General features: G+C 58.5%; 2 protein-coding genes across 9 annotated transcripts; both read right to left on the bottom strand.

Moving 5' to 3' along the window:
- Positions 1-18,804: 18,804 nt before the first annotated feature.
- On the bottom strand, positions 18,805-61,074 carry ADAM33 (ADAM metallopeptidase domain 33). 3 transcript variants are annotated; one of them, XM_059845591.1, is made up of 24 exons: positions 60,943-61,074; positions 58,122-58,204; positions 45,323-45,399; positions 40,978-41,053; positions 40,411-40,487; positions 38,984-39,170; positions 37,196-37,261; positions 37,034-37,105; positions 36,273-36,439; positions 36,085-36,169; positions 35,264-35,406; positions 32,412-32,589; positions 31,481-31,570; positions 29,924-30,119; positions 29,331-29,439; positions 28,605-28,809; positions 26,499-26,576; positions 25,159-25,267; positions 24,706-24,853; positions 23,668-23,761; positions 21,200-21,454; positions 20,564-20,727; positions 20,296-20,313; positions 18,805-19,911 (listed from the first exon to the last, which is right to left on the bottom strand). In XM_059845591.1, the coding sequence occupies exons 1-24, from the start codon at positions 61,058-61,060 to the stop codon at positions 19,860-19,862; spliced, it is 2,847 nt and encodes a 948-aa protein (XP_059701574.1). In that variant the 5' UTR covers positions 61,061-61,074; the 3' UTR covers positions 18,805-19,859. The 3 variants fall into 3 exon arrangements, with proteins under 3 accessions (XP_059701574.1, XP_059701575.1, XP_059701576.1); XM_059845592.1 differs by having other exon boundaries at positions 23,668-23,758; XM_059845593.1 differs by lacking the exon at positions 20,564-20,727.
- Positions 61,075-69,169: 8,095 nt separating this feature from the next.
- ALMS1 (ALMS1 centrosome and basal body associated protein) lies at positions 69,170-129,502 on the bottom strand. Of its 6 annotated transcripts, XM_059845590.1 has the most exons (19): positions 129,337-129,500; positions 120,038-120,203; positions 111,732-111,834; positions 108,778-110,746; positions 105,427-105,592; positions 102,335-103,654; positions 100,770-100,900; positions 95,430-95,789; positions 93,107-95,075; positions 92,111-92,227; positions 90,938-91,102; positions 87,120-88,255; positions 83,622-83,733; positions 82,538-82,738; positions 78,335-78,573; positions 77,603-77,867; positions 77,324-77,387; positions 74,688-74,826; positions 69,170-69,601 (listed from the first exon to the last, which is right to left on the bottom strand). In XM_059845590.1, the coding sequence occupies exons 1-19, from the start codon at positions 129,391-129,393 to the stop codon at positions 69,557-69,559; spliced, it is 8,724 nt and encodes a 2,907-aa protein (XP_059701573.1). In that variant the 5' UTR covers positions 129,394-129,500; the 3' UTR covers positions 69,170-69,556. The 6 variants fall into 6 exon arrangements, with proteins under 6 accessions (XP_059701573.1, XP_059701567.1, XP_059701568.1 ...); XM_059845584.1 differs by having other exon boundaries at positions 93,107-95,789; positions 129,337-129,501; XM_059845585.1 differs by having other exon boundaries at positions 74,727-74,826; positions 93,107-95,789; positions 129,337-129,501.
- Positions 129,503-132,162: the final 2,660 nt, after the last annotated feature.

The following is a 132,162-nucleotide window of genomic DNA, read 5'->3' as shown; positions in this document are numbered from 1 at the left end:
CACCCAGGAACTGGCAATGCAAGGAGTTTTGGAGAAACAGTTGGGGAGAAAGCAATCAAAGGGACAACAACAACAAACAAACAAACAAAAAAAAAAAAAACAAAAAAAATCCAAAAAAAAGAGAAAAAAAGAGATGTAGATGTGGAAAAAAACCTGGTGTGCTGGAAATGGCAACGCTGGAAAAGGCAGCGTTTAGCTGGAAAGGAGCCCCCAGGAGGGCAAACAGATAATGCTGACGGAGGAGGAGATGGGGAAAGCAGCAGAGACGCTGAGAGCCATGGAAGCAGCAGAGAGAGCACAAACATCGTTAATTAGGGGAGCAAACAGAAATAATGAGCAGCAAATTGCAGGGAGCTTTGGCAATTAACAGCACGGAATGCTCCTGCAGGGCAGGCTCCAGGAGAGCCCGGCCCAGGTGCTCTGCAGGGCACAGCTGGCACAGCTGGCACAGCTGGCACAGGTGTGGCACAGGGGAACAGCTGGGGAACACACAGAGGGTGACAAGGGAGGGTGGCAGAGGATTTCAGGGAAGCATTGCAGTTTGATAATGCTCTGAGTAAGGGAAGTGTGCACTTGATATGTTGGCAAGGAATTGCTGGCTGGGAGGGTGGGCAGGGGCTGGGCTGGAATTCCCAGAGCAGCTGGGGCTGCCCCTGGGTCCCTGGAGTGCCCAAGGCCAGGCTGGATCCACCTGGGGCTGGACACTGGGACAGTGGGAGGTGTCCCTGCCATGGCAGGGCTGGCGCTGGGTGGGGTTTCAGGACCTTTCCAGCCCAACCATTGCAGGGTTCTGGAATTCCGAGCACACCTGGGCCAGCTCAGGCAGCTGTGGGTGCTGCCTGCTCACATCAGCCCAGCTGTGGTGGAGGATGCTGCAGGACCTGGGGCTGAGCCTGGCCTGCCTGCAGGGTGAGATGGGGCACAGGGGCTGCTCCTTCCCTTCCTGCCCCAAAAGGGAATTCCCAGCAAAGGCAATTCCCAGGGTGTCCCTGGGGGATGGGAGTGGCTGAGCACAGCTCCCCTGGGGGGTTTAACCCAGTGCCCACCCTTGGACAGCCCCAGGGGTCACCCAAGGGTCTGATTCCCACTGCAGGTTTGGAATCAGGATTGGTCAGGTTGGAAAAGCCCTCGCAGGTCACTGAGTCCAACCAGCCCCAGCACTGACCCTGTCCCCAGGTGCCACATCCACAGGGCTGTGAAACCCCCAGGGATGGGGACACGGAGATGGACACAGAGATGGACACAGCTGGACACGGAGATGGACACGGAGATGGACACAGAGATGGACACAGCTGGACACAGCTGGACACGGAGATGGACACAGAGATGGACACAGCTGGACACAGCTGGACACAGAGATGGACACAGAGATGGACACAGCTGGACACAGCTGGACACGGAGATGGACACAGAGATGGACACAGCTGGACACAGCTGGACACAGCTGGACACAGAGATGGACACAGAGATGGACACAAAGATGGACATGGAGATGGACACAGAGCTGGACACAGCTGGACACAGAGATGGACACAGAGATGGACACGGAGATGGACACAGGGCTGGACACAGCTGGACACAGGGCTGGACACAGAGGTGGACACAGAGCTGGACACAGGGCTGGACACAGGGATGGACACAGAGATGGACACAGAGATGGACACGGAGATGGACACAGAGCTGGACACAGGGCTGGACACAGAGCTGGACACAGGGCTGGACACAGGGCTGGACACAGAGCTGGACACAGCTGGACACAGAGATGGACACAGGGCTGGACACAGAGCTGGACACAGCTGGACACAGAGATGGACACAGGGCTGGACACAGGGCTGGACACAGGGCTGGACACAGAGATGGACACAGAGATGGACACAGAGATGGACATGGAGATGGACAGAGAGCTGGACACAGGGCTGGACACAGCTGGACACAGGGCTGGACACAGCTGGACACAGGGCTGGACAGAGAGATGGACACAGGGCTGGACACAGGGCTGGACACGGAGATGGACACGGAGATGGACACAGCTGGACACAGGGCTGGACACAGCTGGACACAGGGCTGGACACAGCTGGACACAGCACAGGACCAGGTGCTCTGGAGGGGCAGCTGGGATTTACAGGGAAGGCAGCAAACAACAGAGGGTTTTTAGCAGGCCTGGGCACAGAAATGAACTGAGGAGCCCAAATCTGTTCTGGGAGTACATCTGGGCACCTGCACTGGTCTTTCCTTCTTATTTCCAAGCCCTTTTCCCTGCTGTCAGCAGGGCAGGCACAGGCCATGGAACAACCTTTAGCTCCTGCAGAGCCGAAGGAAAATACACCAAACAAATCAAAGAGTCCTCTTGAAACCCACTGGGCTGGGACAGCTGAGTGAAATATTTGGGACAGAGTTCCTCCATCGAAAGGGCAAGAGGGAAACACGAGCTGAAGCAGTGGGTAAGGAGCAGAGGAAGGATCTGTCAGTCTGGTGGAGCTAAATAGAATTTCAGATGCAAACACACTGGTGTTTGAAAAGAAACTTCTTGGTGTGATTTTGTTTGCTTGGGAGAGCTCTCCTATTTCATCATTTCTTGTTTTTGTCCTTGGAATTATTGAAGTACCCAGGACAACTCTTGCAAGTCAAATATGAGTCCTGTGCCTTTCCCTTTCTCCCTCAAAGAAAGCTTTTCACCAATTAGAAACGAGGGGAATTCAACTCAGGCCCAGCTGAAGGCACAGCTTATTGTCTGTGAATCCTGGCACAACACAAAGCTTTCCATTTGAAGCTTAATTCTATTTTTTATTGGTATTGTCCTGGGGGAACAGCGGAAACCCCACTTCTGCCTGTGAGCCCATGGATCTGGGAAATAATTCCTCCTGCAGAACCAGAGCATCCTCCCACGACAGCGAGAACCCTCCCACGCTGGAGATCAGAACCTGAACCTCTTGCCTGTGCCAGGTATTTATTGGTTGCCATCCTTTGTTTTACCTCCTTAGCTGACTTTTCTCCTGCTCCTCTCTCAGAGCTGCCATTCATTTCTCAGCTAAACATCTCATTCAGGAGCAATGGATTCTTTTTTGGGATAAATGGCTGTCACTGTCTCCTCTCAGCAGCAATTAAAGCTCTCAGCATCCCAGGTGATGAGCAGTTCGTGCTCTTGTCACGGGTAACAAGTTCTTCTGGGGAAGGAGCCGACTGTGATTCCACTGCCAGGAGCCAGAGCCAGCTCCTGCACCCTCCCCTCTGCCTGTGGGGGAGCATCTCCCAGAGCTCGGGGTGCAGGGACCCCGCTCCTCACTCCCATTCCCGTTCAGTTCCTCACTCTCATTCCCACTCAGATCCTTGTTCCCAGTCCCGTTCAGCTCCTTTCTCTCATTCCTGTTCAACTCCTCGTTCCCATTCCCATTCCCATTTCTCGTTCCCGTTCCTGTTCCCATTCCCGTTCCTGTTCCCATTCCCATTCCCATTCCCCCATTCCCATTCCCATTCCCATTCCCCCATTCCCATTCCCCCATTCCCATTCCCCCATTCCCATTCCTATTCCCATTCCCATCCCCGTTCCCATTCCCCCATTCCCATTCCCATTCCCATTCCCCCATTCCCATTCCCATTCCCATCCCCATTCCCATCCCCATTCCCATTCCCATTCCCACTCCCATTCCCACTCACATCCCCATCCCCATCCCCATTCCCCATCCCCATTCCCATCCCCATTCCCATCCCCATTCCCATTCCCATCCCCATTCCCACTCACATCCCCATCCCCATTCCCATTCCCCCATTCCCATTCCCATTCCCATCCCCATTCCCATTCCCATCCCCATTCCCATTCCCATTCCCATTCCCCCATTCCCATTCCCATCCCCATCCCCATTCCCATGCCCCCATTCCCATTCCCGTTCCCATCCCCATTCCCATTCCCGTTCCCCTTCCCTCATTCCCGTTCCCATTCCCATTCCCGTTCCTGTTCCCGTTCCCATCCCCACCCTGCAGAAGCAGCACGGCTGTGGCCCCCGTGGCTCCTTTCCACAGCAATCAGAGCACAACAAATCCCCGCCCAGCCCCAGCCGGCCAGAGCCGGAGCTCTTGGCTTCGTTTGCATCTCCATCGTCCCGAGCAGCAGAGCAGGGCTGGGCTGTGTGTGCAGGGCTGTGTTTGCAGGGCTGTGTGTACAGGGCTGTGTTTGCAGTGCAGGGCTGTGTTTGCAGTGCAGGGCTGTGTTTGCAGTGCAGGGCTGTGTGTGCAGTGCTGTGTGTGTTTGCAGTGCTGTGTGTGCAGTGCTGTGTTTGCAGTGCTGTGTGTGTCTGCAGTGCTGTGTCTGCAGTGCTGTGTTTGCCGTGCTGTGTCTGCAGTGCTGTGTTTGCAGTGCTGTGTCTGCAGTGCAGGGCTGTGTGTGCAGGGCTGTGTTGCAGTGCTGTGTTTGCAGGGCTGGGCTGTGTTTGCAGTGCTGTGTTTGCAGTGCTGTGTGTGTTTGCAGGGCTGTGTTTGCAGGGCTGTGTTTGCAGTGCTGTGTTTGCAGGGCTGGGCTGTGTTTGCAGTGCTGTGTTTGCAGTGCTGTGTTTGCAGCGCTGGGCTGTGTTTGCAGGGCTGTGTTTGCAGTGCTGTGTGTGTTTGCAGTGCTGTGTGTGTTTGCAGGGCTGTGTTTGCAGTGCTGGGCTGTGTTTGCAGTGCTGTGTCTGCAGTGCAGGGCTGTGTTTGCAGTGCTGTGGCTGTGTGTGTTGCAGTGCTGTGTTTGCACTGCTGTGTTTGCAGGGCTGTGTTTGCAGTGCTGTGTCTGTGTGTGTTGCAGTGCTGTGTTGCAATGCTGTGTTTGCAGGGCTGGGCTGTGTTTGCAGTGCTGTGTTGCAGTGCTGTGGCTGTGTTCTCACTACACAGGCCCAGGAGATGTTTTGTTGCCTCCCCAGGAGATGTTTCGTTGCCTCCCCGGGAGCAGGGAGATCGACCCCACCTGCCCTTTGCTGCTCTCCTGTTCCCAGCTCCCAGGCAGCCCTGCTGGAGCTGCAGAGCCAGCCGGGGGCTGCGGGAGGTGGGCAGGGATGGGGAGCCAGCTGGAGCGGGGCGTGGCAGCACAGAGGGTCAGAAGGGGTCTGTGCTGGGTGTGTGGCACTGAGTAACGCCGTGGCTGCCCCTCACAACTAAAGGGTGGGTGTTGCATGCTCAGAGAAGCTCTGTAGGTGTATAATTGTGGTTCTCCTCTCCCCCTTGCCCTGTTATCAGGGGATGCCCTCAGTCGCTGGGACATTTGGGAGGGTGGGGTTGCTACCATGGCAGCCCCTGACCTCCAGTCAAGCTGTAAGAGGTGATCTCCACCTCTGCACAGTGAAGAAGGAGTTCACTGACAAGACTTTGGGAGGGATCAGAGGTATAAAAGGCAGAACATCCCTTTTGATGAGCACATGGTGACTGAGTCCTTTGCCCCTGGTGCTGTATTATTTTCTTTACTCCGTCTTCTGTTGTATTTTTGATAAGGTTTTAATAAACCTCCTAAATGTTTTGAAGGCGAGTGTCATTTCTCACAGGTGGAGCTGATGGAAGCTCACCCACCCACCAGGGCTCGTCCCCGTCCCCTGGGCCACCTCCCCAGGGAGGCCACACAGCCCAGGCTGGTGTTACTCTTCTCCTTCCCAGTCTGCCCCACAAGTTTCTCTCTCTGTCCCTCTCTGTCCTGCAGAGGTTCCTCACCAGACACAGCTGCACTGTGTATTCCTGGCACTGGTGGCTTTCTGTGATCTGATTTTTAAAGGCCAGGCTTTCCTAAATCAGCCCATGGTCCAGCTGCCCCCACTTGTCACAGACAGGTTCACCTTCCCCTCCTCCCTCTGCCCTCTGTCCCCTCTTCTGCCACCCTGGCACCCCAGGGAGGTGGGAAAGAAAAGGAAATCCAGACATATTCCCCATTTTTCCTCCTCAGTTTGATCCTGTCCGAGTTGCCATTTTCAAACCTCCTGCATCACCAGAAGGAAATCAATTTTCCGGGGGTGAGACCTGGATTTCTCTGCTGTGTCCACTCTTTGTTCCACCCTGCCAGGAGAAGCCAAGGAGATTTCAGGGCTCTCTGTGGCTCCTTTCCAGCCACATCCTGCCGGGTGACTTCCCTCCTCACTCTGCAGCCCGGAGGAGCCGAGCTGGCACCAATTAACACCCTTCTCTCACACTTCCCTGGCTGCAGGGAAAGCAGGAACAGACACCCTGGGTTTGTTTCTCCTGCTCAAACAGAGAAACTCTCCCAGCTCAGCCCCACCAGGCTGAGCAAATGCATCTGTTCTCCACAAAGCCACCAGAAAAACTGGAATGTGACCAGAAGCTGCCTCGGTGAGGAGGCCCAGAGCAAGGACCAGCTTCAGTTCCACACCACATCGCCTTCTGTCTCATAAAGAACAGTAGCAGGGTGGCATTTATGGGATGCTGCGAGGGTTCCGAGGGTCTCCATCCATCCAGGAAAATATTCCCAGCAGGAGAGGAGCCAGCAGCAGCCAGGGAGGGGCCTGGGGTGCAGGGGGAGCTGCTGGGTGGGATGGGAGCACAGGACCCCTCCCGTGGAGAGGGAAAAGAGCAGCCTGGAGGAGGAGGGGATGGGGGTGAGGAATCCACGGCTTCGAGGAGGAGCAAAGAGCTGGGACAGGTGTGTCCTGGGCTGGGGTGAACCTCGGGGGCTGGTGGGACCTGGAGAGCTCCCACAGCTTTAACCCCCAGCCTGGGCCGTGCCCACCAGACACAGCTGCAGCTCTCTGGGTCAGGGAATCCTGGAATGTCCTCAGCTGGAGGGACCCACGGGCTCATCAGCCCAGCTGCTGCCCAGGCACCCCAGGAACCCCACCCTGAGCCCCAGGCACGGCCCAGGGGGACCCCGGGGGCTCGGGATGCAGCAGGAAAATCTCCTTTTCCTTCTGGCCAAAGCTCAAGGAATCTCTTCTGGTAGATCTCTGGGGTGCCCTCCAGAACCCTCCAGCACCCTGGGAAAGGGACCCTGGGCACTGAGCTCTGCCTGAGCTCCACCCCAGCACCTTCTCCAGGGCCCTGGGCCTGCCCAGGTGGGCACACCTGGCTCAGGGATCACACCCAGCACCTGAGCCTGCCCAGGTGGGCACACCTGGCTCAGGGATCACACCCAGCACCTGAGCCTGCCCAGGTGGGCACAGCTGGCTCAGGGATCACACTCAGCACCTGAGCCTGCCCAGGTGGGCACACCTGGCTCAGGGATCACACCCAGCACCTGAGCCTGCCCAGGTGGGCACACCTGGCTCAGGGATCACACCCAGCAGGGCCCTGAGCCTGCCCAGGTGGGCACACCTGGCTCGGGGATCACACCCAGCACCTGAGCCTGCCCAGGTGGGCACACCTGGCTCAGGGATCACACCCAGCACCTGAGCCTGCCCAGGTGGGCACACCTGGCTCAGGGATCACACCCAGCAGGGCCCTGGGCCTGCCCAGGTGGGCACACCTGGCTCAATGATCACACCCAGCATCGCCCTGAGCCTGCCCAGGTGGGCACACCTGGCTCAGGGATCACACCCAGCAGGGCCCTGGGCCTGCCCTGGTGGGCACACCTGGCTCAGGGATCACACCCAGCACCTGAGCCTGCCCAGGTGGGCACACCTGGCTCAGGGATCACACCCAGCATCGCCCTGAGCCTGCCCAGGTGGGCACACCTGGCTCAGGGATCACACCCAGCAGGGCCCTGAGCCTGCCCAGGTGGGCTCACCTGGCTCAGGGATCACAGCCAGGCAATCCCAGCAGGGCTCACGGGTTCATTCCTGCACCTGCCATGGCAGCAGGGATGGGCATCCTGGGCCAGGGGAGGTGAGCAAAGCTCTGTGATTAAGTGATTGAACTGAAGGAAAACCTTCCCCTGGACCCTTCCCAAAGCTGTACTTTTCCATTTGTCACTGGCAGATCATTGGAACAAAATAAACACATTTTGTTTATGTGGGCACTTCTTCCCATTTAAAATAAATACTTTTGTGTTTTAAGCTGAAGCGAAACAAGGGAAATATTGTTTCAAACAGAGACATCAAATGGTTTTTCTCGGGGGGAAAAGGTAAATTGAAGCTTTTCTTTTTCAAAATTGTCTGGCTTGGTTATTTCAACCCAAACAAGGGACTGAGGTTGATATAAAACCACAGCATGTTGCAGGTGACCTGAAAGTGGATCTGCCAGTGTAAAAAGTTCCAAGTGAAAATGTTTTCCTGGCTCCACAGCAATTGATTCCTGAGCAGAATTAGGATTTACAGCCTGGGCCACACAGTTTAATCCACTCCCCCCAACCCAGTGAAATCCTTCAGGAACACGACGGGGGAGGAGGAGAAGGGGGCAGGGAATTCTGCAGGGGAAATAAAGGAGCAGACACAGAAGGCTCTGGTAGCCACTTAACTTGAAAATGAGAAAGAAAGCAGGTTGAGAACAGGACAATTAGAGCCTGAACATCACAGACCTTTCCCAAACGGAGAGACAGCGGGGGAATTAATGGACAGAAATGCAACCCAGTAATTAATTGATAAATGGCATTAGAGAGTTTTCTAAAGAAGGAGAGGCCAACGTGACTTATCTTCCCCGAGGCAGGAGACAATTTCTCCCTCCTTTCACCTTGCAGATAAGGACAGGGAAGGGGGAATCTTCCCCTTGGAGGCTCGGGAGGCATCTGGAAGGTGGAGACAAAGCAGAAGCAAAGGCCCCAGCAGCAGCCCAGGGCAGTGAGGAGGAGCAGCTGGGGAGGAGCAGCCTGGAAGCAGCCAGGGGGCAATTCCTCCTGCAGGACGGGGCAGAGGGGGAGCAGGAGGGAAGCACTGCTGCAGCAGGGACGGGGCACAGCCTGCAGAGAGAGGCACCAGGGCCGGGCTCAGCTCCCGGGCACTGGGCAGCTCTGAGGGAGAGAGAGCTCGGCCTGTCCTCTGAGGAGCTGCCCTGGGCCGTGGATCCCCTGCACAGGACAATGGATCCCCTGAGCAATGGATCCCCTGCACAGGACAATGGATCCCCTGCACAGGACAATGGATCCCCAGGGCAATGGATCCCCTGAGCAATGGATCCCCTGCACAGGACAATGGATCCCCTGGGACATGGATCCCCCTGGGCAATGGATCCCCTGGGCAATGGATCCCCTGCACAGGACAATGGATCCCCTGGGACATGGATCCCCCAGGGCAATGGATCCCCTGAGCAATGGATCCCCTGCACAGGACAATGGATCCCCTGGGCAATGGATCCCCTAGGCAATGGATCCCCTGCACAGGACAATGGATCCCCAGGGCAATGGATCCCCTGCACAGGACAATGGATCCCCTGCACAGGACAATGGATCCCCTGAGCAATGGATCCCCTGCACAGGACAATGGATCCCCTGGGCAATGGATCCCCTGCACAGGACAATGGATCCCCAGGGCAATGGATCCCCTGCGCAGGACAATGGATCCCCTGAGCAATGGATCCCCAGGGCAATGGATCCCCTGCACAGGACAATGGATCCCCTGAGCAATGGATCCCCTGAGCAATGGATCCCCTGCACAGGACAATGGATTCCCCAGGCAATGGATCCCCTGAGCAATGGATCCCCTGCACAGGACAATGGATCCCCTGAGTAATGGATCCCCCGGGCAGGACAATGGATCCCCTGCAAAGGACAATGGATCCCCAGGGCAATGGATCCCCCGGGCAGGACAGTGCATCCCCTGCACAGGACAATGGATCCCCAGGGCAATGGATCCCCTGCACAGAGCAAAGGCCAGCTCTGGGCTCTTCAGCTGCCCCTGGTGCTCCATCCATCCATCCATCCATCATCCCTCCATGCCTCATCCATCCATCCATCCATCCATCCATCCATCCATCCATCCATCCATCCCTCCATCCATCCATCCATCCATCCATCCATCCATCCATCCATCCATCCATCCATCCATCATCCCTCCATCCATCCATCCATCCATCCATCCATCCATCCATCCATCCATCCATCCATCCATCCCCACTCCAGGTTGTTCCTGACCCAGGCAGGGACATTTCCATCCCAGACAGCTCCGTGGAGCTCGAGGCCCAGGGGAGGAGATCCTGCAGCCACCGTGGGGCTGTCACTGAGCCCTGTGCCTGTCCCTCCTGCCAGGGCTGCCCCAGTCCGTGGCTCTGTGTGTCTCTGTGTGTGTGTGTGTGTGTGTGTGTGTGTGTGTGTGTGTGTGTGTTTGTTTGTTTGTTTGTTTTTACCCTCCCTGCCAGGCTGGGCTGGCTCTGAGCAGAGCCCCAGGACAATCAGCGTTGGCTTTGGAGCCTTTCTGCTCCCTGTTCAAATTGATTTTCTTTTGCCTCTGCTCAGAAAGGGAAGGGGAGAAAAGCGCACAACAAAACAAAACCCAAAAGGCTCCAGCCAAGGGACATCAAAGGAGCTGAGCTCTGTTTGGCACTGCTGTACAAAGGAAACCATGCTCAGACAAACTGCACCAGTGGTGATAATGAAGGGCTGGGAGCAGAGCCCTGCAGAGGGCCTGGCTCAGGCCGGGGATGTTTGCAGCACAAAGGCTCCACGTGTGCTCAGCCCTCCCGGGAAGGCTCTGCTGAGGAGCCTGTGCCCGAGAGGCCCTGCCAGGAAAGGTCTGGAGCCCAAAGAATGACCAAGCTCTGTCTTGCAGCCACGGCTTTCCTGCCTGCAAAGGGCAGCCAGGGGCACAGACCCAGCAGGACGGAGCAGGAGGGAGCAGAGCGGAAAAAACCCACCTGGACTGGTGTGACAGGGAGAAAACGAGGCTGCTCCCCCATGGCTGGCTCTGGGCTCACTCAGCCAAGCCAGCAGGGTGGCCTCTGGTCACCTCAGGTCAGTGGAGAGCAGGTCCCTGCTGTCACACGTCCCTGGGGGACACCTGGACCCTGTCCTGTGAGTGTGAGCTGCTGGATTCACTCAGCCCTGACCCACCCAGGGCACCTCCCCCAGCACAGGCCCTGAGGGACCCCCAGCCCTAGAGACCCTCACTGGCACTGCCACCTGCCCTGTCCTGATTGTCCCCTCTGCCCTGGAGACCCTCACTGGCACTGCCACCTGCCCTGTCCTGATTGTCCCCTCTGCCCTGGAGACCCTCACTGGCACTGCCACCTGTCCTGTCCTGCACTGTCCCCTCTGCCCTGGAGACCCTCACTGGCACTGCCACCTGCCCTGTCCTGATTGTCCCCTCTGCCCTGGAGACCCTCACTGGCACTGCCACCTGTCCTGTCCTGCACTGTCCCCTCTGCCCTGGAGACCCTCACTGGCACTGCCACCTGTCCTGCTCTGTCCCCTCTGCCCTGTCCCCTGTGCCCTGCTGTGAGTGCAGCCAGGTGAGCCCACAGCTGCTGCAGGGCCAGCCCCAGCCTGGATGGAGTCACAGATGGGGACAAACCTTGCAGGAGGCAGTGGGGCAGGACAAAGGGGTGGCTTTCAGCCAGCCCCGGTCCCTGGCTGCTCCCAGCTGTCCCCTGCAAGCCCCTGGCAGTTTGGCAGCAGCAGGCACTGGGGAGAGGGGCCAGGGCAGAGCTCGGAGATGTTTCTGGGGACAGTAATGGGGTTTGTCTTTGTTAATGTAGGCCAGAACAGCTCCCCCTTCAGTGACAAACCTCATCTGCTGGCAGGATCTGGACACCTGGTCTGGAGCCCCGTTGTGGGATTTCCACCCCACTAAATTCCCAGACTTCCTCATTTTCTTCTTGGGAATGGTTTGGTTTGAGTCTCTCTGGATGGGATTCTGGTCCAGTGGAAGGTGTTGAGATGAGCCCCAAGGTGCCCTCCAAGGCAAACCACTCCATGATTCCATGGTTCTGTGATCTCAGCTGAGCATCTGGAGCCACACCAGGCATGTTGCACGTGCTCCTGGCTCCCAGGGACACCGCTGTGCTCCTCAGGGACACCCCTGTGCTCCTTATGGACACCTCTGTGCTCTCCAGGGACAACCCGTGCTCCTCAGGGACACCCCTGTGCTCCCCAGGGACACCTCTTTGCTCCCAGGGACACCCCTGTGCTCCCCAGGGACACCCCTGTGCTCCCCAGGGACACCCCTGTGCTCCTCAGGGACACCCCTGTGCTCCTTATGGACACCTCTGTGCTCTCCAGGGACACCCCTGTGCTCCTCAGGGACACCCCTGTGCTCCCCAGGGACACCCCTGTGCTCCTTAGGGACACCTCTGTGCTCTCCAGGGACACCCCTGTGCCCCTCAGGGACACCCCTGTGCTCCCCTGGGACACCCCTGTGCTCCTCAGGGACACCTCTGTGCTCCCCAGGGACACCTCTGTGCTCTCCAGGGACACCCCTGTGCTCCTTATGGACACCCCTGTGCTCCCCAGGGACACCCCTGTGCTCTCCAGGGACACCCCTGTGCTCTCCAGGGACACCCCTGTGCTCCTTAGGGACACCTCTGTGCTCTCCAGGGACACCCCTGTGCTCTCCAGGGACACCCCTGTGCTCCTCAGGGACACCCCTGTGCTCCTTATGGACACCTCTGTGCTCTCCAGGGACACCCCTGTGCTCCTCAGGGACACCCCTGTGCTCCCCAGGGACACCCCTGTGCTCCCCATGGACACCCCTGTGCTCCCCAGGGACACCCCTGTGCTCCCCATGGACACCCCTGTGCTCCCCAGGGACACCTCTGTGCTCCCCATGGACACCCCTGCCTTCTCTCACCTGTGCTCTCCAAGCCACACTGGGCAGCAAAAGATGCTCCTTTCCATCAAGCAGCCTCACCCTCACCTCATCCTCATCGTCATCCTCACCCTCATCCTCATCCTCACTCTCACGCCCATCCCCACCCCCATCCCCACCCTCACCCTCCCAGCCCCAGCTCCTGCAGCTCCCACCTCGTGCTGATTTCTTCATTTCCCTGCCAGGCCTTTGAGCCCGAAGGGGACCTGGGCAGGGGGAGCTGTCCCTGCTGGGGAAGGGGACCTGGGCAGGGGGAGCTGTCCCTGCTGGGGAAGGGGAGCTGGCCAGGGGGAGCAGTCTCTGCTGGGGAAGGGGAGCTGGCCAGGGGGAGCTGTCCCTGCTGTGCCACTGCTGCCCAGGAATGTCCCTGAGCTCACCTGGTGCTGCCCAGGGATGTCCCCAAGCTCTCCTCATGGGACTGTCCCCGAGCTCACCTGGTGCTTCTGGCACAGAAATGTCCCTGAGCTTACCTGGTGCTGCCCAGGAATGTCCCCGAGCTCACCTGGTGCTTCTGGCACAGGAATGTCCCCAAGCTCACCTCACAGCTCTGGGACACGGGAGGTGCTCCTTGGCAGCCCTGGCAGTCAGGAGCTCAGGAAGGCTCTCCCTGCCCCAGGAGCTCAGGAAGGCTCTCCCATCCCAGAGCTCAGGAAGGCTCTCCCATCCCAGAGCTCAGGAAGGCTCTCCCATCCCAGAGCTCAGGAAGGCTCTCCCTGCCCCAGAGCTCAGGAAGGCTCTCCCTGCCCCAGGGCTCAGGAAGGCTCTCCCTTCCCAGAGCTCAGGAAGGCTCTCCCATCCCAGAGCTCAGGAAGGCTCTCCCATCCCAGAGCTCAGGAAGGCTCTCCCATCCCAGAGCTCAGGAAGGCTCTCCCTGCCCAGGGCTCAGGAAGGCTCTCCCATCCCAGAGCTCAGGAAGGCTCTCCCATCCCAGAGCTCAGGAAGGCTCTCCCATCCCAGAGCTCAGGAAGGCTCTCCCTGCCCAGGGCTCAGGAAGGCTCTCCATGCCCAGAGCTCAGGAAGGCTCTCCCATCCCAGGAGCTCAGGAAGGCTCTCCCTGCCCAGAGCTCAGGAAGGCTCTCCCTGCCCAGGGCTCAGGAAGGCTCTCCCTGCCCCAGGGCTCAGGAAGGCTCTCCCTGCCCCAGGAGCTCAGGAAGGCTCTCCCTGCCCAGAGCTCAGGAAGGCTCTCCCTGCCCCAGGGCTCAGGAAGGCTCTCCCTGCCCCAGGAGCTCAGGAAGGCTCTCCCTGCCCAGGGCTCAGGAAGGCTCTCCCTGCCCAGAGCTCAGGAAGGCTCTCCCTGCCCAGGGCTCAGGAAGGCTCTCCCTGCCCAGGAGCTCAGGAAGGCTCTCCCTGCCCCAGGAGCTCAGGAAGGCTCTCCCTGCCCCAGGGCTCAGGAAGGCTCTCCCTGCCCAGGGCTCAGGAAGGCTCTCCCTGCCCAGGGCTCAGGAAGGCTCTCCCTGCCCAGGGCTCAGGAAGGCTCTCCCATCCCAGGGCTCAGGAAGGCTCTCCCATCCCAGGGCTCAGGAAGGCTCTCCCATCCCAGAGCTCAGGAAGGCTCTCCCATCCCAGAGCTCAGGAAGGCTCTCCCTGCCCAGGGCTCAGGAAGGCTCTCCCTGCCCAGAGCTCAGGAAGGCTCTCCCTGCCCAGGGCTCAGGAAGGCTCTCCCTGCCCAGGAGCTCAGGAAGGCTCTCCCTGCCCCAGGAGCTCAGGAAGGCTCTCCCTGCCCCAGGGCTCAGGAAGGCTCTCCCTGCCCAGGGCTCAGGAAGGCTCTCCCTGCCCAGGGCTCAGGAAGGCTCTCCCTGCCCAGGGCTCAGGAAGGCTCTCCCATCCCAGGGCTCAGGAAGGCTCTCCCATCCCAGGGCTCAGGAAGGCTCTCCCATCCCAGAGCTCAGGAAGGCTCTCCCATCCCAGAGCTCAGGAAGGCTCTCCCTGCCCAGGGCTCAGGAAGGCTCTCCCTGCCCAGAGCTCAGGAAGGCTCTCCCTGCCCCAGGGCTCAGGAAGGCTCTCCCTGCCCCAGGAGCTCAGGAAGGCTCTCCCTGCCCAGGGCTCAGGAAGGCTCTCCCTGCCCAGGGCTCAGGAAGGCTCTCCCTGCCCAGGAGCTCAGGAAGGCTCTCCCTGCCCAGGAGCTCAGGAAGGCTCTCCATGCCCCAGGAGCTCAGGAAGGCTCTCCCTGCCCAGGGCTCAGGAAGGCTCTCCCATCCCAGGAGCTCAGGAAGGCTCTCCCTGCCCAGAGCTCAGGAAGGCTCTCCCTGCCCCAGGGCTCAGGAAGGCTCTCCCATCCCAGGAGCTCAGGAAGGCTCTCCCATCCCAGGGCTCAGGAAGGCTCTCCCTGCCCCAGGAGCTCAGGAAGGCTCTCCCATCCCCAGGAGCTCAGGAAGGCTCTCCCTTCCCAGAGCTCAGGAAGGCTCTCCCATCCCAGGGCTCAGGAAGGCTCTCCCATCCCAGGGCTCAGGAAGGCTCTCCCTGCCCCAGGAGCTCAGGAAGGCTCTCCCTGCCCAGGGCTCAGGAAGGCTCTCCCATCCCCAGGGCTCAGGAAGGCTCTCCCTGCCCAGGAGCTCAGGAAGGCTCTCCCTGCCCAGAGCTCAGGAAGGCTCTCCCTGCCCCAGAGCTCAGGAAGGCTCTCCCTTCTCAGCAGCCCTGGCAGTCAGGGGCTCAGCAGGGCCCGGGGCAGGTCAGGCTCAGCTCTTCCCAGCCCCCGGGGGTGTCACATGGGCTCTGTGACAGCACACAGGGATTGTTCTCCTGCTCTCCGTGCACACGGAGCAGCTGATGCAGAGAACTCAGTCCCAGCTGTGCTCTATAACCCCATTTTTGTGCTCTAAAACCCCATTTTTGTGCTCTGCAGCCCCATTTTTGTGCTCTGCAGCCCCATTTTTGTGCTCTAAAACCCCATTTTTGTGCTCTATAACCTCATTTTTGAGCTCTGTGATCCCATTTTTGTGCTCTGTGTTCCCATTTTTGACGGGCCCATGGGTGGCTCCGAGGAGGGAGGTGCCAGCCCTGGACGGCAGGGATGGCTGGACAGAGCAATCCCCTCCTGCCACAGACAAGCTCAGCAGAGAGAGCAGGGCTGCAGGATGATGAATGGCCCGAGTTCCTCGCTGCAGGAGCCTCTTCATTAACTGCTCCACTGCTTTCTCCCTCTCCTCTTTGATTTTTCCTTTGGCTCTGAGCGTGTCTGGCTGCCTGCAGCTCCGTGTGCCCAGGATGTGCTGCCTGCCTGAGGCTGGCTGCTCCTCTTCCAGGTGTCTGCCCCCCTCATCTCCTCCAGCCCAGGATGCTGCAGGAAGGGAGAAAAATTAAAGGGAGAGAAAGTTAAAAAGAAAAAAAAAAAAAAAATGGAAAAAGGGATGAGACAATAAAAGGAATTGTTCAAATACCATTTGGCAGCACGTTCAGGCACAGGGTGGGGCTGTAGGAGTGTCCTGTGCAGGGCAGCAGTTGGGCTGGATGGTCCTGGTGGGACATTTACAGTTTATATCACCTTGGGACATTTACAGTTTATGGTGGGACATTTACTGTTTATATCAGCAGTGTCACCTTGGGGGACAGGGCCTGCCTGGGCCAGGACACCCCAGCAGACTGGGCAAACTGGGGCACCTCCCAGCTGGGGCTCCAGGCAGCCGAGGAGGGAACTTCTTCTCCCCAGGTGGCTTCCCCAGAGTGCCCCAGGAGAGCCTCACCTGCTTCAGCCCCGGGAGCCACCAGGAGCCCCTGTCTGTCCCCTCCATCACCTGGCCCTGCTCCTGTCCCTCCTCACCCTGGGCACACCCCGAGGGGCCCGAGGCTGTCACAGCTCCCTGCTGGGGCCAGCACAGCTGGGACAGGACTGGAGACCCTGTTTGACATCTGAGAGGAGCCACGGCCTGGAAAAGGGGAGTCCAGGTGTGGAGAGGGGAACCAAGGCAGGGAGACAGAGACAACACCTGCCTGAGGTCGGGAGGTCCTGAACAGCTCCAGTGGTGGGTGACAGAGAGCCCTGAACGGCCAGGGAGGGGCAGGCACAGAATCCTGGAATGGGTTGGGTGGAAGGGACCCTAAATCCCACCCAGTGCCACCCATCCATGGCAGGGACACCTCCCACTGCCCCAGGTGGATCCAGCCTGGCCTTGGGCACTGCCAGGGATCCAGGGGCAGCCCCAGCTGCTCTGGGAATTCCAGCCCAGCCCCTGCCCACCCTCCCAGCCAGCAATCCCTTGCCAAGATCCCAGCCCAATCTCCCCTTTCCCAGTGGGAGCCATTCCCTGGCTCCTGTCCCTCTGTCCCTTGTCCCCAGTCCCTCTCCAGCTCTCCTGGAGCCCCTCCAGGCCCTGCCAGGGGCTCTAAGCTCTGCCTGGAGCCTTCCCTTCTCCAGGGGAGCATTCCCAGCCCTGCCAGCCCATCACATGTTCCACCTGATGAAAGGAGAGGTCCGCAGGGAGGAGCCGGGAGCTCCTCAGAGCGCTCCGCAGGTTCGTGCCCAGCTGATGATCGTCATGGATTTGGAATGACGGGGCAGGGAGGAAGATGAAGGAGAAAAGCCGCGCTGGAGGACGAGGGCCCTGGCAACCGGAGGAGGCCGAGCAGACGGTCCGTGGCCATCCCCTGCCATCCGCTGCCATCTGCTGCCATCTGCTGCCGTCTAGTGCCACCGGGCACCCAAACCTCCCGGACCACAAACCCGAGCCACGTCCCACAGGGGGTGCGGCAGGATGGACACACCCAGCTGCACACCTGGGCACACCTGGGCACACCTGGGCACACCTGGGAGCATCGAGCTTCAGCCCTGAATGGATCCCACAGCCCTGCCTGAGATTGGGATGGGATGGGGTGGGATGGGATGGGATGGGATGGGATGGGATGGGATGGGATGGGATGGGATGGGATGGGATGGGATGGGGTGGGGTGGGTCCTAGGCCAGCCCCACTGGACAGCAGCCCTGAGGCACAAAGGGCTCTGCCAAGCCCTCCCCAGCCTGAAGAGCTCAGCCTGAGCCCCCAGACCCTGTGTGACAGTGTGACCCTGTGTGACAGTGTGACCCCGTGTGACAGTGTGACCCCCTGTGACAGTGTGACCCAGTGTGACCCCGTGTGACCCCGTGTGACAGTGAGACCCCGTGTGACACACCAGTGTGACAGTGTGACCCCATGTGACAATGTGACCCCGTGTGACCCCGTGTGACCCTGTGTGACAGTGTGACCCAGTGTGACAGTGTGACCCCCTGTGACAATGTGACCCCATGTGACAATGTGACCCCGTGTGACCCCCTCTGACAGTGTGACCCCGTGTGACCCCGTGTGACAGTGTGACCCCCTGTGACAATGTGACCCCCTGTGACAATGTGACCCCGTGTGACCCAGTGTGACCCCGTGTGACCCAGTCCTGCACCGCTGGGGGAGCGTGAGCAGCGTGGAGGGGGCACTGCCCAGGGCCAGAGGAAGGGCCTGTGATGTTCAGGAAGGTGCCACTGGTGGGCCAGAGTCCAAGCCCAGGGACACTGACCTCGAGATCACCCCCGACCAACCCCCTGCCCTCCAACATCAGTGACAGAGAGGTAAGTAAGAGATGTTGGGTCCTTGATCCCAGCTGCATATCCACGAACCACAAAAGATAAGGAGGTGCCAGGGATCACAGAGCCCTGTGAACACAGAACCATTTATCTTGGAAAATGCCCCCAAGGTCACCGAGCCCAGGCTGTGCCCGATCCCCCTTGGCCCAGCTCAGAGCTCTGAATGCCCCCTCCAGCCCTTCCTTGGGCACCTCCAGGGATGGGGGCTCCAAACCCCCCCGGGCAGCCCCTGCCAATGCCTGAGCAGCCCTTCCATGGAGAAATTCCTCCTGAGGATGCTCCAGGGAAGACCCAGGTGCAGACCAACCTCAAAGCACAGCCTGAGGGTAAGGAGAGCTTGGGCTAAGGCAGCCTCACCCACAGGCTGGGGACAATGGGGACAGTGGGGACACTGGGGACAATGGAAGCCCAGGGCAGCTGTCTGAGGGCTCTCCCTGAACCTACATCATGGCTGGACACATCCCAAAAGGACTTTTCCCAGGTCAGATGGGATCTGACAGGTCACAGCCAGCTGGATCCCGGGTTTACAGGACCCCTGGGATCTGCTAGCTCTGGCTGGACAGAGCCCTGGAGATGCCCTGGTGTCTGAAAGGGACAGGGAGCAAGAAAAGAGCCAGAGGAGGCAGGGACTTTTCAAAGTCTTTGTTGTCATCTCAGACCCTGATCGAGCCGCAGGTCAAGTCACAGGAAAGTGGCACCAACTGTGCAGGTCAACAGCACCTTGGGCAGAGGGGTGGGGAGCTTCCAAGAGCCCCTTTGTCAAACCTCACAACAGCCCTGGGAGGTAGCAAACAGCCCCAGGGGGACTGAGGCACAGAGAATCCAGCGGCGTGGCCAAGCAGGGCCGAGCCAATGGCCCAGGCAGGAGTTTCCTGCTCCTGGTCCTGCTCGTGGCTCCTTCCCTCGGAGGGTGAGCGGCTCCCGGCGCCTCTGCTGGGCCTGGCCCGGGAGCAGGGAACAGGCAGCCTTGGGGGGGCTCCCGAGCCCCTCAAGAGCACCCTGGGAAGCAGCTGCCACCGGCACTTGGGGCAGTCAGACCTTCCCAGACAGTTTCTCCTTCCAGGTGACCCCGGGATCGTCACCGCTTTCCCCTGTGCCAGGGGACAGGAGGTCAGGGGGAGCCTGAGAACTTGGATCCTTCAGGGAAATGTCCCAGCACTGCGTGGCCCAGCCCAAACTGGCCACCAGGTTTCTGTCACGGCAAACATCTCCCCGAGACGATGCCCAGCGTGGAGCTGCAGGCTGGGGGCTGGCAGGCCTGGAGGAGGAGGAGGAGGAGGAGGAGGTAGCTGCAAGGACATCACGCTGTCACCAGCATCTTCCGTCGGTGGGGATGGTCGCTGCCCCCAGCCACCCCATCCCAGCCCGTGTGCAATGTCCAGAGAAGTAGAGCTGGGAGGGAGATGGGCCAGGAAGCTGTGCCAAGAGCCGTGGTGGGATCTCTGTCATGGAAACCCCACCTCCAACCAGCCCTGGTCCAGCCGTGGGACCAACGTCCCCTCTCCACCCCAGCACTACAGTTTGTGTGCTGAATACAAATTCTGTCTTACAAAAATAGTCCTCTGGTATCAAAAGGGTTACTAAAACAAGAGGAACGGGAGAGCCCTGTGGCCACAGCAGTGCAAATCAGGAGAGCCAGCTCAGGAAGGGGGTCAGGGATTGTCCCAGGTGTCCTGGGACTGTCACTTCTTTGAGGAGAAGGAGGTGGATTGGACTTTGATGGCTGGGACTGGCCTGGAGCAAGAGGAAAGAGAGAGGAGACAACTGGTCTGAGTGCAGGCACCAGACACCCACCAGCCCCACCACCCCCTTCCCCAGCCCAGGAATCCTCCATGGACACGAGCCTGGCTGTCAGGGGTGGATCCCCTGAGGCTCCCCTGCCCCACCCCCAGAGCACTCAGCAGTGCAGGAGTGGCACTGCCAAGGACTGGGACTTTATCTCCCAACTCCGAACAAAACCCACGTGCTCACTCCCTGGGACACGGGTGCCCTGTCGGAGTGCCCGGAGGGACCATGTCCCACCCAGGAGCCCCTGGGAAGGCGATTGGTCCCCATTTCCCAGCCCTCTGCTGACCCAAAGCCACCCCAGCACAGGGCTCTGTCAATGTCCTGACTCACCTCTGAGGTGGCATCGGTCTGCAGGAGGGAAGAGGAGAGAGCATCACTGTCCATCCCTGCACTCCCCATCCCCAGGCCCACCCCAGGCCCGGGCACTCCCAGGGCTGGCACCTCCCTCCCTGGCACCTTCCACCACCACCCCGGTCACCCCCCACCCTTGGCCACTCCCTGGAGCAGCGGCTGCAGCCCTTTGGGGTGTCCCTCCCCCGGGACCCCCGTGCCCCCCGCAGAGCCCAGCTCTGGGGACCCCCAGCCCCTCCCCACTCACTTGGACGGCCTCGCGGCGGGGCTGGAGCCGCTCGTCCCCGGCACCCTGACGGGGGTGGGGGGGACCATGACCAGCAGGGTCTGTCCGTGGGCGGGGGGCAGCTCCTTGGCCAGGAGGGGACCCCCTGGCAGCGGCCGGCGCGGGGCTCGGTGCTTCGGGACCCCCTGGCAGCACAGACAGAGCCCTCAGAGAGCACCCAGGGAGCCCGGCAGGCCTCCCCCTGCAGAGCCAGACCCCTCAAGGCACACAACACCCAAAGCACCTCACCCCACCCTCAGGTGTGATGGGCCTCCTGACACGGAGCACAGGTGCAGCCCACAGGGGGCTGGGACAGCTCCCAGACAGAGCCAGGAGCTTCCCTGGGCCTGGAGGGACAGAGCTCACCTGTGGGGACACAGCACAGCTCACCTGGGGGTCCCTGAGCAGAGCTCACCTGGGGGTCCCTGAGCACAGCTCACCTGGGGGGACACTGAGCACAGCTCACCTGGGGGTCCCTGAGCACAGCTCACCTGTGGGGACACTGAGCAGAGCTCACCTGGGGGTCCCTGAGCACAGCTCACCTGTGGGGACACTGAGCAGAGCTCACCTGGGGGTCCCTGAGCACAGCTCCCCTGGGGGTCCCTGAGCACAGCTCACCTGTGGGCTCCTCACGGGGCTGCAGGGAAGAGGTTTCTTCGGAGGCGGGAGCTTGTCCTGGGAGGCGCCGGCCTTGGTGGGGCCCAGGGGGGATTTGGAGGCTGGGGGAGGGGGCCTGGCGGGTCTGGGGTCCCGGGGGCGGGGCGGGATGCCGCGGGGGGCCGGGCGGAGGGGGCGCACCACGCTGATGGGCTGGGAGCCGGGCTGGGAGCCGGGCTGGGAGCCGGGCGGGGCCAGGAGCGCGCTCCGAGGGCCCTGCCAGGAGAGAGGGAAAAGCACAAAGGAACACGGTGGGGGAGCATCCCTGGGGCACCTTCTCCAGGTGCTCCACAGCAGGTGTCCCCCGAGGCCTGGGCTGCAGGAGGAGCCCTGGGAGCCCCTCCTGGGACCAGCACTGTTAGCAGCCCAGCCAAACGCTGCGCGTGCTCATGGGGAGCCTGGCAGTGCTGGTGGGGGTTTGAGGGTCTGCAGAGGGACACCAGAGGGCATTTCCAGCCTTCCTGATGCCGTGGTTCTGGGTTTGCTCCTCACCAACCCCAGGGGATGAGAAAGGTGCTGGAGACCAGAGCAGCACACCAGATTTCCAGCACACCTGAGACACCCAAAAACCCTGAATTCTTCCTAAATTCAGCCCCGGTGCCCAAAAAGCACCAAGGCAGGCTCAAAGTTAAAAATTCACAGAAGTTTGGTACAGGATTAATAAAAGAACTTCTGGAACATGAGGGAATAGCCAAATGATGGAATAACCAAACCTGCAGGAGCCAAGAGCAATGACCAAGAAGGAAGAGCAGGACACCTTAAATCAAACTACAAAGCCAAAGAACAACTTCGTTTGAACTTTGGGCTCATTAACATCAGAAAATACCCCCAAGAGAGGCTGTGATCATCCCTCACTCCCATCTATCCCTTTCCCATATGGGAAATTTCCCAGAGGAAATCAGGGGATTTCCCAGTCATCACCAAGGGAGTTGGAGCTCAAAAACTCAGATTTAGGAGGGATGGGCACACCTGGCCATGGGCACACCTGGCCATGGGCACACCTGGCCATGGGCTCAGTGCAGACATGGGGCAGGACCAGCTCCTGGGAGCAGATGTGATATCCACAGGCTTCACAGCCCTGAGGGGAATGAAACCTGGCAGCTGAGTTATCCCTGAGCACAGTGAGTTATCCCTGACCCAGTGAGTTATCCCTGACCTTACTGAGTTATCACTGACCCCAGTGAGTTATCCCTGACCCCAGTGAGTTATCCCTGACCCAGTGAGTTATCCCTGACCCCAATGAGTTATCCCTGACCCCAATGAGTTATCCCTGACCCCAGTGAGTTATCCCTGACCCCAGTGAGTTATCCCTGACCCCAGTGAGTTATCCCTGACCTTACTGAGTTATCCCTGACCCCAGTGAGTTATCCCTGACCTTACTGAGTTATCCCTGACCACAGTGAGTTATCCCTGACCACAGTGAGTTATCCCTGACCCCAGTGAGTTATCCCTGACCTTACTGAGTTATCCCTGACCCAGTGAGTTATCCCTGACCCCAGTGAGTTATCCCTGACCACAGTGAGTTATCCCTGACCCCAGTGAGTTATCCCTGACCTTACTGAGTTATCCCTGACCTTACTGAGTTATCCCTGACCCCAATGAGTTATCCCTGACCCCAGGGAGTTATCACTGACCTTAGTGAGTTATCCCTGACCCTACTGAGTTATCCCTGACCTTACTGAGTTATCCCTGACCCAGTGAGTTATCCCTGACCTTACTGAGTTATCCCTGACCTTACTGAGTTATCCCTGACCCCAGTGAGTTATCCCTGACCCTACTGAGTTATCCCTGACCTTACTGAGTTATCCCTGACCCAGTGAGTTATCCCTGACCCTACTGAGTTATCACTGACCCCAGTGAGCTATCCCTGACCCCAGTGAGTTATCCCTGACCCCAGTGAGTTATCCCTGACCCCAGTGAGTTATCCCTGACCTTACTGAGTTATCCCTGACCCTACTGAGTTATCCCAGACCCCAGGGAGTTATCCCTGACCCAGTGAGTTATCCCTGACCCCAGTGAGTTATCCCTGACCCCAGTGAGTTATCCCTGACCCTACTGAGTTATCCCTAACCCCAGTGAATTATCCCTGACCCAGTGAGTTATCCCTGACCTTACTGAGTTATCCCTGACCCTACTGAGTTATCCCTGACCCAGTGAGTTATCCCTGACCCCAATGAGTTATCCCTGACCCCAATGAGTTATCCCTGACCCCAGTGAGTTATCCCTGACCTTACTGAGTTATCCCTGACCCTACTGAGTTATCCCTGACCTTACTGAGTTATCCCTGACCCTACTGAGTTATCCCTGACCCCAGTGAGTTATCCCTGACCCCAGTGAGTTATCACTGACCCCAGTGAGTTATCCCTGACCCTACTGAGTTATCCCTGACCCCAATGAGTTATCCCAGACCCCAGGGAGTTATCACTGACCTTAGTGGGGGGGCTGGAGGCTGAAATGTTCCTCAGGGTGAAAGCAGCTTTGGCATGGGCACTGCTTGACTTCGGACCCACGGACTTGTTCCTGCTGGGAATTAGGGACATGGCAAATAAAGCAACCAGGGGAGCACCAGCTGCCCCAAAAACGCTGCCCATTGGCCCCTGACTCAACTAACTCCTCATTAACAGCCAGCCCTCAGGGCTGGGGAACAGGGATGGTCAGTGTGCCATGGGCAGCAGGGATGGTCAGTGTGTGACAGGGGTAGTCAGTGTGTGACAGGGATGGTCAGAGTGTGACAGGGATGGTCAGTGTGTGACAGGGGTGGTCAGTGTGTGACAGGGAGGGTCAGTGTGTGACAGGGGTGGTCAGGGTGTGACAGGGGTGGTCAGTGTGTGACAGGGGTGGTCAGTGTGTGACAGGGAGGGTCAGTGTGTGACAGGGGTGGTCAGGGTGTGACAGGGGTGGTCAGTGTGTGACAGGGATGGTCAGTGTGTGACAGGAGTGGTCAGTGTGTGACAGGGGTGGTCAGTGTGTGTGACAGGGATGGTCAGTGTGTGACAGGGGTGGTCAGGGTGTGACAGGGGTGGTCAGTGTGTGACAGGGATGGTCAGTGTGTGACAGGAGTGGTCAGTGTGTGACAGGGGTGGTCAGTGTGTGACAGGGAGGGTCAGTGTGTGACAGGGATGGTCAGTGTTTGCAGCAGGGGTGGTCAGTGTGTGACAGGGATGGTCAGTGTGTGACAGGGAGCAGCGAGGGTCTGTGTGTGATGGGCAGGCTGCAAGGAATGAGAATTCTCCTCGGTTCCAGGCCACCTCCACCCCTCCCTGGGACAGTCCTGTGCAGAGGGCTGTTCCTGTCCCAGGCTCAGGAATTGCTGAGCCCTGCATTTCCCAGGACAGTCTGTCCAGGCCAGAGCAGGTCTCACACCGGAGCAGGGGCTGTGCACCCCCAGGTCCCCCAGCCCCTGCCAGGGTGAAACAAGGCCAGGCTGCCCTGGGTGCTCGGGAGGGAAGGGCAGGCTGCCCACCCACCTGCAGGCCCCGTGGGCCCTGTGCCTGTCCTGGATCCACCTGCCCAGCAGGGAGTTCTCCTGCCGGTACCAGTAGCAGATGCTCAGCGTCAGGGCGGGCAGCAGGAACAGGGAGATGACCACCAGGGCAATCAGGATGGACTCGTGGGCTGCCAGGGGAAGCACAGGGACCAGTGAGGGGCTGGGACAGCCACCAGCCCCTGGCCTGGCTCGGTGCACGTGGTGACCCCTCTGCCCACTGCTGGTCAGCTGAGCTGGGACATCCCTGCTGGTGCCACCCCAGGAAGGGAACGGCCCCTCGGTGGCCTCTGATGGCAACGGGTGCCACCAACCAGCCAGAGCTGGGCACGGACTGTGGGGCTGCCTGGCCAGGCCCCTCTGGGAGCACCCAGCCCTCCCTTGGCCCCGCTGCAGCCCAGGAGCACTCGGGGCACTGGGGACGAGTGTGACTCACCGTGGCTCTGCACGGGGCCACTGTCCACGCTGCCACCCAGCCCCGGCTTCTCGCAGAACGGGGGGGCCCAGCCGGGGTCACAGTGACAGTTCTTGTTGCTGTTGCACACCTGGGGACAGAGGAGAGGGCTGGCATGTGGGGCAGTGGTGGAATGAACAGATGGTGACACAAGTCTGGGCTGAAGAAGCTTCACCCCTGACAATGCTTCCCCTCGGACATCCCAGAATCCTGGAATGTTTGGGTGGAAGGACCTTAAAGCTCCTCCAGTGCCACCCCTGCCATGGCAGGGACACCTCCCACTGTCCCAGGTGCTCCCAGCCCCAATGTCCAGCCTGGCCTTGGGCACTGCCAGGGATCCAGGGGCAGCCCCAGCTGCTCTGGGCACCTGTGCCAGGGCCTGCCCACCCTGCCAGGGAACAATTCCTCATTGCCAAGATCCCATCTACATCTCTTCTTTCAGTTTGAAGCCATTCCCCCTGCTCCTGTCACTATCTGCCCATGGAAAAAGTCACCCTCCCTCTTCCTTATAACCCCTTTTAGTGCTGGAAGGTGCCAGACTGTCCCCCCAGAACCTTCTCCTCTCCAGGCTGGCCAAGTCCAGCTCTGAGAGCCTCAGCCATGCTGGGCAGAACAAAGGGGTAGGTGTGGATGTTTTACCTGTCCCAGAAGGGTCAGTCAGATGTTTTATCTGGCACATCCATAACCCAGCAGTGTCTGTTGCCTCATCTGACAAAGGCCTGACCCCACAGAGCTCAGGGCTCTGGAAGCTTTCAGCTTTGGAGAGCAGTGTCTCCTCCCCTCCTGGAGCCACTGCCCTGCCTTTCTGCTGTCCCACTTCTCCCTCCAGCTCTTGCTTTGCTCTCAGGGGCACCAGGCACCTGCTCTGAGCTCCAAACACTCTCCAGCTCACATCACACCCTGATCCAAGCTTTGCAGATGGTCCTTGCACCACAAACAATCCTCTTCCTCACAGCTGGACACGGGTGAGCAACAGTCCCAGCCCAGCCCAGCCCAACCTGGGACAGGTCTGGGAGGCAGAAATCCACTGGGTGCCAGGGCCCATCCCCGTGGCAGACCCTGGTGCCAGCCCCAGCCCTGCCCCTGGTGCCAGGGGCTCCCTGGAGGTGCCAGCAGTGCCCATCCCTGTGGCAGACCCTGGTGCCAGGGGCTCCCTGCAGTGCCAGCAGTGCCCATCCCCGTGGCAGACCCTGGTGCCAGCCCCAGCCCTGCCCCTGGTGCCAGGGGCTCCCTGGAGGTGCCAGCAGTGCCCATCCCCATGGCAGACCCTGGTGCCAGCCCCAGCCCTGCCCCTGGTGCCAGGGGCTCCCTGCAGAGCTCACCCCGTGGCCGTGGCAGCGGGACACACACTTCTCCAGCTCAAAGAGGGACGCGTTCTGGCACCGCCGGTCCTTGCACACCTGGGGGGACACGAGGGGCTGGGGTCACACAGGGCCCTGGCAGAGGGGACAGCCGGGGCTCTCCAAAGGATTGGACTGTTGGCAAACACGGGCTGGTGAAACCGCATGGCTCCAGCCAAGGGATTGCACTCCCAGCCCCTCGGCAGAGCCCAGCCCCCTCCACACACAGCCCACCTGCCAGCTCCTGCAGAAACCATCTCCCATTTGGCCCCAGAACCCAGGCACTGGCCAAAATAAACAATGCTGCATTTCAAAACTGGCCACATTTCCTCATGAAAATGTCACCGCTTTGGCCCTCCCAACGAAAATGTCACTGCTAAAATGCCAGACTGGGAAGGCTGTGTCTCCACAGCCAGCCCTCTCTGGAACACATCCCTCTGCCCGTCCTCCAGCAGCCTCTGCCCTCTCACAGCTCAACTGGGCCCCTCCACAGCCCTTGGAGAGGCAGGGGCTGCAGAGAGCAATGCCCAGGGAGCACTGGGTTTGTCACGCTGATTCCTGGCAGAGATTTCCTGTTTCCTCTGGGAAACAATCTCTTCATAGCAGGAAGCCTCATCCATGGAATCCTGGGCCAATTCCCGCTGGCTGCTCCACTCTGAACCGACTTGGTGAAGAAGCTTGGAGGGCACAGAGAATTTGGTGGCCTAAACATGACTGAGCACCTGGTGATGCCCACAAATGGCCCAGGTGAGAAGAATCTGGTGGCCCACCAACACCTGGTGGCAGCAGTTGAGGTGTCACAAAGACAATGCCTGCAGGTGTGGAAGGAACCACTCCAGAGCCTGGCTGGGACACAGGGGAGAGCCATGTGCAGCCTGGGGCTGGGTCAGAGCCCAGAGCAGGTGCCTGGAGCTGGGTCAGAGCCCAGAGCAGGTGCCTGGAGCTGGGTCAGAGCCCACAGAAGGTGCCTGGAGCTGGGTCAGAGCCCAGAGCAGGTGCCTGGAGCTGGGTCAGAGCTCAAAGAAGGTGCCTGGAGCTGGGTCAGAGCTCACAGAAGGGGCCTGGAGCTGGGTCAGAGCCCAGAGCAGGTGCCTGGAGCTGGGTCAGAGCCCAGAGCAGGTGCCTGGAGCTGGGTCAGAGCCCAGAGCAGGTGCCTGGAGCTGGGTCAGAGCCCAGAGCAGGTGCCTGGAGCTGGGTCAGAGCCCAGAGCAGGTGCCTGGGGCTGGGTCAGAGCCCAGAGCAGGCGCCTGGGGCTGGGTCAGAGCTCACAGAAGGTGCCTGGAGCTGGGTCAGAGCCCAGAGCAGGTGCCTGGGGCTGGGTCAGAGCCCAGAGCAGGTGCCTGGAGCTGGGTCAGGGCCCAGAGCAGGTGCCTGGGGCTGGGTCAGAGCCCAGAGCAGGTGCCTGGAGCTGGGTCAGAGCTCACAGAAGGTGCCTGGAGCTGGGTCAGAGCCCAGAGCAGGTGCCTGGAGCTGGGTCAGAGCCCAGAGCAGGTGCCTGGAGCTGGGTCAGAGCCCAGAGCAGGTGCCTGGAGCTGGGTCAGAGCCCAGAGCAGGTGTCTGGAGCTGGGTCAGAGCCCAGAGCAGGTGCCTGGAGCTGGGTCAGAGCCCAGAGCAGGTGCCTGGAGCTGGGTCAGAGCCCAGAGCAGGTGCCTGGGGCTGGGTCAGAGCCCAGAGCAGGTGCCTGGAGCTGGGTCAGAGCCCAGAGCAGGTGCCTGGAGCTGGGTCAGAGCCCAGAGCAGGTGCCTGGAGCTGGGTCAGAGCCCAGAGCAGGTGCCTGGGGCTGGGTCAGAGCCCAGAGCAGGTGCCTGGGGCTGGGTCAGAGCCCACAGAAGGTGCCTGGAGCTGGGTCAGAGCCCAGAGCAGGTGCCTGGAGCTGGGTCAGAGCTCACAGAAGGTGCCTGGAGCTGGGTCAGGGCCCAGAGAAGGTGCCTGGAGCTGGGTCAGAGCCCAGAGCAGGTGCCTGGGGCTGGGTCAGAGCCCACAGAAGGTGCCTGGGGCTGGGTCAGAGCCCAGAGCAGGTGCCTGGAGCTGGGTCAGGGCCCAGAGCAGGTGCCCCTCAGCAGGGCCCAGGGCAGGAGGGGCACTCACCATGCCATCCCCACACTTGGTGCCCGTCAGGACCAGCCCTGGGTCGGACAGGTCCTCCTGGTCGTCCTTGGCGCTGTAGACGAAGGTGCCCCGGCACTTGACCTCGCGGCCCTTGAGGCGGATGGTGGTGTCGATGGACACCGTGTTGGTGCCCTGGGGCTTCTTGGCAGAGCTCTGGCACTGGATCTTCCCACACATGGCATCCCTGCAGCGGGCACGGCCGGGGGGAGCTGGGACGGGGCAGTGGTGGCCCCCTCAGCCCCCCAGTCCCACACCTGGGGGTCATTCCCGTGGGTTTATGGCCACGCTGGAGAGGCGCCGTGGGATAAATCAGGGAAGCACAGAAATGATGCAGGGAAAGAGCCGGGGGAGGGGAGGCTCTGCCATCCCTGCAGTCACTGGGAACACCAGAGAGCACAACTCCCTAAATGTGGCACTGGCTTTGATTTCCCAGAGGCTGGGCTGGGAGCTGCTCGTGGTGGGGCAGCAGAACCACAGGATGGCTTAGGCTGGAAAGGACCTCGAGATCTCCCAGTGCCAGCTCCCAGCAGCGATGGGGACAGAGCCCAGGAGGGCCTGGGGGCTTCCTCGGGGACAAAACAGGGCTGCCCCGAGGGCTGCTGCCTGTGGCAGGGCTGAGGCAGGGCCCTCCCAGTGGCAGGGGTGGCAGGGACAGCTGTGGGCATGGCAGGGACACGGGGCAGGCGGTGCCAGCTCTGTGCCCACCTCTTGTCACACTTGACGTAGCGGCCCTGGCTGTCCTTGCCGCAGTTGCCGTAGGTGTTCCCGGCCATGTTCACGTCCTGGAAGCAGGCGTCAGGGGCTGGCCACGCTCCTGCACACGGGGAGGAGAGCTCTGGGAACACGGCACAGGCAGGGACCCGCAGCAGGAGCAGCACGGGGTGCTCAGGGAGAACACACCAGGGAAAGCTCGCCCAGGAGCTGCTGCTGCGGGGGCCAGGCCAGGGACAGGAGGGATGAACTTCCCCTTTTCCTGGAGTCTTTGGAGGATTTTGGTCACAGAATGGTTTGGGTTGGAAGAGACCTTAAACCCACCCAGTTCCACCCTGTGCCATGGCAGGGACACCTCCCACTGTCCCAGGCTGTTCCCAGCCCCAGTGTCCAGCCTGGCCTGGGACACTGCCAGGGATGCAGGGCCAACCTCAGCTGCTCTGCCTGCCCCCCACCCTGTTCCTGAGGATTTGGGGCTCAGAACTGTCCCCTGGCTGTTGGTCTGGCTGTGCCCGTGCCAGGCTCTCCATGCAGCACCCGCAGCCCCCCGGGGACCCCCGGGCTGCTGCAGTGAGGGGAGGACTGACCTGGCCCCCAGAGCTGCACGCACTGCTGCTGGTGGGTCATGCACATGCCGGTGCTGCAGTAGGCCTGGCCCTGGGCACACGAGGAGCCGTCCAGCAGGTACACGTTGGGCGGGCAGTACGGGGACGCTCCCGTGCAGAACTCGGGCAGGTCACAGGAGCCCGCCGCCTCCCGGCACGGCGTGCCAGCCACCTTCAGCTGTGGGGACAGGGGACACACTGGGCACAGGCGGGACTGGCATGGGGACAGACTGGGGACAGGCAGGACTGGCACGGGGACACACCGGGGACAGGCAGGACTGGCACATGGACACACTGGGGACAGGCGGGACTGGCACGGGGACAGACTGGGGACAGGCGGGACTGGCACGGGGACACACTGGGGACAGGCGGGACTGGCATGGGGACACACTGGGGACAGGTGGGACTGGCACAGGGACACACTGGGGACAGGCGGGACTGGCACGGGCACAGACTGAGGACAGGCAGGACTGGCACTGGGACACACTGGGGACAGGCGGGATTGGCACAGGGACACACTGGGGACAGGCGGGACTGGCACGGGGACACACTGGGGACAGGCAGGACTGGCATGGGGACAGACTGGGGACAGGCGGGATTGGCACAGGGACACACTGGGGACAGGCGGGACTGGCACGGGGACACACTGGGGACAGGCGGGACTGGCATGGGGACAGACTGGGGACAGGCGGGACTGGCACTGGGACACACTGGGGACAAGTGGCACTGACACGGGGACACACTGGGGACAGGCGGGACTGGCATGGGGACACACTGGGGACAGGTGGGACTGGCACGGGGACACACTGGGGACAGGCGGGACTGGCGCGGGGACAGACTTGGGACAGGCAGGACTGGCACGGGGACACACTGGGGACAGGCAGGACTGGCACATGGACACACTGGGGAGAGGCGGGACTGGCACGGGGACACACTGGGGACAGGCGGGACTGGCACGGGCACAGACTGAAGACAGGCAGGACTGGCATGGGGACACACTGGGGACAGGCAGGACTGGCATGGGGACACACTGGGGACAAGTGGCTCTGACACAGGGACATACTGGGGACAGGCGGGACTGGCACGGGGACACACTGGGGACAGGCGGGACTGGCATGAGGACAGACTGGGGACAGGCAGCACTGACATGGGGACAGACTGGGGACAGGTGGGATTGGCACAGGGACAGACTGGGGACAGGCGGGACTGACACGGGGACACACTGGGGACAGGTGGCACTGACATGAGGACAGACTGGGGACAGGTGGCACTGACATGGGGACAGACTGGGGACAGGCGGGATTGGCACAGGGACACACTGGGGACAGGTGGCACTGACATGAGAACAGACTGGGGACAGGCAGCACTGACATGGGGACAGACTGGGGACAGGTGGGACTGGCACAGGGACAGACTGGGAGCGTGCCCAGGGACAAACAGCACAGGAGTCCCAGGGAACAGCAGGGCCGGGTCTGCACCTCATCCCATGGCTCGGGGGGGGCAGGGGGCGGGCAGGGGGTGGGCAGGGTGGGGTCCCACCTTGCAGCTGTGGCAGCAGTCGCCGTGGGCACACTGGGCCCCCTCCTTGAGCGTGCAGTTGTGAGCGTTGCAGCAGGGGTTGGTGCATTCCTGTGGAGAGCACAGCTCCGTGGGCCGGGGTCCCAGCCCCTTCCCCAGCCCCTTCCCCACCCACCCCAGCAGCGCCCTTCTCATCCTGCAAGGGGGAAACTGAGGCACAGAGGGCAGGGGGAAGAACTGGGCGCCCAAGGGGAAAGTCAGGACTGGGATAGATGGATTCAGGAAGGTGGGACTGGGAAAAGCCCTTGGGATGGAGACCCTGTGGTGACAGCAAGCCCTTCCCTTGGAAACGCCCTGTGCAGGAATTCCCTCAGCTGAGGAGGACCCCGCTGTCCCTCCACATCCCAGGAGGGTCACTCTGTCCCCCCAGGTCCCAGGAGGACCCCCTGTCCCTCCATGTCCCAGGAGGACCCCCCTGTCCCTCCATGTCCTAGGAGGACCCCCTGTCCCTCCCCCATGTCCCAGGAGGACCCCCTGTCCCTTCCCCATGTCCCAGGAGGACCCCCAGTCCCTCCCCCCTGTCCCAGGAGGACCCCCCTGTCCCTCCATGTCCCAGGAGGACCCCCTGTCCCTCCCCCAGGTCCCAGGAGGACCCCCTGTCCCTCCCCCAGGTCCCAGAAGGACCCCTTGTCCCTCCCCCAGGTCCCAGGAGGACCCCCTGTCCCTCCTCCAGGTCCCAGGAGGACCCCCTGTCCCTCCATGTCCCAGGAGGACCCCCTGTCCCCCCCGCTCCCAGGAGGACCCCCTGTCCCCCCCGCTCCCAGGAGGAACCCCGTACCTCCATGTCCCAAGAGGAACCCCTGTCCCTCCATGTCCCAGGAGGACCCCCCTGTCCCTCCATGTCCCAGGAGGACCCCCTGTCCCCCCCCAGGTCCCAGGAGGACCCCCGTACCTCCACCTCCCCGCAGTCACAGTCCTCTCCCTCCTCCCGGAAGCCGTTGCCACATTTCCGTGCCACCACCAGGTCCTTGGTGTCGGGCAGGTTGAAGAGGCACATGCCCCCTCCCTTCTGGAAGTAGCTCTCCAGCTGCCTCCTGCTGCAGGAGCTGAACACGCGAGGGAAGGGGTGCCTGGGGGGGCACGGCGGGGAACAGTGAGAACTGGGAGGTCAGGCCATGGGCAAACTGGCACAGACTGGCACAGACCCCCCCCAGAGCAGATTCCCCGTGGTTCAGTGAGCCAGGGGCGTCTCCCACGCAGCTGGCACGGCCAGACCAACAGCCAGGGGACAGCTCTGAACCCAAAGGCTCAGGAAGGGGAGGGGGCAGGCAGAGCCTCTGTCCATCAGCCCTGGGACATCACCCCCTGCACCCCCAGGTGAGAGCCCCAGCCCGAGATGCCAGCTCAGCACGGCTGCAGGTGTCACCTCTGCCCTGGGACACCACAGACCCCCGAGCCACCCACAGGGCAGGTCCCCACACCTGCAGGGCCCTCAGCAAACCCCTTCCTGTCCTCACTGAACCACAGCAAATACCACCTGGGCCCCTGAAATACCCACAGCTGAGACGGGTGAACATCACTTAAAGAATTATGGAAAAAGACCAAAAAGGACCCAAATAAAATAGTCAGAGCCTACAATGTGTAAGGAACTGAGGAACAGGAGAAATACTCATTTTCTACAGAACCTCTGAGCAAGATTCTTCTCTAATTTCACCGTTTGTGGGGTTTATGAAGAAGAAGGAAGCATTTCCTTCTTCTTAGAAACAGTTTCATTTCCCCTTAAAGCTGAAAAATATTTTTATATCAGGACACCTCCTTCTCAAGATGACTCAGAGGATGTGTTTTAAAAGTGTTTTGAAATCTCTTGAGCTGGAGGGAGACCTGTAAGAGCCTGCAGGTTATGAAGGCTGAGCAAGCCAATGTACCCTACAAGTATTTATATATCTTCATGTACATGGCTGTGCAAACAGGCTGAACTCAGCCAGAACTGTGCTCTTCCCCACCACAATCCACCCAGGCAGAGCTTAAATCCTGTGGGATCAACACCGGGACCTGGCAGCCCTGAAAGCACAAGTGGGGTCCCACTGTTCCTCCCTAATTGGAAGAGCAGGTGGGCTCAAAAACAGGGCAGGAACAGCTGCTTTTCCTCAGGGCAGGCACCTCTGGGATGAGATATCCTCAGGAGGGGGAAACCCGGAGGGAGAAGGACTGGAAAGGAAACTCTGACCAACCACACGGATTATGAAACCCACCCAGTGCCACCCATCCCTGGCAGGGACAGCTCCCACTGTCCCAGGTGCTCCCAATGTCCCACCTGGCCTTGGGCACTGCCAGGGATCCAGGGGCAGCCACAGCAAATCTGGGAATTCCAGCCCAGCCCCTGCCCACCCTCCCAGCCAGCAATTCCTTGCCAAGATCCCAGCCCAAGCTCCCCTTTCCCAGTGGGAGCCATTCCCTGGCTCCTGTCCCTCTGTCCCTTGTCCCCAGTCCCTCTCCAGCTCTCCTGGAGCCCCTCCAGGCCCTGCCAGGGGCTCTGAGCTCTGCCTGGAGCCTTCCCTTCTCCAGGGGAACATTCCCAGCTCTCCCAGTCTGGCTCCAGAGCAGAGGTGACAGCATTCCCTGCCCACACACAGCACCACAGCCTGCTGGGGCCCGGGGGACACGTCCAGGGCTCTGGGGACAGGTTCAGGGCCCTGGGGACACATTCAGGGCCCTGAGGACACATCCAGGGCTCTGGGGACACATTCAGGGCCCTGGGGACACATCCAGGGCTCTGGGGACACATCCAGGGCCCTGGGGACACATTCAGGGCCCTGAGGACACGTCCAGGACCCTGAGGACACGTCCAGGGCCCTGGGGACACATCCAGGGCTCTGGGGACACATCCAGGGCTCTGGGGACACGTCCAGGGCCCTGAGGACACATCCAGGGCCCCGGGGACACGTCCAGGGCCCTGAGGACACATCCAGGGCTCTGGGGACACGTCCAGGGCCCTGAGGACACATCCAGGGCTCTGGGGACACGTCCAGGGCTCTGGGGACACATCCAGGGCTCCGGGGACACATCCAGGGTTCTGGGGACACGTCCAGGGCTCTGGGGACACGTCCAGGACCCTGGGGACACATTCAGGGCCCTGAGGACACATCCAGGCTCTGGGGACACATTCAGGGTTCTGGGGACCCATCCAGGGCTCTGGGGACACATTCAGGGCCCTGAGGACACATCCAGGACCCTGGGGACACATCCAGGGCCCTGGGGACACGTCCAGGACCCTGAGGACACATCCAGGGCCCTGGGGACACGTCCAGGGCCCTGAGGACACATCCAGGGCTCTGAGGACACATCCAGGGCTCTGGGGACACATCCAGGGCCCTGAGGACACATCCAGGACCCTGGGGACACATCCAGGGCTCTGGGGACACATCCAGGGCTCTGGGGACACGTCCAGGGCTCTGGGGACAGGTCCAGGGCTCTGGGGACACATTCAGGGCCCTGGGGACACATTCAGGGCCCTGGGGACACGTCCAGAGCTCTGGGGACACGTCCAGGGCCCTGGGGACACGTCCAGGGCTCTGGGGACACATTCAGGGCCCTGGGGACACATTCAGGGCCCTGAGGACACATCCAGAGCTCTGGGGACAGGTCCAGGGCTCTGGGGACACGTCCAGGGCCCTGGGGACACGTCCAGGGCTCTGGGGACACGTCCAAGGCCCTGGGGACACGTCCAGGGCCCTGGGGACACATCCAGGGCTCTGGGGACACATCCAGGGCCCTGGGGACACGTCCAGGGCCCTGAGCACTCACCCCGTGGCCGCTGCCATGACGCAGCCGCCCTGCTCGGGGGTGGCCTCCAGGCAGCAGCCCGGCGTGTCGTGCACCATGCCGAAGTTGTGGCCGATCTCGTGGGCCATGGTGGCGGCGGCTCCGATGGGCTGCTCCGCGTGGTCCTGCCCGGGGAGGGGACGTGTCACCGCAGCCAGCGGCGAGGGACAGGGCTCGCCCCCAGCAGGGAGTGGGGCTGGGCACGGGAGGGAGCACACAGCCCCGGGGAGCAGCTGGGAGCCGTAGGAGGAGGGCTTGGAGGAAGGTTTGTGGCAGAAGTGGGGTTCGGTCTCCTGATACTCCCCTGTGGGACTGCTGGGAAGCTCTTGGCTCTTGGCTGGAACCAACTGCTTAAAGCCCGGGGTGCATCTCAAAACCTGGGTGCCCCCGCCACCCTGCCCGGGGATCACAGGTCACCAAGGCCACCGTGACCACCCCATCATGCCCAGGGCCACCACCAGCAGGAGGAGAAGTTATCTGGGCAGAGATGGTCCCAGAAATCCAGAGAGCAGAAGCAGGGACAGGCAGGGGCTCTCCAGCACGAGGGACAGGAGCAGCACAGGAGATCCCAGCGCTGCTGCCAGCTGGGAGCTGGGGGTGGGAGACCCTGAGCAGCCCCCCTCTCACCCCCTGTGCACCTGGCCAGCACCTGAGGGGGGCAGGAGCTACAACATCACCCCTCACCTTCAGGCTGCACCCCAGGCCCAACTCAGGGGGTGCCACCCAGCCTCAGGGGCTGCTCCTCCAACCCCAGGGAGAACTGCCCGGGCCGGGGTGGCACAGGGACCCCCAGCCCCCCTTACCACGCTGACCCCTCCGGAGTTGTCGGCGCTGCACATCCCCTCCAGCGGGGCCATCCCGATGGTGGTGCCCCCGAAGGTCTTCCCTCTGCCCGGGCAGGAGAACGGGGGCCAGCTCAGCCCTGGGGGGGTCGGGAGTGCCCAGCCCCAGCCGGGACCCCCCGCCCGGCGCCCCCAGCCCAGGGACCCACGTCAGCAGCTGGGCGTTGTCGTGCTTCTTGCGCGCCCTCAGCGACTTCTTCCACTGCAGGAAGGCCCAGAGCGTGGCGTTGGCGTCGCTGCTCACCGCGCACTGGTCCCGCTCCGTCCACACCTCCAGCCCAATCAGGGCCACCTTGATGTTCAGCAGCCTGTAAAACTGCGGGAGGGCACAGCTGGAGGCCTGGGGACTGGAATTCCCTGCCACCCTCCCTCCCTGCTGTGGGTTACCTCTGGCAGGTCCTCGTGTTTCCCTGCGGCTGTGCCACCCCAGAGCACACCTGTCCCAAACCCACCTGCAAGCACGGGCTCCACAGGCACAGGTATGGGCACAGGAGCCAGTCAGGGTGGCACGATGACATTCAGTGACAACACCTCAGTGTGTCCCTTCTTTGCCAAAAATTATCCCAGGCAGGTGCCAGAGAACGTTCCCTGCTGAGCTCAGCCCACGGGTGAGAAAGCCCTTCCCACCACGTGCTCAGGGAGCTCCTGAACTCCTTCATGGGTGGCCAAGCCCTGGCACAGCTGCCCACGAGAGGGGTGGAGTCCCCATCCCTGAAGGGATTTACAGTCAGGTGCATGTGGCACTCGGGGACACGGTCAGTGGTGGCCTTGGCAGTGCGGGGGAACGACTGGACTCAAAGGACTCAAAGGCCCTTTCTGACCTTAACAATTCCATAATTCTAGGATTCCTTGCCCTGGTGACACAGGGACAGTCCCTGAGGGCCACACAAGGGTCTGGCAGGTCCCTCACCTTGTCCACATAGTTTGCAATCTCCACGATGCGCTGCTTGGTGTGGCCCAGGTTGAGGTTCTGGTTCCTGAACTGGAGAGAGATGAGGATGGGGAAGGGTCACGGGGTCAATCCAGGGTGGAGACAGAGAGGGACCCTGGTTTTCTGCCCCCCAGCACTCACCAGGGTGTTATCAGCAACGATGAAGAGCTCCATGTACTTCATGGTCCTCCAGGCATCTCTCCTGGCCTGCAGGCAGACACAGGGCTCAGCAAAGAGGGGCAGCCCTTGGCTCTGGGCACCCTCCAGACACCACAGAGCTGCTCAGGAGGGACAGCTGAGAGGGGAAACTGAGGCACGGGGTGACAGAGAAGGTTTGGGTGGCTCCAAATGACCTCATGTCATATCCCACATGGCAGGATGCAGCACCGAGACCCAACTGAAGCATCCTCTGAGGTCTCCTGCCTAAATTCAAGCCACACAAGCCACCCTCACAGACCCTGACACCCCACCTGCCTGCACAGCCTGCCCAGCTCCTGGAGACGTGGGAGCTGTCAGCAGTGCCGAGAGCCCCTCCCAGCCCTCTGCCTGACCCCAGACAGATCCATGTGGATTTACCCATGAGGATTTACCCGTGAGGATTTACCCGTGAGGATTTACCCATGAGGATTTACCCGTGAGGATTTACTTGTGAGGATTTACTTGTGAGGATTCATGGTAAATTCACCCATGAGGATTCACCCGAGTGGATTTACCCGTGAGGATTTACTCATGAGGATTCACCCAAGTAGATTTACCCATGAAGATTCACTCGTGAGGATTTACCTGATGGGATTCACCCACGAGGATTCACAGTAAATTCACCCATGAGGATTCATCTGAGTGGATTTACCCGTGAGGATTCACGGTAAATTCACCCATGAGGATTTACCAGTGAGGATTTACCCGTGAGGATTCACCTGCGTGGATTTACCCGCGTGGATTTACCCGTGAGGATTTACCCGTGAGGATTTACCCATGAGGATTCACCCGTGAGGATTCATGGTAAATTCACCAGTGAGGATTTACCCGCGTGGATTTACCCGTGAGGATTCACCCGAGTGAATTTACCCATGAGGATTCACAGTAAATTCACCCGTGAGGATTTACCCGTGAGGATTCACCCGTGTGGATTTACCCATGAGGATTTACCCATGAGGATTCACGGTAAATTCACCCGTGAGGATTTACCCGTGAGGATTTACCCGTGAGGATTTACCCGTGAGGATTTACCCGCGTGGATTTACCCGTGAGGATTCATGGTAAATTCACCCGTGAGGATTCCCCCGTGAGGATTCACCCGTGTGGATTTACCCGCGTGGATTTACCCGTGAGGATTCATGGTAAATTCACCCGTGAGGATTCACCCGTGAGGATTCACTCGTGAGGATTTACCCGCGTGGATTTACCCGCGTGGATTTACCCATGAGGATTCATGGTAAATTCACCCGTGAGGATTTACCCCTGAGGATTTACCCCTGAGGATTCACCCGTGAGGATTCACCCGTGAGGATTTACCCGCGTGGATTTACCCGCGTGGATTTACCCGTGAGGATTCATCCGTGAGGATTTACCCGTGAGGATTCACCCGTGAGGATTCATGGTAAATTCACCCGTGAGGATTTACCCCTGAGGATTCACCCGTGAGGATTCACCCGTGAGGATTTACCCGTGAGGATTTACCCGCGTGGATTTACCCGCGTGGATTTACCCATGAGGATTTACCCGTGAAGATTTACCCGTGAGGATTCATGGTAAATTCACCCGTGAGGATTTACCCCTGAGGATTCACCCGTGAGGATTCACCCGTGAGGATTCACCCGTGAGGATTTACTTGCGTGGATTTACCCGTGAGGATTCCCCCGTGAGGATTCCCCCGTGAGGATTCACCCGTGAGGATTCACCCGTGAGGATTTACTTGTGTGGATTTACCCGTGGGTGCCGTGGCTGGAAGAGCCGGGCAATGCCAGCGACGGTGCTCCCCAGGTGCTGGCCGTGCCCGCAGGTGCCCCCTGGCACGGGCAGGTGCTCTGCTCGCTGGATGAGGTGGAGGCCGGGCTCGGGGGGCCCCAGGGGTCTCAGGTAGTAGCTGGTGTTGCTGCTCAGCACTATGAGGCCCCTGGAGATGGGAACAGCCCCGCTGGCTCCTGTGGTGCTTCCCCTGCGCTCCCCCAGCCCCTGAGGCCCCACAAACTCGTGGCACATCAGCCTGGTCTGTACCCGAGCTGGGAATCTCTGCCCAAACAGCCCCAGGACAAATAAACCCTGGGCACCAAAACCTTCCCCCTTCAGAGTACGGGGCAAAGCTCGGTCTGGGACAGCTGCTCTGGGGTGCAGGGACCTGCCCCTCCAGGGATAAAATTCCTGGGAGTAAGCTCATGCTGCCAGAAATATGGTCCCTGCCCAGCCTGCCCAGTCCTGGGGCTGGGGGAAGCGTGGGAGAAGGAGGAAGGACAAGATGGGGGCCACGGGAAAATCAGCCCATGAAGCATTATAGCTGGGCTTGCAGCTGGTGCTGCTTGGGTGCTCCCAAAGGGGATCCCTGCAGAGAGAGGGAGCAATGGATCCATCCCACCTTTGTCAGCTCCACAATCCACATTGCCTGCCTCCAATCCAGATTCCCCCATTCCCTATTCCTTCCCCCATTCCCAACTCCTTCCCCCATTCCCCATTCCTTCCCCCATTCCCCATTCCCTATTCCTTCCCCCATTCCCAATTCCTTCCCCCATTCTGTTTCCCCATTCCCTATTCCCCCATTCCCCGTTCCTTTCCCCATTCCCTGTTCATCCCCCATTGCCTCTTCCCCCTTCCCCATTCCCCATTCCCCATTCCTCATTCCCCATTCCCATTCCGCAATCCCATTCCCACATTCCCCCATTCCCCATTCCCACATTCCCCCATTCCCCATTCCCCCATACTGTATTCCCCATTCTCCATTCTCCATTCCCCATTCCCCATTCCCATTCCCATTCCCCATTCCCCATCCCCCATTCCCCATTCCCATTCCCATTCCCATCCCCCATTCCCCATTCCCATTCCCCATCCCCATTCCCATTCCCCATTCCCATTCCCATCCCCCATTCCCCATTCCCATTCCCCATCCCCATTCCCATTCCCATTCCCATTCCCCATTCCCCATTCCCCATTCCCATTCCCATCCCCATTCCCATTCCCATTCCCATTCCCATTCCCCATTCCCCATTCCCATTCCCCATTCCCATTCCCATTCCTCATTCCCCATTCCCCATTCCCATTCCCCATTCCCATTCCCCACTCCCCATTCCCATCCCCCATTCCCATTCCCATTCCCCATTCCCATTCCCATTCCCATTCCCATTCCCAATCCCATTCCCCCATACCGTATTCCCGAGCAGGTGCTGAGCACGACCCAGGAGCCGCGGTGGCCGCGGACGTGGCCGTGGTAGTGACAGTGCTCCTGGAGAGAGACAGGGGGACCTTCCTCAGCGGGCTGGGAGCAGCAGCCCGCGGGCTGGTCAGGAAAAGCACCCCCTTTTTCCATGTCCCCTTTTCCATCTCCCCTTTTCCATCTCCCCTTTTCCATGTCCCCTTTTCCATGTCCCCTTTTCCATCTCCCCTTTTCCATGTCCTCTTTTCTATTTCCCCTTTTCCATTTCCCCTTTTCCATCTCCCTTCTCCATTTCCCAGGCAGGCGAGCGCGTTCCCCCGCACCGGGAGCGGGAGCGGGGTCAGCCCGGGACAGAGCCCGGCGCTGGAAGGTGACAGAGCCGGGCGGGGCCGTGGGGAGGGCCCGGCGCTGCCGCGTTTGTGTCCCGAGCGCTGGCCCGGAGCCACCGAGCGCTGCCGCGTCCCCGCTGCCGCCGGGAATCGCCCCCGCCCGCAGCGCCGCGGCTGCGGCTGCGTCCGAAACCCGAAACGGAGCGGAGCGCCCCGCGCCCCGCACCCACCGTGTGGTTGGGGGTCACCGTCACGGGCTGGCCCTGCTCGCTGTAGTGCGTCTCCGTGTAGCCCGGAGCCAGCAGCCTGCGGGGACAGAGCGGGGACAGAGCGGGCACGGCTCCAGGGCTGCCGGCACAGCAACGCACCGAACCCCTGAGCCTGGGCCCACCCGGGCCATCCACCGCATCCCCCTGAACGGGGCTGGGCCATCCACACATCCCCTGAGCCCCCTGAACCATCCACACATCCCCTGAGCCCCCTGAACCATCCACACATCCCCTGAGCCCCCTGAACCCAACTGGGCCATCCACACTCCCCCTGAGCCCCCTGAACCATCCACACATCCCCTGAGCCCCTGTCACCGCTGTGACCCCAACCAGAGGCTGCCCATGGCCAGCAGGGACAGTCCAGTGTCCCCCTTTGTGCCTCAGCAGGGACAGGGCTGCCCAAACCGGGGTGCCCAAACTGCCCTGGGGTGCTGCTCTGGGATGGGGCACTCTGGCTGCCCACCCACTCCCTGCCAGGGACCCAGGGACCACCTTGTACCAGCAGTGACAAACAGCCAGGGGGGTGACAGACAAACAGCCAGGGGGGTGACAAACAAACAGCCAGGGGGGTGACAAAGAAACAGCCAGGGTGGGTGACAAACAGCCAGGGTGGGTGACAAACAGCCAGGGGGGTGACAAACAACAGCCGGGGGGGTGACAAACAGCCAGGGGGGTGACAAACAGCCAGGGTGGGTGACAAACAGCCAGGGTGGGTGACAAACAAACAGCCAGGGAGGGTGACAAACAAACAGCCAGGGTGAGTGACAAACAGCCAGGGGGGTGACAAACAAACAGCCAGGGTGAGTGACAAACAGCCAGGGGGGTGACAAACAACAGCCGGGGGGGTGACAAACAGCCAGGGGGGTGACAAACAGCCAGGGGGGTGACAGCCTGTCCCCGGGGACGGAGCCCTCCCGGGGATAAAGCCCCAGGAGAGCCAGCCTGCTGGGGTCAGCCCTGGGGCTGGTCCTGCCGGGCTCAGCCCACACTCACGGCCCAGCTGGGGCCGTGGCAGGTTTGGGGTGTCTGACACAGCCCTGGACACGTCACTGCACTCCCAGCACTGTGGGGGACACTCTGGAGGCGACACCCCAACAAATGGGGCACGGGGACCCCAACGAGATGGAGATGATTGTGAGAAAGTGCAGGCTGCCTTTAGGAAGCTGCACCCTGCCTTTAACCCCTGCCTCAGCTTCCCCCAGCTATGGCCACCCCCTCCCAGGACTGGTCCAGGTGTGACCTGAGCCATGCCATGCCATGCCATGCCATCCCTTCCAGCTGCAGGGAAGAGCCAGAGCCAAGCTCACAGCTGGACAGCACGTCGGGTGGGAGCTGGGGGGACAGGCTGGAGTGACCCCAGGGGACACAGGAGACAAGGAGATGAAGAAGAAGATGAAAAAGATGAAAAAGACTAAAAAGATTAAAAAGACAAAGGTGAAGATGATGAAGATGAAGAAAAAGGAAAAGAGAAAAGAAAAAGAAAAAGAAAAAGAAAAAGAAAAAGAAAAAGAAAAAGAAAAAGAAAAAGAAAAAGAAAAAGAAAAAGAAAAAGAAAAAGAAAAAGAAAAAAGGTTTTCCTGCATTGCCCAGATCTGTGTGACCTTGCCCAGATCCCAGGGTGATGGGCATCTGCTGGAAGGCTGCAGTCCCCTGGGATGGCACATTCCAATGGGGGTGGCAGGGACCCGTGGGGATGGCAGGTCACCCCTGGGGATGGCAGGTCCCCGTGGGGATGGCAGGTTAGCCCTGGGGATGGCAGGTCACCCCTGGGGATGGCAGGGACCCGTGGGGATGGCAGGTCACCCCTGGGGATGGCAGGTTAGCCCTGGGGATGGCAGGTCACCCCTGGGGGTGGCAGGTCCCCGTGGAAGGGCAGCACCCCTGCAGGGGCTCAGCCACCCAGAGAAGGACAGCGAGGGCCAGGTTTTCCCCTGCTGTCATTTAGACTCAGTTGTGGGGTTTGGCCCCATCCCAAAGGTTAAATTCTGCAGAGAAAAGAAAGCAGCTCCCAGAATAGCCCCCACCTCTCCCTGTCTGCCTGCAGCCAGCGTGGCCCCAGAAATGTCACTGAGGGCACGGCTGAGGCTGCCCAGCTCCTGCCCCTGGGCCTGGCACCAGGGACTGCAGCCACAGCTCAGACAGGAGACCCAGCCTGGCTCCTGCCAGGGACACCGGGGGGCTGCCAAGGCAAGGGCCTGGCCAGCCTGGGACACGGGGACAGGGTGGGGACAGGGATGGGACAGCTGGGCAGAGGACACAGGAACGGCAAATGCTCCTGCATGGCCAGGGAATGGGCTGGGATGGCTGAGACAGCCACACCCCGGGCTGGCCCAGGGCAGGGGACGTCCCCTCCGGGCAGGGAGGGCAGGGAGGGCAGGACGAGCCTGCTCCACCAAGCAGGGAGGGGAAAACACCCCAGGATGCCCCTGGGGACCGAGCAGAGCTCCCAGGGCCACGTGAAAGACCTGAGGTCAAACCCAGCTCACCGGGCCAGGGGCTCACAGGGCTGAGGCAGCACTTCGGATGTCCCCAAGCTGTGTGTACCCCCAGGGCACTTTGGATGTCCCCATGCTGTCCCCACAGCCACTCCTGGGTGCCTTGGGTGCTGTGGGTGCTCAGGTCCCCTTTGTGCCACTGTCCCCCAGCTCACCCAGAGCTCACCCCCCTGCTCTGCCAGATCCCCCAGGGCTGCCCCTGTCCCCCCTGCCCCCCCACAGCCCCCCAGGGCTGCCCCTGTCCCTCCTGCCCTCCCAGAGCCCCCAGGGCTGCCCCTGTCCCTCCTGCCCTCCCACAGCCCCCCAGCTGCCCCTGTCCCTCCTGCCCTCCCACAGCCCCCAGGGCTGCCCCTGTCCCTCCTGCCCTGCCAGAGCCCCCCAGGGCTGTCCCTGTCCCTCCTGCCCTGCCAGAGCCCCCCAGGGCTGCCCCTGTCCCCCCTGCCCTCCCAGAGCCCCCCGGGCTGCCCCTGTCCCTCCTGCCCTCCCACAGCCCCCCAGCTGCCCCTGTCCCTCCTGCCCCCCCACAGCCCCCCAGAGCTGCCCCTGTCCCTCCTGCCCCCCCACAGCCCCCCAGGGCTGTCCCTGTCCCTCCTGCCCTGCCAGAGCCCCCCAGGGCTGCCCCTGTCCCCCCTGCCCTCCCAGAGCCCCCCGGGCTGCCCCTGTCCCTCCTGCCCCCCCACAGCCCCCGGGCTGCCCCTGTCCCTCCTGCCCCCCCACAGCCCCCCAGAGCTGCCCCTGTCCCTCCTGCCCCCCCACAGCCCCCCAGGGCTGTCCCTGTCCCTCCTGCCCTGCCAGAGCCCCCCAGGGCTGCCCCTGTCCCCCCTGCCCTCCCAGAGCCCCCCGGGCTGCCCCTGTCCCTCCTGCCCCCCCACAGCCCCCCCAGCAGCCCCTGTCCCTCCTGCCCTCCCACAGCCCCCAGGGCTGCCCCTGTCCCTCCTGCCCCCCCACAGACCCCCAGGGCTGCCCCTGTCCCTCCTGCCCTCCCACAGCCCCCCAGCTGCCCCTGTCCCTCCTGCCCCCCCACAGCCCCCCAGCTGCCCCTGTCCCTCCTGCCCCCTCTCCAGAGGGCAGAGTGGCACAGGGAGGGGCAGTGAGGACCCTCCAAGGTGGCCAGGCCTGCAGCACCAGCCAGACCCGGGGCCAAGCTCTGCTCAGCAGCTCTCATCCCTCACTACCAATCCCACTGCCCACAGCCCTCAAACGTGCAGGGGGACCCCCAGTCCCCCTTCTTGGTCACCAGGAGCTCCCCTGCTGTCACTGGGGGACACCGTGGGGCTGGGCTTGCACCCCAGCAGCAGCAGTGGAGGGGTCAGCTCTGCCCTGCTCACCAGGGGACAGAGAACTGGGCTGCCCCACCCCTGGCAGTGTCCCCACCCCTGAACAGGGCCTGGAGCAGCCTGGGCTGGTGGCAGGTGTCCCTGCCATGGCAGGGGTGGCACTGCAGCTTCAAGGTCCCTTCCAGCCCAAACCACTCTGGGGTTCTGGGGTGCTGTAGAATGCCACGAGGTCTCAGGCAGAGGGACAAGGAGGGCAGGCCAGGGCAGATGGACACAAGTTCTGTCCTTGTCCCAGGCTGGGCGAGTGGCACAGGGCACAGGGGACAGGTTCTGCTGCCACCTGCACCCAAACTGCACCAGAGAAGGAGCCCAGGAGGAGGTGACCAAGGTGGCAAAAGGAGCATTCCAGCCCAAATGGAGCCACACGGGGCTGTCCCTTCCCCTGCTGGCCAGCGTGGCCACAACGCTGCCAGCCCGGGTGGGCCCCTGGCAGGGGTGCCCGTGTCCCCTCCCCAGTCCCAGCCCAGCACTCACTGGTTCCTCTCCAGCACCAGCACGAGCTCTTTGCCCTCGGCTGTCACGGCCACCTCTGCCCGGGCAGGTGCCACCACCTGCAAGGAAAGGAGGGATGGGCTCAGCAAAGGCCCCTGGGCCCAGAACCTTCCCCTGCTCCCAGCCCCAGGGGCATGCCAGCCTCTCCTCCCGGGGTGGGCTCCACCCTGCCAGGAAGGTGATCCCCCTGAATTGCCAGCCAGCAGGGAAAACAGGGGGGTAACAGGGGGGTACAGGGGAGTAACAGGGGGTTCACAGGGGGTTCACAGGAGGGTAACAGGGGGTTCACAGGAGATTCAGGGATGCACTAGGCAGCAGATCCCAGCTCTGCTGGCAGCTTCCCCAGGGAAAGGCAGAGCAGCATGGACCCGGGATGAGGAGCAGCACAGGAGCACCCAGAGCAGGGTCTCTGTGCTCCATCCCATCCCAGCACACCCTGAGCAGGGTCTCTGTGTGCTCCATCCCAGCACACCCTGAGCAGGGTCTCTGTGTGCTCCATCCCACCCCAGCACACCCTGAGCAGGGTCTCTGTGCTCCATCCCACCCCAGCACACCCTGAGCAGGGTCTCTCTGTGCTCCATCCCATCCCAGCACACCCTGAGCAGGGTCTCTGTGCTCCATCCCATCCCAGCACACCCTGAGCAGGGTCTCTGTGTGCTCCATCCCAGCACACCCTGAGCAGGGTCTCTGTGCTCCATCCCAGCACACCCTGAGCAGGGTCTCTGTGTGCTCCATCCCAGCACACCCAGAGCAGGGTCCCTCTGTGCTCCATCCCATCCCAGCACACCCTGAGCAGGGTCTCTGTGTGCTCCATCCCACCCCCAGCACACCCCGAGCAGGGTCTCTGTGTGCTCCATCCCACCCCAGCACACCCTGAGCAGGGTCTCTGTGCTCCACCCCAGCACACCCTGAGCAGGGTCTCTGTGTGCTCCATCCCACCCCAGCACACCCTGAGCAGGGTCTCTGTGCTCCATCCCACCCCAGCACACCCTGAGCAGGGTCTCTGTGTGCTCCACCCCACCCCAGCACACCCTGAGCAGGGTCTCTGTGCTCCACCCCAGCACACCCTGAGCAGGGTCTCTGTGCTCCATCCCATCCCAGCACACCCTGAGCAGGGTCTCTGTGTGCTCCACCCCACCCCAGCACACCCTGAGCAGGGTCTCTGTGTGCTCCACCCCAGCACACCCTGAGCAGGGTCTCTGTGTGCTCCATCCCAGCACACCCTGAGCAGGGTCTCTGTGTGCTCCATCCCACCCCAGCACACCCTGAGCAGGGTCTCTGTGTGCTCCACCCCACCCCAGCACACCCTGAGCAGGGTCTCTGTGTGCTCCATCCCACCCCAGCACACCCTGAGCAGGGTCTCTGTGTGCTCCATCCCAGCACACCCTGAGCAGGGTCTCTGTGCTCCATCCCAGCACACCCTGAGCAGGGTCTCTGTGTGCTCCATCCCACCCCAGCACACCCTGAGCAGGGTCTCTGTGCTCCATCCCACCCCAGCACACCCTGAGCAGGGTCTCTGTGTGCTCCATCCCACCCCAGCACACCCTGAGCAGGGTCTCTGTGTGCTCCATCCCACCCCAGCACACCCTGAGCAGGGTCTCTGTGTGCTCCATCCCAGCACACCCTGAGCAGGGTCTCTGTGTGCTCCATCCCATCCCAGCACACCCTGAGCAGGGTCTCTGTGCTCCACCCCACCCCAGCACACCCTGAGCAGGGTCTCTGTGTGCTCCATCCCAGCACACCCTGAGCAGGGTCTCTGTGTGCTCCATCCCAGCACACCCTGAGCAGGGTCTCTGTGTGCTCCATCCCACCCCAGCACACCCTGAGCAGGGTCTCTGTGTGCTCCATCCCAGCACACCCTGAGCAGGGTCTCTGTGTGCTCCATCCCACCCCAGCACACCCTGAGCAGGGTCTCTGTGCTCCATCCCACCCCAGCACACCCTGAGCAGGGTCTCTGTGCTCCATCCCAGCACACCCTGAGCAGGGTCTCTGTGTGCTCCACCCCAGCACACCCTGAGCAGGGTCTCTGTGCTCCATCCCATCCCAGCACACCCTGAGCAGGGTCTCTGTGTGCTCCACCCCAGCACACCCTGAGCAGGGTCTCTGTGCTCCATCCCATCCCAGCACACCCTGAGCAGGGTCTCTGTGCTCCATCCCAGCACACCCTGAGCAGGGTCTCTGTGCTCCATCCCAGCACACCCTGAGCAGGGTCTCTGTGTGCTCCATCCCACCCCAGCACACCCTGAGCAGGGTCTCTGTGTGCTCCATCCCATCCCAGCACACCCTGAGCAGGGTCTCTGTGTGCTCCATCCCAGCACACCCTGAGCAGGGTCTCTGTGTGCTCCATCCCACCCCAGCACACCCTGAGCAGGGTCTCTGTGTGCTCCATCCCATCCCAGCACACCCTGAGCAGGGTCTCTGTGTGCTCCATCCCACCCCAGCACACCCTGAGCAGGGTCTCTGTGTGCTCCATCCCATCCCAGCACACCCTGAGCAGGGTCTCTGTGTGCTCCATCCCACCCCAGCACACCCTGAGCAGGGTCTCTGTGCTCCACCCCAGCACACCCTGAGCAGGGTCTCTGTGTGCTCCATCCCAGCACACCCTGAGCAGGGTCTCTGTGCTCCATCCCAGCACACCCTGAGCAGGGTCTCTGTGTGCTCCATCCCAGCACACCCTGAGCAGGGTCTCTGTGTGCTCCATCCCAGCACACCCTGAGCAGGGTCTCTGTGCTCCATCCCACCCCAGCACACCCTGAGCAGGGTCTCTGTGTGCTCCACCCCAGCACACCCTGAGCAGGGTCTCTGTGTGCTCCACCCCACCCCAGCACACCCTGAGCAGGGTCTCTGTGTGCTCCATCCCATCCCAGCACACCCTGAGCAGGGTCTCTCTGTGCTCCACCCCAGCACACCCTGAGCAGGGTCTCTGTGTGCTCCATCCCACCCCAGCACACCCTGAGCAGGGTCTCTGTGTGCTCCATCCCATCCCAGCACACCCTGAGCAGGGTCTCTGTGTGCTCCACCCCAGCACACCCTGAGCAGGGTCTCTGTGTGCTCCATCCCATCCCAGCACACCCTGAGCAGGGTCTCTGTGTGCTCCACCCCACCCCAGCACACCCTGAGCAGGGTCTCTGTGTGCTCCATCCCAGCACACCCTGAGCAGGGTCTCTGTGCTCCATCCCACCCCAGCACACCCTGAGCAGGGTCTCTGTGCTCCATCCCACCCCAGCACACCCTGAGCAGGGTCTCTGTGTGCTCCATCCCAGCACACCCTGAGCAGGGTCTCTGTGTGCTCCATCCCAGCACACCCTGAGCAGGGTCTCTGTGTGCTCCATCCCACCCCAGCACACCCTGAGCAGGGTCTCTGTGTGCTCCATCCCACCCCAGCACACCCTGAGCAGGGTCTCTGTGTGCTCCATCCCAGCACACCCTGAGCAGGGTCTCTGTGTGCTCCATCCCAGCACACCCTGAGCAGGGTCTCTCTGTGCTCCACCCCAGCACACCCTGAGCAGGGTCTCTGTGTGCTCCATCCCAGCACACCCTGAGCAGGGTCTCTGTGTGCTCCATCCCACCCCAGCACACCCTGAGCAGGGTCTCTGTGTGCTCCATCCCACCCCAGCACACCCTGAGCAGGGTCTCTGTGTGCTCCATCCCAGCACACCCTGAGCAGGGTCTCTGTGTGCTCCATCCCAGCACACCCTGAGCAGGGTCTCTCTGTGCTCCACCCCAGCACACCCTGAGCAGGGTCTCTGTGTGCTCCATCCCAGCACACCCTGAGCAGGGTCTCTGTGTGCTCCACCCCACCCCAGCACACCCTGAGCAGGGTCTCTGTGTGCTCCATCCCACCCCAGCACACCCTGAGCAGGGTCTCTGTGTGCTCCATCCCAGCACACCCTGAGCAGGGTCTCTGTGCTCCATCCCATCCCAGCACACCCTGAGCAGGGTCTCTGTGTGCTCCACCCCACCCCAGCACACCCTGAGCAGGGTCTCTGTGTGCTCCATCCCACCCCAGCACACCCTGAGCAGAGTCTCTGTGCTCCATCCCATCCTAGCACACCCTGAGCAGGGTCTCTGTGTGCTCCATCCCACCCCAGCACACCCTGAGCAGGGTCTCTCTGTGCTCCATCCCAGCACACCCTGAGCAGGGTCTCTGTGTGCTCCACCCCAGCACACCCTGAGCAGGGTCTCTGTGCTCCATCCCATCCTAGCACACCCTGAGCAGGGTCTCTGTGTGCTCCATCCCAGCACACCCTGAGCAGGGTCTCTGTGTGCTCCATCCCACCCCAGCACACCCTGAGCAGGGTCTCTGTGTGCTCCACCCCAGCACACCCTGAGCAGGGTCTCTGTGTGCTCCACCCCAGCACGGCTCTGCCCCACTGCAGAGGCTGGTCCAGGGAAGGGCCCTCAGCCCCGAGAGGGTCGGTGCCCTGGGGGGATGGAAATCACCACCAGGGCCCCTGGCACCGGATGAGGGCCGTTAAAAATACCTCAAACAGCGGGCAGAGAAAGGAAAGATTGACTCAGCTTCCCCAGGATGCCGGTGGCTTTTCTCATTCCCTCTCTTCGAGGGCGTTCAGCGGGAGCCTGGCTCTGGAGCCAGCCCAGCACAGCCCAGCTGTGTGAGACAGGATGGGCCAGAGCCCCACAGTGCTGCCCTTCCCTGTGTCCCCACTCTGTCCCCAGCGCTGGGGACACCGAAAGCATGGCCCTGCCTGCTGTCCATGGCCCGGACTGCCCTGAGCTCTGAGGTCCCCCTCAATCTGTCCCCATCCATGAAGCACACAGGGAGCCAGCCCTTGGGACCCCATCACCTGCCATGGCCGTGGGCCCAGCCAGCTTTTCCTGGCCCTGCAGGGAAAGGGGACAGAGGAAGGAGCAGTGCCTGGCCCTGCAGGGAAAGGGGACAGAGGAAGGAGCCATCCCTGGCCCTGCAGGGAAAGGGGACAGAGGAAGGAGCCATCCCTGGCCCTGCAGGGAAAGGGGACAGAGGAAGGAGCCATCCCTGGCCCTGCAGGGAAAGGGGACAGAGGAAGGAGCCATCCCTGGCCCTGCAGGGAAAGGGGACAGAGGAAGGAGCCATCCCTGGCCATGCAGGGAAAGGGGACAGAGGAAGGAGCAGTGCCTGGCTCTGCAGGGAAAGGGGACAGAGGAAGGAGCAGTCCCCATAAGGCCCCATCTCTGCAGCTGGAACACAAGGAAAGCAGCAGGGAGGGGGCAGAGCTGGGTGGTTCAGGGCCGGGATGAAGCAGAGGTTAAATCCTGATTCCTGTGGAGTTGGCTGTGCTGCTGCTCGGGCAGCCCAGCCCCCCAGCCCTGGATATGGGGACACCAGGGGAGCCCCGGGCCGGCAGCCCCAGGGGAGCCTCCCCCGCTGCCCCGGGGCTGAGGGGTTGGGAGTGCCGGGGGGCTGTTCCTGCACACCCACCCCGAGGGCAGCCCCGGGCCAGGCCAGCCCCGACAGCTGCTCAGGCTGCCCGCGGGTGGCTGGGGCTCCGAGGAGCCCCGCGGGGCGGGCTCCGGGTCCAGAGGGCAGCGAAGGGCACTCCCGCCGGGCAGGATGGGGATGGAGCCGGGAATGGAGCCGGGAATGGGGATGGAGCAGGGAACGGGGATGGAGCAGGGAAGGGGGCTGGAGCTGGGATGGAGCAGGGAATGGAGCAGGGAACAGGAATGGAGCCGGGAACGGGGATGGAGCCAGGATGGAGTGGGGAATGGGGATGGAGCAGGGAAGGGGGCTGGAGCCGGGATGCGGGGATGCAGCCGGGATGGAGCCAGGATGGAGCCGGGATGCAAGGCTGGAACCGGGATGCAGGGACGGAGCCGGGAGCAGGGATGGAGCCGGGAGCGGGGCTGGAGCCGGGAGCGGGGATGGAGCCGGGAGCGGGGATGGAGCCGGGAGCGGCGATGGAGCCGGGAGCGGCGATGGAGCCGGGAGCGGCGATGGAGCTGCAGCCGGGCTGGCGGAGCCCGCCTCCGCCTCCGGCTCCGTGCGCCCAGCTCCAGAAAAGGCGAGCAGCGCTCTCAGGAAACAAGCCCACGGCAGAGGGAGGCGAGGCCCGGCTCCGGCACCTCCCGGCGGCTCCCCCGGCCCGGCCCGGCCGCAGCGGGGCCCCGGTGCCCGGCCCGAGCGGCCCCGCCGGGCAGCGGCTCCGGCCCCGCTCCGGCGGCGCTGGGAACGGGCGGTATTTTTGGAACACGATCTTGTACAAACATCGCTCTCGGGCCAAACATGGTCTGTACATTTTTCTCGCCGTTTCCCTCCTTTCCCCCGCCTCTTGCCCTCCCTTTTTTTCTCCCCGTCTCTGATCTCCCCAGCGCCCGCTCCCTGCAGCCCTCTCCTCCTCCTCCCCCCCAGTCCCGGCCGGCTCCTTCCCGGTTTAGAATTCCCCAGCAATTACTCCCTGCCTCGACTCAGAGCCGTTACTGGCAAAATGCTCTTTCCCAGCTGCCGTCTTAAAGGGAACGTGCGTGCCCAGGGCTCTCCCGGCACCGGCAGCTCCCACCCCATCTCCCGGGCTGCCAGAGGCCGGAGAACAAAGGGCTGCTGTGCCCCCTCCCCGGGAGGGAATGCGCCACGAGCTCCCCTCCTCCCGTGCCTCAGTTTCCTCCGAGAGCTCCTGCAGGGGCAGTGGGGAGCAGGGATGGACCCTGGTTCCAGCAGGGACGGGCCCAGCTCAGCTCCTGGAGGGATCAGCACAGTAAAACCAGGGAAAGGGGAGTGTGGGCAGCACTCGTGCCAGGCAGGAGCCCAGCTCCCAGCTCCGAGGGCAGGCAGGGTGGCTGCACTGATTGAACACTGCTCCCTGTGCCTCGGGCTGGCAGGGAGCTGCCCAGGGCTCCTGCCAGGATCTGCACACTGGAAATGATCCAGGAGCAGCTTCCTCCTGCCCTCCAGCTTCCTCCTGGCTTCCAGGTTCCAGTATCATCCTGGATTCCAGCATCATTACAAGGTCCAGCATCATCCTGGATTCCAGAACATTCCCAACATCATCCCAGGCTCTAGTATCATCCCTGGCTCCAGCATCATTCCAAGGCCCAGCATCCTCCAGGGCTCCAGCATCATCCCAGGCTCCAATATCAGCCTGGGCTGCAGCAATTTATCAGGCCTCAGCATCATCCCAAGGTCCAGCATCACCCTGGATTCCAGAACATTCCAACTCCAGCATCATCCCATGTTCCCATACCATCCCAGGCTCCAGCACCATCCTGGGCTCTGCCATTGTCTCAGGCTCCAGCATCATTCCAAACTCCACCAAATCCTGTGCCCCAGCACATTCCAAGCTCTGGCAACATCCCAAATTCAGTGTCATCCCAGGGTCCATTATCCTGGGCTCCAGCATCACCCCAGGCTTCAATATAATCCTCACAGCTCCAGCATCACCCCAGGCTCCAGCACATTCCAAGATCCAGCTCATCATCCTAGGCCCAGCAAATCCCCAGTTCCAATATCATCCTGGGCTCTGCCATTGTGACCCCAGGCTCCAGCATCCTCACAGATCCAGCATCCTGACAGATTCCAGCATCCTCACAGCCCCAGCATCCTCACAGCCCCAGCATCCTCAGAGCTCCAGCATCCTCACAGCTCCCAGCATCCTGACAGCTCCCAGCATCCTGACAGCTCCCAGCATCCTCACAGCCCCAGCACCCTCACAGCTCCAGCATCCTCACAGCTCCAGCATCCTCACAGGTCCCAGCATCCTCACAGCTCCCTGCATCCTCACAGCTCCAGCATCCTCACAGCTCCAGCATCCTCACAGCTCCAGCATGCTCACAGCTCCAGCATCCTCACAGCCCCAGCATCCTCACAGGTCCCAGCATCCTCACAGATTCCAGCATCCTCACAGCCCCAGCATCCTCACAGCTCCCAGCATCCTCACAAGTCCCAGCATCCTCACAGCTCCAGCATCCTCACAGCTCCAGCATCCTCACAGCCCCAGCATCCTCACAGCCCCAGCATACTGACAGATTCCAGCATCCTCACAGCTCCCAGCACCCTCACAGCCCCAGCATCCTCACAGCTCCCAGCATCCTCACAGCCCCAGCATCCTCACAGCCCCAGCATCCTCACAGCTCCCAGCATCCTCACAGCCCCAGCATCCTCACAGCTCCAGCATCCTCACAGCTCCAGCATCCTCACAGCCCCAGCATCCTCACAGCTCCAGCATCCTCACAGCTCCAGCATCCTCACACATTCCAGCATCCTCACAGCTCCCAGCATCCTCACAGCTCCAGCATCCTCACAGCTCCCAGCATCCTCACAGCCCCAGCATCCTCACAGATTCCAGCATCCGCACAGCCCCAGCATCCTGACAGATTCCAGCATCCTCAGAGCTCCAGCATCCCCACAGCTCCAGCATCCTCACAGCTCCCTGCATCCTCAGAGCTCCAGCATCCTCACAGATTCCAGCACCCTCACAGGTCCCAGCATCCTCACAGCCCCAGCACCCTCACAGCTCCCAGCATCCTCACAGCTCCCAGCACCCTCACAGGTCCCAGCACCATCCCAGGCTCCTCCTGCTCCCCGCTCTCTTTCTCCAGCCCCATGAACAGAGTGCCCAGTCCCTGCCAAGGCTGCAGGAAGCCCCCCCCTCAGCCCTGGCTGCAGGTGCAGGTGGTGGCCCCTCTCCAGGCCATCCCAGCACAGCCAGTCCCACAGGGGCTGGGAGGGGCTGGAATTATGGAATTGCAGCTGGGATGACTCTGCCTGGCCAGGCCCCAGCCCAGGGACCCAGCTGGAGTCTGGTTTTGCTTTTCACTCCACTGATCAGAGAAACCCCAGTGCCCTTTGCAGAGGACTGAGGGGGTCGAGCTGCTCTTCCCCATTTCCCCACAGCCCCCATCCCAGCCACCCTCCTCATGCAGGCTGCCTCCCTCCCTGCCTCCAGGAGCAGGCCCAGGGAGCACTGAGTTCCCTGTGAAATCGCCCAGGCCAGGTCCCAGAGCTCAGCTCCCAGCCCAGCCATCTGCTCAGGCAGCTCCCCCAGGCCCTGAGCTCCCAGGGAAGCTCCCAGAGCCCGGATGTGACGGGGAGCACAGGGATGGAGGCTACCAGGAATGCTCCAGGAGGATTTACTGATGGGATTTGCAGCTGCTGGAGCAGCTGGGCTGCACCAGAGCCTCCCCAGGCAGCTGAGTGCCAGCACTGAGGCTTGAGGAACACAGCTCGGGATTGCATCACTTGGCCACCACCAGCTGGACCCAGGGATGAGCCTCTCACACCCACTGCTCTCTGGAAAAGCATTCCTGGGAGCCAGGAGCACCCCTGGGAGCCAGGAGCACCCCTGGGAGCCAGGCAGCAGGGCAGCCAGGCCCAGGCCCAGGGCAGGGCAGGGTTTGGGCTGGTTCAGAACAGAACTGGCAGGGTTTGTTCAGTGCGGCCACAGCTCTCACTGGGAAAAGAGGAGAAGGGGAAAAGAAGGGGAAAAGAGCAGGGCAGGGAGCTCGGCACCTGCAGCACATCCCAACCACCATGGGCAGCCTGATCCTCCCCTCCCCTCCTGCTCCACACCTGGGAGAAAACAATTCCAAAGGGAAGGGAAAGAGGCAGGGGGGAGCCCCAAGGCTGAGCAGGCTCTGGGCTGGGACAGGGCACTCTGACCCCCAGGGCTGGAGGATACTGGTGGGATGCCCAGGGCAGAGTGATGGGTACAGCCCCAATTCCAGCTCTGGGTACAGCCCCAATTCCAGCTCTGGTACATCCCCATTCCCATCCCTGAGTACAGCCCCAATTCCATCTCTGGGTACAGCCCCATTCCCAGCTCTGGGCACATCCCCCATTTCCATCTCTGGTACAGCCCCATTCCCATCTCTGGGTACAGCCCCAATCCCATCTCTGGTACAGCCCCATTACCATCTCTGGTACAGCCCCATTCCCATCTCTGGTACAGCCCCAATTCCATCTCTGGGTACAGCCCCATTCCCAGCTCTGGGCACATCCCCCATTTCTATCTCTGGTACAGCCCCATTCCCATCTCTGGGTACAGCCCCATTCCCAGCTCTGGGCACATCCCCCATTCCCATCTCTGGGTACAGCCCCATTCCCATCTCTGGTACAGCCCCATTCCCATCTCTGGGTACAGCCCCATTTCCATCTCTGGGTACAGCCCCATTCCCATCTCTGGGTACAGCCCCATTCCCATCTCTGGTACAGCCCCATTCCCATCTCTGGTACAGCCCCATTCCCATCTCTGGGTACAGCCCCATTCCCATCTCTGGGTACAGCCCCATTCCCATCTCTGGTACAGCCCCATTCCCATCTCTGGGTACAGCCCCCCCCCCCATTCCCATCTCTGGGTACAGCCCCCCCCCCCCATTCCCATCTCTGGGTACAGCCCCACTCCCATCTCTGGTACAGCCCCATTCCCATCTCTGGTACAGCCCCATTCCCATCCCTAAGTACAGCCCCTTTCCCATCTCTGGTACAGCCCCCTTTCCCATCTCTGGGTACAGCCCCATTCCCATCTCTGGTACAGCCCCATTCCCATCTCTGGGTACAGCCCCATTCCCATCTCTGGGTACAGCCCCATTCCCATCTCTGGGTACAGCCCCCTTTCCCATCTCTGGGTACAGCCCCATTCCCATCTCTGGTACAGCCCCTTTCCCATCTCTGGTACAGCCCCAATCCCATCTCTGGTACAGCCCCATTCCCATCTCTGGGTACAGCCCCATTCCCAGCTCTGGTACAGCCCCATTCCCAGCTCTGGTACAGCCCCTTTCCCAGCTCTGGTACAGCCCCATTCCCATCCCTGAGTACAGCCCCAATTCCATCCCTGGGTACAGCCCCATTCCCAGCTCTGGTACAGCCCCATTCCCATCTCTGGTACAGCCCCATTCCCATCTCTGGGTACATCCCCCATTCCCATCTCTGGGTACAGCCCCATTCCCATCTCTGGTACAGCCCCATTCCCACCCCTGGAGGGCTGGAAAAGCCCCTGGCAGCCCGGGCAGCCCTTGCCCCCATCCCGGGCAGGGGCAGGAGGAGCAGGCTGCGGGCAGCTCGCAGCCCCCAGGCAGGGATGGAGGATTCCAGGGGTGCCCGGGCTGGAAGGCAGCACCCCGCGGGCTGGGATGCTGCCTCCTGGCGCCGCTGGCATCCCCACTGGCACGGTTATTTCCAGGATCTCTGCTGGAGGGCAGCAGGAGCCGGGGTGGGGACGGAACGGACTAAATTGATCCCAAATTAGAGCGTCAGCAGAACCGGGGCAAAAGGGCCAGCGCGGGGCTGTGTCCCTCCCCCAAAGCCTCCCCCTCCCGCACCGCCCGGGCCCCTCTCCCCTCCCTCCCTGCCCCGGGAACAGGAGGCTCCTTGTTCAGCCCGGCCGGGGCTGCAGGAGCAGCAGATGGCAGGAAACACGGGGCACCGGCCCAGGCACCCCAGCCCCGAGCCCCCAACCCCCGGAACCCCCGGAACCCCCCGGCCGCCCTTTGCACCCCCGGCACCACCCGGGCACCCTCAAATAACGGAGCAGAAATAATCCTGCCCTGCCACGCGTTCCCCGGCTCAAGCGGCTTCGCTTAAATATAGACGGAGCCGGGGCTGCCCGCCGGGAGGGGACACTTCTGCAGGGAGGGGACACTTCTGCAGGCCGGGGACATTTCTGCAGGCCGGGGACATTTCTGCAGGGAGGGGACACTTCTGCAGGGAGGGGACATTTCTGCAGGGAGGGGACATTTCTGCAGGGAGGGGACACTTCTGCAGGCTGAGCACAGAACCCACACGGGCTGTTGCAGCTCCAGCAGGAGCAGCCAGCCCGGGTTTCCCTGGGAGAGCCAGGGCAGCACAAACCCCTCTCCCGAGCCCGGCCGGCTCCGCCTTCGGCATCTCCCGGAGCAAGGAGGGCTCGCTTGGAGCATCCCGGGTGAGATGCCAGGGAGGCCCCTCCCAGCAGCGTTCTCAGCCCCGCTCCCAGCAGAGCAGCCCCTCGGAGCCGTCTGAAGCAGAGCTGGGAGGGGCTGGACCTGCCCAAGGAGCCCCCGGCCCCTCCCGGCTGCTGCAGCCCCGGGCAAGGGTGGCCACAGGCACCTCACCCAGGGATGTGGGGACAGCGGGGGTGGCAGGGAGGGGGTGACAGCCCTGGCAGGAGATGTCCTCTGCTCCCTGCAGGGCACTGCTCCCAAACCTGGAGCACTTTGCCCCGGCTGCTCCTCCTATCCCAGCCGAACCAGGAGCTGACAGATCACCTCCAGCTCCTCCCTCCGAGCTCTCCAGCTCCTTCCCACTCACCCTGCAGCTCCTGGCCATCCTCCTCCTGCCCAGCACTCATTAACACCACGTTTAATTAACGCACTGCTGCATCCTCTGCTTTCCCTGTTCATCACCTGAGGGTGCTGATGGATCCTGCAACTCCCTAATCTGCTCATAGATCCTGCAACTCTCAACCTGCTCATGGATCCTGAAATTCCACACCCTGCCCATGGATCCTGAAATTCCACACCCTGCTCATGGATCCTTAATTCCGCACCCTGCCCATGGATCCTGAAATTCCACACCCTGCCCATGGATCCTGAAACTCCACACCCTGCCCATGGATCCTGAATTCCACACCCTGCCCATGGATCCCGAATTCCACACCCTGCCCATGGATCCTGAATTCCACACCCTGCCCATGGATCCTGCAGCCCAAGGGCTCCATGGTGTCAAAGCAGGGAGGCTCATGGCAGAGGAGGGAAGGAGGAAGGAGGAAGGAGGAAGGAGGAAGGAGGAAGGAGGGAGGAGGAAGGAGGAAGGAGGAAGGAGGGAGGAGGGAGGAGGGAGGAGGAAGGAGGGGTTTGGGAGCACCCTTACCTGCTCCTGCAGGCTGACGGCTCTGCGGGCACGGCCCCCCAGCAGCCAGTGGGGGGTGACCTGCTCTCCGTGGGACAGCGACCCTGGGGAGAGGAGAGAAGAGCTGCTGAACAGAGCCTGTGGGAGCTGCAGCCCCTGCACAGGGCTGTCCCTGTGAGCACCCACACCCAGAGCCTCCTCCCGGGTGTTTCAGGGGATGGAGCCAGCCCCGAGCCAGTGCCCCCCCTCCCCAGCCCAGCCCCTCACCACTGGCTCAGCCTTAGTCCTGGGAGGCCCCCAGGAGCACTGCTCCCACCCAGGTCCCCGAACAGGGGCCCAAATCCCCTAAATCTGCACCCTGGAGAAGCAGCTGGCAGGTGGGAGCTGGGGCTGCCCCTGCATCCCGGAGTGTCCCAGGCCAGGCTGGACACTGGGAGCAGCCTGGGACAGTGAAGGTGTCCCTGCACGGCAGGGCTGGCACTGGCTGGGCTCCGAGGGCCCTTCACCCCCAGAGTGCCCCATGGCTCTGTGATTTTGGGCAGTGTGGTTCCATCACCCCCAGCCCAGCCCTCTGCAGCCAGGGCTGGGCAGCAGCAGGAGCTGGGAGGGCTGTGCCTGTCAGGGCTGTCTGAGCTATCCCAGCCCCCCCGGGCAGGCAGCACAAGCCATTCCTTGGCTCCAGCCAAGGCAGACAGACTTTCTAAGATTATTTTTTTCCTAAACAATGTGGCTGGATTTGACTGCAGCACAGGGAGCAGCCACTGATGACTTAAGTCCGGATGACAACAGAACAAAAAACTAAAATCTGAAGCTGCTGCAGAGAGGGGACGAGGCTGAACAAAAATGTCAAGGGTTGGGCCACCTTGCCAAGCCAAATGTTGTCAGGGAGAGAGCTTGGATGGAATTATCTTCCCCAACGAAGTGATTTAGTCAAAAAGTGGAATAACAGGGGCTCAGGGCTCTCTGATTTTACAGCTTGTTTTGGTTCCTCGTGCCGAGCTCCAGGGCTTTGGCTCGAGGGAAGATGAAGTTATTGAAAAGACAAAAGAAAAACAGAGGTGGAGTAACGGGCTGGGAATTGCTGCTGGAGCTTGCTGGGATCAGGTCACCCCGCCCGGCCACCTTTGTCCCCCGGGAGCGCCCGGCGCTATCGCCCGAGGTATTTAATCAGTGCCATTAAATTTAGCTTGGAATCAGATTCCAGGAATAACTGCAGATAAGGGGTGGCACCATCCCAGCTTCCTTCTCCTCACCTCCTCCCAAAGCGGGAGCCAGGCCCTCCACCCCAGCCTCACACCAGCTCATTTTCCGTGGGGAAACTGAGGCACGGGCTGAGCAGCCCCGGCGGGGTTTGGTGCCCTCCCATTTCAGAGCAAAGCAATAAATCCCGGGTTTCATTCCCACGGGGAGGAGGGCAGGGAGCTGCGCCTGCCCGGCCCCGGTTCGCTCCCACGCCGGGACACGAGGGGCGGCTCTGCTGGGCCGGGCTTCGGCCGCGTCCCAAAAATCCCTCAGCTGGGAGATTTAAGAGATGAGATTTCAGTTACGATATTTTAAATTTCCCACTGTTTTGTTTGTAGGTTTTGCTGGGAATCTGAGAGACTCAGAGCACGAGACGGGGCCTCCAAAATCTAACTCAAATAAACCCAAACGCAGCCCAGAAAGGGTTTCCCACACCCCCCTTCCCTGGATTTCCTGGAAACCACTCGTTCCCAGCCCTTTTAGGGAGCGGTGTGGGGAACAGCGCTGCTCTGGCCTTTGGCATCTTGGCACCCCGAGCTGCGGGGCTGGGGGAGCCCGGGGGAGCCCCGCAGAGCCCGGGTCCCCCCGGAGCAGGCAGCTTTCCCTTCTCCTCTTCATCCAAACCGAGCTCTGGCCCCGCCGCCCTCCCTGCTCCTCTCCCAGCTGCGCGGCTCTCTTGGAGCTGCTGGAAAACTTCTCTGGGCAGCAGCAGCCGAGAGCCCGGCAAAGCTCGGAAGTGAAAGCAGCAGTAACAAAAAATGTGCTCTGGTAGAGGAACATCAGCCCCGACTTCTGGGAATGGCTGGGGAAGGAAATAGGGATGAGGAAGGGGCTACAGGCGGCCGAAGGGAAACTGGCAGCCCCTCTCCCCCTCCAGCTCCCATTTAAAAAGCGATGGGGGCCTCGGGCAAAGTCTGGATTTCCTCACCGACGGAACGAGACACGTTTCACGGCAAAACCCGCAAGGCAGCCCGGACCCCGAGCTCCTGCTGAGACCGCAGGAGGAGGGGCTGGCACGGCACGGGGGCTCGGAGATCACCCGCAGCTCCGGGGCAGAGCGGCCCCGTGCCCGGTGCCAGCCCGGACCCTCCCCGGCCTCCGGGGGTGAGAGCGGCCCCCTGCCCGTGCCCGGTGCCAGCCCCGACCCTCCCCGGGCTCCGGGGGTGAGAGCGGCCCCCTGCCCGTGCCCGGTGCCAGCCCCGACCCTCCCCGGGGTTCCGGGGGTGAGAGCGGCCCCCTGCCCGTGCCCGGTGCCAGCCCCGACCCTCCCCGGGCTCCGGGGGTGAGAGCGGCCCCCTGCCCGTGCCCGGTGCCAGCCCCGACCCTCCCCGGGCTCCGGGGGTGAGAGGGGCCCCCTGCCCGTGCCCGGTGCCAGCCCGGACCCTCCGCGGCCAGCGGGACCCGGAGCGGAGCCGCAGCGCGGGCTCTGGGGGCTCCCCGGGGGCAGCGAGCGCAGCCCGGACCCCCATCCCATCCCATCCTATGCCCTATCCCATCCCATCCCCATCCCTATCCCACCCCTATCCCATCCCATCCCCATCCCTATCCCACCCCTATCCCATCCCACCCGATCCCCACCCGCGCCCCCAGCCCCCCTTACCTGCCGGCCCCGCCCGGCCCCGCGGGGGGAGCCCCAGCAGGACCCCCAGGAGGGCGAGGCGCAGCCCCCAGCCCCTGGCCGAGCCCCGGCGGGGCCCGGGGGGGCCCGGCCCGGCCATGCCGCCGCTCCCGGGCTGTCACCGCCCCGACTCGGCGCCTCCGGCCCGACCTCCTCCTCTTTATGCCGCCGGGTCCCTCCCCCGGCGCGGAGCCCCGAGCGCGGCCGGCCCGGCCGGGGGGCGGCGGGGAGGGGGCGGCTTTGTTCCCCTTATTTATTGCTGTGTTTCTTGGCCCGGCCCGGCCGCTTAATGAGAACCAGACCCGCGGCTCGGCGGCTCCCAGGCTTCCCCCGCCCGCCGCGGCTCCATCCATCGGCCATCCGTTCATCCATCCATCCATCTCTCCCTCCCTCATCCATCCATCCACCCATCATCCATCCCTCCATCATCCATCAGCCATCCATTCATCCATCCCTCCCTCCCTCCCTCCATCCTTCCATCCCTCCCTCCATCCATCATCCATCCATCCATCCATCCATCCATCCATCCATCCATCCATCCCTCCATCCATCCCTCCATCCATCCCTCCATCCATCCTTCCATCCATCCTTCCATCCCTCCCTCCCTCCATCCTTCCATCCCTCCCTCCATCCATCCATAAATCCATCCATCCATCCATCCATCCTTCCATCCCTCCCTCCATCCATCCATAAATCCATCCATCCATCCATCCATCCATCCACCCATCATCCATCCATCCTTCCATCCCTCCCTCCATCCCCACCACCACTTCCCCCTCTCTCCTGCCCAAGGAAAGCCCAGGGGGTTCCCACAGCTGCCTGCACAAGGAGATGGGGGAAAAGTGATTAAAGCAATTCAGGAACTCCACGTATCCCACCCCAGAGACACCTCTCTGACCCTCAATCTGCTCCACAGTTGTTATTGTTAATATTAATTATATTGATTATTAACATCAGCATTTTTATTAATTAATTCATATAAATGCTATTAATAGAAAAATAATGCAATTAATAAAAATGCTATTAATTGTAGAATCACAGAGTGGATTGAGTGGAAGGGACCTCAAAGCCCAGCCAGAGGCACCACTGCCATGGCAGGGACCCCTCCCACTGTCCCAGGTGCTCCAGCCTGGCCTTGCACACTTCCAGGGATGGATTTGATCGACATCATCACCCCGGAGCCATCAGAGCAGCAGCAGGGAGTGTGGGCAGGAGGGGGGGGCTCACTTCCCTGCCTGCTCACACTCCCAGCCCCTTGGGCTGCCTCCCTGGGGCCAGCCAGCTCTCCCTGCCACATTCAGGGCAAGGATTCATCAATAGTTATTAGAATCCCAAGAGCAATATTGATTAACAGTAGTAATTAAAGCTTTGCAAATGATTTTACCAGGAAAACGGGCACAGCTGCCAGGCCCCCTACCCACAGTGCTGCAGGGACCTGTGGCCCAAGGTGACATCTGGGGACAGGAAGGCACAGGGGACCTTCCTGGGCTTTCCTGGCACAAAGGACAAACGGACAGAGCAGAGTCAGAGCCCTGCTGGCACCAAAGACACTGGGGTGCTGGGAGGGGGCCCTGGGGTGCACCCTGCAGCTGCAAACATCTGGAGGGAGGAGAGGGCTCCCCCAGCACCTGTGAGCCCCATCAGCCCCCAGCCCTCCCCAGGAGGGTCAGTGGCCCTGAGCTGCCCCTCCTGCCACCACGAGCCCTCCCCAAGCACCTGAGGGAGCCTCTGGGGAGAAATTCCTCCCTGGGAGGGGCTGAGGCCCTGGCACAGGTGCCCAGGGCAGCTGGGGCTGATCCCTGGCAGTGCCCAGGCCAGGCTGGACATGGGGCTGGAGCAGCCTGGGACCGTGGGAGGTCCCTGCCATGGCAGGGGTGGCACTGGGGGGGATTCCATGGACTTCAGCCTTTCCTGGGCCCCTCTGCACAGCCCCAGGTCCCCTGAAGCTTCAGCCCACCCTGCAGGTCCTGCCAGCTCCAGGAGAGGACACACGAGAGGAGAAACCCTCCAAACCCCAACCCTGCCAAGAGGGACTGTGGAAGGGTGGTGGGAAGCCAGGGGCACAGCTGGGGATCAGGAGCCTGGCACAGACAGGGACAGATCCCAGGGCACACACAGGGACAGATCCCATGGGACAGATCCCAGGGCAGACACAGAAGCCTGTGCCTCCCCCAGGAATGCCTGCAGGCTGTGGGAGGGCCCTGCCCAGGCAGGAGCAGCAGCTGGGGCTGCAGCAGAGCTATAAATGCCTTTTTGTGGGCAGGAGCAGGCGCTGGCCCGGGCCCCTGTCACCAGCATGGCCGGCAGCTGCACCCAGCCTGGGACAGGGAGTGAGGCCAGGGCAGCACGTGGGGAGTGCTGGGGTCACCCAGAGCCCGGGGTCACCCAGAGCTGGGGTCACCCAGAGCCAGGGTCACCCAGAGCTGGGGTCACCCAGACCTGGGGTCACCCAGAGCTGGGGTCACCCAGAGCCGGGGTCACCCAGAGCCCAAGGTCACCCAGAGCCCGGGGTCACCCAGAGCTGGGGTCACCCAGACCTGGGGTCACCCAGAGCCGGGGTCACCCAGAGCCGGGGTCACCCAGAGCCCAAGGTCACCCAGAGCCCGGGGTCACCCAGAGCTGGGGTCACCCAGAGCTGGGGGTCACCCAGAGCCGGGGTCACCCAGAGCCAGGGTCACCCAGAGCTGGGGTCACCCAGAGCTGGGGTCACCCAGAGCTGGGGTCACCCAGAGCCGGGGTCACCCAGAGCCAGGGTCACCCAGAGCCGGGGTCACCCAGAGCTGGGGTCACCCAGAGCCTGGGGTCACCCAGAGCCGGGGTCACCCAGAGCCCACGGTCACCAAGAGCTGGGGTCACCCAGAGCCGGGGTCACCCAGAGCCCAGGGTCACCCAGAGCCCAAGGTCACCCAGAGCTGGGCTCACCCAGAGCCCTGGGTCACCCAGAACTGGGGTCACCCAGAGCCGGGGTCACCCAGAGCCGGGGTCACCCAGAGCCCGGGGTCACCCAGAGCCCGGGGTCACCCAGAGCTGGGGGTCACCCAGAGCCCAAGGTCACCCAGAGCTGGGGTCACCCAGAGCTGGGGTCACCCAGAGCCCGGGGTCACCCAGAGCTGGGGCTCACCCAGAGCTCAGGGTCACCCAGAGCTGGGGTCACCCAGAGCCCAGGGTCACCCAGAGCTGGGGTCACCCAGAGCCCGGGGTCACCCAGAGCTGGGGTCACCCAGAGCTGGGGTCACCCAGAGCCGGGGGTCACCCAGAGCTGGGGGTCACCCAGAGCTGGGGTCACCCAGAGCCGGGGTCACCCAGAGCCGGGGTCACCCAGAGCTGGGGTCACCCAGAGCCCGGGGTCACCCAGAGCTGGGGTCACCCAGAGCCAGGGTCACCCAGAGCTGGGGCTCACCCAGAGCTGGGGTCACCCAGAGCTGGGGTCACAGACAGGAGAGGCCCCGGGTTCTGGCTGCAGGCTGCTCCCCCTCCCAGGCACCCCCTGTCCCCAGCCGTGGACACGGGCACAGGAGGGTGACCCTGGGCACCCACAGCCTGGGGCTTCCTCAGCTCAAGCTCCATCACCCTAACCTGGCACAGGTCCCTCTGCAAGGGGCACCCTCAGGTGTGACAGTCCCAGAATCAGGGGATTCTTGGGGTGGGAAAAGATCTCCAGGATCACCAAGTCCCAGCTATGCCCAATTCCCACCTTGTCCCCAGAGCTCTGAGTGCCACCTCCAGGGATGGGGACTCCAAACCTCCTTAGGGAGCCCCTTCCCAAGCACCTTTTCCATGAGGAAACTTCCCCAACCAACCTCCCCTGGCCCACCCTGAGGCCGTTCCCTCTGCTCCTGTCCCTGTTCCCTGAAGCAGAGCCCGACCCCCCCGGCTGTCCCCTCCTGGCAGGAGCTGTGCAGAGCCACAAGGTCCCCCTGAGCCTCCTCTGCTCCAGGCTGAGCCCCTGCCCAGCTCCCTCAGGGATTCTCCAGCCCCTGCCCAGCTCCCTCAGGGATTCTCCAGCCCCTGCCCAGCTCCCTCAGGGATTCTCCAGCCCCCTCCCAGCTCTGTTCCTACCCTGGCCACATTCCCTTCTCCAGTCAAACATCTCCTCATACAAACCCGTGCCCTGGCAGAGCCAGGTGGAGTCTCCTCAGAGCAGAAGTCCCACCAGGGCCATCCCAGGGACAGCTCACAGTGATGTCACAACTCCTCAGCTGTGTCCCCTCCTCGGTCAGTCCCAGGGGCTCTTCAGGGCTGGCTGCTCAGTGGATGAGTCACGAGGGCTGGCAGGAGGCAGGAGCCAGCCAGGACAATCCACGGGATGTTCTGAACCCATCTCAGGTGGGGGAGCAGCACAGCCTGGGGACAACAGCTTGGAATCTCTCTGGCTTTGGAGAGCTGGAAGGAGCCCCTGGTGAGGCAACAGGGCAGCAGCACGTGGGTGCAGGAATGAAATGAGACTGGGTTTGAAAAGGCCCTGCTCCCCAGGAAGGCAGGCTCTCCCAAGTGCCTCATCCCCCTGGAATCTGAGCTCCTTCCAGCAGCATTAATCAGCGTGGCTCCCATTTGTCACGCCGAGGTCGCTCACCCTCCCGCAGGGTCCCATTTGGCAGCAGAATTCACTTTATCTGCTGATGTAGGGAGAAAAATATTACTAAAAGCTTGACTTTCAAACCTTGCTGGTGTGAGAGTCGGGCCTTTCCCATTTCCAGCCAGATTCCTGCCCCAGGCTGAATTCCTGCCTGGCCCAGCGCTGACTTCAGCTGGCCCCAAGAGCAGTCAGGGGCTCACAGAGGCAGCACAAAGGAAACAATATTTTAAAATCTGCTCCACTGGATTAAAGTGGGATCTGCACTAATGAACAGCCACTCAGGAAGTCATGTCTTCCTCAGGGAATTGTTTCAAGAAAAGTGAATTATAATCCAGGATGCACTCATGGAAAAACTGAGATGGACTTTGGGGAGGGCTGATATAAAGCCCATAATAATCCATAATCCATCTAATTTCAGGTGCCAGTGCAGGGGCTGGGCCTGCATGGTCTTTAAGGTCCCTGGCAATCCAAACCATCCCGGAATTCTGGAAGAGGTTTCCTCACCTGCTTTGGCACAAATCCTTCATCTTCTCCCCTCCAAGGCCTTCCTGTGGTGCTCTCAGTGACAAAATGGGCCAAGAGAAACCCCAGGAGGAGCCCCCAGCTGGCACCCAGGCTGGACAGGCCATGTCCTGGCAGAGGGACAGCAACAGCAGATTTGGGAACTTCCTTTTCCAAGGAAATGGGGCACTGGAGCTGTGCTTCACATCAGCACTGCAAGGCATTTCAGGGAAACCCTTCCAGAGCCCAGCCAGGACAGAACGGGTCCCAGACACCCACCCAAGGCCCTCAGCCCCTGATGGGACAGGGGGTCTCCACGGGAGGGGCTCCAAAAGGATCCAAACCTGCTGGAGAGGGGCTCCAGAAACCCAAACCTGCTGGAGAGGGGCTCCAGAAACACCCAAACCTCCTGGAGAGGGGCTCCAGAAACACCCAAACCTGCTGGAGAGGGGCTCCAGAAACATCCAAACCTCCTGGAGAGGGGCTCCAGAAACACCCAAACTTCCTGGAGAGGGGTTCCAGAAACACCCAAACCTGCTGGAGAGGGGCTCCAGAAACACCCAAACCCCCTGGAGAGGGGCTCCAAAAGGATCCAAACCTGCTGGAGAGGGGCTCTCCATGGGAGGGGTTCCAGAAACATCCAAACCTGCTGGAGAGGGGTTCCAGAAACATCCAAACCTCCTGGAGAGGGGCTCCAAAAGGATCCAAACCTGCTGGAGAGGGGCTCTCCATGGGAGGGGTTCCAGAAACACCCAAACCTGCTGGAGAGGGGTTCCAGAAACACCCAAACCTCCTGGTGAGGGGTTCCAGAAACCCAAACCTGCTGGAGAGGGGTTCCAGAAACACCCAAACCTGCTGGAGAGGGGTTCCAGAAACACCCAAACCTCCTGGAGAGGGGCTCCAGAAACACCCAAACCTCCTGGAGAGGGGCTCCAAAAGGATCCAAACCTGCTGGAGAGGGGCTCTCCATGGGAGGGGTTCCAGAAACACCCAAACCCCCTGGAGAGGGGCTCCAGAAACACCCAAACCAGCTGGAATGGGGTTCTCCACAGGAAGGACCCCCAAGCCCCCACAGGGCTGCCCCCAGAGAGGAGGGTCAGGACTGATTCCCTCGGGATGGAACTTACAGCACAAAGGAAGAACAAGTGGAAATGGTCATAAAGGAAGAAATGGAAGGTGCTTCTGAAGGGGAAAAATGCCTCTCATTTTGAAATAAAGCACATTTCAAAGCAAAAAGAGGATTTTTACACCTCTTTTCCATTTCCTTCCTTTCTATCTCATCCAGGAGGTTTCCCAGCTGCAGGTCAGGCTGTGGACACACATCTGTCCTACACAGCAATCCCTGGGGGGTGCTGCTGATCAAAGGGCAATTCTGAATAACTGAGAGCACAAATCTGCTCCAACAGTGTTGAAAAACACCAGTCCTGCCCTGACTCCCCTTCCAGGATTGACCCCAGAAGTCTGTGTACAGTGGATTTGGAGGGGATGACTCCACTCTGGAACCAGCACAAGACAAGCCCAGTTTCCTGAGCTTTTGGAAAGCAGTCTGGTGTGCTGGCAGCAGTGACTGCAAATGTCAACACTCCTTCCCAGAGCTGTAAACACTGAAAGGGAGCTCTGCATGCACAGGAGCTGCACCCACCTGAGGGCAGGGACAGCCCTGCAGCAGGGCAGGGGCAGCTCAGGAGCCTCCCCACGGACACGTCAGGGCAGGATGGATGGGAACACCCCCACCAGCAGCTCTGGGGGCAATTCCATCCCCCTAAGGTTTGTCCAGCCCTGGAGCCCCCATCCTTGGAGGGATTTCACAACCCTGTGGATGTGGCACCTGGGGACACGGCTCAGGGGTGGCCCTGGCAGTGCTGGGGAGCACTGGGCTGGGTCTCAGAGGGAGTTTGGAGCAGCAAGGCCCCCAGCTCCCTTCATCTCCTCACTGAAAGCTCAAAGGCACAAACAAGCAGCTGAGTGGCCTTGAGCGAGCTCCAAGGGAGGCAGGAGCTCGTTGGGGCTCCAGCAGCCCCAGCCCCCTCTCCCAGGGAACAAACCCATCCTGTGTGTCTCAGAACCCATCAGAGAGCTCAGCCCCAGCACACTCAGCACCTTTTGCTTCACACAAAGCTCATTTCCAGCCACAGAACCAAACTCCAGAGGCAAGGCAGCAATTCCATCCCAGCTGATGCCAAGGCAGTGGAAGGAGCAAACTGCAGCTCCAGGCCAGGCTGACAGGGCAGGGGGTGGCACTGGATGGGCTCTGAGCTCCTCATCCCACAGGAGGCTGGTGCTGTGATAAACAGGTAAAACTGGGTTTTGGGAGGTGGGAAGGGCTGAGAAGAGGAGCCACAGTCTGAGCTGATGTAGCCCAGCCATGGGATGGTGTTATTTGTAATCTGCACTTTAACTTCCATTTCTGAGGCCTGACCAGATCCAGGAATCTGGAATGGTTTGGATCAGGAGGGACCCTAAATCCCACCCAGTGCCAGCCCTGCCATGGCAGGGACACCTCCCACTGTCCCAGTGTCCAACCTGGCCTTGGGCACTGCCAGGGATCCAGGGGCAGCCCCAGCTGCTCTGGGAATTCCAGCCCAGCCCCTGCCCACCCTCCCAGCCAGCAATTCCTTGCCAAGATCCCAGCCCAATCTCCCCTTTCCCAGTGGCAGCCATTACCTGGCTCCTGTCCCTCTGTCCCTTGTCCCCAGTCCCTCTCCAGCTCTCCTGGAGCCCCTCCAGGCCCTGGGGGGTCTCTCCAGAACCTTCCACCTCCAGGGGTGCCCAGCCCTCCCAGCAGTGGGTGTTCCCTCCCAGCTGTTTTGAGCTGGATTGCCACAAACATCTGAGGCAGAGAACATAGGAAGCCACAGCTCACACCCACTCTGTTTTCCTCAGATGTCTTTTCCTGTTTATCCATCCTATGAACTGCTTGGTGATGATCAGATGAAACTTGAGCATTTCACAAACCTCTCTGCCCTGCATCTTTTCAGTGATGCTGGCCCAGGGCACAGCCAGGGACCCTGGCAGGACAAACCATCAACTAAAAGCCAGGGATTCTCCCAGGAAAGCCCTAAAAGCTCCAGCACCACCACAAGTGTCTCTGCTCAGCCCCTCCTGGTCCCTACACAAACACAGCTGCAGCAGTTATTACAACTCTGCTGTTTTATTGAAGTACAAAACATAACAAGAACATGAATTTTCTACACTGAGACAGGAATTAAAAAAAATTTTAAAATCCTTGTTAAAACTCATTGAAAATAAATATATAAAACTGCTATTCCAATCAGAGAGATATAAATATGTTATGAACCAAGTTTTTCCAGTCTGTGTTTCCTCTGGAAGTGCCTAACACCACTATAAAAGCCCAGCTATTTATTTAAAACCCTGACACTCCCCCAAATCCCTGATTCTTACGTGGGGCAGGCCCAGTGAGCACAGCAGGGACCCGGGAGCACAATGTGGGGCTGCAGAAGCAGTTAGTGCCTTCTCCCTGTGCCAGTGCTGGCTGTGCTCAGCCCAGCCTGGCTGAGGTCAGCTCCAGGACACCTTCTTCCCCAGGACACGGCTGGTGATCTTCTGAGGGAAAAACAGAGGCACACGGGTGAGTTTAGTGCTTTGAAAACTGAAATGCTGAGCACAGGTTCTCTGCACAGATTGCTCTGGAATCCCGGAGGGGGAGTGCCCATCAGCTGCTGCTCCTTCCAGGAGCTCCCTGCACTTCTCTGGGATCACAAACTCGCTCCCCCTCGTGGAAGAGCCTCAGTACTGGAACCAATCTGGATTTGATAAACTCAGAAAATTCATTTCTGCTTCAGTGGGGCTGAAAGTTCTGATTGCTGCTGCCATCAGATCAGAATGTGCTCCCACTAGAGTGCAAAATTCCAGGGCACTCCCTGTCCCCTGATCTGACTGGGATGATTTTATGCCCTATTTGAAATTAAAAGCACAAAAGCAAAGGGCTGCTGGGACAGAGCCTCAGCCCAGATCCACGTGCACCCTGTGATAAAAATAACTTTGCTATCTTAATAAAGAGAAGTATTGAACGATTTGACAGGTCAAGAATGTCTGTGCACTCCAGCCCAGGGATTTTTATGGCTCCAGTTCTAGATGGGCCCATGTTGTTCCCCGCTCACTCAGTGCCAACAAAACTTCTTATTTTCCTCTTTTCCCTTCAGTGAGCTGCCCAAACTGTCACAGAAATGCCTTGAGACCAGCCCTGACAGCCCCCCACCTCCCGGGGCCCTGCAGGGATATTTGCACTCTGCTCTACAAGGGGAAGCAGATTTTGTTCATGTGTATTCACTAATTTGGGGTCTTATTTTGAGTCAAATAAACTCAGCTGCATCTCATCCCTCAGCCTGGACACTGAGATTGTCCCTTGGAGACTGGCAGTGTCCCAGGCCAGGCTGGACACTGGGGCTTGGAGCAGCCTGGAGCAGTGGGAGGTGTCCCACTGGGATGGGATTCATTCATCCATCCATTGCTTCCTTGCCCAAACTTTAATCACAGCCTGTGAGCCCTCAAAGCCTTGGGGAAGGGGCTGGAGAACCCCTGAGGGAGCTGGGAAGGGGCTGGAGAATCCCTGAGGGAGCTGGGCAGGGGCTGGAGAATCCCTGAGGGAGCTGGGAAGGGGCTGGAGAATCCCTGAGGGAGCTGGGAAGGGGCTGGAGAATCCCTGAGGGAGCTGGGCAGGGGCTGGAGAATCCCTGAGGGAGCTGGGCAGGGGCTGGAGAATCCCTGAGGGAGCTGGGCAGGGGCTGGAGAATCCCTGAGGAGCTGGGCAGGGGCTCAGCCTGGAGCAGAGGAGGCTCAGGGGGACCTTGTGGCTCTGCACAGCTCCTGCCAGGAGGGGACAGCCGGGGGGGTCGGGCTCTGCTCCAGGGAACAGGGACAGGAGGACACAAGGAATGGCCTCAGGGGAGGGTCTGGGTGGGCATCCCAGGAGTTTCTCCATGGAAAAGGGGCTCAGGCCCTGGAAGTGCCCAGGGAGGTTTGGAGTGCCCATCCCTGTGGCCCTTGGGGACAGGGCAGTGGTGGCCCTGGCACTGCTGGGGAAGGTTGGACTGGATGGGCTCAGAGGGATTTTCCATCCTCAGTGACTCCCTGGCTCTGATTTTTGGGACAGGCCCCGTGGTGGTCAGGGCACACAGGGGCTGTGCCCAGCCCCACCCAGAGCTGTGCCTCCTTTCCCACGTTTTCCCTGCATAAATGCCAAAGGAGATGCTCCACACCAGCCCTTCCCAGCCCTGGCACAGATCCCTGGAGCAGCCTGAGGCACGGGGGGTCCCTGAATGTCCCCATCCCACAGCTCATGGAGCTCCTGGAGCAGCTCCTTCCTTCCCCCAGAGCTCTGTCCCATTTTTGGAGCCATTCCACAAAATCTGGGGTTGATTTTTCAGGCACAGTGAGCCTCACCCAGAAGCTGGTTCTCTCAGCCCATCCTCACCAAGCCATTCCCAGATTTACAGCAGCTTTTCTGCACCAGCAGGGAGAACTAAAGCACTGGAATTATTTACTGCCATGAATCATCACCTCCCTTCCAATCAAACCCATATTTATGTGCAAAAGTTCTGATCCTGTTTCCTCCCTGCTTCCAGCCCACTCTGCCACTCCAAGTCAGTGACTGCCAGAACTCATTAATTCCTCAAACTTTACTGTACCAGCATCTGGAATTCTCAGACCAGAGGAAAAAAATGTCCTGAAAATACCCTGCCCAAGTATAGCAACAAATTAAAGTCTTTCTAGTGGTAAATCCCCCAAATCAGAGTAGGAAGATGTTTTACAGAATACATTACAAGTGCTGACTTTGAAAATCCAACGACTGCTGTTCCCAGCAGTAGCCAAGCCTATCACTCCAGCTCTGGAATACTCCAGGAGTTTAACACTGAAACTGGAGGGCAAGTTTAAGACCCAGAGTTAAAGAAAAGGCCAGTTTTAGTTGCAGTGCCTGTCCATGCTCAGAGACACTGCTTTATCCCACAGCTTCCCAGGGCCAGTGCTGGGCACACAGGAACTGCTGGAACCCTCAGAGGTGACCCTCCACCAGGACTGCAAGCTCTAGACTGGATAAATTAAGGCTGACTCCAGGCTTTGTTAGGCACAGCTGGGAATCCCCTGAGCCAAATCCATCCACCAGGGCACAGGAGAGCAAACCCAGCAGCCTCAAGGACACTTGTCCTTCCTGGGATGTGCTCCAAGACCCCTCTGTTCCACCCCAGGCCCTGCACAAGCCCTTGTTTGTATCATTTCACCTGCTCCACCTTCTGAGCCATTTTTCCACGGAATGGGAGGATTTCAGGAAAGGAGAGGTGGAGCAGAGCTTGGCTGATGAATGGAACACACCTGGGCACCCCCTGCAGCCCAGCACTGCACTGCAGTGCCCTGGGCTGTAAGGTGTGGCTGAGGGTGTGTATTCCACCTGTCAGAGGTGGGCAGCTATCTGCTGCTCATGGGGCAGTTCCTTTATCTGTTCCACAACCAATCCTCCCTCCAGGAGATCTCTGCTGTCAATGGGCCATTAATTATTAATTATCTGCTGTCCGTGGCCACTGAGTGTCCCTGCAGTGCTGATCAAATTCCAGCATCCCATGGGGAGATGCTCTGCCCAGGGGAGGAGCCAAGCATTCCTACCTGGATCCAATCTGACCTGGAACAGCCCAGCAGCCTTTGCCCACTGCATTCCCAGAGGAGCAGCTTTCTGCTGCCCTGCATTCCCAGAGGGAGAGCAGGCCCATCTCCAGCAGCCCTGGAGCTGCAGAGGAAAACTCCCCCCTTGTGCAGGATCCCTGCTCCAGCAGAAGCACAGCTGGCACTGCAGGAGGGCTGAGCCCCCCTGGGATGGGACTGTGCCACCACCCTGAGCCCCCCTGGGATGGGACTGTGCCACCACCCTGAGCCCTCCTGGGATGGGACTGTGCCCCCACCCTGAGCCCCCCTGGGATGGGACTGTGCCACCACCCTGGGATGGGACTGTGCCACCACCCTGAGCCCCCCTGGGATGGGACTGTGCCACCACCCTGAGCCCCCCTGGGATGGGACTGTGCCACCACCCTGAGCCCCCTGGGATGGGACTGTGCCACCACCCTGAGCCCCCCTGGGATGGGACTGTGCCACCACCCTGACCCACAGGGGCTCAGGGCCTGTCTGACTCTGGCAGTGGGTTTTTTGTATTGCATTTGTATTTCTAATTTCCCAGTAAAGAACTGTTACTCCTATTCCCACACCTTTGCCTGAGAGCCCCCTAATTTCCAAATTACAGCAATTCAGAGGGAGGGGTTTCCATTCTCCATTTCAGGGGAGGCTCCTCCTTCCCCAGCAGCCACCTGGCTGTTCAGGCAGGGACCCCTCAGCAGATCCCTGTGTCTGGGACTCCCTGAGGGAACCTGGTGCTCCAGAGGGCAGGGGGTGTCACATACAGGTAAAACCTTATTAAAAAACCTTCTAAAATCTGGCCTTGTTACTGTGAGATAAGAATTACAATAGTGACAATCAGTTAGCAAAACAATCTATTCTTGTGAGAAGAGAGCTCACTCCTGTGGGGAGGAAAGTTCTACCCCTGGGAAACATTCACTCCCCAGGAGACAAGGATGTGAACACACCTGGAAGGAGAAAGGTTTGAGGGACACCTGCACAGCCATTGCCAGCCAGTGAGCTGAGTGTCACTGAACTGCTCACCAGCCAGATACAGGCATGGTGCCTTCTGATAACATATAAATAGAATAAAGTATATATTTACATAATATATAATTACATAAGTATATAATAAATATATATTTTATATTATATTTCTTTTATATATTTATATTTATGAAAATATATATGAAATATATATTCTATATAAAAATATATTTACAATATAAAAATATATGTTATATAAATATCTAATATTAGAATATATATTTTATTATATATATTAAGATTTATAATAGAGATATATCTATCTATATCTATAGATATAGATATAGATATATAAAAAATAAATAAATATAATAAAACATGAGCTATGTGAACAGAGATTTGGCTATTCTGCCTGAGGAACAGGTGACTTTGTCCATCTCCATTGTGACAGGGGGCACTCCCAGGTTTGTAGGGCTGACCCCGAGGGGAGGGACACCCCCAGTTTTGTTAAGCTGAGCCCAGGGGGGTGCTGCACTCCCAGTTTGGTAGAGCTGAGCCCAGGGGGGTGCTGCACTCCCAGGTTTGTTAAGCTGAGCCCAGGGGGGTGCTGCACCCCCAGATTTGTAGAGCTGAGCCCAGGGGGTGCTGCACTCCCAGTTTTGTCAAACTCAGCCCAGGGGGGTGCTGCACTCCCAGTTTTGTAGAGCTGGGCCCAGGGGGGTGCTGCACTCCCAGTTTTGTCAAACTCAGCCCAGGGGGGTGCTGCACTCCCAGTTTTGTAGAGCTGAGCCCAGGGGGGTGCTGCACTCACAGTTTTGTAGAGCTGAGCCCAGGGGGGTGCTGCACTCCCAGGTTTGTTAAACTGAGCCCAGGGGGGTGCTGCACTCCCAGTTTTGTTAAACTGAGCCCAGGGGGGTGCTGCACTCCCAGTTTTGTAGAGCTGAGCCCAGGGGGGTGCTGCACTCCCAGTTTTGTAGAGCTGAGCCCAGGGGGGTGCTGCACTCCCAGGTTTGTTAAACTGAGCCCAGGGGGGTGCTGCACTCACAGTTTTGTAGAGCTGAGCCCAGGGGGGTGCTGCACTCACAGTTTTGTAGAGCTGAGCCCTCAGGCGGTAGGAGCTGTACTCCTGCCTCCTCTGCTCCTCCTCCCTCTTCCTCCTCACCTCGGGGAGCTGCTCATACATCCTGGCAGGAGAGGAAAGGCAAAACCAGAGATGTGAAACTGCCTGACACTAAAAACCACAGCTGCTGTACACAATATTAGACAAGAAAAGCCCTATAAAATATGGTTTAGGACCTGCTACTTTAGCTAAACTAGCAGCTAGCTTGTAAGTTCTTATGTGAAAAAATTAGATTGAGAATCAAGTTTGCACAACAACTTATTCTTGTAAAGAAAAAAGTTATAACAAAAGATCTGTCCTTTGAGAATCTACAAAGAAAAAATGCAAACACCTGAAGAAAAAAAGCATTAACACATACATACACAGGCACCTTCTAACCAATGACTGAGTGTTAAGGTTACTAACCAATTAGAGCCAAATACAATATCTTCAAAACTGTTTAAGTATAAGCTTTATTTACGTATATTTATTTTTATATTTAAACTAATTTTATATTTATATATTTGCTTTATTTATTTATATATTTGCTTTATTTATTTATTTGCTTTATTTATTAATTTATTTCAATATGAGTTTTATTCTGCCTGCATGAAGAAACTGAATCCTATCTGCTTTATTGCAACACACATCCCCTGCTTTATCCCCACATCCCTAAGGGCTGCTGGCCAAGCACATCCCTGTGTTTGCAGTTTGCTGCTGTCCCACTGGGGAATCCCCAGCAGCACTGAGCTTGGGAATTCCTGCCCCTGGGATGGCTCTGCTGCCCCTGGGATGGCTCTGCTGCCCCATGGAGTGGCTCTGCTGCCCCATGGAGTGGCTCTGCTGCCCCTGGGATGGCTCTGCTGCCCCTGGGATGGCTCTGCTGCCCCTGGAGTGGCTCTGCTGCCCCTGGGATAGCTCTGCTGCCCCTGGGATGGCTCTGCTGCCCATGGGATGGCTCTGCTGCCCCTGGGATGGCTCTGCTGCCCATGGGATGGCTCTGCTGCCCCTGGGATGGCTCTGCTGCCCATGGGATGGCTCTGCTGCCCATGAGATGGCTCTGCTGCCCCTGGGACGGCTCTGCTGCCCATGGAATGGCTCTGCTATCCCTGGGATGGCTCTGCTATCCCTGGGATGGCTCTGCTGCCCATGGAATGGCTCTGCTATCCCTGGGATGGCTCTGCTGCCCATGGAATGGCTCTGCTATCCCTGGAGTGGCTCTGCTGCCCCTGGGATGGCTCTGCTGCCCCTGGGATGGCTCTGCTATCCCTGGGATGGCTCTGCTGCCCCTGGGATGGCTCTGCTGCCCCTGGGATGGCTCTGCTGCCCCTGGCATGGCTCTGCTGCCCCTGGAACACTTTTCCTGCCCCTGGAACTGCCCCACTCCTGTCCCTGCAATGCCTCTCCTGCCCCAGCACCTCCCCAGAGCAGCACCTGTAGCTCTGCCCAGCTGTGGTGACCCAGCTGGAGCTCAATGTCCCCGGTGTCCCCAGCCCAGGACAGCCCCGTGCCCCTCCAGCCATGGCAGTTCAGCACAGCAATCACCTCACTGAAGCTTTTTAGGCATTTCCAAAATTCCAGTGTTTTCAGTAGTGTTGCCCTGCTTTGTCTTCTCCTGTGCTGATGCTTCCCCAAGCTTTCCTTCAGTCCTGGAATGGTTTGGGTTGGAAGGACCTCCAAGCCCATGCAGTGCCACCCCTGCCATGGGCAGGAACACCTTCCCCACACACCCTAAGAATACTCTTACATGCTAAAAATCATTAAAATGTATCATGAAAATCACTGAAATCATTAAAAATCACCAAGGGGTTTATTTTCTATATTGTCTATTCCAGCAGGTGTTTGGTGGAATCACAGAGAAACCAAGGTTGGCAGAAACCTCTGGAGGCCACCAAGCTCCTGCTCAAAGCAGGGTTAATTCCAAGGCTGGAGCAGGCTGCTCAGACCTCATCCCAACCAACCTGGGACTATTTCAGGCTCTGACACCTCTGCTGGTCCCAGCCCAGCACTTCCCATCCCATTCACAGCAAAATTCAGCTGCAGTGAACTCCCATTTTTTACTATCCCTCCCCATGTCCCCTCTGCAGCACAGCTGTTCCAAGGCTAAATCCAAGGGAGTGTGCTGGGCACAGATGAATTCCTGCAGTCAGAAATAACACAAACCCTACCCTAAGGTGGTTTCTCCAAGGGTAAAAGTCTCTGCATTCCCTTGGCGTGATTATTTCCATAGAAAGCCTCTTCCTTTGGGGGAATGCTGCCTCACTGCTGCCCCAATTACCCACTTTGGTAATTTGTGAGCTTCCTCAGATGCTCCAGTGTCCCCCAGCCCATTCCCTCTCCAGGTGGGACCCAGTTTGCTGTGGATGGCTGACACTGCAGCAGAATCCTAGGTTTAGCTACAGAAATGATTTTGTTATTTGGAACTTCCAAGTAGGACATCTCTCCCTCTGATAAGGCACCTGCATTTCTCACTGAAAAAGCTGAATTATTTGCACACTCAGTTCTCTGACTGCAGACAGGATTCAAAGCTCTCCCCTACCCAGGGCACTGATGCACATGAAATAAAATTCCCTGAACTTTACCTTTTAGATCTTTGAAACATTTCATGCTTGGGAATTGCTCTTCTTTTTTCTCTCATCAGGAAACCTGAAGGGAAGATTTTGGGAGAAGGGAACAATGAACGAGTTTGTTACTGCAACAATTTGGGTCCTTTGTAAGTTTTGTAGAAGTTCTTACAAAAAACTCTTTATAAGATCTTACAGACAACAGGGTTAAATAACTGTAATGGCTTTAGGAGCAATACATAGTGAATAAATACACCCTGAAGCATAACGTGGAGTTCAAACAGAGCCCTGAAGTACCTCGGTTGGACACCAGGTGATTTGCAGTCCTGCAGTCCTTCCTCCTCCCTGCAGGCTGCAACAGCTGCTGGGGTGGCAGCAGCTGCTCCCTCTGGGGTGGCAGGGGCTTTTCCCTCTGGGGTGGCAGCAGCTTTTCCCTCTGGGGAGGCAGGGGCTTTTCCCTCTGGGACGTGTGCAGCCTCCTCTCCTCGCGCAGCAGCCGCAGGTGCCGCAGGCGCTGCCCCGAGCGCGAGATGAAATCGGGGCGGTGCAGGGCCAGGGCCTCCTGAGGGGACACAAACACACCCTGCCTGGCCAAGCTGGGGCTGGCAGCTGCAGGGGAGACCCACAACACCCCCCACGAACCCCAACGCATGGAAAAATCCCATCACAATACTGGGTGTAATATAAAACTCCTGTCCTTAACACCAGCAGCCTCTGAGCCTCTGGTTTACAATGTGGAAATAAACTGGCCAGAAAGGGAAAAACCCCAAAAGAATAAGAAAGAATAATAAAACTCATTTTGATCTCCTACTGTGTACACCTCAGTACTGCTTCTGCATGGAAACAAGTGTGGTGGGACGTTCTGTCAGCTACATTCCCCTGGCTCCTGGAGCCAAGGGGTTTAACCCCTGTAATACCAGAGCAAGTCAAATACTGGGGAAATAACCTGGGGCAGTATCCTGGGGAAAGCCAGACTGCCAGAGCATTCCAGGATGTGACCCAGCAGTGCCTGGGTCAGGGTGGCCTCACCTGCAGCGTGAGCTTGCCCAGGGGCTGCCCCAGCCCCCTGCCAGCCCCCGTGGCTGTCACTGCTCCCTGGCCCAGGCTGGGCTGCTCCTCCCAGTTCTTCTCCCTCAGGGGCTCTCTCCAGGCCTTTGTGCTGCTCCAGGGCTCAAACCAGGCTGGCCCACGGCCAGGACTGGCACTGCACTGGTTTTCTTTCCTCGACTCACATTCCAAGTCCTCTGCTGGGACAAGCCACGCAGTTCCTGTTAAAAGAGCATGGAAGAGAAAGAAGATTTGAGGCATTTCCTGTGCCTGTTGTCCATCCCAATCCATGGTCCTTTATCCCTGCAGGAATGAGGGGACACAGCCAGGAGAGGTGGTGCCAGCTGACCCGAGGGGCATCCCAGATCACGGTCAGGAGACAGAGCTGAGGAAGAGGAAGGGGAGCACTTGGAATGATGGTGCTTTGACCTCCCAAGTGACATCAGGCACAAGGGAGCTCTCCTGGGGATGGGGAAGTGGGCAGGGGCTCTCCAGGGTCCCGCCAGTGCCTACAGGGGGTTCCAAGGAGGCTGCAGAGGGACCTGGGACAAGGGGAAACGGTCTGAAGCTGAAGGAGGGCAGGTTTACACCAGATATGGGGAAGGAATTGTCCCCTGTGAGGGTGGGCAGGCCCTGGCACAGCAATTCCCAGATTTCCTGTGGCTGCCCCTGGATTCCTGGCAGTGCCCAAGGCCAGGTTGGACACTGGGGCTGGAGCACCTGGGACAGTGGGAGGTGTCCCTGCCATGGCAGGGGTGGCACTGGGTCCCTTCCAACTCAACCCACTCCAGGATTCTCCACGTGGAGAATGAATTCCTTGTCTGGCTGTGCTCGTGTGGCTTTTCCTTTCCCTGTTATCCTGTCTCTATCCCAATCCAGTGGTTTCCCCACTCTCACCCTCCCATCCTGTCCCACATCCCTCAGAAGGGAAGGAGCAGAGGTTAAACCACAGCAGTGCCCAGGTTTGCACCTAGACCCAGCTAGGGCCAGCACTGCAGCAACCCCTCACTGCAGCTCAATTTCTGTAGGAAACACCTTGGGCAGGTTCAAGAGAATTCCCTTCCCAGGTGTTCCAATACCAGCAAGCCTTTATCAAACACCACTTTTCAAAGGCCCAGGTGTCATCTTCCAGGTTTCCCTCCATGGGAAGAACAGATATTTACCAGCAATCACACATTCTTAAGGAGCTTTTCTGCTGGCCTAAGCCCTGTGGCTCTTCATCCATGTTTTGGAAGATCAAATGCTTTCCATCTTCCAAATGTTCAACATGCCTTCAAGAATTCAGTTACTCACAGTTTACACACACAAAGATGTGAATACATCAGCTGGGATTCTGAGCAGATATTCTGAACTTTCTAAATTAAACCCTTATGAGAGAGAATGATCAGTCCCCACAACAACAACAGTGATGAGTAAGGGAAATATTTTTAAACATTTAATTGTGACATTGTGAAGAGTGGCAGGAATTTAAGAGACAAAAAAAAAAAAAAAAAATTAAAACGTCAGGAGACTCCACCAGCAGCCTAAAAATGCAACTCACAAAAACAGTTGAGTTCTTCCCAATTTTCACCCAAGTACTCTGGAAAAGTCTCCTGGGAAGCCTCAGGGCATGAGACATTAAGGAGAAGTTGGTGACCAGCACTGAGAGTTTAAGAGAACCTTTTGTATCTCAGAAATTCACCTGCAGGATTAGGGACCTACAGGTGAAGCACCTACAGGATTGCCACCTCTCCACCTTGTTTATTCCTCCCTGATGAGTGCATTTCCTGCTGTAACACCCGTTTCATGGCTGAAATGGCCATCAGAAGCCAGCACTGCAATCCCTGGCAGGGTTTTGGCAGAACTCCCATGGAATCCCAGCAGGAGGAGGCTGTGGCAGGGTCAGCTCCACGGAGGCCCATGAGCCTGCCAGGGAAATGGCAGTGGGAATGCCCTGGAGAGATGCACCTCAGGCTCTGGGCACTCCTCACAGCTCAGGGTGAGGAAGGAGGCTTCCCCCATGGTGCTCTGCAGCTCTGTGTCAATTTATCCAGTTCTGTCCTGCCCATTGGCCTTCCCTACCCCTTTTACCCTGTATGTTCATGTTCTAGAGCATTCTCCCTTCCCTGTTACCCCACTGGTTTGTGTAACCCTGCCCATCCACCCTGGCATCCCCTGTTGTGAGGAGTCCTCCCCCCAGGGACTGCCCTGCCTTGGAACAATCTACCACAGAGTTTTCCCCAGCTGGGCTGATGGAGGGGGCTGAGCCATGCTGCTCTGCAGCACTACTGCCAATCCCCACCAGCCTGCCTCCCCCAGGGCCAGCTGGCCCTGCCCACCCCAATTACTCATCTCTCATCCCTTTGCCCACCCCTGTGCCCTCAGGTCACTGGCCACTGACCCCAGACTTGAACCTGTGCACACCCCATGGTTTTGTCTTTGTCCCTGATCCTCTGGTGTGCTTTGCAATAAACCTTCTCTGGAATACATCATGCAAAGACCCTTCCTGTGCTGAGCTGTGGTGTGTCTGCATGGACCTGAAATGGCTGTTCTGGTGGCCTTACTCTGAGCAGCTTCTGAAGGAGACACCTCGAGGAAGGCTACAGCATTTCTACCACCCTGCCATGCTGCAACACTGCTGGTCCCTTCCTCGTGTACCACCCTGAGCCCTCACACCTCTGGATCCCTGATGCTCTTCTCTGCCCCCTCTTTTCCTGCATTCATACCCTGGGCCCTCCTTTGTGTTTGTCTCTGGCCCTGGACCCCTGCCTTCAGAGTTAGACCCTGATAAACCCTCGTTGGAACTCCAGGCCTGGACCCCCTGTGCCTTCACCCCCGAGCTGCTGTGTGTGTGTGTTGGGACATGAGGTTAGGAATTAACTGAGGTTAAAAACCCAGTCCAGATTTAGGTGAAGTGTGCTGCTCTGAATTGTTTCGTCTGTGAGTCTGTCCATTTGGTCTGTGAGTCTGTCCATTTGGTCTGTGAGTCTGTCCATTTGGTCTGTGAGTCTGTCCATTTGGTCTGTGAGTCTGTCCATTTGGTCTGTCAGTCTGTCCATTTGCTGTGCTACTAAAAAACCTGTGCTTGCAACAGCCTGCAGCTCACAAAGCTGCCTCAAACAAGGTGAAAAGAATGTGAACTTCCAAGACAGAAGAAAATCAGAGGGGCCCCTTGGACCTTAAAACAAGATACAAACCAAAACTAAAGCTGCAGGAGATGGATGGACAACCAGAGAGCTCTCTGCACAAGAACTGATCAGAACTAATTGTGATAAATAAATATACATAAACCTATTGCAAAACTTAATGCATAGCAACAGGTTAAGGAACAAAAAAGAAGCTCAGACTCCCAAGAGCACACATACCTTTAGAAATTAATCAGCTTGTACCAGTGCTGTAAGAAACACAGCACTTTTCAACTGTAATTAGTTGAAGAGCTGTCTGTCCATAGATCAGTGTGTGTGTGTGCTCTCGTGGCTCCTGCCCCTTGGCACAGGATGCTCTCAGGGCAGGCTGTGTCCACCACCACCACAGACTGTGACACAGCCCTGGGCGTCCCCAGCCCTGCCCAGGGTGTCCCCAGACCTGCCCCGAGTGTCCCCAGCCCTGCCCTGGCTGTCCCCAGCCCCACCCCGAGTGTCCCCAGCCCTGCCCAGGGTGTCCCCAGCCCTGCCCTGGCTGTCCCCAGCCCTGCCCAGGGTGTCCCCAGCCCTGCCCCGAGTGTCCCCAGCCCTGCCCCGAGTGTCCCCAGCCCTGTCCTGGTGTCCCCAGCCCTGTCCCGAGTGTCCCCAGCCCTGCCCAGGGTGTCCCCAGCCCCGCCCAGGGTGTCCCCAGCCCCGCCCCGAGTGTCCCCAGCCCCGCCCCGAGTGTCCCCAGCCCTGTCCTGGTGTCCCCAGCCCTGCCCAGGGTGTCCCCAGCCCTGCCCCGGGTGTCCCCAGCCCTGCCCCGGGTGTCCCCAGCCCTGCTCAGGGTGTCCCCAGCCCTGCCCTCGTGTCCCCAGCCCTGCCCCGGGTGTCCCCAGCCCTGCCCAGGGTGTCCCCAGCCCCGCCCAGGGTGTCCCCAGCCCTGCCCTCGTGTCCCCAGCCCTGCCCCGGGTGTCCCCAGCCCTGCCCCGGGTGTCCCCAGCCCCGCCCCGGGTGTCCCCAGCCCTGCCCCGAGTGTCCCCAGCCCTGCCCCAGGTGTCCCCAGCCCTGCCCAGGTGCTGACCTTGCTGTAAGTGCAGCCTGCTCCTCCTGGTCCGTGTGTCTGTCAGGAGCCTGCCCGGCTGTGCCCGGGGCTGCTGCCAGGCTGTGCCCTGGCCCTGCCCCGGGGGCTCCCACAGCTGCTGGCTGCTCCTGGGCGTGGGGAAGGTGACCCCAACGTCCCGGGTGTTCCTCTTGGTGGCACTGCTGACAATCTCCAGGTCCCCTGGAATGGAAACCAAGCAGGGATGACTCAGTCCCTGGGGGTGTGCCCGGGCAGGGAATGACCCCACTCCAGCCAGGAGTGGAGAGTCACATGCTTCACCCACCTCCAACAGTCCCAACCTTTTACATCTCTATTTTGCACTTCCCCAAAGCAAGGAGAGTTTCTAGTGGCTGGGGATTGTTACTGCATGGTAATCTGAGGGAAATTAAAACCAAACACCCCAAGCAAAATATACATTTATCTGGGGGTGGGAATTCAACTGGAATTAACTCTGCCCTATGAAAATCCTTCCCTGATTCAATCTGCTTGCACACAAGCAGGAATAAATAAATAATTGCTGTATCTGATGAATAAACCAAGGCCATTACTCAATGTGATGATGGGGAGTTGGCGTGGAAATGAAAGCAATGAAGAAACTGCTAATTGCCACCAGAAAAAACCCAACTGCAGAACTGCACCAGGCCAGGAGCAGCTCGGGACTGAAATAGAATTTAACACCCAAAATATTCCCAGGAAGAACACGGAACACTGCAGTTGCCTTCTGAAATAGCATATGCCTACAAAACCCATTCTGGGAGGAACAGATGTCTTGGGGAAAAAACAATAGATAAAAAAAGGCAGCTCACCTTTGCCATTGAAATGGAGCAGAGCTGAGGTTAATAAACTTCTAAGTGAGAACACTGGTTTTAAAAGCAGCCCAAGAATGGCAATTAAACAGCTCACGTTCACTGAACACATCACCCTTCCCTGACAGCAGCTGGAGTGAATTTGGAGGGTGCTGCCTGTACAGACCCACCCCAGGAACACCCAGACTGTGGAGAACAGGCTCCAAAGGCAGGAGAGGCAGGAGGAGCCCAGGGAGGCGTGGGGTTCAGGGCCTCACCTGCCTGGATCCCTTTGTTCAGCATCCGTGCCCGTCGCTTGTGGCTCAGGGCACAGCTGGGCCCCCAGGAGCTGCTGCTGGCACAGCTGGAATCTGAGAAGGGCATGGTGCTCTGCAAAAACAGGCAAAGGAACAGGAATTCCTGAAATTCCAACCAAAACAGCAGCAAACAGGATCTAAACAGAAAGAAGTCATTGCTTTTCCCTCGCTGTACCTTGGTTCTGTTGTTGCTAGTGCTGAGCCCAGGCTGATCTGTCCCCCTGCTCTCACAAAACCCAGCCCTGGCTCCACCCTGTGCACTTCCAGCAGCCTGGTTTGGTACATTATTGAAAAGCACATTATTTACCTTATAAAAGCACATTATTTCTGTGGGAAGAGCTTGCTGGCATTAGAACCAGGACAGCACTGGGCATCCTGCAGCCCACCTGGGGCTGTTCAGCTGAAGGGAGAGCTCAGAGGCACCTCCAGGCCTGGAGGGGCTCCAGGAGAGCTGCAGAGGGACTGGGGACAAGGATGGAGGGACAGGACCCAGGGAATGGCTCCCAGTGCCAGAGGGCAGGGCTAGATGGGATCTTGGGAATTAGGAATTGTTCCCTGGCAGGCAAAACCCTTTTGAAGCAGGGGGAGCTCCATCACCCTGTGGTCCTCACCACAGAGTCCTCCAGGTGGGAGAAATTCAACTCCATGAATCCAAGAAATGGGAGGGACATGGAAGGAGCAGGGCTGAGGGGAGAGTCACACCTTCTGTCACACCAAGCCAGGTGTGAGAGCTGCAGGGCTGGACACAGCTTGCAGATCACACACTGACTGCAATTAACAAAGCCATTAAAAGCAGGAAGGCTGTCCCAAGCCTTGGCTCTGGGGGCTGTATTACCACCAGAGACCTGGCAGCACCTCCAGGCTCCCAGCACACCCTGACAGGGCCCACAGCTCCCCTGAGCTCCAGCTCTAATTACAGAACTGCAATCAGGAACCTGGAGAAAGTTATCTGGTGTCCTGTGAGTAACCCCCAACACCAGGTTCTTTATTCCCTTTCACTGGAGGAGCTCTACCACCCCACACAAAACTTCACTACTAGAAGGAGGCCATTCTGGCTCTCATAAACCTGCTTTTCTCTAATTTCCTGTAACCATCCCAGCTCCAGGAGAGGCACTGCACAGATGCATGGATATGGATTTCCTTTCAGATAACAGAGCATGTGAACATTTGAATTGTGAACGTGTGGATTTGAATGATGTGCTTGGCAAAAACGTGTCAGAGCGGGGAGAAAAGCCCCAAATCTGCCCTCCCCTGCAGTGCAGCACTGCCCAGCAGCAGCCAGCCAGCCTGGGCAGTGCCAGCCTGGGCAGTGCCAGGAACACTGCTGCTGGCACGGAATATTCCCTGCTCCCCACCTTCTGCCCCACGGCAGCTCCAGGAGGAACGCCTCCAGGGAGGCTCTGGAGCTGCACAGGCACAAAGCTGGAGGCAGCTTTTGTGGGAGCAGGGCTGAGCCTGGGCTCTCAGAGCTGAGCTCCAAATGCAGCTGTCCCACAAGGACTGGGGCAGGGATCTCTCTGGGAGCTGGGCTCCTGCTCGGAACCGGACATTCGCACGAAAAATACAAATAAATCTTGACTTTTCCTCTGCTAAACAGCCCAGAAGTGACCAAAATCTGAATTTGAAATTAAATTTGCTATTTTGCCATCTATCTTCTCTCACTCCTTATTTGAGGCGGGTCATGTGTGTCTTCAGATGGATTATTTAAAAAGAATATTTCACCAGCAGATAAAAAAATGTGAATTTCTAAAGCCATGGGGGTTCAATGAGCCTTTAAAGGGTTTATTCCCCATAGCATTAATTCCATTTGTCATCTCACAGGTGATTTAACAGGTTAAAATATCAGATTTGGGTTTAAGGTTCAACAGACCCTGAAAAATTCATCTTGTGAAGGGAATGTGCAATAAGATCATCTTCTGCATTCTACAACTGTGCCAGAAATGTTGGATCCTAATGCTGCTGTTCTGGCTAATGGTCCTAACATTGTAAAGTTCAGAACAGTTTTATTTTACCTTCATATAAATGTTATGAATAAAAATATTAAATATTTTAAACCATTCTTCACCTTCAAAAAGATTGTTTCTTCCCCAGATTAATTTAGTTATTGGCATTATTTTTAATTATTTCATAATTCACTGACTTGTTTGACAAACAGACTTGGAGTTGTTTCTATAAAATAAAATAGAAATTTAAATTAAATCTGGTAGTAATGATGCTAGTTCCACTTTCATCTGGAAACACAAAAAAATGAATTAATTCAATATACCTCACTTGTTCTGTACTTTTCAGCATTGCTGTGGATTACAGAACCCCTGAACTCTGTAATTCCTTACTAAAATCACCAAATCCAGGCTGAGTCCCAGTTAAGAACATTTCCATTTCTCCTGCCAAGGGAAACAGCTGAATTCACCTGAAGGAATCATTCCCTCCCTTTCCAAACAGCTGCACTGCAGAGCTCTCACCTGGAATTCTCAGCTCTTTAAAGGAAAAAACCTCACAAGCAGCCAGACAAAATAATTTACAAATTTTTACAAGCCCAGCAGCAGAGAAACTCCAATGATTGTATGGATCCTTGCCCAGGGATGTCCTGGCTGGAATTTCCATCAGATTTCCAACCTCACCCTGGGCACTGCCCAGGCAGAGCCTGCAGGGGTCTGTTCCCAAGGGTCAGGGACAGCAGGATCTGCTCCCAAGGGAATGGAGACAGGGAGGGCAAGGCCAGGTGGGGTGTGCCAGCCTGAGCTGCTGCCCTGGCTCTGGATGGATCTGCTCCCAAAGGAATGGAGACAAGGAGGGCACACACAGGTGGGGTGTGCCAGCCTGAGCTGCTGCCCTGGCTCTGGATGGATCTGTTCCCAAGGGAATGGAGACAGGGAGGGCACACACAGGTGGGCTGTGCCAGCCTGAGCTGCTGCCCTGGCTCTGGATGGATCTGTTCCCAAAGGAATGGAGACAAGGAGGGCACACACAGGGGGGGTGTGCCAGCCTGAGCTGCTGCCCTGGCTCTGGATGGATCTGTTCCCAAGGGAATGGAGACAGGGAGGGCACACACAGGTGGGGTGTGCCAGCCTGAGCTGCTGCCCTGGCTCTGGATGGATCTGCTCCCAAGGGAATGGAGACAGGGAGGGCACACACAGGGGGGGTGTGCCAGCCTGAGCTGCTGCCCTGGCTCTGGATGGATCTGTTCCCAAGGGAATGGAGACAGGGAGGGCACACACAGGGGGGGTGTGCCAGCCTGAGCTGCTGCCCTGGCTCCGGCAGACTCAGACCTTGGCTGGGGCTGCCCCATGGAAGGCAGAAGCCTCCCCTGCAAACCAATGATTCCCAGAGATTCCCAATGATTCCCAGAGATTCCCAGTGACTCTCAGAGATTCCCAGTGGTTCCCAGAGATTCCCAGAGCTGGCAGCAGTGGGGGCTCCCGTGGGGATGGAGCAGGGCTGGGCTCAGGGGGCTCTTACCTGGCTCTTCTGGCCCTTCCCGAGGCTCTGAGCAGTCTCCTGGGGACATCCCTCAGCCCCTGCTTCCCCACTCTGCTCGTGCCACTTCTCAGAGCGCCTCTTCTGCTGGCTGATGGCACGGTAGAGCCGGGCCAGCCTCGGGGACAGCTCTGGGGACAGGCTCGGGGCCAGCTCTGGGGCCGGGCTCGGGGTGCCAGTGCTTGGGGCCAGCCTGTGCTGCCCGAAGGCCCGGAGCAGCCTGGCCGTGTCGATGGTGGACAGGGACAGGGAGCTGCTGTCCCCGGAGGCAGGGGAGGTGTCCAGCCCTGTCCCCGTGTCCCACGCCGAGGTGCTGCAGGTGCTGCAGCTGCTGGGCTCTCCGCTCAGCCTGGTCTCTGAGGAGCTGTCACTCGGGATGCTCAGGTGCTGCTGCTCCTCCAGGATCCTGCTCAGGTGCTGGATCACCTTCTGCCCTGGCCTGGCTGCCCTGAGCTCCCCCGGGCTGCTGCTGCCGTGGCTCACACGTGGCCTCTGTCCCAGTCGTGCCTCTTTCAGCTCCGTGCTGCTCCCAGACCTGGCTTTTCCTGCCAGCCCAATTTCTGGCTGCTCCCTTCCCTGCTCAGGAGCCTTCTCCCCAGCAGCTGTGGGTGCCAGGGTGTGTCTGATGGGATTCTGCAGGAGCCTGGCCAGCCGATCCAGGCGCTCCACGAGGGACAGCTCTCCGTTCCTCCTGAGCTGCTGCTGTGTGCCCTGGCGCTCCAGGAACCTCAGCCACAGCTCGTCCAGGCTGCCCCTGGCGTGGCCTCTCTGCCGTGGTGCCTTCCCCAGGCTGTCCTGCAGGTGAGCAGCTCGGCCCCGTGGCCCAGGATGGGTGCCAGCAGCTCCCTGGTGCAGCCCCGTGCCAGCTGCCCCGTGCCCAAAGGACGCCCTGGCACTCAGCTCCTCGCTCCTGCTGTCATCAGCCTCGGCAAGGAGGGCAAAGAACTGCCCAGCTGTGCCCTGGGGGGCAGCCCCCGAGGAGGGGGCAGCGTGTCCAGCTCCAGCCCCGGCCCTGGAGGGCTCCCTGGCATGCTGGCAGCAGCTCTGCCCGGCGGGCATGGCGTGGGGCTCAGGGACACCACGGGAGGGTTCCACACGCTGGCAGCCATCTGGGAGCTCTGCAAGACAGAAAACACCTGAATGTTCTGCTGCTCTGCTTCAAGTGGAGAATTTTCATCCCAAAACTCCCAAAACACCACAAAGGATTAAAAGCAGGATAACTGAGCTCATTCCCAAGCGCAGTGAACGTGGAGACAAGGTTTGAGCATTATTAAAATCACATAAAGAAATGTCTTCTATCTCTTGCAACATGGAATCCAAGAGAATATTCCATCCAAGTGAATCTGGGGAGGAATCTAATTCCACCTCAGGGAACTGCCCTGACCAACCCTGAACTGAGCCTTTAATAGTCATGGAAAGGAGCCCAAATCCCATCCAGTGCCACGGGCAGGGACACCTCCCACTACCCCAGGGTGCCCCCATTCCCATCCAGCCTGGCCCTGGACACTGCCAGGGATGGGATACCCTGGCCCTTCTGTGAAACACACACAGCACGAGCCAGGACCACGCTCCAAAACAGCTTTAAAGTGATTTTTAATATAATGTAAAAACTATCCAGTTTGAAAGAGGGCCTTGTGTTTTTTGTAGAAAGGTCTGGGTGGTTGGATCTCCTCCCTGCCCAGCACAGGGGCTGTGGTGAACACAGAGATCACAGATGCTGCAGCCAGGCCCAGCCTCACACACTCTGGAAGTGCAGGAATTTTTCTTCCCATACAAGGGCAATGTTTATAAACTTGTGTAAGAGGCTTCCTCCACATCCTCCTGACAAATGAGATCAGGCTTGGGAATGCCAGGCAGAACTTTGCTATTCCTGGCTTTTTAGAAAGTTACCAAGAAATGGAAGGAATGTAAACAGGCAAAAAATAAAAATAAGTTTGTATAGAGAAACTTTTTTTTAAAAAATACATAACTTGCATAATTTTAAGCTCTAGACAAGCTCTGTGGGTAGAGGTAATCTTTTATTAGATCATCTAAAAATATGGTTGAAGAAGTCAGGGAAGATTTAAGACATTCAAGTCTTTCTTCTGAAAGCTTCTTCAAAGTTCCAGCTGCCCTGGCTGCCTTCACAAAATATGCTTTCTCCTTACAGTTCTTTTCTTACCTGGGCCTTTAGACCATCACAGCAATAAAAAAAAAATCCTAGGAGATAATTTTATGTTAACACTTTTGTTCCCCTCTCATTTTTATCCAGGTTATTGATGTGGCAGCCTTACATAATCATTGAAATCTTCCTGTGCAAATAAAAATTGTCTTCTGGAAACATCAAAATCTCTCCATTCTGAGAGGAAAAGCTTCAAAGAAAAGAATGCCACCTGGCGTGAAAAATGAAAATAATCAGATGGAAACCCTATCAACACATCAGGACAGGAGCCACCAGGACAGCAGCTGCTGCAGGAGAGATGCAGCCACCAGGAGTGGTCTGGCTCCAGCCACGTGTGTGCAAAATCCAGCATCAGGCACTCTCAGCCAGTGTTGTGCTGTGCAAAGTGTCCAGGGGATAATTTCAGCTGCTGCCACCAGAGCCAGTGTGGCACCCAGGCCTGGGCTCAGCCTGACCCCCCTGGGGCAGCATCCTCAGCAACCAGAGGCTGAGTGCAAACCCTGACCTTCCTCCCAGGGCAGCTCCTCCAGCCAGGCAGGGACAGGGCAGGGCAGGGACAGGGACAGCAGCACACTGAGCTGGAGCTCCAGGACACGCAGAGCACAAAAGGAACCTGAAGTGACATCACAGGACAGCAGTGTCCCTGGGCAGGGACAGCCCCAGCCCAGCTCACAGAACTCACAGAATGACCAGGTTGGCAGAGACCTTCAAACCATCGAGTCCAGCCCAGCCCCAACCCCCCAGCTCACCCCTGGCCCCCAGGGCCACCTCCAGGCTTTGTTAAACACCCCCAGGGATGGGGACTCCACCACCTCCTGGGCAGAACATTCCAGAACTTTCTCACCCTCTCTGTGAAAACCTTTTCCCTGCTATCCAACCTGTATTTCCCTTGGCACAGCTGGAGGCTGTGAGCTCTGGGTCTGTCAGTGCCTGCAGACAGAGCCCAGCCCCAGCTGAGCACAGGCACCTTTCAGGAGCTGTGAGAGTGATGGGGGCACCCCTGGGTCTCCTTTGAGTCACCCCCAGCTCCCTCAGGGCTTCCTCTCAGGGTTTGTGTTCCCAGCCCCTCTCCAGCCCCCTCTGGATGGGCTCAAACATCCCAAAGTCCTTCCCAAGCTGAGGGGCCAGAGCTGGGCACAGCACTGGAGGTGTGCCCTGCCCAGTGCCCAGGGCAGGGGCAGAAGGACCTCCCTGCTCACGGAATCCCAGCTGGCTGCAGCCACAGGGAATTCCTGACAATCTCTGGAGGCACAGGAATGCCAGCAAATACTGATGGCCAAGTTTTCCATGGAATCCTGCAATGGACTGGGTTGGAGGGACCTGAAATCTCATCCAGTGCCACCCCTGCCATGGCAGGGTCACTTCCCCCTGTCCCAGGGTGCTCCCAGCCCTGTGCAGCCTGGCCTGGGACATTCCAGGGATGCAGAGTCCAGAGCCTGCCAGGGAAAGCTGGATTTTATCAGTCAGGGAGAAGCAGAAAGACAGGAAGAGAAAACAGAGTCAAATCCAGCATTTCCTGGCAGACCCAGCAATGTCACCGGGACCGCGGACCCTGAAATGTCAAATCTTTTGCTCTGACTTCCTCCACATGTATGAACACACAGAAACAATCACCAAATTAAATCCACATTCTAATTACCTGAAGACTGTTCCAGAGGTGTCCTGTGCTCCTCAGCCCAGGCCAGCTTAGGCCTGTGACCATGGCCTGTCCCTCTGTGCTGGGCAGCTGCCCTGCCTGGAGGGGGCTGATCCCCCACACCCCGCACTCGGGCCAGGATCCCTGGAGCAGGAGCATCCTCTGAGCCTGCACAGAGAGCAGTGTGAGTGCAACAGCAAACTGGGAGAGCAGACACACAAATGCCACAATGAACCAGCAATCAGGAGCCCTGGCAGTGTCCCAGGCCAGGTTGGACAGGGCTTGGAGCAGCCTGGGACAGTGGGAGGTGTCCCTGCCATGGCAGGGTGGAATGGGATGGTCTGTAAGGCCCTTCCAACCAAACCATTCCATGACTCCATGGTCCTAGCCCTGTCTCAAGCTTACAAACCCAGAACTGTCCCCAGCAATTTCTCATCCCTGCCAACCCCACCTGCTTACATCCCATGGATTTCCTGCACTCAGCTCCCTCAGCTGCTCCCCCTGAGCTGAGCCCTGAGTGCAGCAGGGACTGGGAAAAACAAAATGTATTTTTCCATCCTGCTGTACATTTTCCTAGAACCTTGTGCTGCTTCATTTGCATAGTGAATTTTTATATATGGCATCATCATTTCTGCAAAACAACAGATTTGCATCACATTTGTTTCTCTCATTTTGGACACGATTCCCCAGATAAACTTGAAAAAGGTCAAGGGCAGGGAGACACCTAAACCATGCCCAGCACAATTTGGGGCTGTAGTGACTGATCTGGCACTGCTGGATCAGCCTGATCCCTTGGTCACCACTGCTGCAATTCAGGAACTGGACATCTCTAACATGAGTTTTGTCTACAGACCAAACTCTGGGTATTAAAAAGCTCTGAGTGAAACCAACCTGCAAATAAAACCTGTGATAACCTGTAACAAAGCCAGTGGTCCATTCTTTGCAGGATAAGTGGCAGAGATCTGCAAGGATCCCAAGTGAGCAGTAATTCCCAGAGGAAAGCAAGGGATGATCAGGCTGTAAACACTGAATTCTGCTCCTTTTCCCTGCCAGAGTGCAGCAAGAACCCCCTCCCACCCCAGAAAGGAGAGCAGAGCCCGCAGGCAGGAGCTGCCCACGTGGCTCACAGAACATTCAGCACAGAACATCCATCCAGCCTGGGCAGAGGTGCAGTACCTGAGTGGGAGCTGGCTGTGCTGGCCTCGGGCTCCCTGCTGGCTCCTGCTTTCTGGAAAGGCACATAATACATGCCAGAGCTTCCTGAGGGCTTGTAGGGCAGCAGCAGGGGCTGGGCTGGGGGAACAAGGCAAACAGTGAGCTGGGAACCCCTCATGCAGCAAGGCAGGGCCTGGGCAGGCTGCTCAGGGTGTTCCTGCTGCTGAAGCCCGAGGAATACCCTGTTCTTTAGCAACAGGGATTGCTTTTTCCTTAGCTAAATTAAATTAATTGCATTTTTTAATCCCCACCCACAGGTAGAAGGTTATCATCCCTTACCTGGAAAAACAGCTTCTCCTATTCAATATTAAAATGGTCATCAGGATGGCAAACAGTGACTTACAGAAACATCTCCTGTACCCACAGAGCTCCCAGCTGATCCCAGCTTGAGGGAATCGCTTTAAAGGAGCAGGGATGTGTCCCTCAAGTCAATGAAAGCAACAATAGAGCACCAGTACCAAACACCACTGGGGTGGGAAACCCTGTGAACATCCACATCCCCCTGCTGACAGATACCCCAAACCCTGCAGCTTTCTGTTTTATTCTATTAAAAGCAGCAACGTGCAGATTTCCCTCTAATTTTCTGGTGTTGACTAGAGAGTAAATCAGTAATCAGATCCAGCTCTCACTGAACTCTAAGTGAATCAAATCAAACCACCTACACACAAACACCAGAAAATATTCTCCAACCACCCTTGGACACAAAGGATTCAGCTCTAGAGAAACCTGAGCTGAATCCCAACTCTATCCGTGCAAACCCCTCCTGACAGGGCTGAAAAACCCAAGTTTAAGGGTCAGGTTTTTCCCCCACATGAGCAACTTCAAATACCCAAATCATCTCAAGGATGTTATTTCCACAAAAAAGCTGGGTTTGGTTTTGGGCTTTCACATTTATCAGTACCTTGGCCTTGTGCAGGCTCAAGTGCACAGACACCTGTAAGACAGGAATTTGCTCACCAGGCTGCCTTGGGAAGGGGGGAACCTCCTTGTGGGGTGGAGCTGCAATCCCAGGAGCTTCAGGGGCGCTGGGGAGCGACGGCTGCAGGGCAGCACTGCCCCCCTCCTGGGGATCAACACAGATCTCTGCTGAGAACGTGGCTTTTGTAGGACTTTCCGTGGTGATCTGCGTGGCAGCATCAGAGGTCCTTCTGCCAGGTTTTGCAGGAGGGGCAGAGCTGGGGATGCCCTGTGCACCCCGAGCCCCCGAGGCCTGGAGCTTGGCTCTGGCCCTGCCCTGCAGCAGCAGCTCCTGCCTGGGGGAAAGCACCCGGCTGGGATCTGCTGGGGCCACTGGCTCAGCTGAGCTGGGAATACCATCAGCAGGAGGGGATTTAGGAACACCTCCCACTGAAGCTTCTGGAGCTGCTTGTAAAGGCACTGCCTGAGCCTTCCCTGGAGGTTTGTCCCACACCTTGATCCCATTCCCAGCACTGCTGGCACTGGGGTGATGGACCCTGGAGGAGAGGGTGATGTGCACACAGCTCAGGAATCTCTTCACTGGTGATGAGGGAGCCTCAGGTGTGGTGGATAAAGCCTCATCTGCAGGTAAAGGGTGAGCAGGACCCAACTCCTCCCTCACAGCCTCTTCTGGAACCAGAGGCAGCTCATCAGGGCTTTTCCTCCCCTCTGCCAACACCTCACTAGGGCCCTCCAGCAAACCCCTTTGTGCAGCTGCTCCTGGGCCCTCTGAGCTCTCCTGGAGCTGGGTGTGGCCAGGTGGGATCTCCTCCAGCTGGGATGGGCTCAGAGGGGGAGGTTCAATGGATGGCTTCATTTCCTGGCTGAGCCCCCCGGCCCTGGCACTGTGTCTGTGCCCCTCAGCCACAGCTGCGGGCAGGACCTGGGGCTGCTTGGCACTCAGGGTCTGTCTCTTCCCAGCCTGGATGCTCCCGGGCTGCTGGGCTGTTTCCTGAGGAGCTGCAGCTGCAGCCCTGGCAGCAGGGGCAGGAGGAACCTCAGCAGCACCCCCAGTGCCAGCCAGCGTGGGGCAGGGGGGACAGCCCTGTCTGACAGCTCTGTGCCAGGGCTCTGTGCCCAGCCTCTGCTCCCCAGGCAGGATGCTGGCCAGGCTGGGGCTGCGTGCCAGGCTCTGGGAGCACAGGGTGATGGAGGTGCTCGGCTTGCCCAGCTCCCCCCAGGCCTGCCCCAGCTCCCCGTGGGCAGGGGGGGCAGCTGCAGGGCTCCCTGCACGGGGGTCCTGTGCCAGAGGGGCACGGAGCTCTGCCATGGCACTGGGGTGCCCCACGGCCGGGTGCTGGTTGTGCTCTTGCAGCTCAGCGGTGTTCCAGGGCTTCAGCTGCATCTCCTGCAGGTCAGCAGTGTTCCAGGGCTTCAGCTGCACGTCCTGCAGGTCAGCAGTGTTCCAGGGCTTCAGCTGCACGTCCTGCAGGTCAGCAGCACTGCAGGGCTTCAGCTGCACATCCTGCAGGTCAGCAGTGTTCCAGGGCTTCAGCTGCACGTCCTGCAGGTCAGCAGCATTGCAGGGCTTCAGCTGCATCCCCTGCAGCTCAGCAGCATTGCAGGGCTTCAGCTGCACATCCTGCAGGTCAGCAGTGTTCCAGGGCTTCAGCTGCACATCCTGCAGGTCAGCAGCACTGCAGGGCTTCAGCTGCACATCCTGCAGGTCAGCAGTGTTCCAGGGCTTCTGCTGCACGTCCTGCAGATCAGCAGCACTGCAGGGCTTCAGCTGCATCCCCTGCAGCTCAGCAGCATTGCAGGGCTTCAGCTGCACATCCTGCAGCTCAGCAGTGTTCCAGGGCTTCAGCTGCACATCCTGCAGGTCAGCAGCATTGCAGGGCTTCAGCTGCATCTCCTGTGGCTCAGCAGCATTGCAGGGCTTCAGCTGCACCTCCTGTGGCTCAGCAGCACTGCAGGGCTTCTGCTGCACATCCTGCAGGTCAGCAGCATTGCAGGCCTTCAGCTGCATCTCCTGCGGCTCAGCAGCACTGCAGGGCTTCAGCTGCACATCCTGTGGCTCAGCAGCACCCCAAGGTTTCAGCTGCACATCCTGCAGGTCAGCAGCACCCCAGGGTTTCAGCTGCACATCCTGCAGTTGAGCAGCACCCCAAGGTTTCAGCTGCACATCCTGCAGGTCAGCGGCACTGCAGGTCTTCAGCTGCACATCCTGCAGGTCAGCAGTGTTCCAGGGCTTCAGCTGCATCTCCTGCAGGTCAGCACTGTTCCAGGCCTTCAGCTGCATCTCCTGTGGCTCAGCAGCATTGCAGGGCTTCAGGTGCACGTCCTGTAGCTCAGCAGTGTTCCAGGGCTTCGAAAGCTGCACATCCTGCAGGTCAGCAGTGTTCCAGGGTTTCTGCTGCACATCCTGCAGGTCAGCAGCACTGCAGGGCTTCGAAAGCTGCACATCCTGCAGGTCAGCAGTGTTCCAGGGCTTCAGCTGCACATCCTGCAGGTCAGCAGCACCCCAGGGTTTCAGCTGCATGTCCTTCAGCAGGGAGGAATCCCAGGGATCAGCTCTAGGGAATGGTGCTGCTGGTGGGGAGCTGGGCTGGAGCAGCTCCCGACTCCTGGAGAGCTGTCCATGCCTGTCCCTGGGACACCTGGGAGCCTGGACACTGTCCAGGTCCTGCTCCTGCTTCCTCAGGTACTCAGAAGCTGCTTCCAAACCACAGAGCCAGGGATCCTGAAAAACAGAGCACAGTTCACAGGGGTCACGTGGAGAACGTCCCACCCTGGCCAAACCTGGACAGGAAAAGCCAAAGATGAGAGCTGTGACCACCCAAGAGTTTGTCACCAGGAAGGGAGGGAACCCAGCTGGTAAGGAACTAATTAAACTTTACCCTTTTCAAGTCACCATTCCCAGCCATTTGCAGGGCCAGGGCTGGTCCCAGTCCACAGGAGGGGCTGCCCTGGAGCACGGCAAGAGCAGCACTCACCTGAGCTGAGATCTCCTCACTGGATCTGCCCTGACTGAACAGAGTCACCCCAGAGCTGTTCCCAGCCCTGGCAGGAGCCCACAGAGCCTGCACACCCCGTGCCAGGAGCAGCAGCTCCCCCTCCACTGCCCTCCAGTTCTGGTCCCAGTTTGGGGCAGGATCAGAGGGGGAATGCTGGCAAGGGACAGGACACAGACACAATTCCATGGGAAGCCACCCTCCCCCCACCATGTCCCCATGTGTGTGGGGCTCAGGCCACCACCCTCCTGTGCACAGAACTCCTGAAGTGGCCTCAGGCTGCACCAGAGGATGTTTAGAAAGGATCTCAGGAAAAATCTCTGCCTGGAAAGGGTTAGCAGGCATTGGAACAGGGAGCTGGTGGCGTCACCATCCCTGGAATTGCACAAAAATGTGTGGATGAGGCACTTGAGGATACTTTGGTGCTGAACATGGTGGTGCTGGCTGATGGTTGGACTCAATGATCTTGGAGGTTTTTTCCAGCCTGAATGATTCCATGATTCCAACCACCAACATAAATTTATTCATTCAAGTGTAACTCAAAATTCCAACACTTCCACTGGAGAGAGTAAATCTGAGATAAATGTGCTGCCATGGAGATGGGCCAGATAAGCTGAATTAGAGAAAAAAGACACAAAAATCTAGGTTATATTTACTTTTTCCTACTGATTGGGCCAACTGTGGAAGCAGCAGAATGTATTCCAGTCATGAAGCACCACGGGCCCTTGGGTGATTATATCCCCATCAACCACTGGGAATTTGGCAACAAAAAGCAGTGGGAAACATTTCTGGTGTAAACCAAACATATAAACAAGTATTTCACAAGAGCTTTCCCAGCCTTTCTCCATCCCAGATGTCCTGACAGCAGCAACTACTCCAGCAGGGCCTGGATCACTATCCCACTTTTCTACTCCTTTATGGGTTTTAAGGCAACAAATGGGATTATTTGGCATTTCCTGCAGCCAGGAGGGCCTGTGGAAGAGCACAGGGACAGGGAGCAGAGCTGTGCCAGCACAGGGATGATCCCAAGCCTTCTCCTCCCTGCACCACGTGCCAGTTCAACGGCCTGAGGTAATCCAGAGCAACTCCCACCAGCGAGAGCAGGCACAGAAGTTGTGATAAACTCATCTTCCCAAGCCTTTCACATGTTTTATTGTGCCTGTTATGTGTCATCCTTCCAAAAAAGCTCCCTGTGCCATATGATCCACAGGAGCCTGCAGAGCAAATTTAGAGCTACAACTCCGTGAACTTCCTGGAGAAGTGAGAAAGCTCAAGGAGTGGAAAAGTACAGCAGGGAGTGGAGGGAAACACTGCACCAAGGGGGAAGGAACTCACAGGGAAGGGAACAGGGGGCACTGGCACCCTGAAATACAGGGGGGGGGATCAGGTCCTCAATTTAGGAGGAAAATCCTGAGGTTGAAGGTGCTGGAATTGTGTTTACATCCAACAGCAGCTCCAAACCTGGCATGGCAGGGACACCTCCCACTGTCCCAGGTGCTCCAAGCCCTGGTATCCAACCTGGCCTTGGGCACTGCCAGGGATCCAGGGGCAGCCCCAGCTGCTCTGGGAATTCCAGCCCAGCCCCTGCCCACCCTCCCAGCCAGCAATTCCTTGCCAAGATCCCAGCCCAAGCTCCCCTTTCCCAGTGGCAGCCATTCCCTGGCTCCTGTCCCTCTGTCCCTTGTCCCCAGTCCCTCTCCAGCTCTCCTGGAGCCCCTCCAGGCCCTGCCAGGGGCTCTGAGCTCTGCCTGGAGCCTTCCCTTCTCCAGGGGAACATTCCCAGCTCTCCCAGCCTGTCCATGTTGAATATTCCAGTGGGTTTGAGCCCTCCAGAGCACTCCAGGCCACGTTTGCAGCCCCTTGCTGTGCTCACCCCAGGCCCCTCCTGAACCCTCTGCTCAGCCAGACGTGGGAAAACCACAGGAAAGGTGGAAAATCTTCCCAAGAAAAACATCCCAGAGAACTCCCCCAGTGTCCTGCTCCTTCCTCTGCCCACAGACTTCACACACTTCCCATGGCTAACAAGGAAATGCCAAGAAAATCCAGTGGCACCTGAATTCCTGGAGCTGTCACCTCTGGAGGCGAGGAGCAGAGCCTGAACATCCCCAAAGAACATCTCCCAAAGAACATCCCCCAGAGAACATCCCCCCAGAGAACATACCCCAGAGAAATCCCCCCAGAGAACATCCCCCCAGAGAACATCCCCCAGAGAACATCCCCCAGAGAACATCCCCCCAGAGAACATCCCCCAAAGAACATCCCCCCAGAGAACATCCCCCAGAGAAATCCCCCCAGAGAACATCCCCCAAAGAACATCCCCCCAAAGAACATCCCCAGAGAAATCCCCCCAGAGAACATCCCCCAGAGAACATCCCCCCAAAGAACATCCCCCCAAAGAACATCCCCCCAGAGAACATCCCCAGAGAACATCCCCCCAGAGAACATCCCCAGAGAACATCCCCCCAAAGAACATCCCCCCAAAGAACATCCCCCCAAAGAACATCCCCCAAAGAACATCCCCCCAAAGAACATCCCCCAAAGAACATCCCCCAAAGAACATCCCCCCAGAGAACATCCCCCCAGAGAACATCCCCCCAGAGAACATCCCCCCAGAGAACATACCCCAGAGAACATCCCCCCAGAGAACATCCCCCCAGAGAACATCCCCCCAGAGAACATCCCCCCAGAGAACATCCCCCAGAGAACATACCCCAGAGAACATCCCCCCAGAGAACATCCCCCCAGAGAACATCCCCCAAAGAACATACCCCAGAGAACATCCCCCCAGAGAACATCCCCCAGAGAACATCCCCCCAGAGAACATCCCCCAAAGAACATCCCCCCAGAGAACATCCCCCAGCCTGCTCCACAGGCATTACACCAGACCCTGCTGCAGGAGTTGTTTGCTCAATCTTCAGGAACAGTTTGTCCTTCTCGGTCTTAAAAGTTTAGAAGGAAAATGTCTTTTCCCAATCTTTGTTCTGCTCTTTTTAAGTCCATGCAAGGCACTTTGGCTCTAGAACTTCCCCCCTTATTGTACACAAGAGTTCCCATTAAATTTACAGGAGCATATTTTGCCTGGCTATGTTTTTTTTTCAGTGCAATCTGTATTTTTCAGTGACAGTGTTTGTCTTGGAGGAAAAAGTACATTTATCTTAAGTACAATAAAAAAAACCCAGTGACCTTCACTCTGCAAACTCAAACCTTTTTTTATCTCAAATTAAAAACATCGCAGTGCAAAAGTATCTTCGAGATCAAAGCACGAGGTGCTGGGGTTGAACTAAAGCAATTTCTTGGAGCTTGGTTTGCAAAATTATGGTGAATTTCTTCTTACTCTAAATGGGGACAAAACAATCCCCAGCTGACACTGAGTCACAGAAAGGTAAAATCCTTGGTTCCACACTGCATGGAGTTCCTTCTAGGGACAAGGCTGTGACCAAACAAAATCTAAAAGCTGGGGGGAAGACCTTTGGTGCCTCTGGTTTTGTGTTTGTGTTTTGCTTCTGTTTTATAAAAAAATCTGAATTTTAAGAAACGTGAACTTTAAAAATATTAAATAATATTTATAACACTATTATAATATATTTAATACTATATATGATGTAATATATAATATTAAATTTTACCTATCATTAAAATATATTATAGTATCTTTATAATTTATTTATATAATAATTATTAATAAAATAGCTACTTTCTTTTTCCCCAGCTGCCCAGAGATTCTACCAGGCCAGAAATACCTGGGAAGTTTGGCCTGATGGCTCTTGGGAGCTGCTGTGTCTCCTCCCAGCACTGCTGATCCAGAGAAGCTCTGAACACAGAGTACTCTAAAACACTGATTGTCACTTCTGCTAATGCAGGGCTTCTAATTAAAACAAACAAACCAACCCCTGCTGCTTTTCCTGGGAAGCAGGCAGGCTGCAGGAGAAAACAGGGAAAAAATCAAGGGAAAAAATAAAGAGGAAGCTCTTCCTAAAGCTCAGGGCACTTGTCTGAACCACCAGTCCTTAAAACCTTGCCCTGATCACCCTGGAGACCAGAGCAGCACCAGAAATGGCATTTAAAGAGAAAGCAGAGGTAACACACTCCTGCTCAGACCAATTCCAGCCCAGACATGCACTTTATAATGAACAAGAAACACTCCAAAGGAGATGCACCAACCATGGCAGCTCCAGGGCTTGTTCTCCCAGACAATCAGAGCTGCAGAACCTCCTCAGCCCTGAGCCCTGGCCCAGCACCGACACCCCCATGCTCCCCCAGACACTTCCCAGCTCTCTGGAGAGCATCCTGTGACCAGCACTCCCTGGTTTCCCCTGGCATCCTCACCTGCAGGAGCTGCACAGCAGCCCCTTCCCCTTCCCCTTCCCCTCTCAAGGCCAGCTCTGGTGGCAGTGCCCACAGACACTCCCAGTGCTGAGGGTGCTCCCTGAACTCCAGGAGGACTTTCCCAGGCACCATCAGCACCTCCACAAACATTCTGTGCAAAGAATTCCTCCAGCCAACCCAGGACCAGGAGCTTTGGGCACTTTCCCACAGCAACACCAATCGTCCCCCCACACCTCTGTCCTTCACACCTTCCTCTGGGACATCTGCAGCCAAGTGTCACCCCCACGGCCAAACCACCCCAAACTGCCTGGGAAAACATAAAAACCCCATAACCCTCCAAGGGCAGGAGCAGCAGCATTTCCCCAAGCTGAGCTGGTTTGTACCTTGGCTGGTGCAGGTTCCCTGGTCCTTGGGAGCAGCTCTGCCTCGATTCCCTCCATCCTGAGCTGGGGCTCTTCATCCCAGTCTGCCCCACACTCCTGGGACTGGCTGGCCAGTTTCATCTTCACCCAGGCTGCCAAAAACACAAACCAGGAGAGCTTTCCTTTCCCATTTCGTGTATGAGAGCAGTTTTTAACTTAAAGTCAAAGTTGTGCATCTCTGGTTAGCCCAGCAGAGAGAACAGAGACCACACCAAATTCCAGAGCTCCTGGAATAAGCAGGAATACAATGGCAAATGGCTCCTTGGATCATTTATTTGGGGAGATGGATCCAAGACTCTTCCCTGGTTCTGTCATCCCCACAGTCTCAGAGCTCACTCACACAATCCCTTCCCACATTCCTGACTTAATACCTGTGTGGACAAAATAATTCCTTACAGTGATGTCAGGAAAAGGGGGTTTTCAAACGGGAAAAGCCCAATTCTACCCAGTTTCATCACAGCACAGAAGATTCCCCAGTGTCCTGCTCCTTCCTCTGCCCACAGACTTCACACACTTCCCGTGGCAAACAAGGAAATGCCAAGAAAATCCAGTGGCACCTGAATTCCTGGAGCTGTCACCTCTGGAAGTGAGAGGCAGAGCCTGAACACGCCGAAAGAACATCCCCCAACCTGCCCCACAGGCACTGCACCAGACCCTGCTGGAGTCAGGAGATCCCTGGGAAGTGTCCCCCACTGAAGCCCTGTCCCGTTAAAGGCTCTCAGGGCTCTGTACAATAATCCCCTTCAATGATCAGAGCCTGAACATTCCCAAAGAACATCCCCCCAAAGAACATCCCCCAACCTGCCCCACAGGCACTGCACCAGACCCTGCTGGAGTCAGGAGATCCCTGGGAAGTGTCCCCCACCGAAGCCCTGTCCCATTAAAGGCTCTCAGGGCTCTGTACAGTAATGCCCTCCAAGCGGGGAGCAGCCTCACCCTGTCACTGACACAAACCCTGACCCAAACCCAGCCCAGGCCGTGCCAAACCCACCAGAGAGCTTTAACCTCGGATGATCCTCTCCTGCTCCTCGGTCCCTCCCACAGCCCTGACCCCAACCCACGAGAGGCACTTTAACCTTGGATGAGCCTCTCCTGCTCCTCGGTCACTCCCACAGCCCCTGACCCCAACCCACTCCTGACACAGCCAAACCTACCAGAGAGCTTTAACCTGGGATCCTCCTCTCCTGCTCCTCGGTCACTCCCACAGCCCCGACACAAACCCACCCCTGACCCAGCCAAACCCACCAGAGAGCTTTAACCTGGGATCCTCCTCTCCTGCTCCTCGGTCACTCCCACAGCCCCGACACAAACCCACTCCTGACCCAGCCAAACCCACCAGAGGCGCTCTCACCTCGGATGAGCCTCTCCTGCTCCTCGGTCCCTCCCACAGCCCTGACCCAAACCCACTCCTGACCCAAACCCACCAGAGGCACTTTAACCTCGGATGATCCTCTCCTGCTCCTCGGTCACTCCCACAGCCCTGACCCCACCCACCCCTGACCCAAACCCACCAGAGGCCCTCTCACCTCGGATGAGCCTCTCCTGCTCCTCGGCGCTCCTCAGCACGCGGCTGGCCGAGATCCCGGGGCCGGCGGGGCCCAGGAGGCGGCGGACACGGGCGGCCAGCGAGTCCCCGCTGCTGCTGCCGCTGCTGCTGCCCGCCGGGCTCCGGGTGGCTCCGGGCCGGCTCGGGACAGCCCCGGGCCGGCTCTGCACCGCCCCCGGGGCACTGCCCGGCTGCCGGGAGTGCCCGGCCCTCCCCAGGAGGCTCCTGACCCGGGCACTGAGGGAATCCCCACTGCTGCTGTCCTCGCTGCCCCGTGTGCCTGCTGCCCAGCCAGCCTGGCTCCAGGAGCCCAGGGAGCCGCCCAGGCCGGCGGGGGCACTGCCCAGGGGCTCCAGGGGACGGGGATGGCCCAGCTGTGGGGCCGTGCCAGGGCCCCGGTGGCCGCTGGCAGCGCTCCGTGCCAGCCCCACACGGGCAGCCTGGCTCCTGCCCACGCTGCTGCTCCCTTCTGGCTCCGACCTCCCCGCGGGTTTCCCTGCCCTCGGCTCCCGGGCCAGTGCCCTCAGCCCTTCCCTGCGCTGGGAGCTGACAGCCAGGGGGTGCCCCCATTCCAGCGGGCAGCTGGCAGAATCCAGAGGGTGCATGCCCAGCCCCTGTCCCCGCACGCCCCTCGGGGTCACAGCCTCATCCCACGGCAGTCTCTTCTGCGGCTCTGGGATCCAGTCCTGGCCTAAGCTGGCATCCTTGGGATCCTCCTCCCTCCCAGCCAGCCCCGGGGGAGTCTCCCCAGGCTCCCTGCAGGAGGCTGTGGGGCACACAGGGTGGCTCCAGCTGGCAGCGAGACCCTCTGCCTGCGCCAGCAGCTCCCGGAGCTCCTGCAGGGCTCCAGGGCCCATCAGGGATTCCCTTTCCTGGCCCTGGCTGCTCTCACTTCCCACCCCGGAGCTCGAGGACGCCCTGTCCAATTCCATGTCATTCCCCAGCCCGGACAAAGCCCCCAGAGCCCATCCCTGCTGGCTGCTGCCCGAGCTCCTGGACTCTGGGTCAGCAAGGGCACCCCGAGCCCGGGGACCCCTGCCCGAGGAGCAGCTGGGCAGGTCCTGCTCTGCTCCAGCACACCCAGGGGATCCCTCTGTGCCACCTGGGGCAGCCTCCTCCAGCTGGGGGCCTGGCACACTGCCCTGGCTGCCTGGGGGCTCCCCAGAGAGCTCCCGGGGGGACAGCAGGTCCTGCTCCTGCTCCGAGCCAGCCTCGGAGCCCACGGAGAGGGACACGCTCAGAGGGGACACATCCGAGCCAAAGCTGGCCTGGGACATCTCAAAGGCTGGCAGCAATGCACCTGCAAAGGAACAGGACACAAATGAGTATCTGGAGGCTCCAGAACACAGCAAACATCCCTTCTTGTGCTACACAAAGGGAGGGAAGAACTCAAATACTGGAAAATAGTTCAGGTGCTGTCCTTAGGATGAGACTTGAACCAAGATTTCCATGAGAATTGTCTCCTGAAAGAAATCTCAGGAGCATTTCAGATAAATATCAAACAAAATAGAAACTTATCAGAGAATTAGAGGATATCTAGAGTTGGATGGGATCATCCCTCCAGCCCCTGGCCCTGCACAATCCCACCCTGTGCACCTGGGAGCAGTGTCCAAACCCTCCTGGAGCTCTGGCAGGGCTGGGTGCTACAAAAACACACTAATTTGGATGATGATGATGATGGATGGATGGATTTAGAACAGATCTGGTCAGTTATAAAAACACTGACAACATTTCATCACACTGAACACACCAAGAAATACCAGAATGCAAAAGAAACCCAGAATTATTCCTCTCCCAAGAAGGAAAAGTCTGGTCCCAGTCCTTCAGTCTCAAGACACAAACCATCTCCTTCTGAAGGACTCTTGGAAAAGAGAAACAAAGGGAATAAAGGCCCTGTGTGCCTGCCAGCTGCCCCACAGCCACCCTCCTGAGCAGGAGGCAGCTGTGCAGAGGTTTGAACACCTCCCAGTGCCCAGACCTCCTGCTGGCATGGCAGAGATGGAGTGCCAGGAACCCCCTGAGCCCCGGGGCAGTGGGGTCTGTGCCCTCCTGCTGGAACCCTGGGCACCGAGGCTTTGACACTTTCTGGGCTGGAAAACACTGACCTCAAGAGAACACCACATCTGGCCTGAGACTGCAGAGAAAGCTTCCAAAATTGCATGATGCAACTCAGAGCATGAGGGTATCGTTTAAATAAACAAACGTAATGTCACAGAGCAGAAAACTTAGAGTTTAAAATTTTAGTAATATACTGAAAAGTTTTATAGAAGATATAAAAATATACAGTAAAGCTTTAGTAATATAGAGTAATTATAGTATTATGCAGTATTTAGTGTATAGTATTATTTAGTATTTAGTCATATGTAAAACAAAAGCTGTAAAACAGTAACTAAACTTTCTTCTTCACCTTCTTCATAAGTTTAAGTAATACTGTGTAATTAAATTTAAAAGTCCAGGTTACAAAACACAAATAATTAGTTATTCATAATAACTGAACCAAATAATTATTAGTTAATTATTAACTAATTATAATTAGTTCTACAATATATAACAATTATAATTAGTTATATAATAATATATAAAAATATTATTAATAATATTAATTCTATAATAGTATAATACAATAAAATTATTTATTATTATAAATAAAATAATAATATTATTATATATAAAATAATTTATTATTATATAATATGTAATTATTTTAGTTATCTAATATATAACATACATTATTAATATTAGCTCTATAATAATCTACTACAGTAAAATATAATATAATCTGATATATTAATAATATTATACAATTATATATCACAATTTTGATTAGTTATTAATAATAACCTAATCCAGTAATCATTAGTTTGTTATTAACTAATTATAATTAGTTATAATATATAACAATTATAGTTATATAGTAATATATAACATATATTATTAATAATATCATCTATAATATTAGATATTATATAATGTAATGTAATATAGCAGTTATAATTAGTAATTAATAATACCCTAAGCCAAGCAAATAAGCCCCAAAGCCCGCTACCCTCCCGTGCCCCAGAGCCCCCATACCCTGGGCCTGCTGGGGGACCCTGGCTGGGGAGGCCGTGTGCAGGGGGGGCTGCAGGCTCCTGAGCCCCCAGGGGGAGAACTCCAGCTCCCGGAGGGGCCCGCGGGGCACGAAGGGGGCCAGGATGGTGCCAGGGGACTGCTCGATGCCCAGGTTCCGCAGGTACACCTGGCAAAGGCAACAGCAACAGTCAGCACTGAGGGCAGGGGGCATCCTGAGCTCTCCTGGGTCAGGAACAGTCAGCACTGAGGGCAGGGGGCATCCTGAGCTCCCCTGGGTCAGGAACAGTCAGCACTGAGGGCAGGGGGCATCCTGAGCTCCCCTGGGTCAGGAACAATCAGCACTGAGGGCAGGGGGCATCCTGAGCTCCCCTGGGTCAGGAACAGTCAGCACTGAGGGCAGGGGGCATCCTGAGCTCCCCTGGATAGGAACAGTCAGCACTGAGGGCAGGGGGGCATCCTGAGCTCCCCTGGGTCAGGAACAGTCAGCACTGAGGGCAGGGGGCATCCTGAGCTCCCCTGGGTCAGGAACAGTCAGCACTCGGGGCAGGGGGGCATCCTGAGCTCTCCTGGATCAGGAACAGTCAGCACTGAGGGCAGGGGGCATCCTGAGCTCCCCTGGATCAGGAACAGTCAGCACTGAGGGCAGGGGGGCATCCCGAGCTCCCCTGGATCAGGAACAGTCAGCACTGAGGGCAGGGGGCATCCTGAGCTCTCCTGGATCAGGAACAGTCAGCACTTGGGGCAGGGGGGCATCCTGAGCTCTCCTGGGTCAGGAACAGTCAGCACTGGGGGCAGGGGGGCATCCTGAGCTCTCCTGGGTCAGGAACAGTCAGCACTGGGGGCAGGGGGGCATCCTGAGCTCCCCTGGATCAGGAACAGTCAGCACTGAGGGCAGGGGGCATCCTGAGCTCTCCTGGGTCAGGAACAGTCAGCACTGAGGGCAGGGGGCATCCTGAGCTCTCCTGGATCAGGAACAGTCAGCACTCGGGGCAGGGGGCATCCTGAGCTCCCCTGGATCAGGAACAATCAGCATTGAGGGCAGGGGGCATCCTGAGCTCCCCTGGATCAGGAACAGTCAGCACTGAGGGCAGGGGGGCATCCTGAGCTCCCCTGGGTCAGGAACAGTCAGCACTGAGGGCAGGGGGGCATCCTGAGCTCTCCTGGGTCAGGAACAGTCAGCACTCGGGGCAGGGGGCATCCTGAGCTCCCCTGGATCAGGAACAATCAGCACTCGGGGCAGGGATGGATCAGAACAATCAGCACTGAGGGCAGGGATGGATCAGGAACAATCAGCACTGGGGGCAGGGATGGATCAGGAACAATCAGCACTGGGGGCAGGGGGGCATCCTGAGCTCTCCTGCCATGCTGGGCACTGCAGCAGTGGGCACTGCATTGCCCAGGGCAGGCTGAGCTCCAGCCTTGCCTGCTGGAAACTCCATCTCCACACAAACACAAAGGGTTAAAACCACAACGGTTTGGGTTCAAACCACCAAGGTTTGGGTTCAAACCACCAAGGTTTGGGTTCAAAGCCTTCTCCCTCCCCCCTCGGCTGCTGCTCAGGAAACACTGGCAGGCTCAGGAACTCCAGGCAGCAGCAGGGAACTCCTGGTTTTTTAGGACAAGTTTGGTCAAACCCTCCAGGCAAATAGTTGGGAGCACTTCTGTCAGAGCTGGTTTACACACAGACGTTATATGCAGGAAAAAAACAGCCAAAATTTTCCTTGGCTTCATCACCTGCAGGGCAAATTAATTTCAACTCATCCACACTATGTCCTAAACCAGCCAGGAAAATGAAATAAATCACCTCACACATCACAGCCAGCTCCATTTCCTATGACTTTATCATAAACTGCCACATTAGCAGCCAGATAAGTGACCTGATCTCCTTTCCCTTCCAGGATTTATGGGAGCAGCATTCCTCAGAGCCAGGCTGGAGAGTGTGTAATTATAGCCAGGAACAGAAGTCATCTCTCTGTCTCATGAATTTCATTTCAAACACCCTCCCTCCAATATTTATATTTGTTTCACCACGGGTTTGCAGAGACAACCGAGTGAAAAGAGCTTCCAGAGCACATTCCCAAAGACCTGGTGATTATGGAGTCATCTTGTGAGAGGAGCAGCCTCTTACTCAGAGGATAATTACATGTTTGTCATTACCATAAATCTGCATCTCATTTGCCCACCACTCCCAGCTGTCAGTGCCCTGAAGGGGCTGCACAGGGCTCTCCCCTGGCTCCAGCCCCATCAGGACAAACCTGGGTCAGCCATACTGCACAGAAAGGAGGGTGGGCATGAAGAGCCTCTGGAGGCCCTTCGTGAGGAACACATCAGGAGTTCAGAACTGAGGCCTCAGAAAGTGGAACAGAGTGAAAAAGCAGAGCGAGAAAATCACAGGAAAAAAGCAGTTTCATTTCCAAGGAGTTGTGTTGGGCTTGCTGCTCCTGCAGAGCTGGGGGGAGTTCAGCTCTCCTCACTGAGCACCTGACAGGTTTGGACAAGGAGAGCCTGATCTTTGAGAGAGCTTTCCATTCTCTCTTGTCCTGCTCCCCTGGTGGTGGATTAAGCCTCTTCTGGCCCAGAGATGGGTAACTGAGAGGTGTTTTAAAACTTTGATTCCATTTTCAGTCTGATGAGAAGGGTGAGACAATACAGATATTGTAATTCACGCCATCCCAATCAGAACCCAACCATTTCCTAATTGCAATACACTCTAAGTGTTTCTTGGCCTGTCAGCTTTAGCCACACCATGCTGTAAATGAGTTAATCATCTAAAATGACCCCTCGTGGGTCCCACTACAATGCACCTTTCACAGTTCTATTTCTCCACAGTGTCCAGGCTTATTTGCAAAGCCACCCTTTAAAACTTGGTCCTGGTTCCATTCCTCTCTCATTAATGTCTGTTTTATTCCCTGGCATTTCTAAATCTGCATTTCTTGTCTCAAAGTTTGCATGCTGTGGGAGCCTTCTGTCAGGCTCTGAGAATTCCCTACAAATCCATTTCCCACACCCTGACACTCACCTACCCCTGGGAAAGACAAGAGGCCTTTCCCAAATCCAACCCTGTCTTTGACCATGTTAGACATTACTAAAAGTAATTTTCCACCTCTATTTCAGATAAGCTGAACGAGTATCATGGATGAAATTCACTGTGGCACAACCCTGTGTAAAACCATGGCTTGTAGGGATTAGATCCTCTCCTAAAAGAGCAGTGGGGGGAAATGGAAAAGTGAAAAACAAATGGAAAAAACCATATAACTGAAAAAAATGGGTAACTCTGGGAAAAGAAATGGTTAACCTGGGGAAAAGAATGGATAACTCTGGAAGCAGAGTTGGAATTAGAAGCAAACTTACCGGGATCCTTTCTTCAATATTCAACTCTTCTTTCTTGGGGGTCTCCAGGGCTGCTCCAGGGGGGATGGGGCTGTTCCCTCCTGCACTGGGGCAGGGCCTGGGCACCACCAGGGCCCCCTGAGGCTCCTCAGGACCAACAGGAAAATTCAAACTCTCCAAGGAAATGGCTCCAAAGCTGTCCACGATGTCGTGACCAGTGGCAATACTGAGGCTGAGGGACTGATTTCCCTTCTCCTGACAGTCCTGGTGCTCCTCAGCTGGGGAGCTCCCATCCTTCTGAAGGAGCTGAGCAGCACTGGACACCAACACCTCTGGGGCCTCGCCTCGCCTCCAGGTGCTCTGCACATCTTCAGCAGGAGCTGCAGGCAGCACCTTCCGTGGGGTGGAGCTGCCAGGGCCCCCCGGAGCAGGGCTGTGCTCCCCCTCTGCTGCTGGGCTCCCTGCAGGCAGGGCTCTGCTCCTGCTGGAAACGTGCACGGTGCTGTCAGACTGGGACCTGCTCAGGGCACTGCGGGGGAAACGCTCGCTTCCCGGAGAACCTGTGCCCCTGCAGGCACGAGCAGCACTGTCCTCGGGGTCTGCCAGGCTTCTCTGGACTGCTGAAACACAGCCTGAGGGCCTGGGAGGTGCACTGGAGGCTTTCCTTGCAGGAGATGCCCCTGGCACACGGGAGCTGCTGGCAGCAGGACCCTGCTGGGGCTGGCCCACGTCCCAGGCTCCCACCTTCTCCAGGAAGCCCAGCGAGGGGAAGGACTGGATCCTGCCAGGGCAGGGAGATTCCAGCTTCAGGGACTGCAAATGCCCACAGGTCTCTTCCACAGCACTCTGGGGAGGGGGCTGCTCTCCAGGGGCAGGGGATGTCCCTGGGGCTTCTTCACTGGAACAGGAAGGAGAGGCCTGAAGCTCTGAAAGCATCACCAGGCCTCCACCAGGTCCTTCTGCCTTCCCAGCTCTCTTGAGGAACAGCCCTGGAGTGGACTGGAAGTTGGGATGAGGCAGGAGCAGGGAGAAGGAGCCCTCACCCCCCAGGCTGAAGGAAGGGGAGATCTCTGTGGCTTTGTGTCCCCTCTGTATGGAGCAGTCAGAGCCAGTCAGCTCAGCCCTGCTCCCTGCAGGCTCTGGGGACTGCCCAGGGCAGGGGGCAGGGTCCTGGGGCTGGCTGGGTGTGCCAGCAGGGACCAGCCCCTCTGTCCCCAGCCTCCCTGCTGGCAGCTCCTGCTGATGGCCCAGGAGAGCTCCCTGCAGCTCCTCAGGAGCAGCTGTGAGCCCCAGCCCCTGGGAGCCCCTGGGCTGCACCCCAGGCTCCTGCAGCCTTCCTCTGCCTGCCCCAGGAGCTGCTGCACGAAGCACATCTTGAGCACCCGAGGTTCTGGCATGGCCAGAGAAGTTATCTGACAAACCAAGCTCAGGCACCTTCTTTCCCTTCTCCAGCTTCTCCTGGGCTCCTGCTCCACTCCCAGCCACTTTCACCTTTGCCTGCTGCACACCCCTTTCACTCTTCTCTGAGAATTTGGTCAGTGCAGTTGTGTAGGAGGTTCCTGAGGAGGAGGAGGAGGAGGATTCCTCCTGCCCTGGGGACTCCTTGTTCCCCTGTGACCGCTCAGAGCCAGCAGCTGGGCCATCACTGTCCTGGGAGGAGAGACCAGAGGAGTGACCACAGGGGTGTCCATCCTTCCCAGCCATGCTCCAGGGCTGCCCCAGCCCCTCCTCTGGAGCTGGGTGTGCTGGATCCCCCCTGCCCCCGGGGGCTGGTGCCTCCTGCTCAGTGCCACTGTCCCTGTTGTCCCCATTGTCCCCCTGGCTGGCCAGGGCCTCCCCAGGCTGGGGAGCAGCTCCAGGATCCTCCTGTGCCACGGGCTGGGAGTGCTGGGATGGACTGGGAAGGGCTGGGCCCCTCAGGGATGCACTGCCATGGACGTGGGCTGGCTCTGCACGCTCCAGGGATGCTCCAGAAACATCTGGGACTCCTCTGCAAGAAAAGGGAATTCCTGAGCGTTTATTCTATTCCAGCATCTCTGGGTTAAATCAGAGGCAAAAGAACTTCAGTGCAGCTGGGGGTTAGCAATGTTCACACAAATACCCATAAGTGCATCCCCTACAGGGGCAAAACCCGAAGGAATGCAAAGAAATATCAAAAATCTCCTCTAAAACAAAGGCTCAAAAATAATATAATAATAATGTCAATTTTTACTTAGTATGGCAAAATGTTCCACCTGTTTAGGACTGAAACACTTTTTTCTGACAGGCTGTTATTAGGTACATAAATAAATAAAATTAGCTAAGTAAAATATGCAACATGTACTCACTTATCTCAGCTTGCCTGTGATTTTTTAATATAAATCACCTACTTCAGTTCGTTATATCAATTATTTTTTAAAGGATACAAAAGCAGCCAGGTCTCAGATAAGCAACAAATTCCTATAAAGTTCTACTACTCATATTGGGGATTGCTTAATTAATAGTTTCTTTATATTAAACATACCATCAAAGCCTAATAAATATTACTTCATGCAAGCTGAGCACCTCGCAACGAAGGTGACAAAGCTTTTACTGAAACAGCTCTTTCTTTATGCATTTTAACCCCAGATTTGCACTGTAAATTACACATTTGGCTCCAGCATATACAAACCACAACACTGTCCATGTATGTTTTACTCCTGTCAATACAGAAATCTGACCTTTGTCCCCAGAATTTCCTGAAGTTTATTCCAGAGTCTAAGAAGGCTCCAGAGATGGTGAAGAGGGTGGAGTTCCTCATTTTCCCATTTTCCCTGGGTCCCTCAGCATGACGAGCTCAGAAGAGCCTGCTCCTGCTTTTCCCTTGCTCAAACTCTCCTGAAGGCAAAACCCGGGGGTGCCTCCTCTGCACACAGCCCCAGAGCCCCATTTCTGAGCCCAGAACCTGCCACTGCCCATTACCCAGGGCAGAACCTGCCCCAGGAGCCCCATCCCACCTGAGGGGAAGGAAATCCGTCTGGGATCCCTGCAGGAACGTCTCAGCCAGGGCTGGGCTCAGCAGCAGGGGCAGGCAGGGGGAGAATCTGCTCTCCTGGACATCTGGGAGAGAGAAAACACCAACAGGGCACTGACAGCTGGCAGCAAGCCTCACATCCCCAAAGATCCCAGTCCTACATCCCCAAGATCTGAGCTGCACATCCCCAAAGATCCCCAAAGATCCCAGCCCCACAATCTCAAATATCCCAGCTGCACATCCCCAAAGATCCCAGCTGTACATCCCCAAAGATACCAGCTGCACATCTCCAAAGATACCCAAATATCCCAGCTGCACAATCCCAAAGATCCCCAAAGATCCCAGCCCCACAATCTCTAATATCCCAGCTGCACATCCCCAAAGATCCCCAAAGATCCCAGCTGCACATCCCCAAAGATCCCCAAAGAACCCAGTCCCACAATCTCAAATATCCCAGCTGCACATCCCCAAAGATCCCCAAAGATCCCAGCTGCACGTTCCCAAAGATCCCCAAAGATCCTAGTCCTACATCCCCAAAGATCCCAGCTGCACATCCCCAAAGATCCCCAAAGATCCCAGTCCTAAATCCCCAAAGATACCAGCTGCACATCCCCAAAGATACCCAAAGATCCCAGCCCCACAATCCCAAAGATCCCCAAAGAACCCAGCCCCACAATCTCAAATATCCCAGCTGCACAATCCCAAAGATCCCCAAAGATCCCAGCTCCACAATCCCCAAGATCCCAGCTACACATCCCCAAAGATCCCCAAAGATCCCCAAAGATCCCAGCCCCACAATCTCAAATATCCCAGCTGCACATCCCCAAAGATACCCAAAGATCCCAGTCCTACATTCCCAAAGATCCCAGTCCTACATCCTCAAAGATCCCAGCTGCACAGTCCCAAAGATCCCCAAAGATCCCAGCTGCACATCCCCAAAGATCCCAGTCCTACATCCCCAAAGATCCCAGCTGCACATCCCCAAAGATCCCCAAAGATCCCAGTCCTACATCCAAAAAGATACCAGCTGCACATCCCCAAAGATCCCAGCCCCACAATCCCCAAGATCCCAGCTACACATCCCCAAAGATCCCCAAAGATCCCAGGCCCCCCATCCCCAGAGACCCCAGCCCCCCAGAGACCCCAGTCCCCATGCCCAGAGACCCCAGGTGCAGGGAGGGGATCCCACCCCAGACCCCCTCCAGGACTGACCTCCCCCTGTACCACCCCAGGTGCCCAGCCACTCGCCCTGGCACTGCCATCCCCCCCTTATCCCCAGTCTCCCCCTGTGCCCCCCACCCACCCAGCCCACCAGCACAGCCCTGCTGATGGCCAGCTGGGATCACGCAGGGCTTGGACCCCAGCACCTCCCACCTGGCACTGCCATCCCCCCCTTATCCCCAGTCTCCTCTGTGCCACCCACCCGCCCCACCCAGCCCAGCAGCACAGCCCTGCTGATGGCCAGCTGGGATCATGCAGGGGTCACCCCAGCACCTCCCACCTGGCACTGCCATCCCCCCCTTATCCCCAGTCTCCCCCTGTGCCACCCACCCACCCTGCCCAGCCCAGCAGCACGGCCCTGCTGATGGCCAGCTGGGATCCCGCAGGGGTCACCCCAGCACCTCCCACCTGGCACTGCCATCCCCCCCTTATCCCCAGTCTCCTCTGTGCCCCCCACCCGCCCCACCCAGCCCAGCAGCACAGCCCTGCTGATGGCCAGCTGGGATCACACAGGGCTTGGACCCCAGCACGTCCCACCTGGCAGCCCCAGGAGCCCGCAGCTCCTTCCCTACTCTGCTGCTCCCCACACTGAGTCCAGCCCAGGCCGTGTGCCCCTGCTTCCCTGAGGGGTTCAAGTGCAGGCAGCTCTCAAAGCCAGCAGGCAGCAATGACTGCTGCAGCAATTCCAGTGTCTATCCTGCACTCCTTTGCTCTTTGGGGTATTTGGTGGGTTTTCCCACTTCATTGCTTACAAAAACAAATGGAAATTGTTCATACCACGAGAATAAAACAACTCTAATGTACATGGAATTATCTGTGGGGTTTAGATATAACTGTATGTTTTGGGGGGGGGGGGTTCTCCTTTTTTTAACTCTGAGCTGGTGTCTGAGAAGTGTAAATAACTACAGACATGTCTGAGGGGTGCAAAACAATACTGCCAGTATTTATTTGGAAAGGGAAGGAGCTCTTTGTGGTCAAAGAAGTGACCTCCTAACCCAGAAATGCCATTTATTAAATTTAGGCTCATTAGTTTCCAGCCACTCAGACAAGCCACAGTCGGCAGCACTTAGAGGAGAGCAATCACATCAGAAAAATGATCATTACCCACAAAAAACCCCAGTTTTCATTCCACCAGCTCCAGCCCGAGGCTTCTCCACCCACACTGCACCACCTGACCGGGGCAGCCAACCACAAGGCAACTTGCTCATTAATTTTTAATTTAATACTTCCAATTAAGTTTTTTTAATTACTTTAGAACTCTAGGTAGTGAGAGGATAATTAGCAAGATAGAATAACTGAATCTGCAATACCAAAATGCTTTTTTGGAAGCTCAGAGAAAGGAAATGAGATGGAGCTTTAAGAAGTAGGTGCAATTAGCTATTCCTGAGCAGGGTGACAGCAGGAGGAATTGCAGAGGGCTCGGTCCAGAGCTGGATGGCAAAAGGAATTCTGACACACGTGCAGGTGTGAAGAAGGAGAGGAGCAGAGGGCAGCACAGAGGGAGCAGAGCCAAGGCAGGAATGCAGGACCAAGGACCCAAAACTCTTTGGGACACAGCAGCTCTCAGGGCCCTGCTCCAGCAACAGCTCACCCCAAAGGGGGGGAGATGGGGCAGGCCCTGAGGGGGAACAGTGGGACTGGGGCAGGGAGGGGACTGGGATTGGGGCAGGGAGGGGATTGGGATTGGGGCAGGGAGGGGATTGGGATTGGGGCAGGGATTGGGATTGGGATTGGGGCAGGGAGGGGATTGGGATTGGGGCAGGGAGGGGATTGGGATTGGGGCAGGGAGGGGATTGGGATTGGGGAAGGGAGGGGATTGGGATTGGGGCAGGGAGGGGATTGGGATTGGGACAGGGAGGGGATTGGGATTGGGACAGGGATTGGGGCAGGGAGGGGATTGGGATTGGGGAAGGGAGGGGATTGGGATTGGGGCAGGGAGGGGATTGGGACAGGGAGGGGACTGGGATTGGGACAGGGAGGGGACTGGGATTGGGACAGGGAGGGGACTGGGATTGGGACAGGGAGGGGACTGGGATTGGGACAGGGAGGGGATTGGGATTGGGGAAGGGAGGGGATTGGGATTGGGGCAGGGAGGGGATTGGGACAGGGAGGGGACTGGGATTGGGACAGGGAGGGGACTGGGATTGGGACAGGGAGGGGATTGGGATTGGGGCAGGGACTGGGATTGGGATTGGGGCAGGGACTGGGATTGGGATTGGGGCAGGGACTGGGATTGGGATTGGGGCAGGGACTGGGATTGGGATTGGGGCAGGGATTGGGATTGGGATCGGGGCAGGGATTGGGATCGGGGCAGGGATTGGGATTGGGATCGGGGCAGGGATTGGGATTGGGATCGGGGCAGGGATTGGGATCGGGGCAGGGATTGGGATTGGGATCGGGGCAGGGATTGGGATCGGGGCAGGGATTGGGATCGGGGCAGGGATTGGGATTGGGATCGGGGCAGGGATTGGGATTGGGATCGGGGCAGGGATTGGGATTGGGATTGGGGCAGGGATTGGGATTGGGATTGGGGCAGGGACTGGGATCGGGGCAGGGACTGGGATCAGGGCAGGGACTGGGATCAGGGCAGGGACTGGGATCAGGGCAGGGACTGGGATCAGGGCAGGGACTGGGACTGGGATTGGGGCAGGGATGGGATTGGGGTAGGGACTGGGATTGGGGCAGGGACTGGGATCGGGACAGGGACTGGGATCGGGACAGGGACTGGGATCGGGACAGGGACTGGGATTGGGATCGGGGCAGGGACTGGGATCGGGGCAGGGACTGGGATTGAGAGATTGGAGCAGGGATGGGATTGAGACAGTGACAGGATTTCATCGCTCTGAATCCTGACTGAAAACCAGGAACAGGAGACTGAGCTGATTCCCTGGGATGTCCCTGCCGTTTCTCCCCAGCCCCCAGAGAACAGAGGGTGTGTTCAGGGCTGGCACTGACACAGCCTGGCTTACATTCCCAGTTCCCAGCAACTCACTGGGAGCACACAGGACTTCCAGGGCATTTGGCCCACTCAGCACAGCTCACTCCAGGAATTTGTGACTGTTACACTTGGGAATACCGAGCAGATTAATTTGCATTCAGAATTGTGGTAAGGATGCAAACCAGTGTTTTTTAAGAAACATTAAGCAAGCTGGAATCTGAACTCTCTCAGCTCTGTTAGATGGACTTTTCCCCCTCCCAAATCTTGTTTTCTATTTCACATGGCATTAGTGAACAAATAATATTAATTGCAGTTATCAAATCAGACTTGTCAGCTCCCATCATGACACACTTCATGTGGCAGATCTGGCACCTTATTTTTAGTCATGCGAGAGAGGAGGAAAACAAGCTTTTCTGATTTCAGCTTAACTTCTCCACTTTGAATGAAAATGGATTCTCAAGCTAAATTCAAAAGCAGGATGATTAAAGAAAAGCTTTTTCCACACACAGAAAAACTGGGTGTGCTTTGGAAATGAAGAAACAAAGAGGACTAAGGGAGGGAGCAGAAAATAATTGGGAAACAAAGCTGTCAAAAGCAGCTGTTGCTAATCCTTTTGTACACAGATTAATAAAGTAAATGTGCATATACAGACAATAAATCACAACATTTGGCTGATCAATGAGTGCTTGCAGGCTCTATTACACCAACAAACACCCAAGTGCCACTCCACCTTTGTTTTAAGAAACTCAAAGAGTGAAAAAGTGACTGAACACTCTCCATGAGCAGGAAACTCTCACTGACCAAGGCCCTTCAGGAGCCTTTCCTTCCCTGCCCTGCAGGGACCTCCAGAATCCCTCCAGAGAGCTCAAGGACCAGGCAGGTATTTGCCAAGCAACAAAAACCTCAGTGCACACACCTTCAGCAGGGGGCAGGGGAGAGAGGGCACACTTGGGATGCTCAGGATGGATCCAGGGGCACATTTGGGATGCCCAGGATGGATCCAGGGGCACATTTGGGATGCTCAGGAGGGACCCTGGAGCACATTTGGGATGCTCAGGACAGTTCCTGGGGCACATCTGGGATGCCCAGGATGGTTCCCTGGGCACATCTGGGATGCCCAGGATGGATCCCTGGGGCATATTTGGGATGCCCAGGATGGATCCAGGGGCACATTTGGGATGCCCAGGATGGATCCAGGGGCACATTTGGGATGCTCAGGACAGTTCCAGGGGCACATCTGGGATGCCCAGGATGGATTCCTGGGGCACATCTGGGATGCTCAGGATGGTTCCCTGGGCACATTTGGAATGCCCAGGATGGATCCAGGGGCACATTTGGGATGCTCAGGATGGATCCAGGGGCACATTTGGGATGCCCAGGATGGATCCAGGGGCACATCTGGGATGCCCAGGATGGATCCAGGGGCACATCTGGGATGCCCAGGACAGTTCCAGGGGCACATTTGGGATGCCCAGGATGGATCCCTGGGGCACATTTGGGATGCCCAGGATGGATCCCTGGGGCACATTTGGGATGCCCAGGATGGATCCCTGGGGCACATCTGGGATGCCCAGGATGGATCCCTGGGGCACATTTGGGATGCCCAGGATGGATCCCTGGGGCACATTTGGGATGCCCAGGATGGATCCCTGGGGCACATTTGGGATGCCCAGGATGGATCCCTGGGGCACATTTGGGATGCCCAGGATGGATTCCTGGGGCACATCTGGGATGCCCAGGATGGATCCCTGGGGCACATTTGGGATGCCCAGGATGGATCCAGGGGCACATTTGGGATGCCCAGGACAGTTCCAGGGGCACATTTGGGATGGCCAGGACAGTTCCAGGGGCACATCTGGGATGCCCAGGAGGGCTCAGGGGGCTGTGCTCAGCCAGGGCCAGGCCTGGAGCTGCAGCCTGGGCTGGAAGCAGGCAGTGACGTCAGGGCTGCTCTCCCTGAGCTCCTGCTGTCAAAACTGGGATTTTTCCTGCTGCCACTCTGAAGGCCAAAAGGCTCCTGAGTGCAGCTCAGCGAGCAGGCAGGGCTGGGCCTGGGACTCGTTCTCCCAGCCTGCTGACAAGTCTGAATGCCACAGTCAAGCTGCCATTTGGGGGATAAAAAAGGAAGGCAAAACAAAAACAAAGCCTGGGCTCTGTCAAGCTGTTCCACAGAGCAGCAGGAGCACTTCAGTACAACTGTCACTGTCACTCCTCCCCTCCTGACACGAAATCCAAGACACTTTGTGAGGAGGAGAAGAAATAAGTGAGGATTGCAGCTATGGCTCCCTTCCCCCTCAGCCCTCCCTGTACCTGGGAATTCAGAGCACACCCAAAGCCTGCAGCCCATCTCTAGAGAGCAGCAGATCAAACAGCACAGAGAGGCTTCTCACAGCTTCCAGCACATTGCAGAGCCTTTGCCTGCTCCTTAATTCCAGCTGCACTGCAAACATAAAGCTGGACAAATATCAAGAAGTTTTCCTTGATTAAATGGCTTCCAGTTCTGCAAATAACAACACTGGGGAAAAGGGCTGTAAACCACCTGAAACACAGGAATCCTGCCCAGAGCATGGGCAGGGACAAGGCATGGCCAGCCCTCCATGTCCTCCCACTGTGAGCTCTGTCCTGAACCTCACTTTCCCATCAAAATGGGATTTATTGACTCTGCACCAGCTCCCTGTGGTGCACACACAGCTGCCTGCAGGCCCAGCTCTGAGGCAGCCCAGGATGGCTTTCCTTCCAAGAGGAGAAAATCCCTTCAAAAACACCTCCCTGCAGGGGGCTGCAAACGCAGCAGCTCCTGGTGCTGTGAGTGAACCCAGCCTGTGCTGCCACACAGAACAGAACTCAGTCCCTCTCCCCTGCCCCCACGCTACCTGCCCTGCTTTGGGTAAAACAAACCTGTCAGGAGGTGCAGACAGGAACCTTCGGAACCAGAAGTCACCAAAAGCCCATTTAATCTTTGCAGTAAGTGTTACAGGAGACAGCAGGGACAGCCACCAGGGTGACACCCACAGTGACACCCACAGTGGCAGGGACTGAGCCTCAGTGGGTTTGGGATGAACCAGAATCCACCCAAGATGTTCCTTCTCCTCCTGCAGGCTCCTTCCCCAAGAATGGAGCAAAATCATCTCAAAAACTGATGGAAACCACCAAGAGCTTTGCATTAAAAAAATAAAAGTCAAACTAAAACCCCTCAGGAGCTGCTGTGAGGAAGTCCCCAAGGCAGTTTTAACTCCCTGCCCTCCAGGTGGTGTTTCAGTCCCAAACAAAGCCCAAAAGCAGCTGCACTCTGGCAGGCTGGCACAGGGAGTGGCCAACTGCACAGCTCAAGCTGCACTCAGCTGTAAGCACAGAGGGGTGAATTAAAAATACCACAGCTATGTTTTCTGCCTCTCAGAACCTGTGTTTGCTTGTGAAGAGCACCACTGGTGCAGGGACAGGCCCCTTCACTCACCAACTCACTCCCTGGCAAGGGGAGTCCCAAAGGGAACGTCCTCATGGCCAGGGGACTCCTGCTCTGCAGAGGGATCCGTGCAGAATGAACCCCCTGGGCTGAGAAACTGCACTTCAGGCTGGGTTTGACCAGGGCACTCTGGCTCCACAAGGAAATGAATGCAAGCAGGGAAGCACAGAGGTGAAATGTGAACTGTTAAATGCTGGAGTTTCTCAAGCCTTGTGTGACTGACCTGCTGGGATGAGGAGCAGTGGAGTGCTGGCACTGGAAATCTCAGCAGCAGCAACAGAACCTGCACCCAAACCCAAGGGCAGCAAGGAGGCTGGAACCATGGACTGGCTTGGGTGGAGGGGATTTAAAGACATTTCACAGATATTGCACTCCTGCCCCTGCCACGGCCACCTGGCACTGCCAGGGCTGGCAGCTGCACCCAGGCTCACTCTGAACTGCACAGGAAAACAAAGCAAAGCTTCACCTGGCACAAAAGGAACCTGCTCATGTTAGAACACCCAGGGAAGGCACACAAACCCTGCACCTCATCCTGGGGGGGCTTTGATAACAAAATCACCCCGAACACGCTTTGTGAACCTCACTTCCCACTGAAGGGAGGTCAAACGCAGGCTGGGACTGACTGAGCAGTAAATTGCTCCTTGTGTAGCAATCCCTTTGGACATACCCAGGGGTGAGGCAGGGGCTGCAGCTCCAGAAGCTTCTGCTGAGGGCAGCAGCCCTTCCTCCAGCGTGGGCAGCTCCGACAGGTCCCTCCTGGCACAGCTCAGGCCCGGCTTGGTGTCCCAGGAGCAGCTGCTGCCCACCTCTGCTACCAGCCAGAACCAGGGCTCCTGGGGGAGGAAACACTGCTCATCATCATCATCATCATCATCATCATCATCCCCTGTGAGACTGAGACAAGCCAGCACTGATTCTGAAGGGTTCCTACACAAACCCTCAGCCTGGAGTGTGGCAGGACCAGGGGAGTCCTGGGAGTCTCCCAGCCCTGCTGAGAGCCCAGCACTGCCCTGAGGAGCTGCTGTGCCTTTGGGGACACCACCAGGGCCTACAGCTCCTTGCCACAGCCCTGCTGGGTGAGCCTGAGCTGCTGCACAAGCAGCTGGAAATCCAGGGCTTGATTCAGAGCAGGCTGGTAAGGCTCAGCCTTTGGACCCTGAGAGCTGAGGGAACCCTCAGAGCAATCCCACACCTGGCAGCACTTCCAGCACATCCCCTGTGAGTGCACCACAGTGCAAGGGCTGCCCTCCACACACAGCACCTCCTGTTAATTGCAATCACCTAATTAACCCTCATCCCAGAGCAGCTCAGCACACACCCTGGCAGCAGCACTTTCCTGAGGGATGGATGATCCCAGGAACACCCCACTGCTCCCAGGGATGTCCCAGGGATGGCTGACCCCAGGGACACCCCACTGACCCCAGGGACACCCCAGGGACACCCCACTGCTCCCAGGGACACCCCAGTGACCCCAGGGACACCCCAGGGACACCCCAGGAATGGCTGATCCCAGGGACACCCCACTGACCCCAGGGACGTCCCAGGGACATCCCACTGCTCCCAGGGACACCCCAGGGACATCCCAGGGACACCCCAGTGCTCCCAGGCACACCCCAGGGACATCCCACTGCTCCCAGGGACATCCCAGGGATGGCAGGTCCCAGGGACACCCCTGTGACCCCAGGGACACCCCAGGGACACCCCAGGGACCCCAGGGACACCCCAGGGATGGCTGGTCCCAGGGACACCCCAGTGCTCCCAGGGACACCCCAGTGACCCCAGGGACACCCCAGTGACCCCCCATTGCTCCCAGGGACACCCCAGTGACCCCAGGGACACCCCATTGCTCCCAGGGACACCCCAGTGCTCCCGCACTCCTGGGTTCTGCTGCTGCAGCTCCTCCCTCCAAGCAGGGCAGGGGAGGTGCTGGCAATGGGCTGAAAGGGTTAAACACAGATTATTGCTTTGTACTTCAGCGTGTGCTCTGCTGCCTCACGGACAATGGAGTACATGACACAGATTAAGCACTCAGGCCATCCCCTACAGGGGAGGTTGGGCTCCAGCCCCTCACACCTGGGGGTTCCTACACCCCATGCAGAGTGCCAGAGGGCACTGGAGCAGGCAGGCTCCTTCCCCACTTCAGCCCCAAAACCTGGGCACCATCGTGTGCACAGCAGGCAGTCCCTTCTGGGGGACACAGCCTTCCCCTTCCCAAACCCACGGAAATCCAGTGTGTGCTCTGAAGAGGATCAACACCCAAGCAGCCTGAGCCACTGAATTAGAGCATCATGGAACCCTGGGGTCCCCGAGGCTGGAGAGGCTCTCCTGTGCCCCTTGTCCCCAGCCCAGAGCTCTGGGTGCCACCTCCAGGGATGGGCACTCCACCAGAACCTCCAGCAAAGCTCATCCCCTCCTGGGCACTTCCCACCCAGAGGTTCTCCAGCCCCGGGGGCAGCTCCCTGGATAAACCCCCCAGGAATGGTCCCTCCTGTGCAGGGGCCTGCAGGGCAGCAGTGCAGGGGGGCAGCACACTGTGCTGCACCATTGCAGCTCTCATCCCCACCCCAGGGAGCAGCCCTGAGGAGAAAACCTGGGTGAGACACTGCCCCACGCTGGCACTGGCTGTACCAGGGCACAGCACCAGGCAGCTAAAGCAGGAGGAAGGATTTACCACATGAGTGTAATCATCTCTGAGGGCTCCCACACCGTTTAAATCAAATGAAGGAAATTAACAACGTTTTTCTTCCTGAAATTCAATACATCGCTTCTGCTCTAAATACACAGAGGGGTGAAGACAGAAATAAAGCTGAACTAGAGCCACCCCCACAGCACAGTGCCATGAACTGGAGAGCTGCAGAAGCAGCTCTGAACCCATGCTGCAGTTCATGGGCACAAATATGAACCTTGCTGGGTTTTGAACTCCCTTCAACATCCAGCTTAGCCCTCCTGATGTTATTCTGCCCCACAGACCCCTGAGAATACCCCTCAACAGAACAGGGGAGAAGTAAAAACCCAGGGGGAGAGGGCAAGAGATCTCCCCAGATACCTGATGGCAGCCACCTGATCTGCCAGGACATCAGAAACACGCTCTGGTTTCTGCCAGCACCTGAGTGCAGCCCCAGCCCAGCCCTGCCAGCCCCACAGCAGCCTCCAGCCCTCCAGGGACTGAGCCCAGCCCTGCTGCTCCAGCCCCACAGCCCTTTCTGGCAGGGATCTTCCCCAACACCCAACCCACAGCTCCCTGGCACTGCCTGAGGCTGCTCCTCCTGCCCTGCTGCTTGTCACCCAGGAGGGACACAGGAGGGACACAGGAGGGACACTCCAACACCCAGGAGGGACACAGGAGGGACACTCCAACACTGCTCTGCCCTGGGGCTTGTCACCCAGGAGGGACACAGGAGGGACACTCCAACACACAGGAGGGACACTCCAACACCCAGGAGGGACACAGGAGGGACACTCCAACACTGCTCTGCCCTGCTGTTTGTCACCCAGGAGGGACACAGGAGGGACACTCCAACACCCAGAAGGGACACAGGAGGGACACTCCAACACCCAGAAGGGACACAGGAGGGACACTCCATCACTGCTCTGCACTGGGGCTTGTCACCCAGGAGGGACCCAGGAGGGACACTCCAACACCCAGGAGGGACACTCCAACACACAGGAGGGACACTCCAACACACAGGAGGGACACTCCAACACACAGGAGGGACACTCCAACACTGCTCTGCACTGGGGCTTGTCACCCAGGAGGGACACAGGAGGGACACAGGAGGGACACCAACACTGCTCTGCCCTGGGGTGTTGCCCATGCCCAGACTGAGCGTGGCAGCAGTTTAACCTGGCCAGGCTGCTGGGCTGGGTCTCTCTGTGGGCCTTGGGAAGCCCAAGGACTGTTGCACAAAAGAAAGCAGTTCAGAACTCACCCACCTCTGGTGGAGGTGCCGTGGTGGCAGGAGGGAATGGAAGGCTGGGGTCTGGAGGGCACTGCTGGCCCCCCAGTCCTGGCTGAGAGCGAGCTGCAGCTCCAGGAGGGTGAGTTACAGGGCTAACAAGGGCACAGCTAAACGGAGCTGCCCTGCCTGGCCTGGCTTCTCCCCAGCCCCCATGCAGTGAGAGCCCAGGGCCACTGGGAGTCAGCAGCCACTGCTGCAGGGACAGGGACAAACAGGAACGCACCTGGAGCACCAGGGATCTGCTGGGAACCAGGGATCTGCCTGCAGCACCAGGGATTGATCCACCTGGGAACCAGTGATTGATCCACCTGGAGCACCAGGGATCCACCCAAGAACACCAGGGATCCAGCTGGGAACCAGGGATCTGCCTGGAGCACTAAGGATTGATCCAGCTGGAACACCAGGGATCTGCTGGGAACCAGGGATCCACCCGAGAACACCAGGGATCTGCCTGCAGCACCAGGGATTGATCCACCTGGGAACCAGTGATTGATCCACCTGGAGCACTGGGGATCCACCCAAGAACACCAGGGATCCAGCTGGGAACCAGGGATCTGCCTGCAGCACCAGGGATCTGCCAGGAACACCAGGCATCCAGCTGGGAACCAGAGACTGATCCACCTGGAGCACCAGGGATCCAGCTGCTCTGCCCCTGGGACTGCAGACCTGCAGGTCCCACCCCACAGCACCTCCAGGACCCTCCTCTGCCTTCTCCAAGCCCTGCTGTGGCAGGGAAGCACCACTGCCTCCTCCACCTTCCCTCCAGAGCCCCAAACAGGAGGGGATCCAGCTGGGGCCAGTGAGGGAATGGTTCCCCCAGAGCCCCAAACAGGAGGGGATCCAGCTGGGGCCAGTGAGGGAATGGTTCCCTCCAGAGCCCCAAACAGGAGGGGATCCAGCTGGAACCAGTGAGGGAATGGTTCCCTCCAGAGCCCCAAACAGGAGGGGATCCAGCTGGGGCCAAGGAGGGAATGGTTCCCCCAGAGCCCCAAACAGGAGGGGATCCAGCTGGGGCCAAGGAGGGAATGGTTCCCTCCAGAGCCCCAAACAGGAGGGGATCCAGCTGGGACCAGTGAGGGAATGGTTCCCTCCAGAGCCCCAAACAGGAGGGGATCCAGCTGGGACCAGTGAGGGAATGGTTCCCTCCAGAGCCCCAAACAGGAGGGGATCCAGCTGGAACCAGTGAGGGAATGGTTCCCTCCAGAGCCCCAAACAGGAGGGGATCCAGCTGGGGCCAGAGAGGGAATGGTTCCCTCCAGAGCCCCAAACAGGAGGGGATCCAGCTGGGGCCAAGGAGGGAATGGTTCCCCCAGAGCCCCAAACAGGAGGGGATCCAGCTGGAACCAGTGAGGGAATGGTTCCCTCCAGAGCCCCAAACAGGAGGGGATCCAGCTGGAACCAGTGAGGGAATGGTTCCCTCCAGAGCCCCAAACAGGAGGGGATCCAGCTGGGGCCAAGGAGGGAATGGTTCCCTCCAGAGAGCCCCAAACAGGAGGGGATCCAGCTGGGGCCAAGGAGGGAATGGTTCCCTCCAGAGCCCCAAACAGGAGGGGATCCAGCTGGGACCAAGGAGGGAATGGTTCCCTCCAGAGCCCCAAACAGGAGGGGATCCAGCTGGGGCCAAGGAGGGAATGGTTCCCCCAGAGCCCCAAACAGGAGGGGATCCAGCTGGGGCCAGTGAGGGAATGGTTCCCTCCAGCTGCCAGTGCTGCTGTCACTAACACAGCCTGGAGCAGAGGGGGCACTGCCACCTCCCCCTGGCCTCAGGCCCCAGGGCAGAGCTGAAGTGCCAGGATTTTACCCCTCAGTGAGCAGGGCTCTGCATTTCCCCTGGCTAAAGCCCAGCACTGCCCTGGGGCCGTTACTCCAGCTGGCCAAGCCCTGGGAATGGCAGCCCTGGCCTCCAGCCTGGCACTGTCCCCAGCTGTCACCCACCCCCAGCACATCCCCCTGCTCACAGGGGGGCACAGCACAGCACCAGCCCACGGACTGGGCCAGAGCAACAGGGCCAGGGGGGCTTGGAGCAGCTGGTCAGGCTGCCCTTCCTGAAAAAGACCCCAACACCTCCTGCCCTGCAGTGACCACAAACACCTCCCACTCACCACCACCTTCCAGAGAGCCCTGAGGGGCCTTTAGTGACACCAGCCATCCCAGACACACCTGTCCAGCTCTGTGCAGTGGGGTCTGTCCCTGCCCAGCCCTGTCCCTGGGGTCTGACCCTGCCCAGCCCTGTCCCTGGGCTCTGTCCAGTTTATCCCAGCCCTGTCCCTGCCCAGCTCTGTCCAGTTTATCCCAGCCCTGTCCCTGGGCTCTGTCCAGTTTATCCCAGCTCTGTCCCTGCCCAGCTCTGTCCAGTTTATCCCAGCTCTGTCCCTGGGCTCTGTCCAGTTTATCCCAGCTTGTCCCTGCCCAGCCCTGTCCCTGGGGTCTGACCCTGACCAGTCCTGTCCCTGGGGTCTGTCCAGTTTATCCCAGCTCTGTCCCTGTCCAGTTTATCCCAGCTCTGTCCCTGTCCAGCTCTGTCCAGTTTATCCCAGCTCTGTCCCTGTCCAGCCCTGTCTCTGCCCAGCTCTGCCCAGTTTATCCCAGCTCTGTCCCTGGGCTCTGTCCAGTTTATCCCAGCTCTGTCCCTGCCCAGCTCTGTCTCTGCCCAGCTCTGCCCAGTTTATCCCAGTTTGTCCCTGCCCAGCCCTGTCCCTGGGCTCTGCCCAGTTTATCCCAGCTCTGTCCCTGGGCTCTGTCCAGTTTATCCCAGCTCCCTTTCCTGAGCCCCCTCCTCAGCCCAAGCTCCTCTGCAGGCACACAGGGCAGGGAGGAGCACTCAAAGCACTGTGGGGTTACCCCACTCCTGCCCACCTGAAGCTGCACTGCCCTTCCTGTTAACTCTGAATGGATGGTTTGGGTTCCATGCAGCAGCTCAGGCAGAGGGGGCCTCCCCAGATCAGCTGGTCCAGGCTCCTGAGGGAAGGGAGCCCAGCTCCCAAAGAAGAGCACACAGCAGAGCACACAGTGCTGCAGCAGCCACGGCTGAGAACCAAACCCAGGAGCTGCCCTCCACCCCCAGCCCCTTCCTGGCTCACTGCAGATCCCATCTAGAGCCAGGGCAGCTCTGCCATCAGATTTTCATTCCTGTGCAAAGCCCCCTTGACTGCCTGCTGCCCAAATCCCAGCTCCAACACCAACATTTAACAGCATTTCTGAGTTATTTCAAGGAGTGAGAAGCTACCACTCCTTCACACACTCAGCTCTGGACCACCGGAAAAGCACTGACTGTCCCCTGATTTTTCATTCATGCTTTATTTAAACCATACTCACAAGAGCTGCACTTTGCACCCCACTGTCCTCCAGTTTTTAGGAAAATGCTCATTCCTGTATCTTTCCCACCACTGAAATAAAGGTACCTCTGTCAGGTACCTTAGTTTGCTAGTCCTACTTACCTTTAAAAAAGAAAAAGCAGAATTTCAAGGAATTGTGGACATTCTGGCATGTAACCATCGACTTGCAGCATTTAAGAATGAAAACCAGAAACCTGATCCTTCTGGGCCTCATTTGTCACACCCAAGTTTAGCTAAATGCAGAATCAAACACTTGGTGGGGCAGGGCTTAAATCACCCTCAGCATCAAAAACAAACTGAGAGAGGAAATGGCCAAAGCTGATAAAGCTGATACTAGCAGTGGTATAAACAGCAGGAAGCCCCATTCTGTGGGTTACACAATTCCTCCCCCTGTTACCCTCTGAAGCCCTGAACACCTTTAAATCACCATAAACTGGGACACCACTCCCAGCCTCTCCCCAGTGAGCAAAAACTTGAGGGAAGTGTTGAGCAGAAGTTTCTAAAGCCAATTTGAACCCCAGTCCACTGCAAATCTGTGCTGCCTTGTGCCACAAGGTGTGACACAACACCCCAGAGGCCAGGACAGGTGAGCAGGGCACAGCAGCACAGGTGACTCCTGGTTTGGATCCCCCTGGCCAACTGCAGCCTGGAGCTCCCAAATCCCAGAGGTGATTCTGTGCAGTGAGCTGAAACCATCCCAGAAGGGACAGAAGGACCCAGCAGAGGTGGCAGGGCAGCAGAGGCTGCTCTGGCTGCACTGCAGCCCCTGGGAGCAGCAGCTGAGCTGGGCTCAGCCTCAGCTGGGACTGCCAGGGCTTGGCTGGGGTTGTCAGAGCAGCACTCACAGCCAGGGCAACACAAACAGACAGGGGAGCAACGGCCAGCAGGGAACAGCAGCACCCAAAATGCACCAGACACCCTGCCCTGGGCTCAGCAGAGCCTGGTGGCACCAGGAGAGGAGCTGCATTCACTGCTCTCCAACAGCACAGCCTGGAACCCAGCTGGCTGGGAACTGCTGGAACTGCACTCCCAGGAATGGCAGCTCTGTTCAAATGCACAGGAGAACAAAGTGCAGCATCCAGCCTTGCTGTTCCTCCTGAGAGCACCCAGGGCAGCTCCTGCTGCTGCTGCAGGGCTGATGGAAACTGCATTAAACCCCACTGAGGGCCATGCCCATCACAGTCAGCCTTGCCTTCAGCATGTCCCACTGACTCCCATGGCCGTTCCCATCTTTTGTTCCTTCTCCTGGCCTTTAGGATGTCCCACTGACTCCCATGGCTGTTCCCATCTTTTGCTCCACACCTTTGTTATTTCTCCTGGCCCTCAGCATGTCCCACTGACTCCCATGGCTGTTCCCATCTTTTGCTCCTGCTTTTGTTATTTCTCCTGGCCCTCAGCATGTCCCACTGACTCCCATGGCTGTTCCCACCCTTTGCTCCACCTTTGGTATTTCTCCTGGTGAGACAGAACCTGCACCAGCCTGTCCTTCCTCCAGGGAATCTTTCTAGAAGTTGCCAAGGCACCTGCCTCAGGTTTCCACATGGCTGCTGCACCTCTCTCTGAGCCCTTCCTGGCTCTGGAGCTGTCACACCTTGGGGCTTTCCCTCTGAGAACAGGGGACAGTCACCACCGAGTGCCAGCACACACAAGGACCTGCCCAACGCTCTCACAGGGTGCCAGCTCAGCAGGACACTGGTTCCTGATGTGACACCACTCCGGGATCTCCTCCCAGCCTGCAGCAGGGATCTGAGCACAGCTGAGGGCACAGAGCTGTGTGAGCCCTCCATGGAGAAAAGGAGGCTCCAGGGAGACCTCCAGCACCTCCCAGCACTTAAAGGTGGCTTTTTAAAAAGAAAAACAACTTTTCACACTGGCAGATACTTGAAGGACAAGGAGAAACTGCTTTAAATTAAAAGCGGAGGGATTTAGATGAGATTTTGGGACTAAATCCTTTCCCATCAGGTGGGGAGGCCCTGGCACAGCTGTGGCTGCCCCTGCATCCCTGGAGTGCCCCAGGGCAGGTCAGAGGGGACTTGGAGCAGCCTGGGACAGTGGGAGGTGTCCCTGCCATGGCAGGGTGGCACTGGGTGGGACTGAAGGTCCCTTCCAAGCAAACCAGGCTGTGATTCCTGAGCGCAGCCCCGTCCCTGAGTGCCCTGCAGGACACATGGCTCAGCAGCTGCACTCACCTGGCCCCAAGGGAACAACTCATCACTATCAGCCTGTAATCAGCACAATGACAGAGCACACAGCCTTCTCCCGGGAGAGCAGGGCAGTCCGGAGCCAGTGGGACCCTTCTCCGGGCAGAGAGCGGGGCACCGAGGGACACCGAGGGACACCGAGGGACCGAGGGACACCGAGGGACCAGGCCGGGCTCCGGCCCTGCTGGGAGCCGGGAAGGAGCTCGGGCCACCCGGGTCCCCCTTTCCGGGGGCAGGGGGGGGGTGACCCCTTAAGAGCCCTTTCACGGGGCGGGAGGTGACACCGGCCGGCTGTCCCAGCCCCAGCCGCGTGAGCGACCCAGCGCGGCGCACGGACACGGGGACACACGGACACACACAGGGACACACGGACACATACACACACGGACACGGACACACACAGGGACACACACGCACACAACCGCTCCGGTCGGTGAGCGGCTGCTCCCGCCCGCTCGACCCCGTGCTCACCTGAGCCCGCTGCTCCTGCTCCTCCTCCTCCTCCTGCTCCTGCTGGCCGTGCTCCATGGCGGCGGGCCGTGTCCGTGTGTCGGGTCGGGTCGGGCCGTGTCCGTGTGTCCGGCCGTGCCCGTGTGTCGGGCCGTGTCCGTGTGTCGGGCCGTGTCCGTGTGTCGGGCCGTGCCCGTGTCCCGCCCGGTCGCCAGGGACTCGCGCCCGCCCCGCGCGCGCACGCGCCGGGACCGCCCCCTCCTCGCGCCGCCATTGGTCAGCGACGGGGGCGGGGCCATGGGGCGAGCTCCGCCTCCCGCGCGGTGATTGGCGTGCGGGGAGCGGCGGGGCGGGGCTGCGGGAGCGCGCGCGCGCGGGGGTTTTGGCGGGCCGCGGAAGTGCCCGGATGGAGGCGGGGCCGGGCCGGCAGTGACCGTGAGGGAGCGTGAGGGAGCGTGAGGGACCGTGAGGCCGGAGCGGGCCGGACAGGACAGGACTGGACGGACCTGCCAGCGGCACCGACACCTTCCGCTGCCCGGGGAGCTCCAACCAGCCCGGCCCGGTCGGGTCACTGCCAGGGATCCGGGGGCACCCGCCGCCGGTAACGAGTGCCAGGAAATCTTCCCCGTAATGTCCGGTCCAACAGGATCACAGCATCGCTGGGGCTGCCAAAGTCCTCCCAGACCATCCAGTCCCAGCTGTGCCCGATGTCCCCTGGTCACCAGCCCAGAGCCCCGAGTGCCACCTCGCTGGACACCTCCAGGGATGGGCACTCCAAGCCTTCCTGGGCAGCCCTGCCAATTCCAGTCACCCCTCCTGTGAATAAAACCTTCCTGGCGTTTGTCCTGTGGTCCTAACTCTGCCCTCGGGCAGTGGAAGCCGTTCCCTGGGTCCTGTCCCTTGTCCCCAGTCCCTCTCCAGCTCTCCCGGAGCCCCTTGGTGGTGGAGGGACAATGAAATCCCACTGAAATCGCATTCTGAGACAGTCCTGTGTGAGCAGGAAATGGGGTGGGATTGTCCTACTTGGGAATTCCATTCAACTCGCTCCCAGGCTCTCCAGTGGCAGTGGGGGTCTCTGGTGGTCTGTCAGGAACCGTTCCCCAGCTGGGTTGAAAGGACAGACTCAAAGTCTGGGCAGGTGGAGAACATGAGATAGATCTCTCCATGGACACCTTTAGATCTGCGTGTCAGTCCTGCATGGCTTCCTGATCCATGAAATCCCGTATCACTTCCTGATTCATGAAATCCTCCATAATTCCCGATCCGTGAAGTCCTGCATGGCTTACTGGTCCCTGACATCCTGCATGGCTTACTGGTCCCTGACATCCTGCAGGGCTCCCTGATCCCTGAAATCCTCCATGGCTCCCTGATCACTGAAATCCCGTACCACTTTCTGATCCATGAAATCCTGCATGGCTTCCTGATCCATTAAATCCTCCATGGCTCCCTGATCCCTGAAATCCTCCATGGCTCCCTGATCCCTGAAATCCCGTACCACTTCCTGATCCATGAAATCCTGCAGGGCTTCCTGATCCATTAAATCCTCCATGGCTCCCTGATCCCTGAAATCCCGTACCACTTCCTGATCCATGAAATCCTGCAGGGCTTCCTGATCCCTGAAATCCTCCATGGCTCCCTGATCCCTGAAATCCTGTACCACTTCCTGATCCCTGAAATCCTCCATGGATCCCTGATCCCTGAAATCCTCCATGGCTCCCTGATCACTGAAATCCCGTACCACTTTCTGATCCATGAAATCCTGCATGGCTTCCTGATCCATTAAATCCTCCATGGCTCCCTGATCCCTGAAATCCTCCATGGCTCCCTGATCCCTGAAATCCCGTACCACTTCCTGATCCATGAAATCCTGCAGGGCTTCCTGATCCCTGAAATCCTCCATGGCTCCCTGATCCCTGAAATCCTGTACCACTTCCTGATCCCTGAAATCCTCCATGGATCCCTGATCCCTGAAATCCTCCATGGCTCCCTGATCACTGAAATCCCGTACCACTTTCTGATCCATGAAATCCTGCATGGCTTCCTGATCCATTAAATCCTCCATGGCTCCCTGATTCATGAAATCCTCCATACTTCCTTTTCCCAGCCATCCTGCATTGCTCCCTAATCCCTGACATCCTGCATGGCTTCCTGATCCATGAGATCCTACATACTCCCAGATCCCTGCCATCCTCCTTTGCTCCAGATCCCTGCCATCGTGCATGGCTTCCCTCCAGGTGCCCTGAGGGAAGGAGGAGCTCTGCCTTCCCCCGACACAGGCACACCCTGATCCCGTGGGCGGTGTCCCTGCCCATGACAAGGGGGTTGGGGCTGGCTGGTTTTCCATCCCTCCCATCCCTTCCATGCCATGACTCCCTGACTCTCCTTTCCCTGAGGCATTCAGGCGCTGGTTAACACTCCGTGTTTCACCTGGGGCCAGCAAGGGCACAGGAGGGTTTCCTGTTAAAAGCAGGATTCTGAGTTATTTCCTCGGCTTTTGGCTCCCCTGAAGCTGCAGGGCAGGTGGCAGCTGAGCCACGCAGGTTCCAGGGGCAGCCCCTCAGTCCTGAGCCCCGTGCCAGCAGTTAAACTCGGCTGAGGTATCAGCAGTGCATCCAGCTGTGCACACTGATCAGCTCCACACTGCCAGCTCTGTGCCCAGCCAGTAAATAACTGCACCCTCCACGAGCAGGGGAGCTGCACGAACTGGAAAATAAAGGTGCTTCCAGAGCATTTCCTTCTCCTGAGTTCTTTGTAGTGCTGGGAGCAGCTCTCTGCCCGGTATCCAGCGGAACATCTCCCAAAAGGCAGCGTCTGCACTGGCTCTGCACTGACTGGGGGGTTGTTTTT

Source organism: Haemorhous mexicanus, chromosome 4 (genome assembly GCF_027477595.1).
Source record: "Haemorhous mexicanus isolate bHaeMex1 chromosome 4, bHaeMex1.pri, whole genome shotgun sequence".
NCBI lineage: Eukaryota > Metazoa > Chordata > Aves > Passeriformes > Fringillidae > Haemorhous > Haemorhous mexicanus.
Note: the sequence above shows the minus strand (reverse complement) of the source record. Positions and strands in the feature narration are given on the sequence as shown.

What these genes read in the sequence shown, in the direction of transcription:
- ADAM33 (XM_059845591.1), bottom strand. Translation starts at nt 61,060, where the DNA reads ATGGCCGGGCCGGGCCCCCCCGGGCCCCGCCGGGGCTCGGCCAGGGGC. An exon ending in TTGCAAACTATGTGGACAAG is followed by an intron (nt 36,440 to 37,033) that starts GTGAGGGACCTG and finishes GCCCTCCCGCAG; the next exon opens with TTTTACAGGCTGCTGAACAT. An exon ending in ACTCCGGAGGGGTCAGCGTG is followed by an intron (nt 35,407 to 36,084) that starts GTAAGGGGGGCT and finishes CTCCCCGGGCAG; the next exon opens with GACCACGCGGAGCAGCCCAT.
- ALMS1 (XM_059845584.1), bottom strand. Translation starts at nt 129,393, where the DNA reads ATGGAGCACGGCCAGCAGGAGCAGGAGGAGGAGGAGGAGCAGGAGCAG. An exon ending in GCAGGAGAGGCTCATCCGAG is followed by an intron (nt 100,901 to 102,334) that starts GTGAGAGGGCCT and finishes TGTTTTTGGCAG; the next exon opens with CCTGGGTGAAGATGAAACTG. An exon ending in GGGAACCTGCACCAGCCAAG is followed by an intron (nt 95,790 to 100,769) that starts GTACAAACCAGC and finishes TCTGTTTTTCAG; the next exon opens with GATCCCTGGCTCTGTGGTTT.